Consider the following 144179-nt stretch of genomic DNA (forward strand, 5'->3'; position numbering starts at 1 on the left):
TATTGTTCATGTCTTTTCTTTTTGTGGCTAGTACAAATGATGCTATCCAATTGTGCTCCATGTGTTGTTAGCTGCAAGGATGACAGTTCCCTTTAGTGCTAAGCCAAGATCAGCAAGTATATTTGGTTTTTCTAATGAATTTTAAATAGAAAGACCAATGATAAAAGGCTGGCGCTCCAGCAAACGCTAAGCATCAGTTTAGAACAGATATATATAAATAGGCCGATTTAATATATGTTTTCTTCACATTTAAACAATTCAGAATGAACCAAGGCCTCGGACAGCGCAGCACATGTTCCCCAAGCGGCCGGCAGCTTCCATTCCCCACTCACGTTCCTGAGGGTAAGAGCTCAACCCCATCTGCAGCTTTCTGGGGTGGCCTCATTTCTGAATGCCAGTAGCCAAGACCGCTAATCACCGGCTGCACAGGCTTCCCCGTCTGTGCCCGGCGGCAGCAGAGCCCTGTCTCTGGCTGAACCAGACACTACGAAACTGCTCAGCACAAGCGCCTCGTGTAGTATTAAGAATCGCTGCAGCAGATGAGGTAGGCTTTAACTGTGGTCTCCAGCTCAACCACAGAGCGAGCACTGGATCCTTTTCAAAATAGGCTTCAGCAGTCCCTGCACTGAGCAAGGAGCTGCAGCGGGTCGGGAAGCAGCGTCGCGTTGCCCAAGGAGGCAGACGGACCCTATGGCCTTTTCACACTGCTTACACCCGTGTGTGCACACGCACACAGGGCTGTGTGCTGACTGTGTGGAAACCCAGCAAAGTGCCATTCCTGGTTGTTTTGGCAGCACGTGCAGGAGAAAGTTCAAACAGTTAGGTCCAAGGAAGCTATTGTGTTACTATGTATAACATGAGAAAAAATACTGTCCTTTTAGTCTCTGCCGAGTTAAAGTATGGCATTGATTGCAGTGAAATGATTCATTAATCTAGTGGCTGTGAATACGGAATAATGGCTTTTCCCTCTCCATTTAAATGGCACTTCAGCGGGAAATGTATAGAGTGAATACACCAGCAGGGCTCCCCGTATTTCCAGCTCACCATCTCCTGTAAATACTTCAGTAAAAACCCTGGCACAGTCTGTCTGCAGGACCACCTGCCCTTTCTGAAAGTCAGGTTTCCCTGTCCCTTGGCACTTCCCAGTAACATATTAATGCCATAAAGGCCTAATTCCAGCCTGATTGTTCCCCCCGCCCTCATGCAGCCACAACAGCAGTTGTTGCAGTCCCCCTTCCTCCCCCTCCACACCCGAAAGCACTGTGCAGTGTTTGTGCTCACCAAGAGGTGCCTCTAACAGCTCCCAGTAGCTGCTGTGGGGTGACCAGCCCTACAAAGCTTGCTGCTGGGGTTCTTCAGCAGCTCAGCGTAGAAACTGATTTCAAAGCTTAGGACAAGTCTGAGTTCTTGCACTCTGGACTGGCAAAGGATGGAGCAAAAGGGTGTGATGAGAAGGTGATTTGTCATTACTTCTCTGGCCACATTAATGACAAAGGTGACAGGGTATAAGCCTAAACGTAGAGATTCTGGTTCACGTGTGCTGTAAAAGAGTCTTTCTGTGACTTTAGACAAGTAACTTAGGGTCAGACTTGTAATGTAGTCAATGCTGTCGTGCTAACAGGCTTAGCAAATAAAAACAAGTTGAAGTAAACACCAAAATACATTTTAATGATCTTGGTCCCCCTGCCTTTGCCTCCCTTCCCTGTCTACAGACTAAGAGCATTTTTCAAACTCACAGACCTGGTGACAGCCATCCGTACACTAATAAAGGGGACCATACAAACAGGTAAGCGAGGGAACAGAGTCTTCTGACCACAGATGCTCTAAACACACAAATTTAGGATCTCCAGTTACCCACGAGTGAAGTCATTGCTGGTTGTAGCAGCCATTGGAGGGGTAGCAGGCTGCTGGGAGGCAGCGACCAGCACCCTGTTAAGGGCCTGGGGAAGGTGTTGATGAATAGAGCCAATGTGGCGAAGGTGGCCGAGGGTACCTGGGGAAGCTGGCAGCACTGGCAGTGTGGTCAGCAGGGACCGCGGCAAGAGCCCATTCCGTGAAACACTGTTTATGAGCAAGGCAGGAGGAGAACAGAGGCCTTGTGCACGATGGACTTAATGTTTCTAAAGGTGCTCCAGTTGAGAGAGGTTGGCCTGTGATTGCAGAACAAGATGCACCCAGAAACCTGCCTGCTGCAGCCTTAGCAGCAGCCAGCAACGGGAGGCAGGAGCACGTGGCGCAGGACACACGAAGCCTGAAGAAGTCAAGGGCAGCACCTGGGCTGCGTGGAGCTGCTGGAGACCCTGGAAACCTCAACAGAAAGGGGCCCGACCGCTGGGGAGGAGGAGGCTGCGTGCAAGACAGCAAGTCATGCTCAACCGAGGCTACCAGGGCGGAGGCGGCTCACCGGCCGGGGCTGGATGGAGCTCCCATCCCTGTGCAAGGCCATTCCTTCCCTCGCAGCCCTGCTGTCCCCTTGTCCGCTCCACCTCCCCTCCTCCCCAGGCCCCTCTCTTCCACCACGACCCCCGCAGGCAGCCCCCACCCCCGGCGGCCCGGGGCCGGTGCGGTGCGGCCCGGGCCGGGCTCCTCCCCCACGGGGGCGGCCCCGGCGGCAGGTGGCTGCTCGGGAGCAGGAAGCTGCCACCGCTCGTCGCGCTGAAGCCCGTCGTGTGCCGCCGCCGAGGCCCGCCGCCCGCATCCCCCCGCCGTCGGGGGCAGCCGCGCCCGCCTCAGAGACCCCCGGGAGATCTTTTTACTTGTTTTCCCCCCTTTTTTTTTTTTTTTTTTTTTTTGTCCCACCCTCCCTCAACTCCTCTCCACTTGCACTTGGAAGGATACCTACGGGTTTCGCGGCAGTTACCGCACTTCGGGCTCCTTTCGGCAGCCGGTCGGCCCCGGGCGAGCCGCCCCTCCCGCCCTGCCGCGATGAGCGCCGCCGCCCCGGCTCCGGAGCCCGACCCGGAGGAGGGGGGCCCCGGGCATGGCCCCGGGCCGGCCCGGGAGGGCAGCCCGCAGGAGGAGTTTGACTTCTCCATCCTCTTCGACTACGACTACCTGAAGCCGATTGAAGGTTGGTGAGGAGCCGCTGCAGGAGGAGCCGGTGCCGCGCCCCGACGGGGCGGCGGGGCCGGCTCTGCCCGACCGAGCGGCTCCGGGGGCCGGGCCGGGCGCTGCCCGCGCCCCCCCCTCGGCAGCCCCTGGGAGGTCGGCGGAGCCCCGGGGTGCTGCCGGGCCCCCGCCCCGCCCGGGGCCGGCCCCGCCGGGCCCCTCGCTGGGCCAGCAGCCGGGCGTGTGCCCCGGCCCGAGTGGCGGGGGCCGGCGTGGCGCTGGGTGCCGGGCGCTGTGCGGCTGGCCGGGCTGTGCTCGGGGCTGGCCGGGCTCTGAGGTGCTGCTTTAGCCTGCAGGCGCTTGCGAGTGGTCACTCGCTGGCGGCAAGTGGCTTGGTCCCCATCTGGCGAGGGAGTATCTGAAAGGCACCTTCTTATTATTTACCAAGTTGTGCACCCGGGTATGAGAATGCAGCTCTGCAAGACGAAGCAGAAGAGCTCAGCTCGGTTCGTCTCCTTGTGACCATCATCGTGATGGTAGAGGGTGTTCTGGAAACTCAAAAAGGCGCCTTGAGCACCGGGTCTGGGAGCCCCAGGGAGTTAGCTACCTGGGAAGAGGCTGACCATCCTGCTTGGATGGCAAGGAGCTGGGGAGATCCAGTTTCCAGTCCGGGTCCAAACAGTATAAGCTTAAGTCAAATTAAAAAAAGAGAAAAAAGTGACAGTCTGTTTTCCTACTTTTCTGAGTTTATGCAAGTCTGTGATACTAAAAGCACTGGGATGAGTGTTCCCTGACTTTCTAAATGATAATTCAATCAGTCGATGATACTAAAACTCAATACTTCCTATCCTGTAAAATACGAATTTCTGTAAACCAGACAAAGCCAAAAGAGACAGGACCCAGAGGAAAGAGTTGCTGGGATATTGTTTCTAAGGTACACGTGTGTTGGTTCTGCACAGTTGAGAAGTGGCATTTCTTTAGGGCATTTGAAGAAGAAGATGTGTCCCTAGGGGACGGTGCAGGAGAAGGAGACCTATTAGGCCTGAATTGTGGTATCATTAGTGAAATGGAGACTTGTTGCTGAGTTTTATTCTTTGTTTACTTGTTTAAATATACAGATGTGCACCAGCATCAAAGCTGAGTGAGGATGGTTAATATCAAATGTACAAAGCTGTATTTTTCTTTTAAGGTTTAATGTAGATCAAACCATGCTAAAATAAATCCACGATGGGGAGCGGTCAGTGATTTTAATGAAAATACTTTCAATCTCAGTGAAAGCTTCAGATGCTGGGTTTTTTTTTTTTTCACATCTTTATAGTAGAGAGTACTGCTGTGAAGCCTTAAGTGGGAAGTTCCACAGAATACAATAGTACGTAGGTGGGGGGTAGAAAGTTTAATCTTCAAACCACATAAATGCAGAGCAGTGTATGCTTGTAGTAGAAGTAACTTCCTCCTTGAGCCTGCTTTCTCCACATTTGAATGATTGGAAACCATAATTAGTAGTAATTTTGTTTGTTCCAAAGATGGAAATCATTAGCATAAAAAAAAAAAAGAGATCACAACCATATATACTAGCATTGTAATCTGGAGAACATTCTCCCTCACTTTGAAAAGGCACCAGCTAGAGTCTGCAAGCAATCCAGTATATATCCGTGACCTTTAATGTACAAAAGATTAAAGCATGTTTACACGAGAACAGAAAATGTTCAAATTTTGAGAAAGGGCTTTATCCACATGCTGGTGGTAAATGATGCTCGTTGTTCATGTGCGATTCTGGCCTCGTCTGAACTGCAGTTGGGAAAACAAGTCCTTTTCAGTGGAGGATTCAAAATGGAACCAAAACCATAGGAGTGTCTGTGGATCCCAGCACTTCAGTCTGGTTCCTACATTCAAAGCCCGGTTGAAAGAGGCTCTGGTTTCCTCAGAGTCTGGCCTGCTCCACCCGCCGCTCACGACAAGTCCTATAATAACAAATCTCTGTAAACATGCTAAAAGTGATTTTAAAATTAAAACCCCTCTATTTTTAGGGAAAAAATGTAAATGTGGGGCTCTAGGAATGGATTGGGATGAAACTCTATTTCTGATAAACAATTTTTTAAAAAGTTTGGATTTGACAGTGTCCACCTAAGTTTGTGTGTTAAAAGTAGGATCTATATCACAACTTGTTGCCATGGAAATGCCATAAATATCCTTACTGAAAGCAGCTGGCATTCAGTAGTGCTTATGTGTGCCTGAGACAACAGGAACATGGACTGCTATAACAGCAACAGGGGAAAAAAGGGTAAATAAAACCCCTACAGTCAATATTATTAATATTAGATACTCCTCTCTAAGCCAACCATTTCTAAAAGCAGGAGTGCTGTACAAAGTGCCATTTTCCATGTGCCTTTTACCCTTACTTGCCAGACTTTAATTAGCTATCATCTCAGCATTTGTAAACCAGCAACATCTGCCTTCAGCAGGCTGAACTGAGAGGTGTGCCCAGGTGAACAAGCTTTAGGAAGTTTGGGCAAAGCAGGCATCCTGTGCTGTTAGGTTGAAATTGTGATTTAGCTTGGGCATTGAAGATGTTTCCTGTCTCCTTTTAAAAAAAATGTGTTAGATGCATTCCCTTGAGAGATACATGTGGAGGTATTGCTACTGGTACCCCAAGTTTTGGCTTATTTCAAACTTGAAAGGTGCTGAATATCCTTGTTTCTCAGTGAGAAGATTGACAGAAAGTCAATAGGCATTTGAACTAGCTCCTACAAATAGGAGTCCCAGATGAGTAAATTCTGCTAACTGCTTTGTGTATTATTCTTTAATACCTGTTGTTGGCCACTATGAGAGACAAAATACTGAAAAGCCAGACAACTGCTCTGCTTCAGCAGCTCCCCTCATGTATTTTTATTCTGTGTTCACTGTGTGATGATCCACTGATAGGTAAATCTGCCACATAATATTTAATAGTTGAGGTTAACCCTTCTGAGAACTGATCCTCTGTGGGGTGTTTTGAAACTTAAAATCCATACAAACCCCATCTTTAAATAAGATTCCAGACAAAATCCTGCCTTGAGACAAGTGAGAATGCAAATGGGAAGGAGTATTTTCTCGTAGGCTCAAGCCTTTGCTGTGGCTCAGTGGACTCTTATATCTGGTGATACGAATCTACAAGGTCTATGTATGTATAATATAGAGAGAGGAAGCAGGGAGCATCTGTAAATATTAGTATTCCTCTAAATGCTTATTTGTTTGTAGGCAGGCTTCCCAGGGACACTGCCACATCTTGTAGGTGTCAAGCCCAGTATAATTTGCCTCGTTCCTTCTTTTTCTCCCCAAAACAAAGCTATTAAAAGGGAAAAAAAAAAAAATGCTTGCAGCTCAGTCCCGGTGACTGGCTCAGTAACACAGGAGGCAGTGTTCAGTGGCAGCCCTGCAGTAAAGAAACAAATACGCACATGTAACAGAGAATACCAGATTTCACTCAGGAAACCAACTTTCACTTTGAGCTTCCAAGCAGCTAGTGTAAATAACAGACAACTCGGCTTTTGAAAAATGCAAAAAAACTCTGGACTGGCCCTTCAAATGACAATAAGCAAATTAGTTTAAACAATTTGGGCTCTTTTACTTATGCAAATAAGGAACTCCATTTAAATCCCAGGAGCCGCACTGCAGCAAACAGATGTGAGGTCAGAACTGAACTTCTCCCCCTGCCCTCCCGTGTCCCGCACGTGACTATCGTTAGCTTTTCCTAGATGATGATTTGTATAAGCCCACCATGCAATGCAGTTGCTGGGGTGATCAGTTTTTCCCTAATTTCATGCTAATTGGCAAGGTCACATTTGGCTGACTGAATGGCTTTGAAGTTACTGACTGCCTTGTTTAAAAAACTGGAGGGGAGGCCCTTGCAAAGCCACGTGTGCACACACTGGTGTGTGTCCTCTGCAGCCCAGCAGGACTCGGTGTGGGTTTTCCTTTCTACCTTTCAGAGGGGTGTGAAAAGGAGTTTTTTAAATCAAGGGTTAAGTCCTTTGAAACTTAAATCCCTTGATCTTTTCCACCTGTGTTTTAACTCTTCTGGCTACTCAGTACTAAGGGCAGCCCTGGAGGGACCCCCCTGGGGAGGCTGCCCAGCCACCAGCTGGGTGGTGGAGCTGCTGGCAGTGCTCCCCAGTCTGCCCATGGGAGCTGGTCTGCTGTTTACAATACATAGGACGCAGAGCCCTGCTTCTATTCCCCATTGTGGGAAGAGGAGAGATGGTGTTGTGAACCAGTAACTGGGTAAAGGCTATGGAAAAAAGGGGGAAATAAGACCAGCAGTGTGGAGGCAGTTTGGGTGGCATCCTACGGGGCTCAGCGGGAGGCTGGGGTGACACAGGGGAATAGGTTGTTTGCTGACAGTAAAGCTGACTGAGAACCTGAGGAGGTGCCAGTGTTGTCTGGGTGTGAAGCTTGCTTTCTTTTAACCCCCTTTCAAAAAGAAGGATCTTTTGGTGCTGAATCAGAGGATGATTCAAGAGTGAAACCTCAGGCTGGGAAATGCTTGAGTGAAGGGAGGTGGGGAAGCACTGTAGCTGCACGTGCAGAGGGGTGTCAGAGGAGCTGTGCTGAAGCTGCTGTGCTGCTCGCCGAGGTGTCCATCAGAAAAGTGGTGGAGAGGACAGTCCTTTGCAGGAGTATTGTGGTCTGTGTTCTGGGCGGCAATATGCAGGAACAGATGAACCCTTGAAGGTGGCACAACCTTGGGTGCAAAGCTATACCTCTGGGGCATCTGCACAAAGGTTTCAAAGCTGCTTCAGTTCTTGAAAGACACCTTTGCTAGGCTGATCAGTCACATAATTATTCCCTTGTAAGGGGATGCAATGGCCACCCGGCTGGTGGGCAGCAGGGCTGCGTCCTGCCATCTCCAGTATGGCAGAGGGCCAGCAGTGTGAGGTTTGCTGTCCTCAGCTCCTGCCACTCTAACCAAGCTCACCTTGGCAGCTCAGGGAGAAGCATGGGTATTGCTGGGGCAATCTGCTTGGAGCCATTCCCATGCCCTGGGCTGCTCCAAGCAGAGGGAAGGCAGCTGGGCTGCCACAGAGCAAACTCTCCCTGTCCCCCACTGCCCCTCTCAAGCAGGAGCTTGACATCGTTTACAAAACCGAACTCGCCTGGGGAAGCTGGGATGTTGGCTTGGGTCTGCCCCTTCTTTGAGCAAATTCCAAACCCCAGCCTGCCTTAGCCAAGTTGGTCAGGATCCAGGTAGCCAGGCCCCTCCTACTGAAGCAAAAAGCAGAATTTCTCCTGATTTCGGTGGAAGAGCCATTTACTTCCGGAGAGCAGCCCTTGCAGCTTCACCCAACCCTTTTCCCTCCCCCGGTGAGGTCAGAGTCTTGCGTTGTAGCATCACCGGCATTTCCATGGCAACAGACTGTGACGTCACAGGTGTGGGCAATAGCACCCGGGACAGTGATTTCATTGTGCCTCTGAAGTTATGCAGGGCTGGGACTTGGTCAGGAGATCTCCCCAAACCCCCCAAGCCCCAGGTCCTGACGAAGATGTGCCGATGAGTCAGGGCCGGCAGCCTCTCCCCTGCCCAAGACGCAGCCTCAGCCTCCGGGCAGCTCTGCCCGGCACAATTCCCCAGGCACTCTTCAAACGAGCCGAGGTTTTCTTGTCTGCAGTCTTGCCCACATTCCAGTGCCGCTGCCGGCTTTATTGATAATTGGCCATGTGGGGGGAAACTAAATATTTTTGCTTTACAGAAGGCTGTGGGTGTTGTCTGCTTGGCAAAGGGCCCCTGCCTTGCTCGCTGCCCGGGAGCGCTGGGTGAGCAATCCCGGCAGAGGAGTGCTCTGCGAGAGTGCTGTTTGAAGGCAAAGGCATGTTGCAGCTTGTTGTTGTGCGTAAACATTGTTATTAATACCTGGAACATGGATCTTCATGGAGAGTGAATGCCAAGGATGAATGTGCTCGTTTAAACATAATATTTCAGGGAAAAACAAATAAAATTTGGGTTATCTAAAGCCAAATTTTTAATGGGCAGAAAGTGTGAGCGGTGGTGTGTGTTTGTTATTCAGAGGACTTTAAAAATTACACATGCACATCCAAATACATTTGCTTTTCCCATACTCCTCAACACAAATCTACACATGCTAGCTTTGCTGCTCAACGTGTGTTGTGAGGAGTTTTAGTTCTTTACCTGTCATCTGTGTATCTGGAAGAAATAACACGGTTTAAAGTGTACGGTGGGGGCAACTTTTGTTGTAGGTGTGTTGAATGGGGAACTGAAACGGTCACCTGTTCCTTGATGTTCCTTGAAGCTGTTCAGCCTGGAGAGCTTTTCTGCAATTGCTGGTCACTGCATGAATCCTGCCTCAAGTCCTGGCATCAAGCCTCGCTCTGCTTGGTGCTGATTTTACTCCCTTGCATCAGCTTAAATCAGAGTGATTCTTCTGAAAGTGGTGGGAGTGATGTTTTGTGTGACTGCGGAGGCGTGTGTTGCTCTATTGAGTCCGAAGGAGTGATGAGTTTTATTCAAAGTGGATTGCAGCATCAATATCTAGGCTTGATGCATCAGAGTTTGAGTGATGTGAATGGCACACTATTCCTGGGAATGCCAAAGCTCTGATATCCAAGATCAACGATGCTAAAAATGTGTTGGGCTCAAAATTCCGTTACTCTTTGCTGTTTTCCCCATCCCCACAACAGCTGTGTGCTGAGATTAAAAGCCAGAGGGAACCTTAAGAAATGTGCAAGCTGGACTCTCCCAGTTGTCTCCCATCCCATCACGTAGACATTCTGTGTGTTGGTTTGTTTGGTTGGCTGTCAGGGTTTCCCGCTAAACACAAAGGCTCAGCAGTTCCTGCTACGCTTTTTCTTTTAGTGGAGTTTTCTCCAGGTTGCACAAAACATTGAACTCAAAAAGCAGTAGTCAAAAATCAGTGGAGGACTTTGCCTTCACACTAAGAAGCGTTTAAAACTGAGAATAAACAGAAACCTGCTGAGATTAAATCACAACCTTTCTGTGCGTAGAAGTTTCACTACAAACTTTTGCAGAAAGCACAGTGAGCTCCTACCTGGCTTTATGTACAATATTACTTGCCATGGGAAATTCTGCCTCATGTAGTGTAGGAGTTAGAGAAAACTCTGGAACAGTTATTTAAATATTTAAATGAAACCCTCTTCGCCTGTGACACATACTGATCTGTGCCCAGGGGTGAGCAGATAGTGCGAATTAATCTCAAACTGTGGAGCTGTTTTGGATATTTCCTGCTGGACACATTGAAATCTTTAAAAACATTAAAATCCTGATAGTATTCTGCATGCTTTTGTATAATGAGAAATATTATTCAGCCCTGAGGCTGGGGAAGCTACAGGAGCTGATGTACCTCAAGGGGTCTGTGCCGGGGATACCTGTCATGACTCTGCTCTCTCGGATGCTGCTGGCATCAAGCGCCCGATGGGCTGCTGAGATGAGATCAGAACTGGGCTCAGTGATGGTGGGAATTCTGTGTTGCCTAGAATCATCCCTGTACTTTGCAACCTGGGGATAGTTTACAAGACTGAGAATCTCTGAAAATTGAGCATTTTTTGCATCAGGAGAGAGGGTTGCACTGAAAATTTCCCTCTCTGGCCAAAACATTCCTTGAGCTGAATTTGGAAAGTGATTGCCTGCAGCCGTGGGGCTGGATCCTTTCTCTCTCTCTCTTTCCTAACAAATATTTGTGAATGTGTTTTCTGATCATCTGGTGCTTTCTCATGTGAAACCTGTCACCAAAACTTGTTGACATGATATGGAGCCAAACAAATCATCACACAGAACTGACTTTAATTTAGGAACTTGAGCTTGGTTTTGGTTTCATGAAGCCTTTTCTGGCTGGACTTTTCTGTGTAAGAAAGGTTTTTCTCCCTTCGCTAAAAGCTGTTCCTCAACCTTTTGGTTTTACATAGACCTATTTGGAAGTGGTTTTGTGACGTGATGGCCTCAGTCCAGCTCCTAGTTGACCAAAGTTGACCAAAGTCGTAACATTCCAATTGGCGTGAAGGGGTATATTTGGCAGAAAGAGTAGGAAGGCCAGTATTGAAATGGGCAGAGAGGCCGATGTGTTGCCGACCCTTCCAGGTGATCCCTCTAGCTCAGGGCTCAGGTAGAGGGAGCCCGGCTGGGCAGTGTGGAGGTGTTTGCAGTGCTTCTGTCCATGCTGCATCTGCTCTGAGCACTTGAGCTTCCCTGGCTGTTAATCCAGTACTTTTCACAGCATTAATTGCAGTTAAAAAGAATTAAACAAATATTTACCTAATATCAGATCACAACCAGTTTATAAATATGCATTTTTTTAATCCATGATTGCTCAGCTTCTGTAATAATATTTATAGTCTTAAAGAGACCCTTCTTTTTCCAGAAGAACCGACTCCACATAAAACCAACAGCCCACCCTCTGGAGTAACATACGCTCATGATGTCTTGGACTGTGGCCTCAAGCCATGCCCCCTGCCTTTTTCTAGCCTTTCTGCAGATCCCATGGGCAGATATGGACAGCCAGATAGCATAGGGACAACACCTACACACCCTGCCAACGCTGCAGGGGCCTCTGCTCCGAGCCCTAGGATTGAAATTACTCCATATCATGAACTGATTCATTCAGGGGGTCCCTTCCGCAGCAGAGACACAGATGTTCTTTTGGTAGAACATCAGTCAAACTCAGCTACCACTAGCCCAAGGGTTACCCTGCCTGTCCCTGGCTTTGAGGGCTACAGAGAACCACTGTGTTTGAGCCCAGCTAGTAGCGGCTCCTCTGCAAGTTTCATTTCAGAGACAAATGTATCTCCTTGCACATCACCATGTGTTTCACCAAATAATGGTCCTAGTGATGACCTTTGTCCACAGTTTCAAAACATCCATACTCATTATTCTCCTAGAACCTCTCCAATAATGTCACCACGAACAAGCATCACGGAGGAAACCTGCTTGGGACGACATTCACCATCACCCTGTCCCAACTCAAGGTCTTCATCACCAGGTGCAAAACGGAGGTACTCTTGCACTGAGCTCTACAGCACTCAGCTGCCTTCCACTTCTCCACGGCAGTCAAGGACCCCCTCTCCACAATCCTCTCCGCGCATCCCCTTGAGAGAAGACAACTCTTCAGTTACTTACACGCAGTTGCCCAGCGCTTCTCTTTCCATGGATGCTATGAACAGCCTTCCTACGGATCCTTCCTGTGGTGTTCCCACGAAAATTTGGAAAACCAGCCCTGATCCTTCATCAATGCCTTCTCACAAAAACAGCATTCCATGTCACGTCTTTCAGACTGTTGACTTCCATGGGCCTTGCGAGCAGGAGGACAGGAGAAACTCAGCCCCAGAATCAATTTTGTTGGTACCTCCATCCTGGACAAAGCAACTGGTACCTGCAATACCTATCTGCAGGTATGTAATGCTTCTTGTGGTCACATGTTTTCTGTGTTTTCTCATGGTGGGATGTCATGCATGATGATTCCTAGGGAGTGTTTCCCTGGGCAGATCCTGCTTCAGACCAGAACTAAGTGCTCAGGGACAGCACTGGTTAATGGGAACCAAATCCATTGTGATTCCAAGAGATGAAAAAATCTGTGTTTGGAAGGAACATCATCAAAGTAGTTCATTGATAACACAGCATATGATAAATCCAAATTTCCAAATTATTTGTCTAAAAAGCAGGTTGCAGACAGCCTTTGAAAAAGGCTAAACACTCGTTCCATCCTGCAGCTTTTAAAGAAAATGGTTTGATCGCTTTTCTAAATTCAGAGAATGTGTCGCTTACAAATTTCCATCGGGGATGAAAATACTTTAAATATTTCCTGATTCAAAATAGAGCATACAGCTCCAAGTCAGACTGAGCATTTGGTCAACCCCAAGTGACTTATTGTTGGTTGTTAATTTGTTAATTGTTATTTAACCCAAATTTCAGTCGTTGGCACTACCCTCATCAACTCCCTCCATTGCCTGGCACTGGCAGCATGCAAGTCTGGACCCTGAGTGGTGCATGTCTGCCAGGATGGAGGCTGCCAAATCTGTGACTCCACTTGCAGTCACCACTGGCACCCCGTCAGCCCTGCCATCCTGCTCGGCGGTAAGGTTGTTCCCACGCTGACGTTATCCTGTGCTGCTCCCAACCTGCTAAACACAAATTGTGAGTGAAAGAACGCGGGGCCGTGACTTTCCCTGGCTTGTTAGATTGGTCCTGGCAGCAGTTTGTATTAACAGAATAAGAGTTGTTTAAAATCCAGTGCAAGCTCTAGTTGTACATTTCAATGTGTTAATTTCATGTTGTAAACCCTTGTGTATTTTGATAACAGGAAAACTAGTATCAGGTAAGAATATTTAGCATTTCATTTGTGTGTGTTTATGATTTCCATAAATATTAAGATATTATTAATTTACACAACTGGTAAGTAATAGTAAATGGAATTAATATTTCACAATATATGCTTTGTGATTAAAGTTTAAGATGCACAGCAAAAGCTAGATAAGAGACGGAAATCTTTGAAAAAATATAACTGCTACAGATGTTTCTATTTAAGAAATAGAAATAGCCTATTCTATTCTCTCCTGCAAGGAGATGGGCCCACATAAATTATTGTGTTCATCCAGAATTTCAGCAGAGTTTGTAATCAAACGTGAGCAGGACAGCATGTTCTCCTTGAAATTAATAGCAAACTCCTAAATATTTCAGCAAGAGCAGCCCCAGTGGGGCATTTGGAAGAAGAAGGGATCAGGGCTTTGAGAAATAAAGTGCTAAAGAGTTTCAGCTGGTGTGGTCTCTCTCTGCCCAGTTTGCCCGTGCAGTCACTCCCGCCCCTCGAGTGGCCACTCTCCAGCCAGTCTGGCTCCTACGAGCTGCGGATCGAGGTACAGCCGAAGCCCCACCACCGGGCACACTACGAGACGGAGGGAAGCCGAGGGGCCGTCAAGGCGCCGACTGGAGGCCACCCCGTTGTCCAGGTAAGGGACTGGAGAACAACTCTGTAGAGGAAAAGTGGGGGGTGAGTTCATTTCTGAAAGTCTTGCTGGGGACTGACCCTGAAAGAGGAGGACCACGTGAACCTGGGTGTGCTTGTAGATGTGCATAAGTGTTTGAAGTTGAGCTGTGGTGAAGTCCTAGATGTTTGGAAGATTGGTTTGGATTAGCTTGTGAAAGCTCAGAAACAAGAAAAAATATTTGCCGCCTTTTCTCAGCTATATGTTAAACCTCCTGTGACCCAACTCTGTCGTAAGATGCCCAGCTGTCCTGAATTCCAGCTGAGCCCATTTTATCTTGACAACAGACTCTTCTGTGAAAACTAAGGATTTTTGTGAGGTTTAGAAAGTAAAAACATCAAGCCTGGCTTTCAAACTCAGTGTAGTTCAGTGACCTACCAAATTCATATTTAAAATAGCTAACAGATTGTGTTAGATCTACAGTACCATGTCCTCCTGATGGGAGTGAATGAGGGTTTTGGAGCTGTGCTCCCCCAGGTTCCCAGAGAACAAGTCCATCAGCAGAGTTGCTACCCATGTTTCTGGCTGTATCTAACCTCTGCTCCTCTCCGGTCCATCCAGCCAGACTGTAGGAGACTCATACACATTCTCTTGAAGTTTAAAAAAAAGCAAAGCAACCTTCATGAACCTTGATGGGAGGTGGATTAGGAAGGTATGGCTGTTAATCTGGAGTTTCCCCAGAGTTAACAGCTGTCTTTTGCTAGAAATGTCTTTTATGCATTTGCTTTTTCTGTAGCAATTTTACTGTTTGTTGGTTTGTTTTTTTTTTTTTTTCCCGTCCTTTGGTTATATGGTAGAACTTCTAATTTTAAGCCCATTTAAATTTAGGTCAGAGAATTTCACCTGTGTGTAATTCAAGCACTCAATACATCCATTTCAATCTAGTGCCTGGTTTATATGTAACTTGCTGAAACCACGTGCCACCTTGCATGCAGTTCTGCTTGTCATCTGTGGTAACGCTGCCTTTTGTTTGCCCTGGATATATACACCACCAAGGGGAAACCTCTACTAGCTGTAGTAGCCATGTGATAAGGAGACAGAAGGCCAAGATAATTACGTAGCAGTGGGGATGATTTCAGGTAAAAGTTTGGACTCTATAAAGCTGTAAATATAGAGAGGACATGTTTATCGGCTTTGTAATGCTGTAGAGAAGGGGTGAATGAGTTTAGGCAGGAGCTCCCTTGTGATTTGCGCTGATGTCGCTACAGAAACAAAATTTTATATCTCTTTTGAGGTATCATTTTATATTGCCCTAAAGAGTCCAGTTCTGGTCCTAGCTATGCTTGTGATAAGGGAGGTCACTGTGCTGAAACCAGTGAACGAAATCCAAGCTGACAGCGATGGAGGTAACAAAATTTGGCCCTTTTCAGACCTGAGAGGTGGATGAGCTGAACCTTATTCTGTTATGGAGGGTGAAGGGCTTTTCCTTCACCTTTGAAAGGGTAATGTAAAATAATGGCTGAGCAGCTGCACTGTAGCCATTTGGGGCCACATCAGTCTTTTCACTCATTTCCTCCTCATCTCAGCCAGTGCCATTCAGGAAGGAAAGCCAGGCTTTTGGTCAGGGTTGCAATGTGTCAGCACGATATTGCTGATAATGATGTATGGCAACTGTACAGATCAGCCACAGCTACAGCTTTCACTAAGCAAAGATGGGGTGCATCCTACAGATGTTCCTGTCTCGGGATTTCCTATGGCAAGCCTGAACCAGGGAAATGTTGAACTTTATGCTTAATTTTAAGCATGTGATCAATACCACTAATTTCACTGGGTTGATTTGTGCTTAACTTCAAACATATGTTAGATATTCCCCTGCAGGCTCACCCCCTTTTAAAATCAAGCATAAATTGTTAAATCAATGAATTTGTTTACTTCAGTTGAGCTGGACTTACATGTACGGACTGGATATTTGAGTAAAGGGTGCAGGGTAGCAATAAATAGCAATCACATTTGACATACCTTAATATACGCAATCTTTTTAGTTTATGAATCTGACAAACTTATAGCCTGCTGTGGTATGTTTGAACCTACACGGGTGTGTGGAGTATATGGCCAATCAGCACTTGCTCTTTTCTCAGTTTGCTTACAAATATAGTATCATTTACCTTCCCAAGATATTCCTATCAACTGGATGTTTATTGCAGTGAAGGAGTTTCTCGTGACATGGGGGAATATAAGTGCTTTGTTTCCTTCCTGTAATCAATATCAATCAAAGAGGGATTTATATTTTCTGTTGGAGACAGGAACTGATATTCCTAGTTTTATCATAATTTGCCATCAAGCTTAAGGATCTTAAACTATAAATTCAAAGATCCATGTTAGCTTCCTGAGCAGATTTGCCTCTGAACAGCTGTGCCTGCATATGGGGAAAACATGGACAGTTTCTTTATGAAGGTTTATTATAAACCTGGAAGTATTTGTTGGATTTGTGTTCACTTTAACATAACAAGGTTCATATGAGTGCTGAGCAATGAGATAGTTGCACCTGTATGGTTTATGACATCTGAAACTCAGGAGGGCTAGTAAAATCCAAAGCTTTCATGTCGTAAGTTATTTGGCTTCGAGGTTTCTTTCTGTTTTTCTTCTTTCCCGTCAGTGAATTTTGTGTTCTTGTCAGATGCAAACAGTACAGAAACACAGAAAATGGAACAGGAGAGATTTTTAAAAGGAAGGTGCCGTGCTGAGGAAAGGTTGTATGAGTTAAAGGCAACTGGTTGCAAGGAAATGAAATTAAATTGGTTTCAACAGGTTCTCTTTGTGTTCAGCCCCAGAGCAGGAATGGCAGTGTTGACCCGGGGGTGACAGGGCTGGGGTTCTCCTGCTGACTGCAGACCTGGCGCTACTTCTCAAATGACAGATGTGAACACACTACCCTTGGGATTTTTCTGGAGCACTAGGACTTGTCCATAGCAACTTTCTTGAATCCTGTGCTGTCTCTTAGACATTTGGACTTAAACATTGAGAAGCCAAGCTTGCCCTGAGTGGGAGAAGCCCAATGGAGTGGTGGGATTTATACTAAAGCTGCAAGTCCCATTCACATTCCATACATTTTACAACCACTTTTGATATACTGCTTTTCCACTGTTTTGATTACCTTTTCTAAAATATAACTTTTTTTTTTTAAAATGATTTAGAAAAAAGTTCCTATGAAATGAACCTTCCATGTGACTAATTATCCAGCTGAACCTTCTGGAGGAAGAGATGGTGGCTAGTTTTTGCAGCATGGTGTTGGTCTGCAATACTTATTTTTTGAAAACTGCGTTTTGCATGCAAGTTTCTTCTTTTGGGTGCTCTGAAGCTACAGACCAGCAGATCTCATATCCTCTAGGCCTTATCTTGTGGTTTATCTTTCTGATGCTGCTTCCTCTTCTTCACATGTCTAGCCCTGAGAGTTTGTGCACAAGACTGTGCACTAGTTGTGTACTCCAAGTATGGCAGGATAGTCTGGTTAATCAAAACCTCTGGCTAGATGGGCCACGTGGAAGAGGGCATTTGCTTCATTTGTCTAGGGGAGGAAGAGAGAAGCCATGCATGCCATGTAGTATTCACACCATCTAACTTCAGAGACCATCTAGAGTCACATGGAGAAGGGTAGGCTCCCAGTTTAGGTGTTCTGAGTCACTTTTGGGAGGAAACTACAGATTGCTGTTAGCTGCAGAGAAACTTGGGCTTCTATTTTAGGGATGTAAGTTGAATGCCATTGTGAATGTCCTCTAGATGTTAAGTCACTAAGAACAGCAAGGAAATCCTGCGCAGCAAGGTCAAAGGTGAAGTTTGCATGCACCTACCATCTTGCAGGCCCACCTGGTCACTGAGACTGCAGAGGAGGGGTAGGCACGATTGGTTTCCAACCCTTTTTCACCAAAGTTGGGGACAGCTGCTTATTTGTATCCAACTGCTTCGGTTAAGGCTCTGGAAGACACCGTCCATTAGGAAAGGCAGTGACTGCTCCTATGTAAAGAGCTTATGGATGTGACTGGGATAGAGGTGGCAACAGAAACACAAACGTAACTCTGTCCAAGTTCACCCTGCGGCAGCACGCCCTGCCCAGAGGGGTAAAATGCCCATATTTGCATGCTCTTAGACAAACATCTGCTAGCAAGGACATGGATATATTTGAATTCTGCTTGGGACAGGAGAGATGAACTAGATGATTCCTTGAGATCTCTCCCAGCATTGTTTTCAAGAATCCTTCTAGGAGCTCCCACCTATTAAAGAAAGTAAAATTTTTAGGTTGTTGGCATTGCTCACTCTCCTGTTGTCCAGGGGAAACAGGGCACGTGGTAGCAGTTGAGTAACACTGGATGCTGGCATAGGTGTCTTTCACCTACTGCCTACAGGAAAATGTGGTGATAAGAACCCCTCTGTTTCAGGGAGAATCAGATTTTCAGCTCTTCAGCAAAGGTTCTACTGTTTTTGAACTGTTTAAGGCAGTGATGAGAAGGAAAGAACTTTTCAGTAGCAAAGTTTGGGTCTGGATGAGCTTTACCCCATGGTCAAGCAGAGTCTATGGTCCCTTAAAAATATTATTTTGAAGATATTCATTAAACTTAGTGGTTCTGGTTTTGTCCTACTGCTTTGCATTGAAGACAGATTTTTTTTCAAGATGGAAATGATACTTCACACAATTGTGTGATATTTCAGGGAGTTCTAAGCACAACTCTTTCCCTTCTAGTTCCTTTGAGGGAAGGATAAGGATAAGCTTTTAGGGAAGATGGACAATTATTTGCATAAATCAACTGCTCAGCTGTACTCTGGATAGCTGATCTGTACTTGTTTCTTTAGAAGTGGTTGCCTTTACATGTGTTGCAGCCCAGGGGTATAAATGAGACAAATCCATTTCACATCATAATCTTCCCACATTCTGAAGTCCTCTGGGGTCCTTGGAGATGATCACTGTGAGATAAATGTGTGATTTACTGCTGCATTCACCTCACATAATTGAGAGTGGTGACACAGGGCATCGATTTCAGATGTGCATCTGCCATGGAATGTAGAGAAGCTGAGGTATACTGTTTTGTTAAAGATCTGTTTACGTGAACTCAGATAAGTCTTGGGGTCAAAAAGTAAATAATATGCTTTTTTACTTCTTTTTTGTTTTCTTACTGTTTCTATTTTTTTTTCCCCAAGCACCTATGTGTTTTGGACTTACCTTGCTGTAAACAATCCTTGAGGAAGCTGGTGTTTTACATAGCTCTTCTGCACAGTAATTTATAGTTATATTCTCAAAGGAGTGTGCCTGACTCTGGCATTTTGGGTTTTTTTATTGCCATCTTAGCAAATCTTTCCCTGATGTATTGCTTCTCTAACTTATCTTTACAAAAGGCTTAAATACTTCTGAATGAAAACCAGCACATAAGTAATCAGTAGCTCATTTGCATCTCTCACTTTGTTTCTCTCACTTCCACCACAGTTTGTTCATCAACAAACCTGCTTTTTTCCACTGCTTGTGTCAGATAATCAAATCCATTCAGCACAACCCGAGGCTGCAGTGTTCGAAAGCAGCTGAGGAGGTTGGTCACTCCAGCCCCCATTTTGCAAGGCAGCACCTTGCCCAGAGCACATCCTGCATCAATGGTCCCTGACTTGGGGTGGGGAAAGACTCCTCAGCCAGAAAGTTTGCGCCTTCCTTCAGCTGGAGGTTTCAGATGCTTGGGCAGCCTGACATGGAGCTGGCTGAGCCCGTGCCTGGGATGAGCATTGTTCGGGACCTTTGCAGAGAGCAGTCTCGGTGGCTGGTGGGGCTGGTTGGGCCGCTGCCTCCCACCCTTTGGTAACAGCTCAGGTGGTTTGGGCACTTCCCCAGGAAGTGGGAGCCCCATGCTTGGTCTCTCCTTCACCGGCAGGGCTCAGCCCGCGGCTCACACAGGCTCCCCAGCCACCGTGCACTGATGGGCAGCACCTTTCTCTGCCCCCCGCAAGCTGTGGTCCCCTGCAGACAGGAAGGCAACATCCCCGTGACTTACCTTGGCTGCTGCTGGGTTCTGTGGTCTTTGGTCAAATGTGGTGGGTTAAACTGAGTAACAGGGCTGGGAGTGAGGAGGGAATATTTCCTTCAAGTCAGAGCATCAGGGCTGGCTCCTTCCCCATCTCCCACTGCAGCAAGAGGGGGAAATATCACAAGTGGACTGAGACTTCAGTCCCTGCCTGCTGCTGCTGCTATCCTAAAATCACCTGGGAGTTGTATTTATTTAACAAAAGCCCTGCTAATGCAGATGTCTTGGACATCAGTGAGGTCTTCAGTCTCTTCTGTTCTTGGCACATGTGGCATCAAAAGCTGTTGACAGTTCCTTTAACAGAGGTTCAGGAGCAGTAACCTCCAGCACAGCGGTAATGGGCAAACTGGGCACAAGTCGCCTTCCACTGGCAGCAGTGAACATGGAAAAGGATGTCCCCCCATGGGCTTAATTTCAGAAGCAATGGGGAGGAGGTAATTCTGTTATCAGCTATCATCCTACTGCCATAGTTACATCTCCTTTACTGGCTTGACTGGTGAAAATTAAATATATTACCCAACTACTTAACTTGGTACAACATCCAAACATAGACCAGGTCTACAAAACCCCAGTGCTCAAGTGCAGGGCAGCAGGTCCCCTCGACCCATCATGTGCCTGTGTGTGCTAGTCTCCTCCTCACTTCTCCTCTTTAAAGCAGGAAAGCTGTATGGAGAGGGGCTCCTGTTCAGTACAGCTGACCCAACTTTCCCCTGGGTTTTAACTTGTAAAATTGTGGTGACTTTCACTGCCTTTTTTTTTTTTTTTTTAAATTCAAAAGAAGCTGGAATGGTAGAGTTGTTAATGGAGCACACAGGCGCTGCTTTACAACAACAAACGTATGTTCCACTTTTCCTTTTATATCTGAGTTTTGCCGTATGTGTTTTCTTGTGGTTTCGAAGTCAAAGGAGACATTGTTTTCTAGCCTAGGTTTCCCATGGGGCCCTGACTTTTAACTGTATGTGACTTCCAACTTTCAACTAATTCCTTTAAGCATTAGTGAAACCAGAACCTGTGATGGAAACACAAAACCAAATCACAGCTTGGTACCATGATTCACACTCTCACAGATACCGTTGGGCTGGAGACGTGCTCCTGCTGAAACCCAAACCAGCCTGCCCAGGAAGATTTACTGTTGAGGGCACATCAGAGGAGTTGAGTTTGTTCTTTTCTGCCCATCTTCCCAACTGCCCCTGTTTAGCATAAGAGGAGTCTGAGGTCCGGGATGAAGCCCTACATGTTTGCACTTCCGTGGGCAGGCTGTGCTGGACTTGTGCAGTGAAGCTGGATCGTGCTATGCAATATCTTTGTATCATTCTTGTGGCCTTCACTTCCCTTTTTTAGTGAGCGGGAGCCTCGCACAGGCTCTCAGAAGCTTTTGACTCTTGCAGGGATTTCTGCCCCCAACTCAAGAATGGCATATGACAGACTGACTGCATGTTTCATGCCTGATTTACCTGCAGGACTACTGGGCTTGTTTGCACAACTGTGATGATTGTAGGAGCCTCCTGAGCTTTGAGCTGTTGTGTTGTGCGTATGTTTACTGTTGTTATATATGCTAAGGCAGGGATAGATATGCAGTGCCAAAAATGCAGATTTTAGGTACATCTGGAAAATTTTCTTCAAAACTAATATCCCATCAAATGTAAGGGTAGGTCAGTATCCCTCACACTGTATTGCTAGTGTTCTGGTATCATGGCTGTAGGTTGAGATCTATTTGTCTAAAAGCTCAGTGGAGCCACCAAGGAAATGAAATTGCTAGATAAATCAGAAGTAGTGTAGGAAAACACAGGTGAACCTGAAATTTGCTTTTGTTTAGATGCGATTCTGGACTGAAAAACAGTGAATATCAAATATAATATCTGATAAACCAAGATTAGAGGAAGTGCTTTCTCTAACGCAAGAAGAGAGCTGCTGAGTAAGAGTGAGGATAATTAGCTACGGGGAGAATTTAACTGGAGATAAGTTGTATCCTCTGTTGCTTAAAGTCTTTAAACTGGGTCTGCATACCCCTGTGTGAAACAGATGCTGTCACCCAGATGTTATGGCTGAGTGAGTGCAGCTCACCCCAAAGAGAAGGACAGGCAGGATTGCTCCATGGTGCAGCTGGCATGCAGAGGTGCAGGGCAGATGATCAGTGAACCATGTACCTTGAGGGAGCAGTGAGATTTTCCCATGTGCCAACCTGCTTTGAGTTAGAGGTGAATGAAAAGCCCTCACTGAAACTTTTGAGCCCAATACAGAATACATTGCTTTTGATGGAAAGTAGTTTGGCGGGGGTGAGGGGAAGGAGAGCATACCAGATGGTTTGAGGGTGATGCCTGTGCTATGCAGAAGGTTTGGGTTATTCCTTGGATTAGAAATATGCCTGGATTAGGCGGATGCAAGATTTAGGCTACTCTTTCATGTACGCTCTCATTGTAGGACTGCACATGGGGGATTCAGTGCACAGTAAAGCAAAGTTTGAATTTATGGCTGTTTGCTGTGAATGCGGACGCTTCCAGCTCAGCAGTAACGCCAACATAACTTATCCCATTCAGGGCGCGCTTGAGTATCCACAGGAGATGTTCATGCAGGGTGGATAGTGTCCTGTAAACTCACATCTGAGCTCTCTGTTCACAGCTTTCACTGTCCAGCTAAGCCTCCAGTTCCTCCCTTCCTCTCTCAAGACCAATGTCTATTGAATTGGAAGAGCCTCGCGCCAAGCGAGGACTCGCACCTGGGTCTCCCGTGTCTGGGGGGAGTGTTGTGCTACAGGGCTAATGGCTGTTTGGGGGAAAAGAGACTGGACTCCTCCTGCCTGATGCTGCTCAGTGAAAATTTTCTAGGGTCTCTATTTCATTCTGAAACAACTGTTGAAACCCTGATGCTTCCAGCATACCTGAGTTATTCTCTCTGAGCATGCCTTGTGTTGTGGGTTTCAGCATGAGAAAGAAATTGGGGAGGAGAGAGGCTCCTGGGGCTTGCTTTTATTTCTTTTTTTTTTTTTTTCCTTCCCTTTTTCATTTTCCCAAAAATGCTGTTTGGCCAAGATCCTTTCCAAAATCTGGCTGACATTCAGTCAGATAGCCAGTGCCTGAGTAAAGTCCATGGTATGGTTCCTGGACCCCAAACCTGCCTCTCAAGATGCCCAGCACTAAGCCCTGGCAGAGGGCTCAGCTCTGGGGATTTGGTTCACTGCAGTCAAATCAATCATCTCAGGCTGAACCGAGTAACTCCAAGATGCTCTTACTGCTACTGCTGTCGCATCTTCCCCCTTGTCAGCATGGTTGCTCTCAAGCTTTGTGCCACATCCCAGTTGCACAGCATCATGCTCTCGGGGCTGCACCTGAAGCATTGCTGCCTTGCCTTTCTGCCGGGAAGGATGAACTGACTGTGGCAGAGGAAGCTGCAAGGTTAGGTGATAAGAAAGCAGCTCTGCTTGCCACCCTCCATTCTGCTCCAGCTGGGCAGAGGCTGGTTCCCACAGTGCCTCCGACAGCAGGCAAGGGAACGACTTCAGTAACTGGTGGCAGAGCCCCGTGCTGAGAAACTCCCCCAGTGAGATTCTGTCAAAATCAGCAGATTTGCACCCTCTGATTTACTTGTGGCAGAGAGAGTTTTGTCATGCTGGGGGAAGTATAAATCTTTTGTCATGAATGTACATGGAAGCTGTTTAATTACACAGCTGGCTTTCTTAGTATGAAAAAGTTCATATTTTCACACAGCTATGAAAATCTGATCTCCAAATCCCCATATCTGTACACGTGCAGTAGTCAGATGCATAGTGCCTCTTCTTTTAAGCTTTCAGCCAAAATAGTCAAAGCATCTTGAAAACAGGATCAGCAGTTCACAGGAGTAGGGAAACTAAGGCACAGGGAAGAAGGAACTTGCTTACACTGGAATGTAAGGTCAGTGTCAGGATAGTCAGGAACAAAACCAACTGCTTTCTCCTGAGAGCTGCAGTCTCTGTCCCAGACCTGTATTTTAACCTCATGTGGAAGCAGACATCCCAGTTAGACACTGGAAGTCTGGTTGTCATTTACTGTAAAGAGCAGCAGAGCAAACGAGATTCAGTCCTTGGAATTTTGACAAAATTGTCACCAAAATAAGAAACACTTAAAACTGGGTATAATAAAACTCATCATTTAGCAGAATCAGATGTTCAAAGGATTATCTTTGGAGGCCTTTTCAGACTGCTTCGGTAAGGAGCAAAAAGAACCAAGACAGAGATTTCCTTCTGGTTTGCGTTCATTTGCTGTGTCCCAAGTACATTAAATTGAACAAAAACATGTGACAAGATGCAACTTTATTGCTCAATGTCAGCTCTAACTGAAGCAGGCAGGCAAGTTGCTACATGATACGGTGTCTGGATGAGGTCTTTGTCTTAATTACTGACAGCTATTGATATGCCACTCTCCCCAAGACAATACAGTGAAATTTTCCATCTTGGCAGGAGTATTGTTAAGTAAAGACCCTCTAAAAGTCCTTGAAATTGTTGCAGTCAAAGGGTATTAATGATGAGAATTAACGATCACATCCACGATGCAAAGTTGCTTCCACCAGGAAGGGAACTGAATAGGCGCGACAGAAACACTGGGCTAAGTTGGGGCTATTCCGACAAGCACATCTTCATTTTGTCCGCTGTGGAGTGTCTGAAAATGCTTGCTGGCACGTAAAACAGCCTCGGAGCTGATGAAGAGTCTGAGCAGGGGAATAGTTTGTGATGTCAAAAGCTCTCGCTGTTTCTAGAGGAAGGTGGGCGTTGGGCGAGCTGGGGCTCCTTCCTAGGGCAGCCGGTGCTGCAACCGCGTGCCTCTCCTGGCGAGCTTCTCAGTGCTTTCTTATCTTCTTGTGTACAGCAGGAAAAGGGAAGCAGTAGGAGGAAGCGATTTCTCACGCGGCTTTGTATTTGCTTCTAATTAAATGTTGCTAGTTGAGCTCTGTTTTCCCACTTTTCACTACCAGTCGGGGATGGTCTAGCTGAATCACCCCGGTGCTGTTCTCAAAGCTGACCACACACATGCACACCCCGTTCAGGGGGGAAGCTGGAGTGACTTCCACCGGGAGATAGCAAGTAATATGCAGCGGTTAATGGACTAAGCCTCATGTTACAGTGAGCTGAAACAAGCAAGAGAGCTGATTACTTTCAAGCAAATAAAATAACCAAGACTAGTGAATTCATTCCCCAATTTTATACTTTCCTTCTGGCAGTAGCTTGTGTTGTCTAGACAGGAAGATGTGTGCAATCAGCTTTAAAGATGCAGCTTTATACCTCCCAGGGGAGAAAGCCCTAAATTCCTGATGAGCAAAGCTCTGTTGGGATGAATGGGAAACAAATTACTCCTTTCTACTCTCTAAGGCAACTGGTGTCTGTATCACACAGGGCAATGTTCTTGCTGGGTACTTCAAGGGTGCCCGTAAGATCTTTTGTCTTGCAAAGTCCATCACTGTTGGCATGCAGCCTTTCAGATGTGCAACACCCAAACTAGAAATCCCCAAGAAAATTTGGCCTTGAAACCCGTCAGTTAAAAAGGCAAAGGCTTGCAGTACTAGTGGAAACAGGTGTTGTGGCCAGTGAGCAGTGTTACCGCACGTTTGTGCCGTTTGCAGAACAAGGTCGGCAACCCCAGCAGTAAGGCAGAGCGTGGGGACGTGGGGACCTTGGGTTTCTCACTGCACTTTGGCTGCTTGTCCCCTGCAGGACCCAGCAAATCACTGCATCTCTCTGCCCTGGCTTCCCCATTTAAGAATAAAAAAATTATCTTACTTATCTCCTGTGAATCCTTCTTCCTCTTGCTACTAATGTAATTCCATACAAAATATAATAATATTTAATCTCAAGTAAACGTGTCCAAGATTCAAAGATCTAAATTCTGAAGGTTTCACTAAATTCCCCCTGAATATGCATATGTTGTATCTGTAGGTGATAGATTCTACAGAATCTTTAAGGTATTCACCTTTCTTTCTGACTCTGCTGTCAATTTATCACTTGGTTACCAGACGGCATAACTAAGCAGTGTTGCAGGCTTCACTTGTGCAAAGAGAGTTGCTCTTCATGCAGCACAGCAAAGGTGAACCTGTGTTTTTAAATCCCCCCAGCCAGAGGCAGTGCCAACTGAGGGGATGCATGCAGGGTTTGGTACATCTGAACACTAGGGTAGGGACTGATTTAGATGTAAATTTTAAACTCTGGCTTTAAATGCTTGTGTATTTGGAGCTGGAGTCTCAGCTTGTAAGAAGACCTGACTTTTGCAATAGTGCAGGAAAAAAAAAAGTGTTTCATATGCCTAATGTGTGGTCTCAATGGTGGCAGTTGCCAGTACTGCCACAGGAACTGTGTTCAGGTGGGTAGCTGGACTGCTGATATGTGGCAGCTGAAGGCACATCTGCTCATTTTTTGCATGCAGAATTACATGTGCTTTCCTGAAAATGGCACTTAAATACCTCCTTTTCCCAAATTTGACTGGTATTGATCCATGGATGGAGTGCAGAATGAATGAATTCTATTTATGCAAAGGTGAGCCGATGATTTTAATCATGCCACACATTTCCATTTTGTTAAAAAACCCAATCATAGCAGCAAACCAAACAAGAAAAGTCTCCTTGTTTTCTGAATGATGTTATTTGTTTATCTGCCAAAGTGCTTTGCATTTCCTCAGGTCACAGACCAGCCCATGTCTGGCTATGTTAATATTATAAGAGTTATGCAAAAGCAAAGTTTAAGAAAAATCTTTCAACTGAAAGAAATAGGATCTTAAAATCCCAAAATAGAGTATGGAAAGGTACACATCATGTCTGGCTTCTCTTTCCCCTTGTGGCAAATGTGACTCAAAGGAGTTGGGTTTTTTCCAGCTCGATCTGTATACAGTTTGGGGGAGTTTTATTGTGAATAGGTCACCTTATAATACACAAAAATATTTCCTCCCAGAGTTCTGTATTCATAAATCTTTCTTGATTCTCACTTTCTTGAAACTGAAATCCAGATGATTTCGTTTTCTTCGCGGAAAGAAGAGTGAAAAAGAGTAAAGGAACACCTTGGCGTGGGGCTGATCCTCTGTTCTCGTCTCTGCTCAAACTCCCGTCGCAGGGCTTTGCGCTCTCCCCTCGGGCAGCTGCCGGGCGAGCTGCCCTCTCCTTCCCGTGAGATGAGCAGAAGAGTAGGACTGGAAAACTGAGACTTTTGAGCAGCTTGGTTGTTGCTAAGGGAGGAAAAAATGAATTTCAAAGTTATTATTTAAAAAAATGTTTTAAGTCTTCACTTCTCTGTAAGGTTCTTTAAGAGTCACTTTTGCTCCTTCTTTGCTTCGCCAAAGAAAAGATCAGCGTTATGGTTAAATACTAAAGCAGCTGCCTAGCATAGAGGAGGTGAGTGTTTATTGAGAGTGGCAGTCTCTCATAGTTCAGTTTTGAGGGAGACATATATCTGAAACATAGCTTTAATGCATTCTTTCATTCTAGCTCACAATTAATTTTTCTATATAAAAATGCAGCACAAAATACTAGCTCGTGTCTGTCCCTGCAAAGTAGGGTTAGCACCACTGTTCCCCTGTTACGGGTAAACAGAGAGGTTATATGACATGACCAAAGCTATGGTGGCAGAGCTGGGTGTAAAATGCTGATTTTAAAGTTCCTGGAGCATTTCTGTGGGCTGTCCATCTTCATTTTTTGTTCCTAAGTCATCCTGATGTGTTTTTAGCAAGTAAAAGGTAGATGGAAATGCTTATGGTAAATAATCCCCTATATTATCCTTTAAAGCATAATCAATTAACTCAAGGACACACCATTTTAAATGGAGATACTTGACTATTTTACATATATTTTTCTATTTGCATTTTATAATGCTATTTTTATTTTACAGTGATGTCATCCCAAAGTATTGCCATAAATTGTCATAAATTACCCAATAATTATGCTACTTTCTTCCACTGATCAAACAGTTGATTTAAAATCTGGTCCTATGAAGGACCAAAAGGCCTTTTACTATGTGTTTTATACCCTCTTGTCCAGCAGATGATACAAACATTGCCATATGAACAGGCAATCAATTCCCTTGTTCTTAAGTATGTATACATTTATACAGACACACACAGACGTACATTTTATTAGAAGACCATGAATAGTTTGACCTTGTGAGCTCATTCTACACATGTGCAAAAACACCACTTAAAATTACTTTTAAAGATGGCCAGCATTAAAAACTGTGTACGTAGCCAGTTCTGTTATAGCTGCTACTGACTTTGCTCACAGGGGGCAAATTATCTTTTGTAATTTATTATCTGTTTTCCTCTGTTCCAGAATCCCACCTATAACTCTGGGATTTTGTTCTGCCTGGACAGAGGGCAGAGGGAAAGCTGCTTTGCTGTCACTGTAATAACCGTTCCAGTCGTCCAAAGGATCCTCTTGTCATTGTAGCTGGATCCACAAAGAATTACTCTGTCAGGCATGACAATAAACATGCTCAGTACTTAAAAACTACTCCCTCTCCCCTTGTAAAGACAAGATGACTTTTGGTCATACAATGGGTTTTCATTGAAGGCCAGGAAATCTTGGGTTTTGAAAGTATCGTACTTAGGATGAGTTTCAATGTGGCTCCCAGAGGATCTGGGCTTAATGGGCCTCCGTGGATAAACAGGGTCTGATTCCTACATTCATGCCTGTTCCCAGCAGATCTATCATTTTGACCTCTGTCGCCTTTAATCTTCTATACACTCTATACATTTCTAAATCTCCCCATGGCTGCCATGGTATTTATCACATTCTTGGCAACACTGCTCCTCCAGTACCAACCCTTGTGCTGGGAGTCCAGCTCCGCTCCTCCTCCACCTCGCTCCCAGAGCCAACTGGCATGTTTGCACAAAGTCTTGTACCCTATTTTACATCCTCACAATCTCCCGAAGCGCTTGTGCGAGTGAGCTATGGTAGGTGTCTGAGCTGCAGCTGGGCTGGATTCTGTAATTCTTTCTTGCACAAGCCCTACTTGAGGCCTGTGAACTTCAATGGAGCTATTCATACAAGTGGAGGCTGCAAATTCGGGCCCTTGGGTTGTAAGGTCTCTGGGGCATAGACCCTGTCTTTGTATGCCTTGCAAATATGTGCTAGATGAGTAATGATAGCTCAGAAGAGTGAGTGTCGCTTTACATTTGCCATACTGGAGGAAGGTTGCCAGGATTGCATTGATGCTGCATGTGGTCCCCTTCCAGGGGGGAATTAATCCTGCTATGCAAAGATACCTCCTGCTGAGTGGTGAAAAGAAAAAAGAAAAAAAAAAAAGGTTTGGCCATGAATACCATTAGCTTAATCTTCCTTTTCTCTGATCTTCCAGTACTATTTGCTTTGTATGGCTTCATCAAGGTTTTGTATGTGGACGAAATAATTGAAAACAAATTTAGCATGTCTCAGACCATAAAGTTCCCTTTCAGCTAGATCACTGGCTATGCGGTAGATAAATGTCTGTTTTTCATTTTTGGTTATGTGAGAATTTTAGAATGGTTTGATTTGTAATTTTGAATGTTAATAAAGAAGGAGAAATTTCCTTGTCTCCTGGCCTATGGAGGCATTCTGGCTTTCTTGCTTCTCTTGTAGCAAACACTGTTTATAAAAATGTTATTTAGTGCAAAAGAGTCTGTTTATGTCCTTGAACTCTAGAAGCCCCAATCTCTAAGGTCAGTGAAGACATCCTTGTGCCAGGTACTGTACAGTCACAGACTAAAAATGCCATCTCTACCTGTATGGATAGTATTTTGATGCAATGCAAGAGAAATGGCTGGAGTGAACAAACAGCTGGGGGAAGGATGAGTTTCAAAGAGCAGTGAATTAACACCAGTCCACAGAATTGATTTCTGGAGAACAAGAACATATTTCCTTTTAAGACTATGTAAGAATTCTGCAGGCAGGGAGATTTGTAGGGCGGAGATGTAGATATTAAAAGGGAATATCCTCCCTGGAGGAAGAGGCTGATGGGCAGAAAACACAATGTTGTGAGTGTTTAGGAAGCTGGTGCTGGTGTTTGGGGCTGAATTTGGGAAATTTGGGAATAGATGTTGATAACTGAGTAGAAAATAAGAGCTGAGAGGGCAAAGAGAAGAGCAGAGCTTTGAAGATGAAGGCAGGCAGCTTATGTCTGGTGTGAGGGACACAGGTAAAGCTGGAGAGATGTGAAGCTTGGGGTGACTTGAGCAAAGTGAGGAGTTGGAAGGACAGTCCTTCCAGCTGGGTTTGAAATGGATGTGAGCTGAGCAAGACTGCACATGCCAAGGCCAGAGAAAGGGATATAGCAGGGATCATTAATTTCTGAAATGTTTATACATAGTTTAGCATTTCAGTTCTCAAAATTGCAGACACGTTCACTAGATAGTTCCTGTTTGGGGGGGGGAAATTATTTTTAAACTGCAGTTGAAGTAGGAATCACAAGCTGAGCTGAGGCCAAGTCATTTTACTGAATGTTAGGCTGGACAGAAACTAGCGTTTGCAAGTTGGATGTCACATAGGGCCTAATTCAAAGCCCCTTATGTCAATGGGCATTTTCCATTGGGTTTGATAAGGTCTGGAGAAGGTGCATAAGGGAGTACCACATATATCTGCAGGAATTCAAGTGGGAGACTTTCTTCTGTCCTTGCTGTGTTTCCTGCTGATGAGAAGCAGGAATCACTACCCAAGCATGCAAGTGCAGGGAGTCAATGCAGCTTTATTCACCCCACAGAGAAAAATCTTTTGAACCTCATTTAGAAATCAGTCACTGCAAATTAAACAAGTGTACTCAAAACTATATCTTTTGAGGGGATTTATCAATCTGTTCTGAAGACAACCAACAAATTTCTGGTAATGGAGAGCTTGTCTGGATTTTTTTTCTTCCTGATATGTTTAATATTATAACCATTAATTACATTTTTTCCATTAGCTCCCTTCCCTACGTATCATGGACACCAGCAAATACTCTTAAGAGCGTGTCTGTCTCTGAGAGTAGGAAAAAGTCTGTACTACACATATTTTTATGACTACATGTATCTCCATATCTGTATATATGTTTGTAGATCTATTTGGTTTCCTGACGTAAAGGCATTGCAAGCCCTGTGTGTGATAATAGATTTTCAATGTCTTGACAGCTTCACGGTTACATGGAGAACAAACCCTTGGGTCTTCAGATCTTCATCGGGACAGCAGATGAACGGATACTTAAACCTCATGCTTTCTATCAAGTCCATCGCATTACGGGAAAAACTGTCACCACCACCAGCTATGAAAAAATCATTGGCAACACCAAAGTTTTAGAGATCCCATTGGAACCCAAAAACAACATGAAAGCAACGTAAGCGTATTTCTTTTTATTAGCAAAGTTGAGGAGGATTAAATTGGCACGTGAAGTTCCTTCTCTTTGGAAAAGAGTCACTTAAATGAATAATGATGCCTGCTCTGGAGGGACTCCCTTTTCCAAAGCATCAGGATGATATATGAGTGTAAGGCCCTTTTTACAAAAGTATGAGCAGCAGTTACAAGCACCTGGGTTATAGCTGCTTAAAGAGTTACCATTCATCAGCTGGCCATGCAGGCATTTTTGCTCTTTACCCCAGTTGCTGCGGTGACTATATTGTAATCATCTGTCATCTCCAAAGTCAGAATGGTTTTGTAGGGTACTAAGGAAAACAAGACTTGAATGTCAAGTTCTTATGCTGCAGGGATGCAATGAGAAGCAAGAAGCAGTAGACAGTGGAGGAAAGGTGTACAATTCATTTTACAACATTTAATGGAACAGAAAACATCTCTTCTGAACTCAGCCAAGTGCTCTGGCCATGAAATCGCACTCTCTTCTTGTAATAGGTTAACAGAAAAGCAAGTACAGGCACATCTTTTCTGTATTACTCCTTCCAGTTTTATGGAGGCAGAGGGATGGAGTGGGCACCAATCTGAAGCTTCAGGCTTGAATGTGTGTCAGGCAGCATGAGAGTGATTGCTCTGCAGAGGGAAGAGCTGTATCTCCATCCTTCAGAGGATACTGACAAAATTGGCAGAGAAGTTATGTTTTTAAGCCCCCCTACTTCATCGCAAAATCCACATTCTTTATATATCTTTTTTCAGAAAATAGACCTTATTCCTCCCTTTCCTTCAAGCCTCTCCTTCCCTCTGCACCCAAGGAAATAAATAAAAGTCCACATCTCAAACTTAAGCTGCCAAGTGCTGAGTGGAACACAATTGTCTGTTCCTAACGAGTAACCCTGGAGTAATAAACCCCTGCACACATGCAATGGCAGGGAACAGTGTGGCTGTAGGAAACAGCTTGGGGTTTATGTCTCCCAAAACGTAACTTTAATTCATATCAAAAGAGGAAAAATGGTGTGTCTTTAAAACTGATACCAGAATGGGTTGGCAGTGCCTGTTTAATAACAGCGCTCACTGCAGCCTCCGAGGACTATTGCTGAGCTGAAGATCTCAGATTCTGTAAATATTAGTTGTTGCATTCTCTTAATGTAGACAGGCTTGTTTGCTAGGTTACACTGAACTCTTAAGAAGTTAACCTGCACTTACACCACTATTAAGTTGCAGTGCGGGTTTAAGAAATCCTAATCCTTTGCTGCTCAGCCCTATCCTGCTCCCTACGTTCTCCCTTTGTGCAGGGACACGGTGAATGGGAGCAGAGAACCGTTTTCTGCTTTGCCAGGCTATGGCCTTGGCTGGGAACAACATTCCAGGGCTTTGGAGGATGACATGGTGACCTGGGCCAGGGCTGGAGAGCCCAGTTCTAGTAGTAGCACCTACCTTGTCCGAAAGGAGGAAAGAGCAGTTTGGTTCCTGCTTTGGAGTTGAATTCAATGCTTGCAGTACGAACTGTGGGGAAAACGTGCTGGGATGGTGCATGCAATTAGCTGGTTCAACTGCTGTGATTCCCCATGGAGCTGAACTAATTTGCCCACGTGCAGGCAATAGCTGCTGTGTAGTCTGCGGGCACTGAGCTGTTTGGAGAGCTGGCAGAGGAGGCTTTAATGCTCTCTCTCTTAGAAGTCTGCGGCACAGGCTCAACTTATTGCCTGCCCCAGTGTGCACTTCTTGTTGTGGTTCACTCTCCCTGCCCCACTGTGCCGGGGTGGGCTCTGCCACGTGCACTCTCGTGCTTAGCACAGGAGGGGAATAAGACTCGGGGTTATAATGTTTGGAGACTGGCTTCTGCTGGCGCCAGAGTAAAGGCCACTTCTAGCCCTCGGCTGGGACATGCTGAACCATGGGCCCAGACTCTCTGGGGAGGGGCCCAGCAGCATCCCTCACTTGCTGTGTGTCTGGGGTTTCTTCCCCTATAACTGCTGAAATGGCAATATCGAGATCCTAAACAGGACAAGTATTTGGAGCTGCTCTTAACACAGAGATCGAAGCAAACCAGCTTAATCCTCTTGACTGCCACCTATTTCCAAGCTGCTTGAGAGCAGAAATGTTAAGCTAAACAGCATGTGTGTTTGGCAGCATTGACTGTGCGGGGATTTTGAAGCTGAGGAACGCAGACATCGAGCTGCGCAAGGGAGAGACGGACATCGGCAGGAAGAACACCCGCGTCCGGCTCGTCTTCCGCGTGCACATCCCCGAGTCCAACGGCAGGATCATTTCTCTGCAAGCAGCATCAAACCCCATTGAATGCTGTAAGTATCGCCTGAGATTTTCTCCTTCTCTGTCTCTTGCAACAACGATCACCTTGTCCCTCTGCTCCAGGCTAGCCCTGAGGAGAAAAATCCCAACACAAGGTGCTCTGCTCTTCCTTCACTGGCTGGATCTGTGCTGCCGTTTGAGTGACCTGCAGCTCTTGCCTATATGCACTCCCTTTCCTGAAACCAGCTTTGGTGGCTCTTTGTGGTGCTTAGAGCTTGTGAGGAGAGCGAGGGACTTCAGGGCTTTTGCAAAGTTTATTTATTAGTGTGTTGCTGCTGGATCCTTCTGGCTAGCAGGTCTTTTCTGGGAGCAGGGGAGCCAGTGTAGGTGTGCGTATAGTGGCGTAGATACATCCTCCCTGTTTATGCACAAGCATGCAAGCTGCCTGCCTTCCTGGGAGTGGTTTTTGAGTAGAGATACAACCAGAATTTGTTATCTACAAGCTGGCAGGTGGTTGGAGGTTTTGAATTCAAACCTGGGCTGGATCCTAGCACTGTGGCCAGTCCTGCCTGCCAAAGGAGTGACTGCAGTCCTCTGATCTGAGCTGTGGCAGGAACACAACTGAAATGGAGAAAGAGGTTTGATTTTTGAGGCCCAGGCCCATCCTGGTTATTGTTTTTTCTGGATCCTTGCTAAAGGATGTGCAGCTCAGGACGCTGCTGCTGAAGCAGGGAAAGCCCAGGTTGTTCTGGTATTCCCCTGAGGGACAAGAAAACTTGCAGTTTTGATCTCTGAGGGACAGATCCTATAAGCATGTAAGCTGAGAAACCCGCACCTCCCACTCATTTTAACGTACTGGATCCTGAGAAAGAGAGGCCTCGATGAGGTGCCCCCTGTGTCGCAGTCATTTCTGGAAGGGCTCCACCCACTTTGCTGGTTCATGTGCATCCTGTGATGCTTTTTGTTGGTAAATGGTGCCTTTTCAGCGGTTTGGGGATTTCACAAATACATAATGAGCAGTTTTCCTCTCCCTTTGCTGAATGACTCACCCTTTTAGCAGAACCTGTCTTGCCATAAGTCATGTGTAGAAAGTCATTGAAGAGTTTCTCATGTGTGTTTTATTTATTGAGATGCAGGCTTTACTTAAATAACAACTGCTTAGAATAAGAGAGGAGCCAATTTTGGATGGGAAATCAAGAGAAGTTGTGAGTAGTGAATTATTAATGGCAGCTTTTTAAAAACCAGTAGGATTGATTAAACAAGGTAAGGCTAAGGAGATGGGTACATATGATCTCTTGGCAATGTTTTTGAGAAGATACCAACTATCCGAGCATTTTAGCAGCTGTGTGAAGTCTGCGGCACTGTGATGGGGAAGGGAGAATAGCCACCACCTTTCTCCATAGGAAATGGTTACGATCCTTTATGGGACCAGATGGCTGAAACAATAGTGGCCTCCACCCCAAACGTGTCCCTGCTGAAACAAAGGCCCATTTGCTAAAGGAAACGTTCAGCGAACTGCAGCTTCTGTGGATAGGAAGGGAATTGCAGCAAAGGATCACCTGGCTTCTCCTTCAACTTCTTTTCTGAGTGGAAACAGCCCATTCCTGCCTGCAATGGGGAGCTACTCAAGTGGAGAAACTCCAGGTGTAACTCGTACATCCACTGTGCACAAAAACAGCACGAGTCCGGAGCAAAGGGTGGATGGTCCCTGGGTCATGCAGGGAGCCCTGCAGATCACACCCCACTTACTCAGATTCTCCTACAGGAAAAGCAAATATGAGTTAGCCAGGTATTTCTAAGACCCACAATTGCACATTGTATTTGTGCCCATGATCAAAGAGCATTCAAGCAGAAATCTAGTCACGACTTACAGAACAAGACCACATTTTTCTGAATTGTTTGTGCACACCTAATTTGCCTGTGCAATGACTATTTACAATGGCTTGTTTAAGATGTCTAGGCATTTATGCTGAGATGTGTTTGCTTTGATGAGCCTTAGGGGTGTAAAAAAGCCAAGAGTGGCAATACTAGTGTAAGTGGCTTATTTTTATGGTTTTTATAATTAGAATATGAAAATTTTCTGCATAGCAGACAGCAAAGCTCCTACAAGAAAAAAAAGTATTTGTTTCCCCCCCCCCCCCCCCAAAAAAAAAAGTTTTATTTTTGGAATACTGGTTATACTGGCAATTTGGAGAGATATGTTAAGGACTGTGCTTTTCTGAACTCATGGAAGCAGAGTATAAAGTGATCTGGAGTAATAAGTCTCTTCCATTTAGTACGTAAGTTGCATATTTAGCAATGTTTTTACATTTCAGTAGCACTTCCTGATCTCAGCCCAGTTCTGGGAAGATGGTTAAAAACATTAGTTGGTTCAGCCAGCATTAGTAATGCAGGCAAAATCACACTAGAGATGATAATCTCAGTTTCTCCCGGACAATCTGCACATGTTGCAGAGCTCACAGCCTCAGGTAAACTCAGGTGCCCTCCTGACAAGGAGCATGCTGGATTGTGTCCCACCTCCCACCTTTGTGTGCTGCTGGGATTGTCTTTTTTTTTTTCTTTTCTTTTTTTTTGATATGGCCTCCTGGGAATCCTTGTCCTCAGGGACCCTCCCCTAAGATCTCTCCTGCCTGGTAGCTGTTAATAATAACCCGCTGGGAAAGCCTTAGTAAGTAGCAGCTTTAAGATAACTGGCCATTTCCCTACCAGTGGGGTTCCCCTGAGAGCCCTGTTGCTACCAACAGAATAGCTGAGTGCTCTCCTCAGCAGAAGCCGATCCCGGCTAAAAACTCCCACTGGTGTCAGCAGGTCATTAGCTGCAATGAAGCAAGAACTGTGAAGTATCTGCTTTTCACGGGGAGGTTTGGTTCCACCTCATCTGTGTCACATTCAGCACTTGACAGGTTTTAGGAGGGGATTTCACAGGTTCAAAGCATCATCCGGAGCAAGTTCCTCCCCAGGCAGCTGTGTGGGAGGACCAAAGAGGTGATATGTTGTTAAATGATCAGTTATGCCTCAAAATGGACCTCGTATCCAGACAAGCCTGCACATTCAGCAGCTTGCAGCTTTTTTTTCTCTTGTTGCCTCTTGATTAGTTCTGAAACCACTGAGGAGGCAAAGACATTTGAAAGCCCTCCAATAATTGTAGCAACAGGCCATCACTTACTTAGAGATAAAAAAAACACTGTCTTGTAGGTGTGGTGCTGGAAAGGTGAGAAAAATCCCTCTCCTGGGTGTTGCTCTGAGGCCCTGAAATGGCACCAAAGGCCCACAGGTGCTCGGTGAGATGTCCCCAGGATCCCCAGCCAACAAGTCCCCACAGCAGCGTGCTGCTTGGCCCGGCTGCCTGCCTGTGCACGTCCGCACACCTCGGAACTGTCAGTCCTGCTGCAGCTGTGCATGCCCGAACGTCCATCACTGCTGGTGGACATCTGTGTTTTAGGCATAAGCCAGCTCATGTAGGCGAGCTCTTGCTGGGCTGGGCAGAGCTACCACAGAGCTGCTATCACAGAAAGTGGTGAAATCACAGAGGTGAAGGGTTACTGAGTTAACTTGTCCCTTCAAATACAGCCCTAATAACAACAAGTCACTCAGTGACTCGTCCATGGAGGGCTTTGGTATTTGCAGACCTGATAATTATTTTCAAACCATTAAGACAATTTCTGTAACATTAGTTCTATTGATTTGCTTTACTTTACCTTTCACTATAAGCTGAAACTCATTTCTTGGTGAGTGATTGATCTCTGCAGTTGTGTTTCTACTCGGTTGAAGCATCCATGGAGCAGAGCAGCAGTGTTGGAGTTCAGAGTAGCCACGTAAGCACCTGTGAGGCAGCTTGTTTTACTCCATGCTGGCAGCAACCAAAACCCGCTTTATGCAAGTGTCTGCGAGATGTGAGTGTAAGGCTTAGGAGTATCACCCACGCTGTGTCACAGTTTTTATTCTAATGGATGCTGGTTAAACCTTCCCAAAGCATGTCGCAGTTCTTGTTTCATATAATCCATGTTTGCTGATACTAAGCTGTGCTCATGAATCCCTTAAAATGCGAACGATTGCACTTGGCATGAGAGAAAGAGTCTAAAATCTTGTTCTTATAATAGATATTCCAAGGTGGTAAAAAAACAAAACAAACAAAACTTATTGCTAAAGAACTGCGTGTCCATCTGAGGAATTTAAATAGTTTCTATTATTGACCGTATTTTGTTCCACTAAATTGGGTCAAATATCTTATTTCCCTTTAATCAATTTCCCTGGAAGTTTCCTTTATTTTTCTCTCCTTCTAGTAGATTTTCCCATAATATTAGACAATCTGAGCCTATGATATGTGACACATTAATAACTACAGAGGAAAGAGCTAGTCATGTAAAAGAATGTTGTCTTGGCAAAGCAGTGAGTGCTTTTCCTCGGCCGGGAGTTGTGCTGGTTGGAATATAACAGCAGGCAAGAAGGAGCACTAGTTTATTGAGATAAAAAAGCAGAAACAAATGGTCTCTTTGCACTTGGGAGATACCCGCTTGCAAGTTTAACCATAACCATGATTGTTATGAGAGTAACGTGGTTTCCAGTTGAATTAAAGGAATTTTTCCCCCCTTTCAAGACAGTTACACAGTTTGCTGTAAATACAGCTAACACAAAAACTAGTTCTTTTTCTAAAGTGTAAATTTTCTCTCTTGTAAAGCACAGAATTTAAAAGCTTATTCTGACAACATTTGCTACTTTTAATGTGCAACCAGAATATTTCAGTCTGGAAAGTCTGAGTCAGACAGAAGGAAAATGCCCGCCCTTTTTGCAGGCTGCGAGCCTTGCTATGAGGATAAACTCCTGTTTATTTTTTGTCTTTGCAATACTGCTGTTGGTAAGAGCAAGCGCCCCAGTGTATTACGTAGAGCATGGATTTCTGAGCATAATTGAAGCTCAGCAGATCTCCTGCACGAGGGATTAAAGGGAAATGCTGTGCATACCCGCAGAGATGATCGACAGAGAAGTGAACTGAGGCCATGGTTTTCCTGTCATTAATCACACGCTGGTTTGGTGAGCTGGCTGCAGTTCATAGAAAGTATCGTACTTATCTGACACTGCTGCCATCAGTGCTTGTCACTCCTCCTTTGCAAGGACATCATAAAATAAATTATGTGCAGGAGGTGGAGAAAAGCCCTCTATTTTTGGTGCTTTTTTCTTGAATGGCTCTGCACAAACTGCTGATTAAGTCTTGCTGGCAACAAATTGGAAACTGTTGTCATTCATACTGGGTTCTTCTTTTCATAACATTTAGATCACATTTTCAAGGTTTCCCATCTAATCACGAGGGCTGGAAATTTGCTTTATTTACATGATTCTCATTTAAGTCTTCCACTGGTCCATACTCCTAGCAGGAGATAATTCATCCCATCCGTCCAGTTAGAAGATTGCTGCTCTCTAGGGTGCCTTACTGTTTACCTGCCTGCTAGACATGTCTCCTGCCCTTGGTCCTCCCCTGGCTCCCACACTGCAGCTCCCCAGCCTTTGCCTCTACTCCCACCAGAGAGCTTAGGGTGCTTCAGTGTGTGATGTATGGGATCAAAGTCTCCCAGGACATTAGTGCGCTGGATAAGCATTTGGCACAGGAGCTCTGCTCCTATCAATCCTACCTCGGGCAGGCAGCTCGTGGTAAATAAACACAGTGTGACAAGAGGAATGAGATATTTACTTTGGCTCGTTAAGGTTTGCACTGAGGTGGAAGAATTAATCCCACAACAAATTACGCCTCTGCTATTTCTTCTAGGGTTTGGGATTTTTTTTTAGCATCAGATATTCAGTGCTATCTGTTCTTCTCAAATCCAACAGAAATCAGTGGCTGGAGCCAAGAGCCTTTGGGGGTTTGGAAAGACATGTCAGGAGTGGCATTTTGTAAAGTAAACACTTGGCTTGTGATGGCAATTAGAGGTAATTAGATGTAACGCAAGCTTTGTCCTCACTGGGCTGCAGGTAAGCCCCAATCCTGTTCCTTGTGATTGCCCAGGATAAGATCTCTCCTGAACTCTGGTCAGCTGTAGGGACATCAGGTAAACCTGAGCTCTGGATCCAGTGTTGCAGGTGTCAGAAAGATGGTGTTGAGCAGATCTCACTCTATCAGCTATTCTTTGGCCTCTGTTTATACAGAGGTTGGCATAGAGGCCTCCAGTCATTCTGGAGAAGAAGGCACTGAGGTAGCGCACTGATACATGGAGACTGTGGAGTATCTGTGCTCTGGAAGCGTTGGTCAGACCCGCGCTGCTCTGCACAGTGTTCACAAGCCTGTTCCTCCCAAGAGGCAGATTACATTAGTCGTTTTGCTTTGCCTACATTACTCGATACAGCCCTCGTTCTTACTGCACATGCAGGGAGAGAGGTTGCCGAGACAGTTCCTCTCCGGAGGCTGTTAAGAGACATTTAGCTTCAGTTAAGACTCCTCATAAAACGAGTCAGCTTTTGGGCAAGACAAGGCAGTGCTTGGAAGCCCTCCAAGCCAGTGGAAGGAAACACAATACTCAGACAGGGCTAGAACTGCTCGTCCCAGGAGATGCGTGCAGGAGGAGAGCTGATGGGGAGAGCTGGGAGGCACGGAGAGAAGGGGGCTTTCAGGTGGAGCTGGGATTACCCGAGGAGCATATTAGGAAATACAACTGAGGTTGTCACTTGGAACCTGCTAGCAGTGATGGGCAGCACTCTCTTGGGGGAGATCTGGAGCCACAACAGACTTATCCAGGTAATCAGTTGTCTCAGAACATCCCTTTTTTTTCCCTAGAAACCAAATAGCCTCTCTGCTGAGCCACATAGCCTCTCTACTGAAAAAGGAACAGTTATGGATGCTGTGGGCAGGTGGGGAGGCAAGAAACACCTTCACCCTGCCTTGGTACACTTCCTTATGGTCAGCCTCCAGGCTTGTACATCCCCTGTGAAGCATTTGGCCTGCCGGCCCAGATGTCTAGGCCATCTTAACCTTTCCTCCACCTCCTGGCATAGGGAAGGGGATAAAGGTTCAACCCCTGAGAAACACCCTGTGCCCCTGCCGCGGGTGCATGTGAGCCTGGGTGGGCTGTGGGCAGCCGTGGGCTGGCTGGGCAGTGCAGGCAGGGAAGGCAGTGCAGGGGCTGCTTCCCTCCCAGGCTGAGGCTCACTGGAGGTGGTGCAGCACTCCCAGACAGCAGCTCCCTTTCTCTCTTGTGTCACTGTGTGCATTGTATTTCTTGGCACCATGTATCCATGACATCTTGATTTGCAGACAGTCAAATAAAATAGAAAAATAATGTCCCCTGTTAATAGGTTGACACTCTGCTTCAGGCCAAGTGTGAGTATTTCTATAGCATTTGCTTTGCTGCCTTATGTCAGTAACTGTTGCTATTGAAAGTAAACACCCCAACTGGTTAAATCAACAGCGTTTTGTTTATTCAAAGCTCATAAACTCCAGTAGCTGTAGGTCACTTTATGAAGTGCCAACCCCTGGGGGAAGAGAAGGAATAGTGTGAAATTATTGCATGCAGTCCACCCATCATGAGCCTTAGAGGAAGGGGATTTATTGGCAATTAATATTTCTTGCAGAGGAAAAAAAAGTAATCCTATTGAGGCAGTTCCACACTGAACCTTGAGCCTCCTAACTGGTTGAAATGGGGAATGGGGTGAAACTTTCTTATAGGCCTCAGTAAAAAAAAAACCAAACAGGTCTTGGAAAAATGAAAAGCGTTTTTTTTTTTAGAAAAGGATTTGCAAACCATCTAGTGGGAGGAGAAGAGTACAGGCAAAATGGGGCAGAGAAAACACGGTGTTCAGTAGGTAACTGTATTTCTCCACTTTTCCCTTTAGCACGATATCTGCATTGAGAAACTCAACCGAAACACTTCCAAATGGTATTATTCTGCAGCACATATAAAGCACACTTGGGTTTTGTACACCTACAGGCATGACCAAATTGGGGTCAGGGCAAAAGCAGTTTTGGAGATGCCCATAGCCTGCTCATGCTGTGGCCATGCCAGAACATAGCTCTGCGTCAGCCTGGCTGCTGCTGGCCGTGGAGCCGTGGCAGCACAGAGCTGCATGGGGGTACCTGCAGAACACCTCTGCCCATCACAGGCTTCCAGACAGTGCTACTGAGACCACCCCAGCTCGGCTGAGGATGGCAGAAGGGGTTTTGGCATTTCCTAAGAGCCGGGTTGCACACTCCCGGTGCACGGGTTGTCCTCCCCAGCTCCCCGGTAGGTCGCAGCGTACACAAACACTGCGCTCTATGGAAGTTGGACAGAGGCTTGGTCTTCAGCAGCGATTTCCAACTTGCCGAGATCCAAATGTAATTAAGATGAGTCAGACGGTTATTTCCAGGCTAAAATTTGTCCTTCCTCGTCCTGAAAAAGCCTTGAGAACCACTGATCTGTGGGATGTCAGGTACAAAGCTCTCTATTAACACACTGAAGTCTGAAGGAGACATAGGTTAATCTGGAATTCTGATGATTTGGGATGCTTTGGAAGTGACATTTGGGGATTAAATAGGAATAAACAGTGTCCAGGGCAAAGCTTAAATACAATTTCTCTTGACTATTGTAGACATGTTTTTGATGATTGCTATTTACTCTTAAACCTTTGAGGTTACAAATGTGTATTTGTGATAAATCCAATTATGAACTCATCAAAAATTTGAGTATTTAGGGAAAGGAATTAATCATACAGCCATGTGAAAGCAATTAGCAGCTTCTGTGAAAATAATCTGAATATATATTCTTAATTGGCAGTATTTTAACCCAGCTGTTGTTATATATTTGAAGGGAACAATGAGTCATAAGGTTGTTTTAAATAGACTTTAAAAAATGCCTCTCAAATGTCACAAGACAGTTGTAAATATTGAATTATCTGTATTTTTAACGAGCAAAAACTCTCTCATGACTGGCAGAAAGGGTTCACTTGAGCTTGTCCTTGCTGGAAAAGTTGCTCCCCTCTTCTACATACACCTGCCTAAAAGGTTTAATGTTTATGTTATCCCACCAAATACTCTAGCATTTTCTTCATGTGGTGAGAGAATCTGTACAGCTCTCGCTGTGGCCAAGAACTGTTCGGTTTTTGGCTTTCTGAAGGTTGCACAACAGTAAAAGGGTGCCGGGACCAGGTCACAAAAAGCACAGCCTTGCCTGTGTGTGAGTGGAGGCCCAGCGCTGAACATACAGGATAATATTTCCTTATTTTTGGCTCAACAGTGAACGGTGTTCAGTGAAGGGAAGACACAAGTGCTCAGGGTCTCTTGGGAGCAGGCTCTTTGTCAGAGAAAGTTAAAATCCAGCCAAGGCAGCTGTTAAATAGATGAGCGGCATCCTCTAGAGACCTTTCCAGTTGGGGTGGATGAATCTGGAGGAGTTTGAGTGCAGGTCATGAACTCGCAGTTCAGACCCAAACCTGCCCACCTGGTCTGGTCACAGGGAAGCTCATGATATTTTCCAGCTGTCTGCATTGTAGGGAACAATTCTTGTATCTTCACTTTCTTCGGCTCCTGACACTTGTTAGCAAACAGTTGGAATGGGCTTGCAGGGATGGTGACCAGGATTCTCCAAAGCTTTTCTGACCATGCAAATGGCTGTTTTAATGGGATGAGAAGAAAGCAGGTGGAGAGATGGTGCTATCCTGGTTTTCTGGCTGGGGAATTAGAGAATAACTTGCCAAAGTCACGTTCCAAGTTCACAGCCAAGAACAGTAAAGACCTTAGAAATCCTTGATCACGTACATGCCCATCTGGATTCCACCCTACCTTTTCTTTCCTTGCCTTTTAAAATTAAATGCAGTCTGCAACACAGGGCCCTGCTCCTCAGACATTCAGGCTTCTGCAGAGCATGCTTGCAAAAAGCCCAGGCTGCAGCAGCTCTGCTGTGACCCCTCCTGCTCGCAAATGCAGCTTTGTGATTGCCCCTCTTGTTGTGTGCTCAAGGCTTGGTGCCTGCACATGGAGACAGTGCTTTTGTTGGCAAACGTACTGTTCCAGGCCCAGCATAGTCCCTGTTCTGTAGGAGGCAGTGGGCTTTTGTAGAAGAGGTTTATTTTTACTTTTTTTTTCTGGAGGAATTCAGTGTTATTCAGTGGAATCCTCTCTGCAGGTGGAATTTTTGGGCTCCAGGGCTGTAGTGTGCCTGCACTTGAAAATTTGGCTATTTATTTGGAAACAGACATGGGCAAGTTCCAGCTCATTCATCCAAGCTGTCCTTTCTCAAGGACAAGAAGTAAGGCCAGCACAGCTGAAATGCTGCAGCCAGCTCCTGAATGTTTCCAAATAAAATGCCTTGAGTAAGTTTATTTTTCCCTCTCAAACCTAAATTTAGCACCCTGGAGAAGCTGCTTTGGCAGTCAACGGATGGTAACGATGACAAGATCGATCTGTGGATAGTTCTGGGAAGATTTGGAAAGTCCTGGTAAAACAGAGTTGGTTTCATTCATGTCTGCAATTTGTCCACAGCCCAAAGGTCTGCTCATGAACTTCCAATGGTTGAAAGACAAGATATTGATAGCTGTCTTGTTTATGGAGGACAACAGATGATCCTGACTGGACAAAATTTCACAGCAGAGTCCAAGGTGGTGTTCACAGAAAAAACATCAGGTAAGGCAGTTTTTTTCCTAACTTTCCCTAATGGGATATGGCATATCCATAGTGCTGTTGTGCCTCATCCTAAGATTTGTGCTCATGAGTAACTCTACTCAAGTGAGTAATCCCATTCAAGTTCATGTAAGTAAAACCAAATCCCTTGACTTAAGCATGTGAGTAAAATTAGACTTGGGAGCAAATATTTGTGTTATTGGTCCACAAGAATACAGACACTGGGAACTGTCAGGCAGGATATGTTATCAAAGAAATGGAACGACCATTACATGTTCCTCTATGTTTGTTTAATCTCATGTTTAGTGAACGCTACTGTAGAAATCATAATTGAAGTGAACATTTTTTATTGATGTAAACTACAGGCAAAGATTGCATTTTCTTCCCTTTAGAAGTCTATGGAGGAAAATGTACATAAAGTGTATTTTTATATCAAATTAAAATAATTTTTATACACATACTGAGATATAAGAACACATCACTTCATCTTCCATATTTTTTCAGATATTTTTATATAGGCTCAGACTGTAGCAAAACAAATTAAATTCAAAGAGAAAAGCCCCCCGTTACAGCTCAATGCTACTTTTTTTCCAGTAGAGCTCCTTCTTTTAAAATGTGTTTTGCCAAAGTTTTTAGGTAATCTTGCTAGCTCTTGAGCAACCACGAAGGGGGAATGAGTGGCAGGTTGTAGATTCTCTCTCTTTGCATCTTGTCTACTTATTTGCTCAACTTGCACAGAGCCAGTGCAAGACAGTCCCAAGCCCTGACTGGTGTTGGATGAATATAAATAAATAATGGGAATAAAGAATGGTTACTGGGAGTTACTTAATTGCCTGGCATCACCTTTACTGCCTTTCCTGAGCTCTCTGTATTTTGTTTTCATAATGGCATGCTGTAATAAACATTACTTGATTTCTAACTCAAAGAATACCTGACCCCAGAAAATATGCTTAGTATGATCTAATGGTTAAGGTGGGCAGCAGAAATCCAGGTTTTCTTGTTTACAGGAGGAAATGCAAACAAATGCATTCTGCTGTAGTTAGTTACCTGTTTCTTCAGAGCTGAATTGTTTCTTTTATAATATCATATGCATGCAGTCATTTCATCTCACCTCACTAAGCAGTATGTGTACTTTATTGGATTTTCTAAGGCTTTTGCAAAGGGACATTTGTTTCTTTGTAAATAGTCTGGACTTGTTTAACTTACCCTTCATTAGGCTTGATTTTTGAATTCTAAATATTGTGCTCTGCAAGGATAATAATAATGTCCAGGAATCAAAAAAGCACTTTGCAAATATGAAGGGCCAAACTCTGCCATCCTTTAGTCCTGTTGATTTCAGCGAGACAAAGGACTCTGCAGTATGAAAAAGCATCGGCTTGTTTTATGTAAACTTTGTGTTCCCTTTGTGCTGTTAAGAAAACAGTTTTCTGTCGGTAAACTAAGGTAGGGGCAGCTTAAGCAATATATCCAGTGACTTGCAAGGGATTTAAGAAATTGCATCACCCAAGTGAACAGCATGTGCATGATTTATAGGGTAATGCCTTTGGCAAAAAGTAAGAATCGAGCCAAAAATTAATGTATGTGGGCATCAGCTGGTGATGGGGGGGGGCGGGGGGAAGCATGCTGTGTGTCCCAGTTTCTTCCCACACCACCAGCAAGCCACACTATTTTACAGCAAGAATGAAAGGCTCTGGGCCTCTGAACTGTGAAGTTTCAGATGAGCCTGTGCAGTCAGAGCAATTTTCTTGGCACCCTGTATTTCCTTTTAAGCCTGTGTATTAATTCCTTCCCACTGTGCTGCCACTGTTCCGTCGCTGTCAGCGAATCGTGAAGGTGCATGGGAACATGCTTGGCAGCCCGCGATGGTACCTGTCCCAAGAATGTTTTGCAGTAACTAAAGGAGATGATACACTGAAAGGAGGTAGCTCTTAATGCCATTTCGAGGAAACATCCAAAACGCCCTGCCCCTATTTCCATATAAGAGCAGAGAAGGCTCTGGCTGGAATAGATGTTAGAAAGTAAAAAGAACAACAACATTTTCCACACTAAATCTAAAGCTTTTCTTCACTGCTGGGGAAACTGCCTTTTTTTTTTTTTTTTCTCTTCTTTTTTTACCTCCTGGTAGGGAAAGGCATGACTTATCCCAGCGGCAGTGCCCAGTCTGGAGCAGGGATTTGCATGCTGGTGTTCCATATCCTGCCTCCTCCAACACTGCTCAGCCTCTGAAGGCAGTCTCAGTCTGCTAGACTTTGAATAAATGATTGGCAGAGGAGGAATTTAGAGGATGGGAGGCCCAAAGTAAAATCTTTGGTCTCAATCAGAATTCCGTGTAGTTTGCAGTGTGTTATCTGGGGGATTCTGCTCTGTGCTGAAGGCAAGCTTGTTCTCTGTGTATCCATGCACTGTTTTATAATGCTTCCCTAACGGTTGGATTAGATGATCTTCAAGGTCCTTTCCAACCTCGATGATTCTGTGATTCTGTGTAATGCAGTGGTACCTCTTAACAGATATGCCCTGAAGTGCTTTTAAGTGAAGATTGCTTTCTTTAATAGGTATATCTTAACGTGAGGAAGGTTAAGGAGCTGAGCTGGATATGCAAATCATGCAGGAGCTGATCTGACTTTGGCTGACAGCAGCATACTGAGAATTAAGCCTTTGTGCTTGGGTTGTCAGAGGTTAATGAATGTCCCAGCCTGCCTGAAATTTAGGACCTTACACACCTGTGACTTTCAGCTTCCCTCTTTATAAGCTGTAGACAATTTTAATTATCATTACTGTGTCCATACTTAGTCGCATTGCATTAGGCTGCATGAACACAGAACAAAAAGGGCCAGTTCTGCAGCCTGATTTATCAATTAGAAATGTCACTGGGTGGAAGGAGGAGGTGGATCCTGCGCTCGCCTTGGGGAGCTCGCTCGCTGCAGATCTGATCTGCACAGCACCTTGCAAAAAGTGCTGATAAGCTGCTCAGAAGCAAAGTAAGCCACAATAAACATCCCTGTGGGTGGATAGTGCATCGCTGGCGTGACCCTGTCATTGTTGCGCCCTCTTCCAGAGTGCTACGCTTCCCCCCGGGGACCCCGTGAAAGAATCGCACCTTTGTGAAGGCAGGAAGATGCACCAAGCTCACAGGGGAAACATGGTTTTCTTCGAGTTTCATTTTAACAGCTCGCAAGCCTTGTCTGTGCTAGCAAGTGGTGTTCCATTTCCCACTTTTGCCACCAGGTTTAGCTCTACTAGTAACGACAACAGTGAGAGCAGTAGTGTAGATAACCATCTAATAGCTTTTGGCATGCTGTACTCCACAGAGGTCTTGACTTGGCTTGTTTGTCCAGTGCTGGAGAGTAGCAACTCTTTTTTTTCCCCCAAAAACCTTTGTGCAGGTGACTTTGTGCAGTGAGATAGTCTCCTGTTAATTATTTCATGGACTCCAAAATCTGGGTGTACCTTGAATCTGGGATCTGTATCGGTATCTGCAGTGAAGCAGATGCTGAGAGGGTGGTCGGTGTGCCTTACAAAACTGAGGAAACTGGTGTTGGGGCTCACAATTGTAATTTATCCCTCAGGCAGACACTCAAAACCTATTTCAATTTCCTGTGGGTCTTGTAGGCAATTCTTCACTCAGTACTAGCAACACAGAGAAATGTAGAAGTGTTCATATTTGTGACTGAAATAGAACATGCTTCCAAGAACAATAATGAACAGTTTTTATTTCTCTGTTACACAGCTCTACAGATGTGTACATTTTTCCCTATAAATACCTAGAAAGTAAAGAATATTCCCCAAATTATGCTGTGTTGTCATTATGAAAATAACTGCCTTTATTATGTGAACTACAGACTCTTGCAATGAGCTCGCCAGTGAGAAGTCTGTAAAAGTCTCTCATTTTAGCCTTGCGACAGGAAATGGCAGCAGGAAGTGAACTGAAGGGGCTGGAGCTCAGTGCTCTGTGTTCGAGCGAGGGGATAAAGTACTTGCATTTGAAATGTTGATGCATAAATAGCATTCATTTTCTTAATGATAAGGTTTGCCAACTTGCAAGCATTATAGTTTTGAGTTCTTTTTAAGGTTATCTCTTCCTGATGAAAGATTGTAATCTGTAGCTGCTGTAAGCCAGCGGAACTCATGAATTCGGTACAGTCAGTCCAGTATACAAAAGCAGAGGTTGGGTGAAGGAGTTGGGTGAACTCAGAGACACGTAACTGAGCCCAGCTAAATAAAAATAGGTCAGGGGAAGCAACTAGATTGGATTGTGCAGATAGAAACTTTTGAAGTGCATGTATTCTTTTACTTTTGATCTGGAAGAGAGAGCTTGAAAAGCAGTCATACAGCTATCAAGGATTTGGAATATGCTAAAGGTCAAGGGTGTTTGTTTTGGTTGGGGCCCAGATCTTACAATGCAGTTAAAAAAAGAAAAGGTTTGGAATTCCCCCTTTTATTTGTTTTAATTGTCATGTAATAATTTGCAAGTCAGATGTTGTTGGTTGCATTGTGTTTACTCCCATCTGTGTACTGGTTACTGCTGCTTCGCTGTGAGTGATAGAGGAGTTTCATGTTTCTCTGGGAGAAAAGTGCAAATGGACTGTGCTTTCCCCTGCCAGACTCTTATGGTGGCCACATGGACATCATGAATCATCGCTAGGACAATGTGGGTGGTGGAGGAACAACCCAAACAGAAAGCGTACATCTTTGGAGTAGATCCACCATAAATCTTTCAATTTGGCCATGCAGTGTAAAGAGAGGAGGTGGTGCTCTCTGTGCCCTCTGAACTGATGCAGCTGTCAAGGCCTCTGAAGCATGGACACTCAAAGCACATTTGACAAAAATAAATCTTTCCAGCTCTAGATTCAAGCAGTGGAGTTCTAGTTTCTTCTTCCCCTGAGTTTCTGCACGTCTGTCACCTCGGTGATCTTTTTGTGTCAGTGGTTTCTTAGGACACTAATAGCTAGAGCAGGTGAGCTTGAACGTACTTGAATATCTACTGGTTTCAGGAGAGCTCACCACAGGACAGGATCGGGACCACTGTGTTCAGTGTGTCGGTGGTGAGTTGAGGCTTTCATCTGCACAGTGCCCAAAATGCTGTGTCTGAATGGAGGCACTTGCCTCTGTACCCTAGAAATGAACTAGAGCCTGTGCTACTGCCCAGGATACCAAGACCCACGAGCCTTTCTTCTTCCCCCCTTCTTGTTCCATCTTGTACCTTCTCTGGCTCCATCCTGTACCCCCTTTGGCACACCTGATAGCTTTACTAAAATATCTGAAATAAGATTCACAGAGTTCGTTGCTTCAGGTACAGCAGTGGCATTCACGCCTTCATGCACAGCAGGAGCTTGAGGTGCATCAGGCCTCCAACCTGTGCCCATCCTCTTTGAGGTTGGGGGCTCTCTGCTTCTTGGGTATATATTTATGCGTTGCTGTCTGTCAGGGATCACTGTGGGAGATGGGCTCTCATTGCGCGTCCAGCTATGCTAACTGCAGTGGCTCGTGTGGTCAGAAGCACCCATAGCCTGTTTTATCCCAATATATTCATTTACATCCCTTGCAATGGCTTGCCTATCACTGGAATAACAATAATGTCAATAACTATTCTGACGATAGCTCTACTACTTCACAGTGTCTCTCTGATTTCCAGCACTTCTGTACATCTCTCATTGCCGCTGTGCTTTATTTTAATGCTGGGTAAATAATTTCAGTTCTTTGAAACATACTACTTTCACTTTTAGAAGCAAGCAAGCAAACAGGCTCTAGAGTGATTTTGCTCTCAAACTTGCACTTTTCAGTATTCCTGCTGCATCACAAGCTAGCAAATAAGCACAGCAGCACTTTCTTGTTTTGGAATTTCCACTTTCTTGAAAAAGTCGTGTTTATAAAGCACAATAAGTTGGACCCAGTGATGCTATCAATCTTCCTGTACCTCTCCCTGCAAAAGTTAAAAGGAAATCACAGCTCCCTAGGAAGGTTTTGTATTCACAACCTATAGTTGCTGGTTGTGATGATTTGTTAAATATATATTTAGATATAGTTAAAATGCACAATAGATTTAAAAAATATAGAAAATTAAGAATTTATAGTTTCTTACATTACTCCCTTCTGGTCTGCAGCTGCAGCAAGAGCTCAATACTTCTGGGTGTTTGGGCATGGGACTTGCTTATGAAAAGCAGCCAGAGAGTTCAGTGAAATGGGGTAAATACTTTGTTAATGGGGTGTGAGAGTCCTCAGCAGTCAGTTCTGGAGCCCTGAACAGCTATATACTGCCAGGCAACAATGGGAAGAGTGGGGAAGCCTTGACAGGCAAGGAGTTAAAAGGGGTGATGTTTTACTTTGAGCAGAAGCTCCTGGGGAGGCTGAGTCCACAGTAAGTGTTGCCCCAGACCCATGAATCCCAAGGCACATGCTGGCTGACATTTTATCATAAGTAAAGCCACGATTGCAAGTGCTCTTCTATGCAGTAAATGCCTTTTACAGCCCATATGTGTTGTAATTGTGTAAGTTGATATGTATCTGCTCAAAATCAGCCAAATGACTTGAAACATGAAACAGTCTTCTGGCCAGGACAATTCACTACAGAAAACTGTGATGGGATGGCGTTATGTGTATAATGTGAATAGAAGGTGGCTTGCATATTGGTTTTGATGATAGTGAGGATCCAGGGCTGAGGATCATGGTCCTTTGAGGGAGATGTGAAAGGAAATTATATGACTGTCTACAGCAGTGTTCCCCTTTTCTGTCATGTCAAGTCTGAAATTTCTCACTGTGCCCCAAACAGGGAACTAAATGCCTGTTAGTAGTCTGACAGTTTCATGAATGATCAAAAAATTCCCAGGGAATACAAAAAAGAGCAAACTATTTTCAACAATTATCTCTTTGAACTTAATGACGCAAAATTAATGATACAATTTTCTCAGGCAAATTAAAGATAAAAAAGACACCAAAAAGTTTTTAAAAAGCCTTCAATTTTTTCTCAGATCCATCCAAAAGAGATGTTTGCTATTTGACCTCAGTAAACAACTTTTAAGTATTTAATGTAAGCTCCAAGCTTTAGTTCTCTCACAGAATTCCTAAATTAATGAACTGAAATTGAGGGTTTAAGTTATGCAGAATTGAGAGGAATGGGACATATCTTAGAACTAGGATCATAACTCAGTCACAGACACAATCCACTGCTGAACATGCATTTTAATGTAGATTTTTAAGGCATCTTAACCTGAGACAAAAGCCCAGCTTATGCAGAAAAGAACCCAAACTATTGTTTGGCTTTTTTAGTGCAAAAGACTAAAGAAAAAAGCACAAATATCTGGGAATAGTTATAGAGTTAGCAAAACTAAGAGTGGTACTGTAATCTTAAATGATTCAATTTGTTTGCAACATGTGAGGTTCTACAGAGAGTATGTGAAATAAATTTGCTATCTTGCTATTTTCTTGCTAGTTTAGAAAGAGCACTTTCTCAGCTCCATGCAGTCTGTGGCTGGAGTCCAGCATTTAAAGCTGGATGCGTATCTTCTGCACTGTAAACCTGCAGAGTGATGGGATGAACCAGGGCAATAAATTACAGATGTCTCCATTGGGAGGCCCACCTGATTTTTGCATTAGCTAAAGGTGATCCCCTTCCAGGTTAATCTCCCCTCCTCATGCCTTGCAGTGCACCAAAGTAAGGCCACAGCAAATTAGAGCACAGGGCCTGCTTGGTGGTTCTCTCTGCAAAAAGGTGTGAGAGTAGGGGAGGATCAGGGAGGTTTTGTTCTCTGAGTTTTCTGGTTTGTTCTTCCTAAGCAAATCCCACCATTTGTGAACACTGAAGAGTAACAAGTATTAGTCAGGAGGATTAGAGTTTACCCTTTACAAATTAGAAAGTTTCAGGGTAAATAGGACACCTTCTGCTTTTCCTTGCTATTATAGCTGCTGAAAATCCTGCAAATATTTCTGCCCACAGGTTTACTCCCTGGCTGAAATGTGCTGCCTGCTCCAGGTGTTCTTGTAATCCCACAGGCCACTTGTCAGACATTAAACTGGGGATCCCAGAAAAACACTGCAAAACAGGAAAAAATCTAAGGATCACACACACAAAAATGCAAAAGAGTGTGGCTGCAGAAATGGAGTTGCCATAGCTGTTAGAGACTCAGCGAGACAGGGTGGAATCCAGTGTTTTGGAAGGTTTCCCCATATGACACAAGATTTTGGAATTTTACAGCTGGTAAATCCTTATTAACACAGGCAGCCACTACTGGCCTGGATTCCCTGGCTCACTGTTTACTATGGGGGCGCCTAGTGGAAGTATGCCTGGTCCTGATTATTCAGCTTTGAATCTTAATTGTTTAAAGAGAATATTAAAAAATAATAATAATTCTTGGAATAAACAAAAGGCAGAGAGACAAGCTCCCATCACCTGTTGACAGAAAATTGATCATGTAGAAAGCTGGCACGGGGAGTGGAATTCCCTATTCTCCCACTTAGTCATCACATCCTGGTGTGACTCATTTTATTACATGGAGGTTCCCAGTGGTTTTATTTTGAGAGGAGCTTTTGTTTAATAATTTATACACACACACACACACAAACACACGTATAATCTTAAAAAACCAACAAATCTATTTTGATGAATTGGTGTAAGGAATCGTTTGGAAGAGCTCTGGAATGACAGCCTGCCCCTGCTGCTTCACTACTCAACTACTGTATTTATGTTTTATTTTAGTGTGAATTGAATTCCTCAACAATGGATGGGGAGAAATCTCCTCTAGACTTGTTCTCACTGTGCAAAATGTCAGATTTGGGGCTGGGCTGGATGGCGGATGACTAATCCATTGGCCTTTTACCTCCCAGACCTTGACTTGTATCTTTGGCCTTGGTGACTCAAACTTATGTCCTCAGTGCAATGAAGGCACTGGCCTCAGCTCATCATAAACAGAGGTTCATTAACTGCAGTGGGCAGTCTTGCTTCGAGAAGAAAAAGAAATTCATGGAAATCAAGCTCAGTGAAAAATCCAATAACTCTGCTTTTGTGAGTTGTAAATTTATTCACGCTGTGTTTGCTCTAAAGTTTGAAAATTATTCTGAACCCCAGAAGGAGACAACTGCTTAGGACCAGGTGCTGAGCAACCTTGCACTGACATGAAGCAGAGTAACTTCCCAGCTGAAATCAGAATTCGTCCCCAAAAAGAGCAGCAGAGACTTTGTGTGAGTGTACCCTTGCCCATAAGGTTTCAGCATCCCAGAAGTGGTGTCTGTTCCACTGGAAAGTGTTCATTGTTCTTTACTTTGTTCTTGGGGTGGCTCTAAAAAACCTTGACTGTTTTCCAGAGATGCCTGTCATCTACTGATAAAAGCTGACAGAGATAATCGTTGTGCTTTTTTGGAAGACCTTCCAAGAAACACAGTGAATAGGGACAATTCATTGCAAGCCCAAAGGGAACTCTGCAGAAATGTGTAGTCAGAGCAGCTGTCCCACTAGCTACCAGGCTCAGTTTCTTTGGGGAACTAGCATGGTTTGCTGCCTGGGAAAAAGGTAACAGGTTGTTCATTAAGTAATTTGTGTAATGCTTGACTGAAAAGCAATGTACATTTTCAAGCATAAAATCACATGCAGGCACAGAATCACATACAGAATCAGCACAATAGTATACTTAGTCTTCAACTGGAGAGAACTGCAAAGAAAATTTCCTGAACCTCTCAGTCCATCAGTCATGCTTGTTCAAATAAAGCAGTAAGTTTGTTTCTCTGCTAGTTACTGACCCCAAAGTCATGAGTAAGGGATCGTGAATAATGTGTAAAGGCTGTAACTGGTTCGGAAAACCTTTAATTGGCTAATTAAAAAAAGCCCTATAAGAGGCTGCAGAGAATCACCCAAAATGTTCCTAATGCAGACTGACATTTTGATTTTCCCCAAAGTTTGAAGCAAGACTTTTGGTATGATCACAGTTTGAGTTAGAGAGGGTAGAATTACTTTCTTCCAACAACTCATTCATTCCTCCAAAGAGTGCTGACACAATCAGATCTCTCATCAGAGTTTAATGCTAAGTCTCATAGCCCTGAAGCAGCACAAAAATCTCTATTTCCTGAACATTTCACTGACCTGTGGTGTTAAAGATTTGCCAACTAAGACAAACCATTAAATGAGCAGGGAACCACAACAGTAAAAATACTGCATGAGGCAGCCATGGCTGGTAAGACCTCAGGGTCTAAATCCAAAAATATTTTATCATCTTTAATGGAACTACTGCTCCTTTCAGAGGCGCGGATTGAATTCTCCATGGTGGAGGTAGAATTAAAGACACACCACACACATGGATCTGGCACCAAATTCCCATGTGATCCACACATGTACCGGGACATCCCTGCAGTGCTCTGCCTGGCGTGTATCGCTGTCAGGACAGCCCAGCGCTGAATGCGATTTGCAGAACACACGTTCTCTGCATCTGTGAGCTCACGCTCTTACAGTACCTCAGCAAAAATGATGCTGTTGCTCTTTTGCTGTTTTCTTACCTCTCCACTGTTGATGCAGGTTTAATTACAGCTATCTGTACTTGTAGTCTTTAGATTATTAGTCTAGCTGGGGCTTAATCTTCTTGGTTTGCAAGCAGGGAGGGGACCAGTCATTTGTCCCGTTTGTGGCATGACAGAATTACAGGGTAATTAAGGCCAGAAGGGACCTCGGGAGGTGGCTGAGCACAACTTCCTGCTGAAAGCAAAATGCATCTGTAGTGTTTAGGTATCACCTGGGCTGCAGCACTGGAGAGAAGGGCCTACTTCAGCGTACCCAGGTCGTGACACGTGTTTTGTACTGGGCGCTGTGCTCTACCATCATATCAGCACTGTGGTTTTTAGTACATCTTTACAGTAAAAATGCCATTTTTGCTGATGACTTTCTTCAAACATCCACTTTAATTTCCTCCTAAAAAAATTCTCATTTATGCACATTCTAAAAACGATAAATGTGTTGGCAGTTTGGTGCAAGTTTTCTCTGTTCAAAATTTTCCTGAATTGTCCTACAGATGGGCCTTAGACTTCTCAGTTTATTCCTCCTGCTCTCCATTAACTCTCTGAGTGTGCATAATCAAAAGATTGCTTTTCATTATCAGCAAAAAGGATAGGTTAAAGTAGAGAGAGACTTCTGAATGCAGTTGTATTTTTCATTTTATTCACAGCCTCCCTCATCCTTCTGCCAACAGCTCACCGTAATGTACCTATCTAGGGGGGTTAAAGGAAAAGCAAATATTGTCTCGAGCTAAAGTTTGTACATTCGCAACTATGAAAGTGAAGCAGTGAGACAGATGGAGCCACATCATGATATTTAAGCATAAAGGTCAGGGAGTGAGCTGCAGAGTGGTTATATTCAACAGGGCTTCAGTGCTTAAAGAAGAGGGATTGCTGCTGCTGACAGATTTGTTAGAAACCTGTTTAGCTGCCACAAGCATGAATATATCCAAACAGAAGCATCTATCATCATTAGAATGATAACCCCAAATACATTTATTTCTTATTTGGTTGGGTTTATTCTCATTCTTACTCTTAACCCCCACAGACTTTGGACTCAGCCTAAACATCATTTGATTTTTATGGTTGGCTTCATTAGCTTTTAGTGCAATTTCAGTGGCTTGGTTACTAAATCAAATCCACTGTAATTGTGGTTGCATATGCTTCACAGGCCTCTTGAATACAGCAGATGACTTGGAGGCCCGTTTCTCCTTTATTTTATGCGTTTTGGACCAACAAATCCTTTTGATTTCCACCTTCTTTGTGAAGTTAGTGCTGTTGTATCTGCACAGACTGTTTGAATTTAGCAATACAGAAACAAAGATGAAAACATTCTGCCTGGAGGAAAACCAATGTCAAATATTCCCACTTGGCTGTCCTTGTTGTCAGGACATCTTCATATTGCATTGCTTAGACAGTTCCTGATGTGTGTGTCTATCAGAGCTCTTATTTTATGACATATTTTGTTGTTTCCTTTTCTCTTCTCTTTTCCTCAGAGAACTATAATTTTTTATCTTCTGGGGTTTTTTGGGGTGTGGGGAGGTTCCTTAACACATACTATGATGGCTTCTTTTCACAAAGATCACCTAGAAGAGGAATCCCCCCATTAAGTATTTACTGCCTTGTCATCAGACAATGCATTTAGTATTTGCTGTATTAAACCCCCAGTATTTGTCGGCTTCCCCCTTTCCCGAGATGTTTACCATTTCAACAATGGGGAAGAGTTAGCTGCATTAATAGGGGTATAGATTTAACCTGCAACTGTCTAGAGCAGTGGCCAAAGTGAATGCTTATTGTTAAATAATGAAGTATTTTCCCTTCCTTTGCAGAGCGGTCCTTTGGGATGTGAGGGGTAATCAGCAAATTGGGTGAGAGCCTTGCCAGCTCTAATTACACAGCCTGCTTCGGCTGTCTCCGCTCCGGCAGTCCGTCACTAATCCACGTGTTAGTGTAGAAAAGACAACTGACTCGCTGGGGGGGAACTTGAAACACTTCAAAAAAAAGAAAAAAAGTCAGAATTGTTTAACGTTTTCTCCTTGTGCCCAGAATGCTGTGGCAGTAGTGGTGTGAGATGGTGGAGGCCTGGGCCCTCTCTCCTGCTGTGAGGCTCTTCCTCGCAGGTAATTGAGGGACGAAGCCAAACTTCCAGGTATTCCTCGGTTGCCTCCACTTTCCCAGTGAGAAGGATCGCGGGTGAGGAGGCCCAGCCAGCCCCACCACAGTCCAGGCACCCTGCCCAAGCGCCCCGGGGAGCCGGCCCACCCTGAGGAGAATGTGGCTGTTGGTGATGGCCTCAGGGAAAACCCTTCTCTTCCTCGTGCGTGTTTAAGGCCCAAAACAGAGCAGAGGCATCTCAGGTGTAGGGTGCTGGCAGAGGTGAGGTCCCATCTGCTGCAGTGGGCACGCTGGGAGGGACCCCCGGGCTGGAAGGACATGGAGCTGGGGCAGGCGGGGCCCTCCGTGGGGCTGCGGCCCAGCCCAGCCATGGAGCAGCAGCTCGAGTCCCTCTCGGGGAGAGGCTGCCCAGAGAGCTGAGCACATCTGTCAGCTCATTGTCTGCGCGAGCGGAGAACAAAGAGGAAAACAACAGAAAAAATGCAAAATGCATTTAAAAATACTCTTTCATTTCCCTTTTCGCCAGAAGCAGAAGTACTTAAATAACAGAGGACAAAAGCAGCTCTTGCAGAATTTCCAAGAATTGGGAAAAATAAAAAGTCCTGTGAGAAGGACTGGTTTTAGGAGACTTCCACCCCTGTCCTGCCAGACCTGGGTGTGCAGTCTGGGGAACCCCTGCAGAGACGCGCTCGGGAGCTGCCTCCCCCTCTCTAAAGCAAACACCAGCCTTGTGGCTGCAGTATTTCAAGTCACATCCATTCATTTGGTTATGTGTCCCCTATTTATTTTAAAAATCAAACTTTCAGAAAGGTATGAGGCAATTTTTTTTTCCCAACAGTGTTTTTCTTCTGCAAATTGCTTGCCCAAAAGGCTCAGTGGAATATAAAAATCAAAGGGGTAGAGATTAAAATCTAAAAAAAAAAAAAAAGTAATAAGGAAGGCATTGCTAAAAGATGTTTCTGGGAAGTGTGGGCGACAGTAAATTTAAGAAATATTTGTAGCCAGATGAAGCACTCAGTCTGTGTACAAATGTCCTGTCACTACTGATGTACTCTTATAGCACGGGGGTTACTTTGATGGTATTCCATACAAGGGGATCAAATTTTATTTTCCTCTATAAATACAATTTTGTGTAACTCAGAATGGAGACAAGCTGCGTGGACGTAATTAAGAGCAGAACAACTTCCAGTGGTTCAGAAGTAGAGGCTGTCGCACATGCAATGAGGTGCTTTTACACTGAGTATGATGAATATTTGGTGCTTTATAGTGAGTTTAGGGCTGTCAGTGGCACTCTGTCACAGCCTGCAGTGGTGGCAGTGCTCAGGCATGGGTCCACTGTCAAGAGATGTTGGGCTTGTTCCTGAATCAGAGGAGATGTATGCTGTATGTCATGGCTGAGGTTTCGTATTGCATGTATAAGAAACGAGTATAAATAGTAAGAGGGCATGCATAACAGAAATCAAGCACCCTGTATAGCTGATTTCCCAATTACAGTAAGAATCTGGCCCTGTTGAACTACTTCTAGAAAAACCTACACTCCTGTGAGAATTCAGAGCATCTGCCAGTTTCACAGTTCAGCACCTCTAAAAATGAGCCCTTAAGTGACTCAGTTTGCTTGCTTAGATCTCCATGCACCCCCTATGAGACCTGGATTGTTAGCTAGTCCTTCCTCCACCTCCTTGTTCATTCCACCACAAACCACACTGGTGGGGAGCCATGTGGTCTTAGCTTAAAGTAGTGGAAAGTTTGCTGAGCTGCTGACCGAATGTGACCATTAAGTTATCCGACCTTCTGATGCCCTCCATCAGTCAAGCTGGCTGAAATCAAGTCTGGTAAAAAGCAGATGTTGCACCTGTGTTAAATATTTCATTCCTCAATTCAGCTAATTTCTACATAAACATTTAATTTTAATATGTATGTAAGCTTTTTCCTGGTGAGAGGTGTTCAATGATGTGTTTAAATTAAATGCTGTTGCTTTTGGTTAGAACTGAGAAAGTGCTTGAAACTAAGTCCAGTTTGAGAGCTTTGCTAACGATGCCCTTAATTTGTCTCTTTTTTTTTTTAAGTCAAGCTTTATGATTTAAAAAAAATACAGTGAGGTTATTATTGTGATATTCTTCTAGATGGGCAGCAGATCTGGGAAATGGAGGCAACAGTGGACAAAGATAAGAGCCAGCCTGTAAGTATGCAAAACATGGATGTCCTCTCCTTGGGCTTCTCAGACAGCAAGTTGTATTCAAGGGTTAGTTTTCAAAGAGCGTCTCAAAAGTAGAAAGAGCAGCTATCTTACTGCTGTGATGAACAAATGTCAAATGCTTCAGTAGTAAATGTGTTGCAAAAAGAAACTATTCATTTAGCAGTAACCCACAGCAAACTGAACAACCACTAGATTTTGTGTTCTTGCAGAAGACTCTATTGTATCAGCCCAGTCCTCTGCAGGATGCTGGCTGTCCTGACTTCCTTTCGCCTGTATGGAAGTCTTGGGTGCTCTGTACTTTGCAGGCCAGGATTTGTACTATAGTATTTAAAATGAATATTGATCTTTCAAGGGAATGAGCCTCTTTGTTCACTTTGCTTAATGGGACCTTACTGTAGTTGTTCAGTGCATTTAGGAGCTAGCACTTACATTGCCATGGGCCATGTGGGCCCTTGCAGAAGAGAACAGGAGACTCACTGTTGACTTCCATGGAAGAGAGATCCGGCTATGTATAAGTAAAAAGCCTATAGAATAATCAAGTTTATTCTAACAAACAGAGGGAATTCTGCAATACATACTTGTTTATCAAGCACAGTGTGATTAACAGTGCTGCTGCATTTATCATCATTCTGTGTATTTTATTTGTAGCTGAGACTTCTCTTCCCAAGTTCAGGACAACATCAAGTACAAGAGAGGATACAGTACATAGAAACCTGCTTCATAGTACCAAAAATCTTCTAGTTTTTCACCATCTGCCCTTTTTTTCCTTTCTTCTTCTCATACCCTTCCTTATAGGCATGAATAGGAAGATTTTTCTTCCTTTATACCTGGATGCATAACAAGAGATGTATGCAAAAATCTCTGGTCAGCCTCAGTTACTAATTCTATATTGTCTCCTTTTGTTGTTTCAGAGCATGCTTTTTGTAGAAATACCAGAGTACCGTAACAAGCACATTCGCACAGCTGTGAAGGTGAATTTCTACGTCATCAATGGGAAAAGAAAAAGAAGCCAACCCCAGCATTTTACCTATCACCCAGGTAATTCTCAAGGACAGAGCAAGTTCTTGCTTAGTTCTCATGAGCAAGATTTTATTTTCTGCTATGTTGTTTTCTTGCCATTATTTGAGGATCTAATTTTACTAATTTAATTCATCTGAGTGCAGCTAAGCACTCAACAACTGTTTGGTTTAAAGGATGCATATGATTTATGATCAAGAATTTCTGTAAATTTAAGAGGACAGTTATCTTGGCAATGTGCTGATGCTGCCCCATTCACTTGATGGAGGTCTTCCAACAGCCTTAGTGGGAGCAGACTCAGTCTGTGACATGATGTGACCCTGTGAAAACCATGAGCATTGCCTTCCCCAGCTGACATGTACGACAGTAAGATAACATCAGATCTGGGAAAGTAACGAGGTCTTGGTATGGAGAAAGATGAGAAGTATATATTCTTCAGAATGAGGCTGGTTGAGAAAAATATGAATGCTTTTCTGATGTTCTTCCTCTTGGGAATTGGTGAGCCATGTCACAATAAATGCAGTAGGATTACTGATGAGATTCCCAGAATTTCTCAGCTTTGGCTGGGAGAAGAATATTGTGAGAAAATCAGAGTATTGTGTTTGTGGAAAACAGAAAGCATAAAATAACAGTACCATATTTTATGTAAGCTTCAAATGAAGTCTTAATTTGACTAGTTTCTAAGGACAGGCAAACATTCATTCTGATTCTTATTTTGGTATCCTCCAGCCTGAAAATTTCTGGTTCTCTCCTTGAATTTATGAACTGTATAGGGTATCACGAATGTGAAGGTTTTATATAGTTGTTAAATTTTTCTGCTATGGAATAGTATTGAGGAGTACAATAGTGTCTCAATACGATACCTAAAATAGACCACTTCAGAGAAGGAATCCTCACACTTCCAAAAAATAACCCTGTTGCATGACCATTATATAGTTTCCATTGTATGGTATTTCTGTACTGAGTTTTGGTGAAGATTTGACAAAAAAAGTCATTAGAGATGTGAGAATTTGTCTGTAGAGGGCCAACGTTTATCCACACCAAGATTCACACAACTCTTACTAAATCATGGTCTTTTAAATGATGGTGTCAGAAAGGTCTTCAGCTCTCAGTACTGAGGAAGTTAAATGCAGCAAAGGAACTAAAAGAAAGCTTTAAAATAGTTCAGCTCTGCCTTTGGTCACTAGTTAAATGTTTGACAGAAAAATGAGGAGTTGTATATGTTATAGGATTTCTATTTATTCAGTCTTCAAGGTACTACACAAAACACCTATTTATGGCTTCTTACTTTGCTTATGTTCCAGAATGGCTCTTAAATGAATTGAAATATGAGCTAAAGTATTGAATTTTTCAATTTTTAGAAATTTGTGGTTAAATAGTTCATTAAAGATTTTCAAGAGCCTCTTAGTACAGAGTGTTTTCAAGAGAGACTCTTCCATGATTGCATATATGTGATTTATTAAACTCAGTGCCTGAGAGATACGAGCTCACACATGCAAATCTTGTAAACAGCTTAAATCTCTTCTTACTTCAAGGAAGACCTCTCTGTTTCTCATCAGCTCGTTACGAATAATGTCCTTTGCATGCTTTATTCTAGTACCATCAATCAAAACAGAGCCCATTGATGACTATGATCCAGCCTTAATCTGCAATACAGTACACAGTGGTCTGGGAACAGTAACACAGCCTTACTATTCACAGCACACAATGGTCACCGAATCCCCTTCCTGTCTTGTGGCCACTATGGCTCCTTGCCAGCAGTTGCGCTCAGGCCTTTCTTCTCCTGATTCTCGATACCATCAGCAGAATCCAGCCGCTGTAATATACCAAAGAAGCAAGAGCCTTAGCCCAAGCCAACTTGGCTACCAGCAATCCAATTTGATGGCTACACCAGTTGCTATTTCAGATGCCCATAGGTCAGTGCTGGTGCACGCTGGTTCTCCAGGCCAAACTTCAGCGGTGCTCCACCACTCTCCAGGCAATCAGCAGTCTTCTCCAGTGATTCACTATTCTCCAACCAACCAGCAGCTGCGGTGTGGAAGTCATCAAGAATTTCAGCACATCATGTGCTGTGAAAATTTTACGTCTAATGTTGCAAGATCCAGCCAGCCCCAGGTCAGTCAAGCACAAAGGTTAAGTCCGAGTTCATATCCTACCGTGATTCAGCAGCAGACAGCCTCAGGCCAGCGAGCAGCAAAAAATGGACCACCGGTTAGTGACCAGAAAGAAGTGTTACCAGCTGGAGTCACTATTAAACAGGAACAGAATCTGGACCAAGCGTATCTGGATGACGGTAAGCACCTCTCTTCTCTTGTATGGGTCAGTTTGTTGGAGGGAGGGGGGAGGTTTAGGGCTTTTAAATCCCACTTGTTCCTCGGCGCAAAACCAACGTGGCCTCCTTTTGATGGGTGTGGATATTTGCTGTTTGCTCACACTGCATTTTGGTCTTTCATCAACTGCATTTTTGGTAGATGGCAATGCACTTCGGCAACAGAGCAAAAAACAGTGTTCTGCAGAAACCCTTTGTCTTGCTTCATGCCATGGAGTGAGCTGTCAGGTTTCAAGCTGTTGCCATTTTGTTTCCATTTGCCAAAGGTTAGTTTGGAAAATGGAGAATCTGAAACAAAATGCACTTTTAAATTATTTTTTTATTATTCATATCAGGGCAAAGTCCACTTTGTAAAATGCTTTTGTACATTTTGTACCACAAAAAAAGCCCATTGAACAGTCTATCAAGGCCTGTAATGAATGGGGTAGTGCTGCAGGCAAAACTATTGCAGATGTTCTAGATGAACAGTAGGACATTGATAAGTAAAACAATGCTGTTTCTTTGTTGTGAGCCAGCAGATTTAGCCTTTAGGAATGAATATAAGTTAGAGTAAAGCTTTCTTTGAACATATCCTGCTTATTCTTAGGTAGGCAGCTATTGGCAATCTGGTTGATTGGTTCTTTTATTAAAGTATGTTCCTTGCAAGAGGAAATCAATGCAAAGTTAATAGCGCAGCTGGACGCTGCAATCATAAAGGCCAGTAGCAAACCCGACATTGATTTTAGTGGGAGCAGAGTGAGGTTGCTGGATATATTGCTGCAAATATAGGGCGTTCTTATGCATGAAGTACAGACCTGATTTTCACATATATTCACTGCTGCTGTCCTCTCAGTCTAGGCAATTGCATGCATGGTTTGATCGTGTGAATGTGCACCATTATGCGCTGTTTGGGATTTTTACTGCAGTTACTCACCTAGAGTTGTGAAATTGTGCCCATGAAAGTTTTACTTTCTTCAACTTAGGTACTGAGTGCTCTGTGGCTGTATCATGTAGTCTTCATTGCTGCTTTTGTGGGCAGAGTAGAGTCTGTGCCTGTCTGTGTTTGAAATGTGGTTGATAGAGGTTTGGTGTCATCACGGTAAAATCTGGAGAGTTTTTACTGGTCCCCTTGTCTGAAAAGGGGTGTTGAATTAGGGTTTAACAGTGAATTTGATTTAGGAGATTTTCTCTATCTGCAAGAAAATAGCTGAGTAAAATCCACTTCACATTCAGGGAATGGGGCATGATAACAAAGCAAGATAATCTTTCTAATAGTAAAACTGATCACTGTGTTTTAAGGTACTTTTAATATGAGAAGCTGAGAGATTCTTCCACGTTTCTAAAAATACTTGGTACAAACCTTGTAAAAGAAACAAAAAAAGAATCTTGAAGTTAAAGCTAGCAAACTTCAGAGTCAAGCCAAAGTCCACTTCAATAAACTCCCAAAATGGACTAGAAAATTAATTTTACTGGGTTTTAAATCAGGCCAGTAACATATAACTATAGCATAGTTCACAAGGGATGTGCGCTCAACCTCCGTGCTAAGAGGAGCCGTTAGGCAGAATAGCAAGTTAGTAATGAAATTCCAGGGTTCTGCTTGGCTGACTGGATCATCCTGAATTGATCTCAACTAAAGATTAATTTATCAGTTATGCCACCCAAGTCAGGCCAGGTGACATTGGTCACATTCAGTCTCTTTACTGACCTCAGTGAGTATACATTAGTTAGCAGTGTGACTTGGAGAACTGTGATTTACTTTAGGACTTTGCAAAACATTTCATTCTGAAATGTTCAGGACTTGAATTGAGCAGCCACTTTGTTTGCTGCTGGGGAAGAGTGACTCAGAACATAACAAAAGCCATATTTTTCCTGACTAGAAAGTTTATTTTTGTGCTTTATAGTATTAAAAGAAAGCAAACCCAAAGGATTATAGAGGCTTTACCCTCAAATCCCTTTTATCCAGAAAGCTCTTCTGAGATAAAGTGAGCTGTTAGGTCTTGTTGTGATTTTTCATGGATAGATACTGGGATGGTGGTTCCCCAGCCAGGCTTGACATGAGTGCATTGCACTGCCACTGATGCATAGGCTCTTAGGCAATCACTGTTTTGGTGTCTCTCGCTTCCCTTCGCTCTTCTTCCCTTTCCCCATCTTCCTCCTCCCTCTTCTTCTTCTTTCTCTGTATTTCTGCTGACAGTCCAGCTTTCGTCTCTTTCTGCAGTTGTGACCTCCTCTCGTTAACTCTTGTCCTCTGCCTTTGTGGTTAACGTGCAGCCTTGGTGTTCTGGACTTTGCTTCTATTCTGAGCTTTGCCACAAACTTCTTGAGTGACCTGGGACAAGCCCCACTCTGTCAGTTCCTCATTCCTGAAGCTGTTGTCTCTCAGAGTGGGTATGCTGTCCCAGTCTTTGAGCTCTCCTGGAAGTGACCAGAGAAGACCATGTCATAGCTAACACAATTACAATTTCTCTTTACCTCTTCCAGCTTCCTGCTGCCGCTGCTGGCAGGATCCTTCGTTATTTTCTTATCTTCCCTGCTGTAAAAAAAAAGTATTTGTCTTCCCTGAAACCATGGTTTGTTATTTGTTCAGAGCCTTCACTGCTCCACAGAGCACATAATACTGAGGACTCAGCACACTTAACCTGTCTTTACCTCCTGCCCTGTAAAGATATGAGCTGGTTCCACCTCCAGAGGAGGATTACAGTCAAATGCGTGACCGTAGCTCACAAAGCTGTAAGCTCTTGAGGTTGAATAGCACCATCCCTGCAGCCAAAACAGCACAGACCTTAAGGCAGGTGTTGGCAAGTATTTACCTATCTTCTCAGTTGAGTTTTGCGAGGACCAATTTGTGCAGCAGCTGCACAACTGGTACCATCCATACTGGCTACCTTAGTGGTAACTTTAGCATATCTGTAGCTCATTTCTGACTGTACTGTAGATGTAGAGACCTGCCACGTGCTTTCTCGGAAGGAGACATTTGCCCCTATTCTCCTCTTGCTGGTGCTACCTCAGAGCAAGAGGTGCCTAGCCCAGCCTATGCAGCCCCCTTGCAACTTCTCAACTTTCCCCTCCCAGACAGAATTACAAAACACGTGGTTACTGAAAGGAAGGCTCTAGCTATCAAGTCATAGAGGTTGGATTTGGAAATGCAGCCATTAGGGAGACTGATGCAGGTTAGACATTGCCACACATGTGTATACCTTCATAAACATATTCTTCCATATAACTCCACATTTCTCTGTCAAAAAAACCCCCCATAATTTTTTGATATCAAATAGTGTAAAGATGAATCCCCAGAGAAAGGGACTATTCATGAAAAATTGTTAGAGAAAACTTTGTTACACACCTCTGCCTCAGAGATTCATTACTGTTGGAAATACTTTGGGAGTGAAGATAAGCCATGGCCAGGAGATCTTTCAGGATGCATCACGTGTCCAGGCTAATGCTGACAAGCAGTGATTAGCTTCAAAAGCAAGTGAAAGCCCTAGTTTGAGAGTGCTCAGCATGTTTCAGCCGAGGCCTCATCTTAATATTCATAACCAAACCCACCCACAATGGTAAAAGTTACACAAACAACCACAGAAATATGTTGAGAAATAGAACTTAGTCCTTCCAGGACCTTCAAAGCAATCAGATTAGCTCTTTAAAGCACAAACCCAATTAAAAATTTAGTTACAGCACCATCCAAAATCCATTGGTGGGCCAGGATCGAGAGGGAGGGGGACCCAGGGCCAGGGGCACTGGTCATGCCCTGGGCTGCCCATGCTCATGCTGCAGAGCCAGAGGTTTCCTGCATAGCCCTGGGGAAGCCGCTCAGCTGCCGTGTGCCACAGTTCCCATCTGTGACACAGAGATACGAGGATTGTGTGACAAAAGCAGTAAGAGGATAAATGCATCGCAGACTAAAGCACTTGGATGAGACACGATCTAGAAGTGCCTTGTGGAGATTGAGTGTCAAGTATAGTGTTAGGCTCTTTCCATATACAAATAATGGACATATAGCTGCTGTCTTGAATGTTATCAACTTGCCTGCCTTAGATTTAGTTCTTCTTTTCGGTTCAGCTGTCATGTTGTGTGCTTTTTACATTACAAAGAAAAAATGATTGTCATTATTCAGACAGTGACTATCTAACCACAGCTGACACTCAGAACTGTCTGCTTGATACAGCAGCTCTAAATTATTTTTGGTGCATCAGTAATCTTTAATGGGGAGGAGAAAAGCAAGGCAGATGCTTGTGTAGTGGTTTATAAGACTGCTGATCAGCAGAGATATTTTACAGTGAACTCATGTATTTCACAGAAAATTTCAGACATGGCAGATATTTCTTTAGAAAATGGATCTGCAGGGTGTGCAATGTGGTGCTTGTAAATCCACCAGCACTTTCGATCACCTTCACTATGAGCAATATGTTAATTTGTGCAGTTCTGGTCCCCACCACAGTAACCATTGCCCTAACCATGGGTCTCACCCAAGACCATTTTGAGCATGTTAGGTCCCTACATTTTCTTTTTGTGTTCTTTCATTTAGTAACAAGAAAATCCACAGTCTGTCCCCACAGTGGCATGAAATTAAATTCAAATCCCTTCTTTCCTCCACGTTCAGGAAGAATCTTTCTTTTCTGACCAGCTTTTTTCTCCTTAGGCCAGTAGCTGTTAGGCACAAGCCTGGGCAGGGTGTACCTCCAGGAAACCCCGGGTCTCCTGGGGACCCAAGAAGCAAAGCTACTGTGTCAGCCCTGAGTAAGCGGCAGCTGGGGGCTGAGCTCTTTCCTTCCAGCTTTGGTCTCTTGTCGCCCTTCCTGCAGTGCGCAGCTTGCTCTGCATCCATGCTGGTTCCCTGTGCTCCTCGGGGAGACCAGCGTGCATGTGTGAGTGAAAGGAGAGGGTCAGTACAGCCAGGAGGGGAGGCAGGACACAGGGCCCCCCCTCGCAGCCAGCGCGGTCCATAGGGCTTTGGCTCGGGTGCTGGCACATTGTGAGCATCCTGCTCACCCTTCCCAGGCCCTGCACGGTGGATGGTGGAGGGGGTGGCACGAAGCCAGCTCTGTCAGCTTGCTGCCAGGTGGGGATTTCCCTGTGCTGGGGGAACCTCAGCTGCATGGTGAAGGCAGTTTTAAGCCCTCCGTGCGTTAGCGCACTGGAGCCGCACTAGCGGGGACCCAGGGTCCGGCCGCCTGCCTGGCTGTAGAGAAGCCACTTTTCTCTCTTAACGCTGTATTGATTTCATCCCCAGAAAGCACAGAAGATGGTGGCTTTAGGAGCATGTTTTAGTTTGGTGTGTAGTTGTTTTCATCATGTGTCCATGCACAAATAGCAATACAGGGCAGAGGGGCAAATGGTCCTGTTTCCTAGCATTTTAGACAGGAGTGAATTTGAATGTTGCAAATAAGCTGTGGTTCAGTTAGAGCAACAATTTGCATCAAAAAAGCCATGCTCTGTTTTTAATTAGAACTACTTTTCATAGAAGGTGTGGTCATTTCTGCTCAGGCAGAGTTTGACTAAGAGTGAAGCATGTACATTCTCCAAAACATTTCGCTCAAACACTCTAGCAAATCTCTCTATTCATCAGACTCATTCTTGAAGCTCTGACTCACGTTATTCTAGATTTTCTGTTCTCTATTGGGATCTTACAGCACTCCGTGGGTACGCTACATACTTTATTTTTGGATTGTGGGTTTGTGTCATGGTAGGATCTGAGTGCTCCAGGCATATACCAGAGTCTTGCTGTTCTAGAGACAACATGAAAAGAGAACAAAAAGGTGGTTCTGCTCCTAAAAAACCTATAGTCTGTTGTAGGAGTTAGAAGTAGATCAGGAGGAAGGTCTCCTGGGTTGTGTCTGAGATTGGCCTTTCAACAAAGTATTTAACTTCCCTGTAACTCAGTTTACCATTATTAAAAAGTATCTTGTTATCCTTCCCTTTGGTACAGTTAAGCATTTAATTCATTCATGTTACTAAATCTCACATGGATTCTAGGAAAAAAAAGCCGCGTACCTGAATAAGAACTAGGTATTTGTATTCCTATGGCAGGCTAGCATCTGATGTTGTTCTTCACCTCTAGAAACAATTTGCTATTTGAAAATTCAGACAAATCCAGCCCCTTTTCAAGACTGCTCTTTCCCCAGCAGTCTGTCTCGGTGGCTGTCCTGCTGCTTAAAAACATGCAAAACAAAACAAAGCGAGAAAAAGAAAAACCCATACATCCAAAATCAGCAGTGGAGGAAGGAAGAAAATTAATCAAGTGATTAAAACCATAGTTCCACTGGCACCTCTTTGTTCTCTAGCTCAGGAATCTTTAATTGGTGCAGTAAGTGCCCACAGGCAAGTTGTGCTACAAAGCGTTTCCTGTTCAAAAGAACATGCAGACTCCATTAGGAGACCACGGGCACCGCCGCCAAGAACTGACACTGCAGGATGGGTACGTGAACGCTCTCTCAGTGCCTCGATGGGCAGGGTCCCACCACGAACTGATGCACCGAAACAATAATCCCCAATTCTAGTGATTTGTTGGTGGAAGGCGTGCCACCGTTTGAGGGCTAAACCAGTGGACTGTTATCAGCAGAAAGCACTCAGTTTTCGGAAGGCATCAAGCAATTTTCAATGATAGTTTTGAAATACTGGCAAAGAGTTACTTGAAAAAAAGAACTTGTTCATGCAGTTGGGAATTGAAAGCTTCTAAACCACAATAAAGTCCTTTCCCAGACTTGCTGTCCATTTACTCCACGCTCATGGCATTCCTTAGACGGTCTGAATCACAGACAGCAGACAGCTCTTATAAAGAAGACCATAGACACCCATCTGTTGGAAGACATCTGCCAAAATAGACCATACATTTACTTTTATTCCTTCAATCCACTTTCAATTTAAAGGGATAACAACAATAACATTTTTCAGTCCAGTGACACTATTCATTGAGTGCAGAGAAACGGTAATGAATGAAAGTGATTCCACTGCAGAAAGAAGCAGACAGGCTTTTTCCCAGCTCTTAGAGATGGGTGAAGTGGGACACACAGGTTTTGAGTGACTTGCCCCAGCTGATGCAAAAAGTCCCTGGTAAAACTGTAACTTGCCTAGGGAATCCCAGGCTGCCAGGTTCCCCAGCTGCATCCCTCACACAGACGTGGGGGTACCAAAGGCACCCGAAGCTGTTGTCCGGGTGTGCAGGAGCTGGGTCAGCACTGGCCATGCTGTAGGTTGTTAAAACACGTGTTGCACTAAAGGGAGGGATTGGCAGAGCTACTCTTCTTTTTCTGTCTTTCCATCAGACTCACTCCTTTCATACTGTATGTATCAAAGAATACTACCTGCCTTCTGGAAGTGAATGGTTGATCGCTGGCAAGACAGATGCTACCTATCACGAAGAACAGGTGTGTCTGTTAGAAACACCCTCATTTTTTGGGGTAAAGTCTGGAGACAGAGCAAGGCTGTTGTATGAGCAAGTACGGGATCTAAGGAAAATGAATCAGTGGTCTTCCCGCCAGCTAGGGGTGACACTGGGTGTTTTACGGAGAAATTCTTTCAGTTCAGTCAAAATCATAACTTTTTTGACATTTTTTAAAAGTGAGGGCTTTGGAGATGAGAACCAAGAAATGTGCAGATAGGAAATGGTTTATAACAAAACTGTGCAAAGCAGGAAAGGGGGTTAACTCCTTCTAGAGGTAAATTCACCGTTTTACATTGAACCAGAGAAGCGCTCTCTGGAAACCTTTAACAGGGCTTGTTTTACACTTAGGCAGCTTACCACATAACTATGCTGGTTAAGGTGGTTGATTTTTTTTTATTTTGCTAACACAGCTATTATGGTAAAAGCCCTTGTATAGACACAGCTCTGTTGGTGTAAAAACACTGGAATCAGCACAGCTTATGCCAAGTCAGGGAACCACCACCAGCTGTTCCACTGAAGGACTTTTGTACTGGGATGACTGTGTCTGCATTGGAAGAAGGGTTTCCACCAGCAGTGCCAGTGCTGCTAAGCAGGCTAAACTTGTAGGGGTAGCTACAGCCTATGTGGTATAAGGGCTTTTCACATGGGCAATAATTGCATGAGGTCAGCCTGCTTGCTTTGTATGTTGACCACCTCAAAATGAATCCTAGTTAGTGACTTCCAGCAAAGATGATGCAATGGGCTGGATTTATTTATTATGAAGATGCTCTGCTGAAGGGAGTTGTACCCTCCCTTACAGCTATATAAGGAACCTGTAGCAGTGTATTTGTCCTCACAGTTTATCCTGTTATCTTGCCTTTAAAATTAGCAGTGTAATTGTATAACCAGTGAACTGGCTTACATCCACATGGCAACTCGAAGATTTTGCTAATTCTTTGCAATTTAATTGTGTCTTGGAATATCTATAGCGATTTAAAAGTCCCTCTGCAGGTGACTGCAGCAAAATAGGATATTTTTTTCTTAGTGATCTTTCAAGTCCAATCCAGGAAAAAACAAAACATTGAAAATATGAACCTTGGTGTTTTGGTCTTTCAAAATTCAGGCAGACAAAAATGATGCAACTTTGGGGGCGGGGGGTTGATTGCATGATTTTAAAACCGATCTCATGATTATTAGAGGCCTGACTCATGAACCATGAACGCCTGAGTTTGGCATTGCTGCTCTTCACAGTTTCATTTGTTACAAATTATGTTAACGTTAAGAATGTGCAAAGGTGGGGAAAGGGTAGGGGTCTTTTCTCCCCTTAAAGCGCGATGTAATATGTGGGAAGATACAGCTCCTCTGCGATGGCTAGCAAAAAGGCAGCTTGAGCCGTTTTGAACTGCATTTCTGAAATCTTGCAAGCAGCTGCAAAGAGCCCTGCTGCTTTGAAAAGTTTGGACAACATCTGCACATTTCTTTAACTATTGTGAAATAAAATGCCTGGCAAGAATAATCATCTTAAAGATATACAGTCTGTTTATGGTGCAAACTGAAAGCCAGTTATAAAATCTACTATAGAAAAATGGCTGGATTCTCAGCATTATTCACACAAGTAGAACTTTTCCAGTTAAAGTCACATCCTGCCAGGCAGCATGGATAGCTGATGGGGGACTTTTTGTCTGTATAGATCTTTTCTCTCACAAGAATGAAGACCTATAGGTGATTAACTTAAATTCCATTTTTCTTCCACCTGCTTTTCATACTTTGTTTCTTATGAAAAGATAATAATAATTATTATTTATAAATCCCTGGCCATTTTTAAATAAAAAATTGAGGATGAATCATCTGAATTTCCCATCAAAGTTAGTTTTCTTACGAGAACTCTTAAGTAGTGAGAGCTACTTTTCTGCCCAGCAGAAGCTGGTATGGCCTTATACTCCCCAGTCATTTTATAGCGCTGCTTACTCACCAGTTCCAAGAGACTTCTGTGCTCTAGTTTGGATGCAGTATGTTTTTAGAGGAATTTTAAAAGCAGACTGGACAAATGTACAAGAAGACAATCCTGCACTGGCTACAAGAGGTAGTAGATGACCTAATAGGTCATTCCTACTTCTCTGATTTGAAAAACAAGCAGCACATCTGTAGTCGTGCCAGCAGAAGAGTCAGAGATAGGGGAAGAAGAGCAAATACTTGAAGACCATAAAACTCCCTTCCCAGCATACTAGGTCCTAATTTGAATTTTCAACCAGCTGCTGGCTTTCACATTCTTTCTTTTTCTCATTCTGTAATATAACTTTTTCTGTGTTTACCGGGAAGAAACCAGAGGAAGGTAAAAGCCAACCTAAAATGTAAAAATAATGCAGTTGTGTCTGAATCATCACTCCAAGTCCCCACGCTTCAATTTTGCAAGCACACAAGTCTGGGCGTACATCCAGCTGTGAATTTCACAGATGGATCCTCTCTCTAAAAGAGATCTGCACAAAAACCCTAAATCCCAAGTACTCCCAACTTTGCAAGCGTTCATATTCTCCACTTTAGGTGCGCATCTACTAGAAATACTACAGTCTGGTTGGCAATTAAAACTCTGATCTCTATTTGCATGACTAATGGTCTGATAACAATAACTTTGAAAACTTGGTCTTGAGTTGGATTTAACCAGCGTTAGATATAAAAGAGTTAAATCTTCAGCTACTGTTAACTAGGCTTAAAACCACTGAGGATCAAAGGGCTTCAACAGTGATGCCTGTGTGACTCAGCAGAGCAACACTAATTCACTCAGTGAGAAACTGGTCTAATACTCTCCATCTTCCTGCAGGTTCTCCTAATCCACACAGTTCCCATTTTAATCAAGCCATGTCCTTTTGTGGGTTTTTAATTTGGAAACTTTGCACTCCAAAACATAGGCTAAACTCTGCCCTCAGATGAACAAACATGATTTCTTCAGAGTGAAATTGTAGTTGAACTAGATGTAGTGAGAAAAGTATTATTGACTTCTGCCCGTGGATGTTGAAGTGAGTGATAAGTTTGCATCTGAGGGAGAATTTTTCCACATGGATAATTGTCAGGTGTGGAAGTAAAGGTCAAAGCAGACTGTCCCTTGCTTCCACCCAGCTGTGTGCATGTGGGTACACTTTGACTCGTGGGTCATGGGAGGGTGCTGGCAGTGCGGTGGTTGTGTGCCAGACCTGTTTGTGCACCAAAGCAGTGCACTGCATGACCAGAAAACCTTGAGGCCTTGCAGAAATAGTCGGATGACATCACAGCAAGGTGACAGCATAGTTTAGTCCTTTTTCAATGCTTACGTGTTGACTTGCTGTGCCTTTTTGCAAGGACTCTGAACCTTCACTTTTAACGTTCGAAGAATAATTTTGGCCAGGGCAAAAGCAGCAGTAAATTAGAGGAGTGTGAGTTTGCAATCATCCCCTCTGATCATCTCTGCCAGGGGAGTCTAGTCAAAGATTCCCAAATTGTGGTGTGGTTTGGTTTGGTTTCTTAATGATGAATGACTTCATCATCCGTGAATGAATCGAGTCAAACGTAGGACAAATAGTGAGACACATGAATGACTCTTATGACATTTGCAGTGTCTCAATGGGTGCTGGTTTATTTAGGTGGTTTCTAAGTTTCTCTGGAAAGAGTGAGAATGACTAAATGAAGGGGGAGCCACTTCAGAAGTATGGGAGTCAATGGTGAAAGTATTGTGACAGTTAAACCTCCCTGGGTTAAATATCTGTCATTATGAGCAACATAGCATCATTTATTTTGTAAGAGCTTGGTTCCAGGAGACTCCGTAGCCACAAGACCAGAGGAAGCTGGATGATGTACCAGACATTGCATTCCCTTTATGGTCAAATACCTCCCAGTGCTCGTGCTGGATCTTCATCAGCCATTTTTGGGTTTCCAATTCCTACCAGGAGGCAGCAGGGCTGTTCTCTGAAAGTGTCTGTGAAGGTCCTGACTTTGAAAGGCACCTGCCCTCTGATGCTTTGTGTGGTTGTGGTGCATCCAGCTTGCCCACAGGCAGTGCCTTCGGCCGCTGTTTTCCAGGGGAAGGGACACTGCTGGGGGCACACAGGGCACTGCCGTACACGTGCTTTAATTGCATGTTTCACGGATCTGCCAAAGCTACTTAAAAATAAGGCCCAGCATTTCTATAGGTAAATAGTCACCAACCTAGGAAGCTGTCCTTAGGACTTGGGAAGTCCCCCACTTCAAGTCACTGAATATGAAGTAATTATAATTTTCTACAAATTGATGTTTGCAAAGGCTGGAAATAGTCTGCAAACATGGGCCATTGTAGGCACTGGGCAGGTCCAGTGAGCAAACTGGCTTGGTTTAAAGCAGAACTGAGGCCAACTGGAAGAGGACTTCTAGCAGCTGTATTTTTAAATTATATTGTGTTTTATGGGTCTTTTTTTCTTAAAATTACATTTAATTTTTTCTTGTTTGGTTTCTTCTTCATTCATGTTCATTTCCTTTGAGTGGGGTGCTGCCGTTTTCCCTGGAAAGTATCCCAACATACTGGTTTCTGGCAGGCAAACCCTAGGGTGAGATTTTCATCTGGGTTACATGAGAGCTCTTCTCCTGAGGTCATCCTGCAGCTTCATGTCTTCAAATAAGTTCTACTAGGTTTTCATATGTTTCCTTTTTTAAAAAATGCCATTGATTTTAATACAAATTTTTCTTCAGTATAAATTTTATAGGCTATTATTAAAAAGTACACAGAACTATTATGTCTGTTTTAGGAATTTAGTATCTGTGGACCTTTGTTTTATACTTGATTACATTTCATAGCTCTTCCCATCTTCAAAACTAGTGCAAGTTTTAGATTAAGATAAAGACTTTCCAAAAATTCAGGCTGTTGTGATAATGGTCATGGTTTAGATGTAGCATTAAATGCTCCTTCAACTTTTTTTTGTCATGCAGAAAAAAATCTCTGCTTTTCAAAGTCACTGCTGAGCATGAGTGTCTCTGTGGAAAGGCTGGAAGAAACCTCTCCCGTGTGTGACATTCCAGTGCAGCTCTCGCTCTCAGGGAGCGCACCCCAGCCGTGCAAATAATCTAGCCCTTAATCACGGTTAGACTGTAATATTTACTAGCATTTCAACAGACTGTGGTCAGTATAACAAGACATTCATTTCCTCCCGTGTATGCAATGAGAGATGCACACAGTTGATGGCTGGTTTATGACAGGAAGCTCGTGTTGCCGCACACAGGCACACTGCGCTGAGGCTAGCTCAGCTGGGAGGAGCAGAGAGCAAGGAACGAGAGTGATTAGCCAAGGGCAGCCTCTCCCCCAGCCTCTGCAGCAAAGGTAACTCATTGTGCCACACAACCCAAAACCTCTCGAGGATTTTTCTTTTCAAGATGTACGCTGCGTTCAGCCGACAGGCAGATGCACTAGTTATCTGGGGAGTCCCTGTCTGTGGCACCTAGACAAAAATGCTTTGGCAGACAAATAAGTGAGGAAATTAATTTTCTTGTCTTTAGAAAACAGTGCGCTCCATCACGCCCGGATAGATCGAATTTGTTATGATAGCAAAACAAGTTCTATGGAAACCATTGTGAACCCTGGAGTGAGGCTGCCCAGGAGAGTTGGGGAAAGCCGCTTTTGTTTGTTGTGCTTGGCATCGTTTTGCTCTGGATGAAGATGCTTTAATTTTGTGGGGAGACCCAAGAGAGCATTCCTCTTTTTCCATACCAGAAAGCCTTCCAAGCTGGCATAAATGTCCTCTCTTTCCAGCTGCTCCTTTCCAAACACACTGTGCCTCCTAAAGATAGTCTTTACAGTGGCTGGGGCTGGTGGAAAACATGAAGCCTGCATGGATTAGCACAGGAATTCATTTGGGCTGACGAATTGGGTTTCCCTCTATAAACAGCACTAGTGTTTTCATCTTCTGGACAGCGCAGCAAACTTCACGTCTTCTTGCTCCTCGCCCCGCCTCTCCCGCACTGTGAAACGCCTGCATCCAGGCCAGCCATGGTAAAAGACACACTGCGGCCTGCTTATGGGGGATGGAAAACAGCATACGTTCAATGAGGTGTTTTCAACTATCTCCCTTCTCAGACAATTTTTTTCCAACCCTTGAAAGAGGTGGTGGGGTTATTTTATTTCTTCAGTTTATTTTTTTTTCCAGGTAAAAGGGAAATTAAAGTAATCCCTTCTCCACTGGTTTAGTGACCTTACAAGCAGCCCACATATATATTTTCTTTTCTTCTTTGTTTAACTTCAGCTACAATGTGCTTATCTGCAGGAGTTAGGGATTCTCTAAAGAGGATTTTGTCTACCCCTTTCCCCCCAGGGCTTTGAGCACACAGAGGTGGGTCACAGGAGCACGGCCCTGCACTGCATCACTGCCTCCGGGAACCATTCTACCCCTGCCAGGGAAGCACCCCCCAGCACGCCACTTGAATGCTTCTGCTGCAGCAAATACTCTTTCATATCACTTATACTTTCTTTTATAGCTTGGTAAATATAATCATCAGGGGTTATTAGTCACCCAACATTGTTACCATCATGGCTTGGGAGGGGAAAGACATGTAAAGGCCAATTACGTGATCAGGCTTCATTTAGTGGTGGTTTGTATTTAGCTGACTATTCAGTAATGGATGATTTGTCCGTGTCAGTGAGTAACTGAGCATGGAATTAGAGTTGTGTGGATAAAAATGGGGTACTTGAGATTCAGCTGTCAAAAGGAAGGATTATTTAAGTAATAAAGCCCTGTCTATTAACTTAATCACCATGTTTTCATATGTATAACCCACACCCCATTAAAAGTCTCAGCAAGCCCCCATCTACTCATAACACGCTGCAGTCTCCTGCCCTTTCAAAGCACTCTGGATCTGAGCGTTTTCCACCTCTAGCAGGGGTGTCTGCTTTGGGATAGGGGGAAAGAAGAGGGGATTATTGTGGCCTTGAGAGAGCAGGCAACTGAAATGGGCATGGGAGAAGTATACTGGAAGGAAAAGGTGTAAACTCATTCATGTATAACCTTGCCCTGTTGCTGAATCACGGTCTTTTTATAGATAACAGATTGTACTCATGACAACATTGGATTTTAAAAAACGAACTCCACAAAAAAGCAGAAAACCTGGAAGTGGATAGCAATGCCATAGTGTTTTGGAAGTTTATCGATTTATAGTGTGTTTATTATGCTGCAGTTCACAGTGTAAGCATTGCCATGCATTCAGAAGTCAGGGTCAGGATGCTGTTAACTGCAACTAAAATATTTTCTCTCCCACATCAGTTGATATAGATACCTATTTGTGAAATTTCTGAGCACCACACTCTCATCTGGTGTGGTTGTGATGGAGTTAAGCACAGTTCCCATTAGAGTGATGAGGCGGCTGCTCAAGAGGAGCCCCAAGGTGCTCCCAGGAGAGGAGGTGCTGGCCAGGACATGGACTTTCATGTATAGTTGCTTTAAGCAGGATCACTGACTGCTGAGGGTTTTGCAGCTGGAGCATCAGCCGCCCTGAACCACATGAGGAAAACAAAAACCAGCAGATTTCCAAAATACTAACAGCTGGATGCAGATGACATTTCTGAATCAAGAAAAAAAAAAAAAGCAGCCCAAACCAAACCAGCCTGTCTTGTGTTGCTCTCTGAGCTGCTTCCGATGCTACCCCCACACAGTGGCAGGGCCAGGCTGAGAGCCTTGCACAAGCAGGTGAAGAAGAAATACAAGTGGAGGATGTTTGTAGGGCACCTAGCATAGGTGATGAGAAGGGAGAGAGTGCCCACTGGAGATGTGACCATCTTGAACCATAAAAATTGCCTCTGTCTTTGCGGCTGAAAAGCTGCAGCCCTCTATCCTGATCATCTTTCAGATCTCAGCCTGGGTCAACAGTGACCAAATCCTCTCTGGAGACTTTGCTGGCTGTCACTATGAACAGTGGTGATTTCCAGTCCAAATATAAACTGTGCTGTTATTTTCAGTGTTGATTACAGTCATGTCAAGGGGACCCCCTGAGAGGAAAGCCCTGTTGTGTGACCTGTGGCACAGCTGGGACAGAATGTGCTCCCACCCCACCCTCTGTATTGATGGGCCCTGCAGGAATGTTGGCTGCTGGCTTGGCCATGAGATGTAACCAATCTCTGCTTGACGGGGCTCTCCCAAGGTCACTGGTTGCTGTCAGCACAAAGTGGGGGAGTTTTCAGTTCTGCAGTGCTCCTTCTGCCCTCTCCCAGCACCCACTGTAGCATGAGCCTGCTCTGAAGTCACCATGGTTTAACCATCCCCTTAAACTTGAGCCCATTTTAACCTCGTGGCTGAAAAGGGGGAAGACCCAATCTCTTGGATAGTTTATCTTTTCCTACCAGTAAATTAATTTCAGTTTTAGGTCTCTTGATGTGGCATTTTTGTAGTACCTAGAATAGGCCCTCCCCTTGACCCAGCACCGGCCTGTTTTGCTGCTGCCGGGCTCAGTGATGCCGTGGCCACCGGGTAATTCCAGTGTGGTTTGAAGTGTTGCACCCACGCTCACTGCCTGGCAGTCCTGCAGTGCTGAGGAACACCGCAGGAGCCCAGAACTGGCTGGGACAGGATCTGCAGGATGTGCTACAGCCCACAGCCAAGTCACCGAGCCTCACGAGTTACAGAGCGCAGGTTAGGATGGACAGCTGTCCTGTTGCTTCAGCTGGATTTCCTCCCACCAGGGTTGCTCCGCTGTCCTTCCTTTCCATGTTGAGCCTGTGGCAAACCACAGCAGCTGGTGGTAGTCAGCCATCAGAACTGTTTCCATGTCCTAGAGAAGAGATTATGGCAGCGCTGTGCAGTGTCGCTCCATGATGGTGATGATGGTGAAGTCACATCATGGTGCTGCATAGCCACGCCATGAGCCTTTGTCATGACGATGCTGAAGGGAGTGTGCAGTCAGCATTACCTCCCCACCCATGAGTCAGCGCTTACTAGTATAAAAAACTTCTCATGTCTGCTTGGCATCCCAAAGGACAGCCCCCCGTTCCTATCACAGGACATCCTCTATTGGTGTTCCCCAACACTCACTCTGTCTCGTCTGTCAAGGAAATATTTGGTACAGTCTAGGCCAGATTCTGAGAGGTGATGCGTGCTTGTCTCTTCATGTATTTGATTTTTTCAAACATGGCCAGGTGTCTAATCCACAGTGATTTAGTTGAGAGTTAGCTACCAAAATACCTTTAAAAATCTGGCTTTGCGGAAGATACCTGGTGGCTTCATATGGTTTCATTATGCTGTGTGTTAGCAGGGGCATTTCATTCGTGTTGGCAGTCACTCTCCTTTCAAGACCACTCAGACTTATGGTGATCTTGGCCTTCAACTTTGCTACTACTGTGCCTTCCAGCTGTCTGTGGCTAGTTCCCCAACTACAGGACAAACAGTATTCCCATTCAATCCATGTTCCTAGCTGAGGGGATGGCCTGCCAATTGCTTCTGAATGTGTTCTGTAGTCAGATGAGATCATATCAAACGTAAGCAAGTTTTATCTTTATTTTAGGCAAGAGTGTGTTTTATTATAATGTGGTTCCAAAGCCTTTGTTGTTTGGTTGGAAATCACCCAGGAAGTGTAGCAATGGATGGTTAAATGCAAACTAATAGGTTCAATATGAGCAACAAATGCAGAGCTCGTGAGCTGGCTGTGCAAACTCGTGTATAAAGGAGAATGTTGTTATACAGCTCATGAGAACTTGGGAGTGATTAGGATGGTCTTGCTAGGTACTTGCAGCATCCTGCAGCATGCCCCTGAGACAGAGCAATGAGCATAGTGTTTCACCTCCTGCCTGGGTTGCATGGGGATACACACAGCTCTCAGACCTCACAGTTGGAAAATTTGGGATGGCTCATCATTAAATCCTGGGAAGGATTCCCTGGGGCAGTCTCTTTGGGTGGTTGTTCCTACATCTTGATCTGGAATTGGGATGGGAGGTCTGCAAATAATTGAGGGCTAATTTCTGAACAAATGTAGGTTATTGCTATTGTGGTGAGGTTGGGAATTGCCCAACCTCAGTAGTGCCGGCTGCACTTCAGCTAAAGATAGTCACCTCAACAGCTATTGGACATTGACGAGCTCAGTTCTATTTCTGGTAATTTATATCCTCTTCTCTTCTTCTCTTCTCTTCTCTTCTCTTCTCTTCTCTTCTCTTCTCTTCTCTTCTCTTCTCTTCTCTTCTCTTCTCTTCTCTTCTCTTCTCTTCTCTTCTCTTCTCTTCTCTTCTCTTCTCTTCTCTTCTCTTCTCTTCTCTTCTCTTCTCTTCTCTTCTCTTCTCTTCTCTTCTCTCTTTCTGAGATCAAAAGTTTTCTCATTTGTGCCATTGACTCAAATTGAAAGTTTGAAGTTTTTGGATGATGCATATACCTTTTTCTTATTCTTTAAATTTACTGTCAGACGTTCCTGGCCTTCCTGAGGTGAGATGCAAAGTCAGTTACAGTATCTGCTCCCCATAGTCTTTTGCACTCCTTTTTCTGTATAGTTTTCTCTTATAATTAGCTTGTTCTCTCGGTTCATAATGGTCTCTGATTTATACATATACTCCATAGTATTATGTAGCATTTTTATTATTACATTATTTTACATTAGAAACGCCCGCACAGATGAGAACTCCATTGTGGCAGATGCTGTGTTGACTCCAAAGGAAAAAAAGCCATTCCTGCCTCAAAGGACTTACAGTCAAAGTGCAAAATAAAAGCAAACAGATGGATGTGGGCAGACACGCAGTATCTTGTATGTGGCACCTCTTCGACATTGTTATACGTGAATTGTAACACTCTGTCAATAGCCACTTAAATATTTAATGGTCTGGATTCTTTCCAGCTAACTTGGGACTCGTAACTGTAGCCCCAAAGTTAGACACTCAGCTGTCCTGGACTCCCGTTGCCAATACCCACAGACCTCTCTAGCAGTGCCTATCACTTTCCGTTGCCTGCAGAGGCAGTGTCTGATACCAGGGCTCCTAACGCAGTGCTCACCATTCAGTGCCTAATGCAAAGGGGGGAAGAATCTGGCCTCAAACATTCATTTGCTGAAGGATGTGGAGTCATGATAGAAAAATAATCTGTGCACAAAAGTGATTTCATGTGTTTCCCTGCTCTACAAACAGTGTGCCCACTGCCCATAGTCCTCTTTAAAATAAAGCACATAAGAAACATATGCCTTCTTCGCGCTCGTTGTTCCGAAGTTGTTTGTGAAAGCAGAGTAATTGCAAGCAGAAGGTTATTTGCATGCCTGTTCCAGAGGAGAGCTTGGTTTGTCTGGCAAAATTGTTCATAGGCCACTTGTGCATCTTCCCTGTTACCTTGGGACAGTGATTTTCTGCTGGCTGTTTTCTCCTGAGAACCAGGCTCAAAATTCAGTTCAGACATGTTTGGAGGGAAACCTGGTTTGCTGGAGAGGACCAGGTTCTGCAAGAATCCACAAGCCCTTCAGCGGGGCTGCTTGCAAAGTTAAGACACAGCAGAAGATAAGATGCCAGAGAATTAGAGCCAGTAAATAGTTTTGTGGATTAACAGACATAAGCGCTAGTGCTCAAGGGAGGAAAATAGATTACATTATTGACTGTTCATCCCCTGCAAAACTGCCTAAAGGGAAGGGTAATATAGTTTCTTTCCCCATAATTAAATATTTGTTAAATGGTTTGTTTCCTCTCAATTAAATATTTGTTCTGGTAGTTCCTTTGTGACAGAAATAAAAAAGGCAGCAGCATTGCCTATTCTTGTTACTTTCTGAATCCTGAACATGCTGTAACTGTTCTTTGGTTCCTACCCCCCAATTATTTCCTGTAAAAAATAGCTTTCTCCCATCTATTCTCTTTTCTCTTTCTGTTTTTGAAACACTTCGCTCAATGACTCATATTGCCTCTTAGTAAATAGGTTAAGTCTAGGAGAATGATGAAACTGCAAAGTGACATGTGAATAAATAGTGCTATCGCTTGTGTGCTTTTCCTGCCGGCAGTTACTATTTTAGAGGCATTGTGGTATCTATTACCAGTTTCATTAGCTTTTAAACCATGAGGTGCAAGCTACTGTAGGAAAAAGTCATCACCAACCTCCTTTGGTTTTGCTGTTTTTAATGTAAAAGAAATATGTCTTAATAACACATGGCACTGCTTATCTCAGCAGTTATGTAGCAAATTCATAAGGTCCAAACCATGCACACCAAAATAGATGCAAGCACAGTTCACCCTCGTGCTTTGCAGCAGCAGCAGCAGCTGCCGCAGAGTTAGATCAAGAGTTAGGAGTGGCAAAATGAAGACTCTTCCCTTGTGTTTCTTAAGCTTCAGTCCATCAGCCTAATATTTCTGTATTGGTTTAGCTAACTAATGTGGTTTAAGAGAATTAACTCCATCCCTTTCTGGTATAAGTTTTTGTGTATTTATTTATTATGTGCGTATTCTACTTGGAATATTTTACTTGGTCTCATTGCATGTTAACTAAAACTAAATACAAACTTCATCTTTTCTCAGTAACTTGCTAACTATCAACTAGAGAGAGCCAACTGCATGACTCAAAACACGTGGCCCTTCCCTTACAATTTCAGCCAAAACTATCTGGCATCAGAGTACTGCAGAATGAAAGTCATATCTAAATATATGTGAGCAGAAAGAAAGTTGGTTAAAAAAAGACTTTGTTATGGAAAGCTACTACAAACCAAATCCACAGTGGCCTGGAGTTCCTCATCACACCCAGGCTGATCTAGTTTTCCACTTTCAAGGTACGCTTCCCAAAGTGGCTGCTGACACTCATAGAAGAACTGCACAAAGTTGTCACATCTTGTTGCAGTCCTTTTATGCCTTATGTGCAGTGACTAAACAGACTTAAAGGGTTTATCTGATAAACAAACAGGATATTTGTCATTGTCTTAGTAAATTTAATAATAAAAGAGTTTTTGCTTCATATTCATATAGTTCCTGGCACTGTGAGCATTAATATTCAGAGCCAGTCCTTCGTCAGGTAACCCATGAATGGGATTGGCAGCGCCTGGCTGGTTTCAGTATGTGCACTGCTGTGAACCGGGCAGAAAAAGGGTTCAGAGAATGAGATTTAAAGAAACACCCCGGTTTGATGGGGTGCCTCTTCCCATTGTATTCATGCAGTGGCTAAGATATAACTCCTCTAAATTAAGGGTTTTTTACACCAGGGGGACTGAGCCTGCAGACGAGCTCCAGGGGCTTCCCCAGTGATATGCTGAAGCCTAAGGGGGCAGGAGGGAAGAGGTGTGACCTGGTGCCTGAAGGTGCACTTTCCAGATTGCCAACTGATGTGGATTCTTCCTCCAGTTGATGTATAAGCAGGATTTGCACCTGTCTTAGAATCTTCTGATAAAAAATTGATGGGTAAATACTGAAATCCATCAAGCAAACAGGAAATCACACTCTGGAGCAAAAATTGCTCCTTCTCTTGCCGTTCCAGTCAGCAACCCAGGATGAGAAAGCTCGTGTGTGTGTGCATGTGTGTCCTGCAAATACCATGTAACTCCCATTTCCTGGTTCATGGAGAAGGTGCCTAGAAAACTCATTGATTTTCAGTAGATTCAAACAGGGATCAAACAAATTAAATAATTGAAAGCTCCACAAATGGCACCCACCTGCTCAGCCTTAGAATTCCCCCATTCAGCTCACTTAGGCCAACATTTGGCACTTGTTTCTCCAGGGGAGTATGTCATTTGTAAGCAATGTAATTCTCCCATATATTGTTTGCACTTCAGATTTCAGTCTTCTTGCTACAGGGTCTCAATAAACTGGTCTTCCAGGGAATTAAACAACCAGTTAACACCCAGTTCTTTTCTTAACTGATTAACTGTGTGAAAGTCCTCTGGCCATGGAAGTGTAATGAATTTTTACTAATCACTTACAGGTTCAGGGGCAACTTATTACTGATTTACAAGATTGTAACCATTTCTGTAACAAGCCGAAGTGAAGCATGGCAAAATAGGACAGGCAACCAACAGCTCTGTGCAGGGCAGGTAGTACAGGGAGAGCAGCACAGGTTTCAAATTATCTCCACTACTGCAGACTTCCCTTGTAACTGGTCACTTTGCTTTGTATCACTGAGGAGAGCTTGGCTGGAGTACTTGTTACTGTAGAGTAACAACTTCTGTGTGAGGGTAATGCATGAATAAACAAAAGCAAAGGGTTGTTTGTCTAAAAGAAATTATTCAGGCTACCAACTGTCTGGGGATACCAGTCCCAGATTTTGTGCACAGTCAGTAGAGAGAGCATCTGTGCAGCTTCTCACAAGTAGTACCCCAGTGTCTCCCAGGACAAGGTATCCCCAGGGCTGAGGGATGCTCCTTAGTCTCCTGACTTTAGACAGCCAACTCAGAACAAGTCACTGTCTTCAGAGTGCTCTGTTACCTATGTTGGCTCAATTTCCTAATAGAAATACTTAGGACCTAATTTTTAGAGGTATTGAGCACTCCAATGTTGACTGACATAGGTTTAAAGGTTTTAGGTTGGTAACTTAATTTGTTGCCTACTAGGATTTTTAGAGTGCCTAAGTGAGATCAGCACCCCATGCCTTTGGTAGTTTGAGATCTAAACTACCTAAGGGCTTTAAAACATCCCCATAGGGACTTTTGAAAATGGTTGCTCTCTACTACATCTACAGGCTCATTCTATGCAGGTCATCATAATTTCAGGCTTTTTTCTGTTAGCTAGGCATGTATTATTTAAGTTCCCCGAGTGTGACCTTCACTTCTTTCTGCATTTTTCAGACCAAAGCAAACCTGTAATAAATCTGGTCCTTCAGGGATACATTGGACTTGGCCAGGGCCATATGGCAAAATGATGATGATATAATAGAGGTCCAAGCTCTGGAGTCCCACTATCCAGTCTTCTGCTTTAACCACTAGGTCATGCTTTTTCCTGACAGTTTTAATGCAGTTGTTTTGTAGTGCCAGGCTGTTGATCTTTTCTGGAAGCTCACTGGCAATAATGAAAGTACTTAGAAAATCCTTAACATTTCTGGGGTAGTGTCACAGATTTGTGTTTTGAGTATTTCTTTCTTCATAGTTTTGATGTATACTGCGTTTAGAACACTGATTTTTTTTTTTTTTTAGCAGAAATGCTATCTGCATTTTCTGCTTTTTTCTTACAGGCACACCCAGCTTCCTGTTAAAGATTTTGGGTAGGATAGTACCATAGATACCGATAGTTTTATTTTTGCACCTCACTATGGAACTATATTGAAATATAAGGGAAGGATATTTAAATGTCATGAGTGAAATCCAGTTCCTGTGAATCATGAGGAGTTTAGATATTGATTTCATTTGGGACAGGCTTTAGCCAGAAATATGCATTTTATTTAGATTCTGTTTTCCATCAGATATCTATATTATGATGTTAAATTCATGGAAAGACGCCGGTGAGTTTTGAGCCTATTGAAACTATTAGTAAAAATGCATCATGGGACTTGAATTACCACTTAGTCTGAGATCAGTAACTTCTTCCAAGAGTTTGCTTAATTAATGGAGATGACCTGGTTGCTGTTGGACTGGATGGCATTGGAGAGTTTGCACAGACTACATAGATTACAAACAGGACAAGGAAGAAAAGTTGCAGGGTGCATTTATTGGTATTATTTCAATTAGGAGTAAAACCTTTTTTTGACACGTGTTTAAAGTAAAGCTTTACAGCTAAGAACCTCTTAGTAGTTATACGTCCCCACTTTCAGAAAAAAGCCTTTCATTATTGTTGATTTATAAAACAACCCCCCCCAACCACATGGTACTTTTTCCCAACATGGTTTGTTGGGTTTGGGCTCCTTGTGCCCGATACACCTAAGTTTGTATTTACCAGTCAATTACTTGCTCTGCTTGCATGTGCAAAAGCTGATTTTCCAGGATGCAGAATATAAAATGGGCTGTGTACTGGGTGGTAGGTTCCAGTGTATGATACGTGGCTGCACAATCTTAGGGAGCCAAGTAAAATATTTCTTTTCTATATATAGTCACCTGAAATCCAGCAGCAAAGTCATTTCTGAATCTTTCACTCAAAACTAACTTAGTTTTTAAGGAACACTTTTTCCTCCTTAATATTGCAATTATTTTTTTTTTAAATTTTGATGTGGTTTTGCAGAAGTGCCAAATGCTTTCATGATGAATTAAAAAGAAATTAAAAAGATGAGACAGAATAAAACCCAGAAGTTTAAATATTGCCATTTTATGAGAAAAAAATTTCACCTTGTTTGTGTTTGAAGCAAAGACTGTAACTTTCATAATTTCTTTGCCCATATCTTTCCTGTTCATTACAATTAAGGCAAAGTCTACTTTACACAGCCACTGTGGTTAGATCTCTTATTTAAAAGGGACTGACTTTTGATTTGACATAAATGTGTCATGTTTTATTTGGGCCACTAAGATGATAATATAACTGAATTTTGCAAAAGGCAGTGACTAGTCTTTGACCTGACTTACAAGACGCATGGACCTCCTGTGCCTCTGAACTCTCAGATCGAATTATCAGCATTTTGCATGTTTTGTGATCAATTTAGGAGTGTAATTTTTTGCATACTTATTTTTAGATAATATCAGTTGAGAAAAGAGGGGAAAAAAATAAAATCTAGTGCTGGATCTGAGCAAACAGAAAGGTCAGCGGTTAAGTTCTGCCTTATGTATTGTATATGCTGAAATGTCCTTTTAATAAATTAAACCACAAAATGAAAGAGTAGCTGAAAACTGTAACATTTGGCCTTGCAACATAGGTCAAAGGTTACCTTTTTTTCTCAAAAATGGTTTTGCAAATCTTTTTCAGAGCTGATAGATACACACCTTAGCTGGATACAAAACATTATATGAAAAAGAATGACTGTGATCTTTGATCCAAGCAATCAGAAAGAAAGGTAATTGGTATTTTTCTGCCTTTTCTCCAGCTGTGTGTTTTTCTTAACCTTTATTTATTTATTTTTTTTCAATTAAAAAGTCATGCCCCTTTTTATTTGGCTTAGAGGGTTTAAAATCTTATTTAATTTTTTTTTTCATTCTTTTTCTTCCCCACTTGTGTACCACAGAGCTGTCCTGAAGTAACTGGGGCCTGGTGGGCAGGGAAGGAGAAACGGGGTTGTGCATGCTGGGCCAAAGCATCTTGTCATTCCCAGGCAGCAGCTAGAACCACATTAGGACCATGATTTGCCTGGTCATGTTTTGAGGGCATGCTAAAAATTCAAGGTTCAACTTTCTCCCCAGTCCCTGTTATGCCATTAGTTCCTCCCTGCGTGTCTTGTGTTTGCTTTGCATGTAAAAATGCCACATGGCTGCGTCAGCGGAGCAAACATGGAATATTGCAGGATACCTGCCCAGGGCAGGGAGGAGCCCACTGGAGCTGAGCTTTGCCTCCTCTGATGAGACCCTCACTCTTGCAGGATCCCCAAAGGGCACAAGACCCCAGTCACTGCCACGGGTATAGTGCTGTGACAACATGGACCTCATCGGTGTTATTCCAGACATATGCATGGAATAACGCTGGTAACGTTGTTATTCCGATGCGTGTGTGAATGTGTGCGCACGCATGCATATGAGTGTGTGTGCGTGTGTATAATCAATTACAAGGAGCCTGACTCATTGCCAGCTAAAATTGGAGACTGTTTTCTGTCTCTGGACTACTAGTTGAAGCACGGTATTTAATACAACCCACTATCATCCCGCAAGTGAATACACTCCAGATTTCTATCTGAGAGGATATGAATTAGAGTCTTAAATGTCTTTGAGGGCTGGAGCCTGAGAGACTGACTGTAACCCATCAAAGCTGAGTGATTAGAAGAACGCAGACCTTCTCCCATGATTTCAGCCAGCCTCTTGCATTCAGCTAACTTGGGGATCTCCAAGCACAGGGGCTGTTGGTAATACTTGTACATCAGCACTATCTAACAGAGGATATGCTGAAGTAATTCAAGTGTAACTAGGCATTTCCTTGATTTGGATGGCTGATGTCAGCTGTAATTTCAATATTCTTTTTTATGATTTAATCTTTCATTATCTTTGCACATGTCCTCATGGCCCTGTTTAATCAGTTCTCTCTCATTAAATGGATCAATAGCAGTGTCCTCTGGAGATGCCACATGCCAGGCACCTTAAATAACAATATTTCATTTATTAAGCACATCATCTCCATTTCCTCTCTGCTAGAAATGAGCAAATAATGAGAACCGATACTTGAGATACATTTTAACCATGCTACCAAAAAAAAAAAAAAAATAGATGGGAGTTCAAAATAGCAAGTTCAGCACACGATCTCATCCTCCTCTGAAGTTTAGATTCAGTTTGCTGATTTTGTTCAACCTAGTATTGAAACCCAAATCACTGAGGTTACACCTGGATCTGGATCCATGTGCTCCCAAATCTGGAGCAGATCACCAAAGATGTGTGATTTCACTAGACTCGGTCTGGAGGTGACTCCAAGCTGGGAGAGAGATACTTGCCTCAGAATCCATTCCTGTTACATTTACATATTCATTAGATTTAGGAGCTCTGGTTGTAGATTAGGACTTTTTGTGCTTTTTGATTTTACACATCGTTCCCTCAGAGCTCCCAGACTAGTGTTGCCCGGTTTAAACTGCACCTAACTCCCCTCACCACTTGGATTGAGGTGAAATTCAGGGTGACTACAGGATGTTCAGGCCAACTGGTAACAGAAAGCTCTCTTGTCATTCAGATGCTTACAACAGAAATCCAATTTGCCACCTGTAAGAGTTTGCACAAAGAGAACACAACGGTGCCCGAGGATGATCCTGCAGCCCGTCTGTGGGGTTGTTTCATACAGTTCCCCTGCAGCTTTATAGCTCTTTTCAGACTGTAGTCCCCCATAACCTCAGCCCACAAAACCCACTGCTGACCTACCATGCAGCACACAGGAGGGAAAGTGAAGTTTGCAGGCCGAGGAAGCCCTTTACCACACCATCCAACTTGCCCAGAGCTGGCGAGCAGAGGTCCCCACACTGGCCAGGCTCTGGGCTCGTGGTCTGCTGGTGCTGCACAATGGATTTCACTTTGCCTAAAGCTCAGGCTGGGAAACGGAACCACAGCCGGACCCCTCAAAAGACTGTGGGTTTAGTAAACTCCATTTAATTATCTGCTCATTTTTCACTTAATATTTAACCCTTCCTAGACAAAAATGACTGTTAGCTCCGATATTTCCACAAGTGGTGGCTGTATTAAACAAAAGGAAACTCATACACGATATTTTTGGTATGCTGGCTGCTCAAACAAACGTGTCGATAAATAAATCGGCCCACAGTCTCAGCCCACTTGTTTTTAGAAAGGAAATGACCCTGTAAGAGTGGGTGCCCACTTCTTTTACCTCACTGCTATTTTTAGCTGAGGCTGTGAAAAATTTCCATTGAAGACCTGCTCCTCTCATTTCCTGGGTAGAGCAAACAGGAAGCTCTTCTAACTGAGCTGAAGGAGGTTTTTGCCTGAAAGTGGACCGACCTCACCTCCCACTGGTGGCTTGCTTGCACTGCAGAGCAGCAACACACCAAACACCCCACATATGTGCTTTGTTTGCAAGAATTCACCCAAAAGGCTGGTAGAAGCCAGCAGGGGATGGTGGCAGGTGCAAAGTTGGGCAGCAGCAGAGCACAAGAATTCTGCTCTCGGTGATGCTTTTTTGTTCATGTCCTCTCCAAGAGACACCAATCTGGTTGAAATCAGGCATTTCCTGGCTGGAATTAGAAAGAGCTAAACTGTGGGCTGTTAACGGTGGGATTTTTGAGCACAGAGGGGTGAAAACTGCCTTGTGTGGCACAGGCCATGAGGTCCCTTCAGGAGAATTTACTGTACCTGGATATGCAGAGGGCCAGCTCCCTGCTCCTCCCGTCAAGCACTTGTGCCATGCTCTGTGCAGATGCTTAGTCCTTGAGGTGTATGGCCCACCACAGCAGACATCCAGTAATAAGGCAGAGCTTTGTGGAAAACATAGATTTTATTTTCTCACAGATAAATTCCATTGCATGTAGAGTGCAGGGAGATTTCAAACTACTAGTCATAAGTATTAAAAACTAATACATATGTTCCCCTTCCCAGACACAATAAGAGATTGGGCACCATTTTTTTTAATTGTGGGAAGTGGTGAAATACTATGTTAATTAATTTTTTTTTATAAACGTTTGTTAGAAATGGGCCTAAATATGGAGGAGTCTTACAGCTGCATACCTGAGGATTAATCAGTCTTGGGTGAGGGTCGTCTTTGGTTTGAGTTAGTCCTTGTCTTAGCCCTTAAATATCAACAGTGAGAAATCACTTTGATCTGGGGTCTGAAACCTCAGAAAATTTGGTGTTCTGGTTTTAAGGCAAATTTGTCAAAGTAGATAAAAAGTTTCCAAAATGTGGACCCCCTTGGTAAATACAGTGCGAAGGAGCTGCATGTGAAATGGAGCCCCAAAATAGGCAGTTCTGGAGTTTTGCACCAAAATGCTTATGTTTTAGGTCTCTACTAATGAAAATGCAGCCTAGAGAGAGAATTGTTGTTCCAGGAGGTACCAAAGGGTGCTTTAAGCAATTAAGTGTGAAGGGTAGACAGGAGAGAATGGCTGTTATATATAACGTAATATTGTTCTGATTTTTTAAGCAGAGAACAAAGTTCCTCAGTGTCTGTCTTCTCTTGAGCTTTATTAACAAGCCTGCCCCACCCTGTTAGAGTATCATAGTGGTGCATGAAAGTTTGCTTATGCTACAATCTACAAACAAACTATAATAAAAATGTAGAGCAAATAGAGTACAGTGAGATTTAAAAAACAAAATCAAACAAAACACACACAAAAAAGCCAACACTTTTTCACCTGAATCTCTGTGTTTTCAGCACTGTCCACTATATTTTCTCCAAACCTGGCCTTTTTCTTCTCAAAGTATTCTTATTTCAGCCTAATGAAAATGTTAAAATGCTTAGATACTTACAGATTTTTCTTTTTTACCTTGGGTAAAGGAAGTGTCTCTGAAAGAGGGAAAGTGTTGCATACGTAAGGGATGTCACATGTACTAGACACATGGTACAGCTTCTGAGTTGTGTTTTTATGGTACTTGAACCATGCTGAACACAGTGTAAACCCCCTCTCTCCTCTCCTTCCCCCTTGCCTTCCAAGAATATGTAGTCTGGGTAAATGGCACTAAAAGTTTTAAGTTTTAATAAAATTATGTTATGAATACATAGGGGATGTTTTCAGCTTAACAGCAAACTGCCCAAGGATTGCTTTTGCTTCTCGTAATTTTGAAAGTGCTCTAACATTTCTTCCTCTTTTATTTCACAGTTAACGAAATTATCAGGAAGGAATTTTCTGGACTCCCTGCCAGAAATCAGACATAGAAGAAGAGATTTGTGAGACAACTTTTACCGAATCCTTCCGTAACTGACCTCTTAGATCCTTCCAGTGCCCCTGCAACCTCCTGCTTCCTTAACTGTTCATCTCAAGGCACCATTTCAATGCAAGGAACAATGTATTGGCATCAAGCTGACAGCCTTGACTAAGCAACTCGCCACCTCTCTCTGTAAACATTGAGAAGGACACCCTTCCTTTCGTCCAAAGATCGTATTGTTCTTGTATAACAGAACATCTGTCTGAGGAAACTCTTCAAGCCTGCTGCAAAATATCTATCTACGTATCGATCTATCTTAGTAATAAGGGATAAGTGATATGTCACTCCTGAACACTGCAAAAAGCAAGGGAGGTTATATATTAGTGCTTATTTGGGTGGGGTGGGAAACGGGGGAAGAAAGAGTAATATATTCCATAAAAGAATAATGACATTTTGCAGTTCACTAATAATGACTTGCCCTCCAGGTCTCAAAGCCCTTTTGAAAAGTTTTATTGTTGTAGGAAACTGAGGCAACCCAAGCTTGCTCGGCCTTTATCCGACCTGGGATCAAAAGCCATTTTTTTTTTCCTTTGAGCACTGTGATCAGTATTTCAAACAGTAGATGTCAGCTGAATCCAGGAGTTTTCTTCATTTTTCTTGTCAGACTGGATAGGAATTTGAAGGAGAGGGATGCTCACAGAGAACCAGTGAAGAGAACAATTCAGCAGTTGTAACACCTGTCCCAAGGTAAAATAAACCCAGATAAAGCAGAGATTAATATATAGGAATCACAGTAAATCCAAAGATTTTATGATTGATCCTAATTAATATTTAGGCAGTGTATGAACACATCTTAGATATTTTCTCTCTAACAAATTGTTGCTGTTTCTTTTTGTGTAGAACCTGCTATTGGCTCATAACTTGGCTCATTTAGCAGCTGTAACATTTAGCCACACAAGCTGCAGAGGAAAATAATTGCATCTTACAAAAGCCATATGTTCCAGAAAAACTATACACTCACTTATACTCACCTTGTCTTTTTAGCTTTGCAAAGCTACCAGCAATTTCTGGAAAGGTTAAATTTCCATGTGAGTTAGTATGTTTGAATGTTTTGCTTCATGTGTTAGAATATACTGTACTGACACATGCTTATCATGGTAAAAGATAACCGCTGCTATCTGCAGTTGTACAGCTAGCAAGTTTATAACATTTTGGTGTGTCATTGCTACCACAGTGTGATAAAAGGGCATCATGAGTGGATAATCAATGTACAGTAAAAGATAGCCATAATATTGTAGAAAATATGTAGTAATCTTTCATGGTTTTGTAAATGAGGAATGCTGATATTTTTAAGTGCGCAGAGCCTGAGCTCTGTTCTATAAAACACAGTGAAACTATCCTGTTTTCAGCTGTTTCACAGTAGACTTTGCTGAACACCAATGTGTCCACATGCTCACAGCAGGAATTAGGTTATTTGAATAGAGCAGACCAGCAGTTGCCTAATTGGTTCCCAATATTGCAAGAAAGATCTTGCACAAACCCTGCAGAGTATGTGCTCGGTTCAACAGAAATCTTTTCAGGAGTATTGAGAATACATTTTCTGCCACTAAAAGCTGGTGCTTAAACCCTGCAAGTTCTTCAGTTTTAGCATGGGGGTGACAGAAGCATTAGACTTTCCAGAACACCTGACCTAGGTCTCAGCTGTAATCTTGGCTCTTAATCTGAAATCTGAATTTCACAAGAGCAGCTCTAAGCTCTGGATTCAGCCAAGCCTAGATCCAGAACCAGAGCAGAGCCCTTCTTGACTGCATATCCCAAACTGGCATTAATAACACAGCTTGAGGAATTTGCTTCTTTTTCCCCTCGAAGTACTGCTCACACCCACTGGCAGCACTAGTGTGGCAGCAGGCGTTAGTCCACTTTGTGAGACTCAAATCTTTTGCCACAAAATGAGTCCCCTATATCCCATTTCAGCAACACCAAAAAGTCACTGGATGTGTCATTGTGCCTCTCATGTTGTGAGCTCCACATGTTGCATCAGTACAAGTGTTGAGATAGCCAAGCCTCAGCCTGTTACCTGCAGAGGTGAAAATGACCTTTTTTATTGCTGACTTTTACAGAAACAAAACTGAGGCTCAGAGTAGCTGAAATTACTTCTGCACAGGGGAATTATTGATTGTTAAACAGCACTTGTGTAGTACTTTAAGTGGCTCACATGCCTCATGTAAGCTATTTTGGATTGGTTTAAAACTGCCAGCTTGCCAGAATCTGACATATATTATGGATTTTTAATGCAGTATGATGTTTTGGACAATTTTGAAAAATTCCTCAGGCCAAAAGTTGCCTGTCAGAAGTTCTTTGCTGCAGCTGGGTACAAGAACAGACCAAATGTGTCTCCTGATTTCACGGAATTGCCATTTTCAAGCATCAAAAATGTCTGTCTAGTTTTCCCTGATCCAATCTGTAAAGTCTAGGAGAAATTTAAAAAAAACAAACCAAAAACTCATTCACAGAAAACCAAAAATCCCCAAATGACAAAAACTTTTCTCTTGCTGGTTTTTAAATAGAATATCAAAGAAGAACATGAACGTCTTTTCAAAATCTGTAGACGCACTGATGAGGTCTAAAAATATTGCTGCTTATTTGGTGATTGTCCGTAGCAACTGCTTGTCAATACTCCTCTGTATACAGATGAATGGCTGAAGTCAGATAACCACACACCAAATCCACTAGCAGCCTTCCTCCTGCAATGTGCGATTGCAGTGTGCGTGTTCATGATGCAGACTGATTTTTCTTTTTATTTTGTGCCACTATCCCCCAATGATCATTTAAACATCTTTCTCCCCTTTTTACTATAAGGCATAAATGTGTATAGCAGACAACAAAAATGTGGACTCAAAGGCTTTTCAGCGTTCAAGGGGACGCAGGCAGGCAAACCCCTGAGCCCCTGCAATGCTCCATCGAAGCTACTTTGCAGGATGCACCCATGAAACATGCGCTCTTTAACCAAAAGACAAGATTTCCACTGTTCTGTGTGTTCCTTCGGGCACTTTGCTATAGAGAGGGGAAGAGGATTTTTTTTTTTTCTTTAAAAATGTGCTACAAGTGCTTTACTCGTGCTTGCATTAGCTGTATTTCTTCCTCATTTTTAATGCATAGATATTCATTTGTATGTGTGTTTGTGTAGGTGCATATACATGTATATTTGTATAATATAACCATATATATCTCTATATGGATATATTATATACATATAATTATATATGAACATACACACACCTCATTGCAAACTTGGGTCACGATCCTATAATTGGCTCCAGTCAGCCAGGCCTGTGCTGGCACATGAAGCCAGCTACTGGATCGAGGGTTCATGTATATAATATAGACTACATTTTAGTGGTTTTATTTACAGCAACATGAGGTCAGGCTGTGCTACTCTTTCTGCTTTTACATGCAACTGTTAGTTAAATAATACAGCTCTAAACCAACTTTATATTTATTTCCGGAGAAAAGGAGCATCCTCAGACATAGTGTTACGCCTTGTTGTCTCTTTTTTAAGAAGAAAACTGATATGTTAAAATTATATAGCTAGACTGAAGAACTTCAAAATATACAGTACTAAATTATTTCCTGTTCTTGCTGAGCAGTGTTTTTCCAGTATTATTATTTTGTTGCTTAATACAACTTGCTCTCTTTCTGTAGAAGCATTAGCTTAACCTTGGAAGAGTTAATACCATTTAGTGAGTAATTTGTTCTCACTTTATCTGGAAGATAGCCATACTTGCACATGAGGAAATTCTGTCTTTCCTCAGTTATCTGAATGTTTCACCACAGTGCCTTCCTGCCATTGTACCAAAGGCCTCCAAATATATTGTCTACAGGGTGAACAACTCTAATGCATTTTCCATCAAAGTTATACCATGCGAAGTACATGGGGCTCCTTGGAACTCAAAAGTTCATCTTTCTTTTTTTGTGTGTGCGTGCATTTTTTTTTACGTGCTGTATTTGCATCCAAGCTTTGGCTGCAAATACAGGATGAGCTTCTATAAACTTCTGCATCAAATATATGAATACATAGAATAAAATCATCATTCATGATATGTAAACAGTCTGAGAGTGGAATGGGAGTGGACAGGTATCAGGAAGATTTTTTTTGTCAGTTATGAGTGTTGGAAGTACAGTTTGCCAGGAGAGTAATTGCTCGTGAAGATACTTGCAATGAAACATGAAGTCCCGTTTTTGTTTTTCTCCATGAGAATGAGCAAAATGTGAGATCTGAACAACAGTGATGGAATGAAAGTGTCTAATGTATGTGTTTTTATTGGTAGAAAGAATGTAGAAGAGCCATGGGTTTTGCACTCGCTTTATTTGTATCCATGTAAATATGTATCACTTCCATTCTTCTTGTAGGAATACAGCATTTTCTGAATGTAGAATATTTCCAAAACAGCACTATGTTATTCTCTATTGTATAAAATGCTGCTGCTTAATAACATATCTAAAACAGTTCTCAAATTAGCTAGCATGTTTTTTAAAGTATATTTTGTAATCCATATCTTTACAAAAAAGTGTCTATGCTTTTTGTCTGACCAAATATGCAACAACTTTTGGATTAAGGATAGTATTTATAAAGGATCAATTTTCATTTTATGAGTGTATTAATTTTCTATGCAATTGTTGTTGAATTGTTATTGTCCTAAAAAAGATGTATTTGATAAATTTTCCAAAGACTTCAAAGACAGCTTTAAACACTTCAGAAATATGTTTCTAAATATTTCAATCTGACTTTTTCCCCTGCATTTCTTTCCAAATTGCTACTTAATAGGGAACAATTATCTGCCAGATGGGATTCAAGAAAATGACTGTCTTAATTTCAAATCTTAAATTGATTCAGATCTTCATAAATTTTGCACCACTTAAAATCATCTGCAATTCTGAGTGTTATTTATATTATGTATTCCTGTGCAATAGGAAGAGACACCAATGTTGGGTTTAGACTGGGTGAATTGCAAATTCTTCAGAAATCAACTGTTGTCCTCATTGTTTACACTGCAGCGATTTCTTACCCAAGGCATCTATCTATCTGCCATCACATGTGGAAAGTTATAATTCTTTATTCATCTCAGTTCAGAATGAATAATCCACCTTTTTGAATGTTTGACATAAGATTGACATCTGTCTTTTTTAATGTCTGATACTTTATTACTGCAATGGGTGACAGCTGATAGCAATTTGTTTAACTGTCAGTCAGTATCTAATCTACTATGGTCTGTTTAAGATTTGTTTAGCCATTTTCATTGTTCTGGGGGTACAAAAAAAATAAATTGGTACCTGACCCACATTGCTCTAAATTTCAAATGAAGGTGCTGGTACTGTAAAAGATCATATAGGCTGCAAATGAGTGGTTATGTGGGGAAAAGTTAGTATTTTGAGTTTCTTTTCAATAACTCTCATAAAATAACAAAATTGGGTAGAAAGTTCTAGAATGACTGAGTCACAAAAATGAATGATGATTGCAATAGCCCAGAAATCCACGGATGTGTTGTTGGAATAATAAGTCATTCCAGGATTAAACTGCCATCATTTTACTGATGCTGATGGGTACCTTACTACACAAGTAGTATGGTGAGACCTGGGAACAGCAAATCAAGGTACAGTTCAGTCTTAATAATGCTGACCTAATTGAGACTTACATATTTGTGTGTGTGAGTGTGTGTGTGTAGTTATGAAGTGATTCCCCCCGCACTGAAGTCCAAGCCTCCTTGCTGAAGCCCTACCCTGTATGTTCAGGTAAAACCATATGTTATAGATACACGAGTGAGCAGTTGTCACTCCAATCATCCTAACAGATGTCCTTTTAATCAAACTGTTTGTTCAAAAGCCTAACTTTAAGAATTGAAAAGGGGTTTATATCATTCACATTCCTACAACAACATTGTTAACCTCCAATGTAATGATTTTTTTGCTATCTGTAAAATATTTTTATATATTGCCTGTACTATGGTAGTTTAGCAATAAATGAAATGATATCTGCTGCACAAGTGTTTGGTCTGTTCTTAAATACCTTTATCGCCTTTGATGATAAACTAATACCACGTGAGTCATCCACTCGATAGTCTTCTTGTTCCTCATCACCCTCCTAAATACTCACAAATGGAACATGCATAAGGATTTCAGAGTATGGAGTACTTCTTTGTTAATGAGATGCCCATTTGCACCAAGATCCCATTCACTTTCTGTAGATGGGATGGATTGATTCATACAGTGACAATTTTACAAACTTCATTTTCTCTTATTGTCTATTTCCCCTCATTTGATTTTCTATTCCCACCAGCACCATCCCAATAAAAGAGCACTAAATAATCCACATCAACAGGTACTCCAGAGTTTTGACCATAATATAGCATTAATTTCCCTTTGTGTCAATGTCCTTCATCATCAGTATCTGCTTTTTAGAGATAAAACGGGGATGTACTCCATTTAATTTTTGTTCATCTAGATCTGAATTCTGCATTTCTCTACTGGAGACACTAAAAGATACATTTTCATGGCGCTGTGCTGGAAGAATGCCCAGAGCCCATTATGTCTCAGTAAGAGTCGAGTTTATATAGCGTACAATTAAAGACATTTACCTTAACAAAATCAATATTATCCTTTGCATTTAAAAACAGAGAATTCAAACCATATTTGATGCATTTGTTGGACATAGAGCAAGCGCTTTGCTTATTCACAAAAGCCTCAGAGCAAGCGCCATGTGGAAGTTCTTAACTCCCAGTACACTGTACAAAGGCTGAGAAGCTCATAAACCAGACAGGCTTCGCCAACAAAGAAGCTGTTACTGGCTAGGAGAGAACGTTTTATGATGAGCAAATATATGGCACACAGGATTTTAGCTTTATTCAGCAACAGGAAAATTTAAGTAACTTAACCTGGAAATTCCACAGCTAAGGGCTGAGAACTTGAGCACCTGACCTGATACTCTGGCTTTAATTTGTATCTTGGGTCCAAATTAAAAGACTACAACAGTACCCCAGATTTTTAGTCTTAACGGTAAATTTCCTGGATTTTGTAGACTCAACTCACTCCTTTATGCTCTGTCAATGTAGCCGACTTTTTTCCCAGTTTTACTTTTCATGGTAGCAGCAAGGAAGAAAAAAATCATGTTTCTAATGAACATCTGGGTTTCGTATGAGAACTCGCTTGTTCGCGTGCTCCATTGTGTAAATATGCGATTTACAAGTTCTTCTTTTTTTTTTTAATACAAATGTAATTTACTCAATTTGAGAAGCTGTTTTTCAGCTTCATACCAGATTCTTTTCTAAATACATCATCACTGGCTTGCTCAGGTGGCCACGCTCAACTGGGCTGCTGCTAAGGGAGCATCGCGGGAAGGATGAGCTCCCACCCAACGCTGTCCTCATCTTCCCTATCCCTGATCACCCCCTGTGCCTTAGTTGGACCATCTGCTCCTCTGAGCAGCTATCATCTCAGTGAACTCATGTTGTAGAGGGGCTTGAATTATTTTTATTTAGGGATGGGAAGCCCACAGCACAGGATTTGAGCTCCTACTAAACCAAGGGGCAAGACTGCTGGCACAGCAAAATTGCTGAGGTTTTGGGGAACCACTTCACCTAAAAGCCTGGGGGAAGGGGAGGTGGGAGAGGCAGGCAGGAGCTGCACTGCACACGAATCGGCCAAATCCAGGCACTAGAGGTGGCTGCAACACAAAGGCACCTCTTTATTCAGCTGGCGGTAGGACTGAATTGTAGCTGAAATCAAGCAGGAGAGCATGGAGGCAGACCAGAGCAAGAAAGGCAGGCACAGAAAATAAAAACATTCTTTATCTGTTGCTCAGATATAGGGCAATATAAATAGTGAAAAGATTTATTTTTTTTGAGCAATGCAGTCTATTAGCTGTATTACCTGTGAGAGCTCAGCTCTGCTCAGGGATTTTGGATGAAACGGATTTTCAGGCAAGGGGTGGGATATGGGGTGCTCCCCAGCCAGTGTTCACCATACCAGCCTGGTTTTCTTCAGAAACCAAGCTAAAAAGCATAACAAAGCTTCCTCGGCCAACTGCAGCATTTGTGCACGACTATGGGAGTGTATGCAATTAAAGCCATTTCTAGGTGATATTAACTGCTCTAAGGGCTAAGCTGCACCTTGGGCTCCAGATAGTAAGAAACCAGCGTAAGAAACTGCAGCTGAGAACTCCTCGGACCTCTGGGCTTGACGCTGGACGTACCCTGGCTCTCTGCCTCCCGTGGAGGTGAGACACAGCCGGGTCAGTGCTGGCCCCGTGTGCGGAGCCCCGCTGCTGCCCTGAGCCCTCTGCTCCAGCAGCAACGCGAGGAAAGAGCAGAGGAAATATGACTCAAAGGTCCCCCCAGAGCAGTCCAGTCCATCCACCGCCTCTAGCTGAGAGCAGCAACTGAGAATGCCTATTCCAAAATACCGCTGAAGGTTTAGAGTGGATTAGGACATCAGCTTTTGGAAACCTCCCTCCAACAAAGCCGCAGTGACTGCCTGCACCGACGTGCCCTCCCGGCCCGTGGTGGGAGTCATCGGCGTAGCAGCAAGCAGCGTGGCTGAGAGGAAAATATTACAGCCTCTGTCCTTGCAGAGCAGAACAGAGACGAATGCTGTGATTTAGTGGCTGGCCTTTAATGATAGCCTAGGAGTAATCACAGAAGGAGTCAAGTTGGATTCATATTAGTTTTGACAGATAATGTCAATGATTTTTTTTGCCAGCTACGTGCTTCCCCTCCACCCTTTAATTTACTTTTTCTTTTCAATGTCACAAATATTGTCACAAACCATGTGCTTTAACTTTTCACACCAGGTGAACTTGAGGCATCAAAAGCTATCAAGGATCCAGAACCTTATGAGATCAGACCTCCTCATATCTTACTGCCTGATTCCTTGCAAAGTTTGCTCTAATCTGTACTACGGCATCTGAAGCCACTTGCTCTAACACTGCCCTTTATATACCAAAATACCTATCTGCTTCTAGCTGAAAGAAAAATTATAAACTGGCTGGGGAAGGATGAGAGTCAGTGGTGATGACTGCATGTGTGCTGCATGGCAAGTGAGTCCATAGCTGGACTGAGTTTTCATCCATTCTCTGGAAGTGTGTTCAGGAAGGATGACTGTGTGTTGCGGGCTTACTGCAACTACCAGCAAACTTTCCCCGTGCCAAATTAAAATTAAAGGGTTTCCAGCATAAGAAAAAACATCCATGGGAAATGAGGCCTTGTTGGTGTCATTTACTTACCGTGAGAGCCCTGGAGAGACTGCTAATTCCCAAAGCTTCCCAGGCTTATTTGTAAAGTGGCTTCACAGCACAGGTGTTTCTGATGGCTGCAGCCAGCTGCACGGCGATCTGCCCAGGTGTTGTACAGGGACAGCCACAGCAGCACAGCTGTTGGGCCCCACAAACTGTGACAGATTGCCTATACTAGCTCTGCGCCGAGCTAGGTAAGAGTACGCGAACATGACAGTGATGAGAATTTATGTATTTTCTATGCCACTGGCTACAATTCAGTCAAAGTGAAGCTTCATTGACTGGCAGGTTATTTTTCCTTAGATTGATACTAAGATCTCAGCTTTGACCTGCTTCTGTAGACACTCTTCATATATCAAATACTTGATAAGGCTACGTCACTGGTGAGACTAATAGTCCTGAAGGTTTAAGCTGGACTGAGTAAATTTTTCATGAACTCTTTATATAACCTTATTGAAAGAGTATTATCATGAAAGCCTTCTCAGATGCCTGATTATATCAGCACGAGCAAGCCACTGAAATCTAAGCACAACAGATGTTTAATTTCTGAGCTTTTTCATGTTAGGCTTCACTAAAGGAAAAGGGTGGGGAGACACCTTTCTTTTTTGAGTTGAAGTCTCCAGTGACTAGCTCAGTTTACCATTAGCACTGGACTGCCTTTCTTTCCTTACGCTTTTTCTTTTTCCCTGTTCTAAACTCAAACAGTTCTATAAAACAGGATTTGTACTGGCTAGGTATACAGGGCTTTTGCAAGAAACTGTTTTGGCTTCATTTACCTTTAAAAAGGCTGTATAACATAAGAAATAAATGGAAGGAATAAACGTAATTGTACCATGCCCATGTATCTTAACATTTTCTAGGCTTTTATATGGAAATAGTCTATGTAATACTTTGCCTCACAATGGCACTGCTCCCTCTAGGCTGCAGGCTGGGGCCAAAGCAAAGCTTATAGAAAATTTGCTCTTCAGGCTGCACAGAAAGTTGGGTTTGTTTTTTCTCCCTTAGTAAGAAAAAGAGTATGGGGAAATACAGCGAAGGGTTTGCTGCAGCACAGAATATCACTGCCATCTGCAGGGGAGGTGTGCTCGCCGCTGCCGCACCGATCCTGCAGCGGTCCCCACGGCCGCTGTGGGAGCCCACCCTGCCGAGACCCCCACGCCAGCGGGGCAGAGCTGCAGCGCCAGAGGGAGGTTAAATGGCCGGGCCACGGAAAAGGCTTCCCAGGTGGGTTCAGCACTCAGGGGAGAGGGAGGCAGGTCCCGCTGACAGCAGCCCCAGTGCACCATCACATGCTGCACCCTCGCACATCGCACCCTCGCACATCGCACCCTCGCGCATCACACCCTCCCACATCCCAGCCTCGCACATCGCACCCTCCCACATCACACCCTCCCACATCGCACTCTCCCACGTCACACCCTCGCACGTTGCACTGTTGGCCTGTGGCCAGGCTGCATTTGCTGGCAGAGGAGTTTGCTGCCTCCCCTAATCCTCCCCACCCTGACAGCTGCCAGAGGAAGCAGTTACCCCCCTCAACAAAGAGACAGACAGACAGACAGACACACACACACACACACACACACACACTTTTCCAAGCAGGGGGGGTTTGGCTGGCCTTTCTGGGATGGAGACACAGGCGGACAGACACCCCCACCCTCCCCTCTGGGGCTTCCCAGCCATCTCTCCCCAGCTCTGGCAAGGCTATGCCAAGACTAGGAAGCGCTTCATGATTGCGAAAACTGTTTTGTCTGGAAAACTGTTTTTCCAGTCTTCCATGCAGCTTGGTTCACCTTGTGCTGCTTAGTTCCCTCATAAGAAAGCAGGGAGTTTTGCTGGGCTGATCTCTGCCACCGTGTTTCATGCACCACACAGCAGATGATGATCACAGATGACACCTTTCCTATTATTTACAGCAGCTCTGTACTAAACCACTGTTTGCACAGCTGTTGCGATGGCTATGTGACTTCCCAGCCCTTTTCTTTGTTCCCTGACACTGCATACTCCCATTTTAGTCTCCAAGAGCCAATCACCCCATTTCACAGGTGGGAAAATCACACTAAGCCTACCTGGCAGGCAGCAGATGGCCCACTGCAACCGGCTGGGGACCAGCCACAGCCATCAGAGGTGTCATGGAAACCAGAGCAAGGATGGAGCCCTTGTACCCTACATAAATTGATACTCTCTGACAATTTCTCTTGTTCACACAAGAGGGAGTGGGTTTGGCAACAATTAAGCATTGCTTTAATTATTCCGCCATTCTTTAGAAACAGGTTAAGCTGCACATGTATTTTTTATAACTAAAGAGCTACATCTAAACAAGATCCATTTTGTGTTGGTTACAGTCCAGGACTAAGCCATTTTGCTAAAGTTATATCAGACAAACCCAGATCTTGCTGGCCAACCTGAAGCCCTCTGAAATAAGACTAATGATGAAGGCTTAGTGGTTTTATTTTTCTTACCCATAGTGAGATCTCCAACAGGAGAACTAAAGGAAATAAGAGTGATCAGGTGGATGAAAAGAAAGTTTGAGGACAAGGGTGTTTTGGGCTGTTTTTGCTTGGGTTTTTTTTTTTTTTTCCCAGAAATGATGCCTGATAAGCATCATGACTCAGTAGGAAAAAAATGCAGTGACAGAACACGACTTTTAGAGGCTGACACTCCAAGTTATGTCATCCAGAAGCTTTAGCTGGTTGAAAGATTTGAACCTAACCTTAACACAGATGCAGACCCATTTGTGGACTTGGAGCACATCATGTGTTTGATGAGATCTCTTCTATGTCTGTGGGGTTTTTTTAGTTTCTGAAATAAGCAGATTTGAAACAAGCCAGGACTTCTTAGAAAAGGTGTTAAGAGTCCTTTGAGACCCACACACCTCTAGTCTGCAAAGAGCAGCAGCTGATGGCGGCTCACCAGCTCCGTCTCTCAGGAAGAGGTAGGAGTTGAGGAGTAGAACTCTCTGAAGGTGATGAAGGGGCCAATTCACTTCCACACGAGATTCATCTGTCAGGTGCTTTATAAGCAATCAGAGCTGGAGGCTGACCTGGAAGGAGCTGAAAATTAGACTTACCCATTCAGCCTGGCCATCACTTTATCCGGAGCATTTTTCAGTAGCGAAGGAATCCAAGAGCAACAGAAATAGAAGAGTGCTGAAACAGTATTTGTAGATACACCAATGAGAGAATGGCTGCAGGTTAAGCTATCTCCTTTGAAGAATTATGCACAGTGCTTGTGCCTATTTAGCAGGACAGTCCATCTGGTTACACTTTTGAAGACATGGTGCTTTTTTAGCCAATAAACTCCTACACATCACAGCATATCCAGTTTTCTGTGTGGGAACCTAAGCCAGAGGACCCCCTGCATTTGCTGTCAATCACAGAGAAATCAAAACATTCAAAAATATAAACATTTTTAAATTACAAAATTCCTTGGTTTTATCCAGTGTTTTTTCACCCACACAGCACAAATTTCTCAAGGAAATAGTATAACCTTGTTTGTACAGATGGTGAAACTGAGGCACAGGCAAAGGACTCATCCAAGCTCCAGCAACTGCAATGATAACTGGGGACAAAATCCAGCTATCAGAAGTCTGAGCCCAGATCAATATCCATGCTCTCGCCCCCCCAAATTCATGAAGTTTGAGGTGGCTGCCAGCACCTCTTACTGAGGAATGACCCCTGAGGAAGGCTGGGTGCTGGCAAATGAGGTCTGGCTCACTGAAAGGTAAGCAACCGCCACACTCAAGTCCTATAGAATCGTCTGGCATGGAAACCACAGATCATGTTGACATTGTTGCTGTTGGCACAGGCTATCTGGTGCTCTAGAAGGAGAAACACCACCCTGTTATTCTGCTGTCCTTTGTTTCTGATTTATGGATCCCTCTAAAGCACAAGTGAAAGGTATTCACTTCATTTATGGTATGTGGTAGAAAGTGGGATTTCAAGAATGGCCACAATACCTTCTACATTTGCTGCAAAGGCAGCAAATTCTACGTTTATTTCTTCTTCAATGGGTACAAAATTTGCATACTAATAAAGAAGTCACTGAGTAGATGTTATGAGTAGAAATTCAAGGTATATTTTCCACCCTGTAATAACATTGGTTTATTGATCAATGTTCAAACCCAGGTCTCGCTATTTTAGACGCCGAGATTGCACTCCGTGTATATTGACATTATACTTGGTCGATTGAACTGCTGCTCTTGCTGCTGCCCACGGGCTTGGGGATTACTTATTTCTTCTAAATTCTCTTCTGCAGGATAGCTAGCTGAATGGAAGCATGCACTCAGTATGGGAGATGCTTTTGCAAGTCTCTGGTTTGGGTTCCATAACACAAACCAAATTTCGAAGGGAACAGTGGGTACCCCCTCACACTGGCATGCTGGAAAACACATGGTAATAGTCAACATACATCAGGGAGTAACTCTGTATTGGTGAGCTAATATGAGCAAGACAGGTACTTACACAGACTTGCTGATTCTGATCCGGTCCATTTTCTTTAGCTTGCATTAGAATGTATCTCTCTTAATAATGCTCCATAACTTGGCATTTTGCTCTTCGCCCTCTGCAGTACTGCAGCTGACCAAGGTGCAGAATCTATAGATCTGGATGCTTGGGTTAAAACTCATATGAGGTACAGGGGCTGATGTATTAGTTTAAGTGCATTGTGTCTTTTCACATGCTTAATGCCATCTCTTGGTTGCTACTTGCCTTTACACTTGTTCTAAGAGCACAGGAGTTGTTTCAGTCTCAAATTTTATCCATCCTGTTGCCATGAACTCACTCATACGGTTTTCATCTGATTTAATTTTATTTCAGGCTTAACCATAGGAATATTTTTTTTTCTCTCAAACTATATTGCAGGCATTAGTTCAGTCCTTAATGAAGAAACATCAGTGTCACCAATGCATCAGTAATCCCAGATGGCAGCAACTGCAGGAGCCTTGGCAGCAGGGAGCCGTGACACACAGAAGTGGGAGTCTCGGCATGGTGAGGCTGCATGAGCCTCTCGTTTTGTTGCAGATCCAGCTTAACACCTATCAGCACTGTAGGCAAATGGAATTTTGTCCCATTTAGGATAAGGGGCTGGGTCCAGCTGTGTTCCCCTTGTGGGAAGGAGAGGAGGAGGCTGGGGGTGAGAAGGCACGACAGGGAGAACAGCAGCAGAGCTGGCTGTGCGCCCAGGGCTCTGGCACAGGCACTGGGGCATCGGGCAACCTGCCATGCTTGGCTTTGCCCATGCCCAGGACCAGTTCTACCCAAAATCATCCATAAGAGAGCCACTGACACAGAGCCATCCACATGCCAGACAAGCTTCTCTCTCTGGCTGTCAAGCTGGGAACCCTCATCTGCACTGTGCTTACCTGGAGTATTGTTTAAAGCCTAGTTTATTAACCCATCCTATTTTTTCCTGTTTATCTTTGTGCAATTTTAAATACCCTCTCTAGAGCACTGAGATGTACAGACCCCATCTGAACAGTCAATTCCATCTCCTCAGTCATGATGTTGCACATCAACAGGCACAGAATAAGCCTGCTGATAGCATCGGGCCGGTGTTTTCCCAAACTCCTTTTTTTTCCCTTAGCTGTTAAAAGAGAAAAGGGGGGAAGAGGGAGAGGAGTTCATCCCACGAAGCATATTTCCTGGTTGCTGAGAGACTTCAAATCTCCCTAATGAATAAACACAGCACACTTAATTTTGTTTATGAAAACAGACTTATTGTGATGGCAAAAAGCATGAGTCAGTGCCCTGAGTGTAGGGGAGTGCAGCAGCTGGAGACACTCACCGAAAAGCAACGCCTCGGAAACCAGAACAACTCTCATCTCAACCAGTGCCAAGAGATGCAATTTCTGCTTTAACAAAAACCACCAGGATACAGGGAGTGGGAGAAGGCTTCCTCATGGCCTGGCAGTTGGCTGTTGAGCAAGTATTGCCATTGCTATGAAAAAGCTGAGAATTTGTGAATGAGCAGCAGGTGCCAGCTGGCACCACGTGCCCTGCACCCAGCCCAGCAACATCCTAAGGATGCTCCTGATGAAGCTGGCCTGAGCCTGGCTTACGGGTCTGGGCTCCTGAGTAACAACTTCAGAGCTGCTGCTGGTTCCTCTCTGAAATACAGCAGAGAGACACAGGGGAAGGTATGAATTTGAGTCCCTCAAGGAGCATGAATTGCTGACTCCAAGAAGCATGTTCTCCAATCATCTCTGCATCCCTTCTGATATTTGTTGGCATTTATTTTGCTTGGACTAAATGAGCAAAGCAGGAGCTGAAACTATCACTGTGGCTTCCTGGCCTGGTGAAGGTCCTGAGGCTTGAAATAAGCAAGCGCAACAGGAACACTATTTCCTTTAACTAATTTTACTGTCTGTACTCACCCTTAGACTTACTTCCCATATGCACGCCCCATCTTCTGAAGGGGAGAGTCTAGTGTGCAAAATGCACACTACGATGTGCCTGTAAGGAGCCCTGAGCTGCCAAACATGTTGTCCTCCTGTTCAGTGGTGTCACCCTGCCACCAGCACCCTTGCAGAACGAAGCTGATTAGATCTTCATCTAGTCCTCAGCACATTACTGGCACTTCATAAATAACACCAGCCCTTCCTTCAGATCATGGACCTTTTGTTTTTCTTCCTCAGTTTCACTGATGTAAATCTGCCATGTATGCACGAGGCCATGCCGTGGTGATGAATGATCTTGAATAAGGACCCACTTAGCCAATTTTCACTGTACAGAGTTTCATTGTGTGGAGGAGGGTTAACACACAGGGCTCTGTTCAAACAAAATGAGGTAAACAGAAGTTCAATGCTTTTCCTTCCTTCCTTCCAAAAAAAAAAAAAAAAAAAGAAGAAAACCATTTTCTGAAGGCCAAGCATGGAGGAAGGAAAGAAATTTCAATTAAAAACCTAAAAGTGCTCATCCTACATTGGTGCCTAGGTCTGATATGCAGGCGAATATACTGGACATAAGCACAAACCAGATCAAGAGGAAGGTTTTTAGGTGCTGCAGGGAAGGCAGCAATAGATGGCACTATGTTCACTGCAGAAGGCAGGTCAAGCTATCCGAGCTCCCTAAAAGTGTCCCCCAAAGACTGAAATAGGTAGAGATTTAAAATTGTGTCCTACTTTCCCCATAAGGCAGCGCCTGTCACTCAGCAGGACGGTGTCAGCCCCAGGGACACACACAGACACAGCCCCTGCTCGGGGCAGCACCAGCCGGTGCATTCAACTCCCCTCAGCGTTAATACCCCGTACAAACGAGGCTGCCAAACTCCATCAGTTGGCTGGCTAAACAAAAACACTGCAAGCATGTATTTGGTCTCCAACTACTATTACATAGTTTAAAACATCCAGTCCACTGGGACTGACCCAGAAAATTGAAGGTAGGTGAGAAATTAGCAAATTTTCCATTCAGAGACTATAGTTAATACCTTTGCTGGCTAAAAGAGAACTAACCAGAAAAGAATGGTAGATTTTAGCCCTGGGCTGTCTCTTACTACAGGAACTTTCAGCTTTTGCCATACAGCAGAAGAAAGCATGGGCTCCTGAAGGCTGTACTTTACCCTACAACCACACAGTCATTTAGTATTTTCACCTACTTAAATCAGTTCTCTAACAAGTCAAAACTACTGCAGCACCTCACGCCTGCTAGCAGAGGAAGGCAGAGGAAGGATGGGACTCATGAATCTTCATCACTAAAGCCTACACCTTCAGTCAAAAAATCCCTGGCTATAGAAAATACACAAAAAACAATAATAAAAAAAAAAGGAGTATAACTTCTACAGACTGAAAGGTCGGATACATACAATGGGAAAGAGGCCACTCTTGAGAGCAGACCCACACAGATGCCCACGCAGTGTAGGGGACAGCAGGAACTGGGGGGGGGCTGCGGGCAGGCCCCTCTGCTGGGGCGCATGGCAACAGCCCCCAGCTTCCTCCACTGCCTCGTTCTTGATACCCTGTCACCTTACAATGTTTGCATAGGCTCAGAGGTCTCGGCAATTTTCTGGGACCCTGCAAAGTGCCTTCAGTGACATGCTGGTGTGGTCGCAGAGAGTATAATGCACAAACAGGCTGACCGGGCTAGATTTTTACACTGATTTTGCACTAGCACACATTAAAATACATGTAACAAAGCATTGAGATGTTAAGTTTTAATGGTTGACAGTACTACTGTTGTGTTATATTAGTTGCTTTTACCTTTTATGTTTTTATGTTGTCAGTAAGATTAATTTGCTCTCTTCCTCATCCAGCCAGTGCCCCCAGCCAGTGATCCCCACATTAAGAGGAAACTGTAGTTTCAGAGGGTTATAAGTTCAGCACCTTTCAACAGTAACTGTATGTTCAACTAAAAAAAATTCAGTTAAAAGTGTGTTATGTATCAAACGGAGCCTTGGATAAATAAAGGACAGCAAGCGATACTAGAAGTCCTTCTGTAGACTGTGTTAGTCACAGGTCAGTGTTTTCTATTACTGTAATTCACAGAAAAATTGCCATTAAAAAGTTGAAAACTCTGTGGTCCAAGACCCTGTCCCCTTTTTGGTACCAGATTTGTCCCCCAAAGCTCAAGACGGTTGAATCACAGATGGATCCTTTTCCAGTTCCTTTGAAATTTCTGATTAAATGGTGACTTTTCATGTATCTTCAACACAAAGACAATTCTTCATCTACCACAACAGCAGCAAATGGAAGAGGATGTGACACCAGTCCAAACAAAATGCCAGAAGTTTAATGCTAAACCTGTGGAAATTCCTGCTCTAGGTCTCACAAAAATGAAATTTTCCTGATTCCCTGGCTCCAGAGCACAAAGCTGGAGGTACCCATCTCTCCAGCAGCATCCCTGACACCACGAGGGCCTGGGTAGCTGATCTGTCATTTTGTTGTGTGCTGTAATGCACCTAGCACAGAAAGGTCTTGGCCCTTTGTAACAGTCATACACAAGATATTAATACAAAGAAATAATGGTGAATAATAATTTTCCCATAAGATCCATTTGAAGTAGTCTATCCAAAAGTACTTATAATTCAGGGGGAAAAAAAATCTGTTAAAAACTAGTTCTGTGGTACTAAACTTGGCTCAAACCAGCCCCTTAAAAACAAACAAAAAAACCCCTAAGCACTGTAGATTACTTGGCTTTTCACCAACCAACTCTTGATTGAAAATCAAATGCAGATGTGAACACAAAAAAGCAGCAATTTCAGCTCTCCCAGCAGCCGCTTGTTGTTGGCATGCTCCAGAAAAATATCATTGCAAACTGGTACGGTCTGGACCACGCTGTAGCCTTCGTGGCAATTATGCGGCCAGAGTGTTCTTGCTGTCCCCATTAAGATAAACAGTGCTTTTTACAACAAAGAGAAAGGAGGGATTAAGGCAAACAAAAAGAAAAAAGGACTCAGATGGGAAAGCTTAGTTTTCTTACAGCTAAGGGGTATGTGTGCAACTCAGTGCTAGGCGTGAAAGCATAAGCCAAGAAATTCATCCTCTGGCTTGTCCTTGAGAATGCCTGGATGGGAAGAGTCCTCCTGCACAGGGCAAATGGGGGCTCCATCACCCCAAATTGTAACCAGAGAACAGCAACAAGCTGGAAAAGGGGAAGACAAGAACACTGAACAGTTTTAAACTCCTTTAAAAAAGAAATTAAGAAGAAAGAGAGATCATGATAAAAGATGTTTTGTGCTGTACTGGCAGAGGAGCAGAATTGATGATGTGATGAGTCAGTTCCCTCTCCAGCATTAACAATCCTCAACATGCATCTTCCGAAAGCAGCCTCTGTTCGGGGTCCCTGACTCTAACATCAGCAGTACTTTCCTTGGGACAAGGATCTGTCTTCTCTCAAATTTAACTCTTCTTTCGGGGGAAGAGAAAACTACCACCACATCATTACAAATTATTTTAGGGCTGGAGGGGCTGCTTGAGTAGCTGGTTGTCTTCAAGACAAGAGAGAACATTTTGTATCAAAATACATCTCATGTGAATGATCCTATTTATTGTACAAATTTCAGCCTATTCTAGCTTGCCATACCCAGAAATGTTAAGAGAATTAAACTTGAAAAATTGAAAATCGTATCCATTTCCACATGCAGAATTGAACTTTGCAGGATTCTTTTTTTTTTTTTTTTTTAAGTTCATGCCACTGGGTACACTCCCCCAAACACTCACTGCCTTGTGCAGGATGTTTGCAGTGTCTATCATACAAATGACACATTGTCTCTTGGCAAAAAGATGCGCAAAATGAGACTTGACTCAGAGACCTGCTCACCAACAGCAACAAAAATTCCCCTCCAAGTTTCCTAAAGAAGCAGAGCCAGAAGGTAACTCTCTCTTTCTTGATTAATTCTCTCTGGAGAGTGAGAACTTGGAATATCTCTGCAATATTGTGTAGCAGTGTGGGTTTTTTAAAAGAAAATAATTAAGTCTGTAATAATAGATAGCCCCAGAAGCGTTAGTTTTATTCATTTTGTCCCATTTATCTACAACAAAATAATCTGAGAACAGAAATACCATTAAAGTAGAGAGAGTGGAAATAAGATCCTTGCATTAGAAAACCATTCACCAACATGGCCATGGATAAAATATCAGCTCTGCTTCATGACTCATCTCTGAATCTATAACTATTTAAATACCAAAGTGCTTTGAATTTTATGTGGTCATGATAAATGGCAGCAGGCAATTGAATTCACGTCCTCAATGTGTAACACTTTATTAAGGAAACTTCTCCACCTAGCCATCTGCTTTCTCTTCCCCCTTCTTCTTATTTCTGCATCATATTGGATTCCTACCTCCTTTTTCTCCTAAGAGAGCATCGAACCCTGAAAAGCACTCACAGTGTTGCAGAATCATCTTGAAAGAAATGTGGAAATATTCTATGAACTTATACAGGAGCAGCTTTCATACTTTCTACACAGTAAGATGCTGCATAATTCTTATTACAAAGAAATTCTTTGAAGCTATCTCCATATTATTCAGCCATTACTGTTATCAGCCCCAGCAAAAGAAGAACAAAGATAGTGCTAATTGCTCTGTCAGTCTGAAAATGAAGATTTTCTCTGCTTTTGATTAGTATCTTCTGGAGTATCTTCACCCAGTACAAGCAGAGCTCCATGTGGGCTGGTGCTGGTGCCTGCTGCAGCTACCAAAGCAACTCTGACCCCTCTGTGCGCTTGAATCCTACCTTGAAACTTACCTTTCCACCCGCAAGAGGTGAATAATAAATGAATTGTGCTATCCAAAATACTGAGTACAGTGGCTGTACCCCTGATTCTGCACTTAGAGCCACCAGGCACCTTGCAAGTAATTTGTTTAGAAATTGTCCAGCTTGAGATCGGCTTATATGCAGATCTCCTGACAAGGAGCAATTTGCTCCCTGTGCCCCAAGTGAGGGACTGCCAGAGGTCGGTTTGGTCCCTGCCTCATGGTGCCAGGGTGTCCATGCCTTCTACTGGCTGCTGTCGATGGCACAAGGGCACAGCTTTCCCCACACAGTACCTGGGAATGAGAAGGTGAAAGTGGACATGGAGATAGCTGAGATGTAACTGCCTGGTGTGGAAGAGCTACTGAGGTGGGGACAGGGCAGGGACAGTGTGCGGAGGGTGATGGGGGCAGCGCTGCCAAGGTGACCAGACATCCTTCTTTGCACCCTTCGACTCAATTTTCCCTGCAGACTTTGGGCACTGCAGGCAGAAACTCAGCACAGTATAGCCCGCACTGGTCCTTCCACCAGCAAGGAAACATGCTGGCTTCACTCTTTTAATAAAAATAACTGTTTAACATTGCACAATAAGCACAATCCTGCTGCAGAGATCAGTTGCTAAATCAGCTTCAGATCTTTACAAGCCTGCAATCTTCAAAAGAAAAAGAGAGGGAGTTCAATTTGCAGTTAGGGATCTATGAATACCCAGTTTCATTTCTGCTGGGGAGACCTGCAGGACACGGTCCCAGGGAGAAAAGCTCCGTGAGTGCAGTGAGGAGGTACTGCTGGATTGGGGTGGAGGTGGTTCACGCTGGCTGCAGTTCAAAGCAAAATGTGTCAGAATGAAAACAGAAAGGACTGGACTTTTTTATTTTCACCTGTTAACTCTTCAGTGCTGAGCTCCTTCTCCAGTTTGCACTTACAAACTTACACATATCCAATGTTAATGTAAGATTTAAGTCATCATCACTGACACCCCAAAATGTAGGCACTCTGTCAATGTTCATCTGTGGGCCAGAAGTCCCACAGAGAAGGTATTTCACCTGCACTAACACGCCTTAGTTATTTGATCTCAACAAGATAGGATGGTAATATACATTTTGAAAAGCAAACAGGTGTAGCAGTAGGCAAACCGCTAACAAGGCTCATTAGCAGAAACTAATTAAAGCCAGGAATCCTGGCTCTAGTCCTTCCTCTCCCAACTGGAATCTCTGCCTCATCAAGCTCTTTCCCCCATCCTGACACCAGAGTATCACAGCTCTTTCCCAGCCCTGTAAGTAATCATTACTGCATGAAAACTGGCTTATTCTTTCCCTCCTATTTACTTTGGGGGGGGTGGGGTGGTGGTGTATTCAGACCACTGCAGCTGAAATATTCCAAAATCTCCCTTTCCTGCCCCACTGCATGCAGCGAAGGCCTCTCTCTGACCCATCCCTGAAGCCTGAGCTTAAAGTACCAGGGTCTCACAGGTAACCAGCCTCTCAGATAAGCAAGGGTATCTGTCATAGAAAGGACAGTCTGGATTTCTAGTCCTGTGGATTATGATAAAAATCTCCTCCCCCAAAAGGTGACCTAAGAGAACTTGATCTCAGACCTGCCTGTGTGTGATGAACACAGGCACGTGGGGACAAGCTCTGTGACACGCAAGTTTCTGTCCATTTGGCTAGCTATTGGCCTGGTGGTAATTTGGGTCTGGTATACATAAAAAGTGTTTCAATCCAACTTTGGGATTCATGCTGGAAAACTGAACCCCTGCATACACAGCCCTGCTTTTGTCTAATCCACCCAGACTGCAGTGATGAGAGCCTAGGTCTGTACAAAGACACCCATTTTGCTCAAACTCTTCCCTCAAGACAGAGCTAGAGCCGGACTTGAGCCTGTGCCAGGGTTTGTGTGAAAGCAAGCTGCTCATGGGCAAGTCTGGACTTGGAAATGGACTTGAACATATGGTCCATTAACAGCATAAGCATACCCCAAAAGCTGGGTGATCTGGCTATTCTGAACTTGATGGCTGCTGACCCTGACATTAAAGATTGACCACAATTTCAATGGCAATAACTTTAGCAGAGCCTTCCAGCTACGCTGGACCTGGATTTTCAGCCTTTCTCCTGTTGCCAGAAAGGACTTTAGCGTATGTGCTAAGCCCAAAGCCTTTCAGTTCCTTTGCTGTGTAGCTCTGTCCTGCACTGGGACAGCCTGAGCCAGAAACCACTTGCCAGCTCCTCTAGCACGGCTGGGGCCTCCACCCAGAGAAATGTAGGTACTTTTCTGCAACGTCTGCCAGTCCTTACCTGTTTTCTTTTAGACTCAGAGTATCTATCAATTTCTACCACTCCACTATTTATCTCCTATGTGTCAAAGTGTGCATCCAGATGGAAGCACCTGCAGTATTCCTGATATCAGGGTCACTGTGAGAGAATGTGTGTGGGAATTTGGATCAGACAAGTGCTGTTTCAGCATTAGGTCTTATCAGTCATAACCACCCAGGCTACATCCCTACCTCCTAGAGAGGTATGCAATGTATACGTTGCTCCCTTTGTCATTCTCTAAGGGAATTCACGACATCTGCAATACATTACAGTCTTTTCAAAGAAATGTTGTCTACATTAAGTAGAAGTATTTAATTAGCACTCCATTTAGAGCATGTGGTACAGCTCACAGTTCCATTTTGGGCCAGAGATGATTTTCAAGGGTGGGTGGAAAACAGCCGAAAATGCCAGGAGGCCAGTGCAGACTGCAACAGCCACTCACCGCGTATTTCTGTTTTCACATTACTGCAGACTTTGCAGGGAAGCTGCTGTAGTTTGTAGCCCTGGTGAACTCAAACAGACCCTAAAAGCAAATAGGAACAACTTTGATAAATGTCATGTGTCACCTCACTCCTGTTTCTCACCTGTGGCTGCTCTACAGGTGCAGGGTCCTTCAGGAGGGAGATTGTTCCCCGGGGCTGCAGGTCTGTGGAGTTAGAAGTTCCTTCCCCCTCCATCCCCGCCGCCTGGACATGCGGCAGGGCGGTGTGCCCGAGTCCTGCCTCGCCCAGGGGAAGCCCGGATGATTCAGACACCCCTCTGAGTCATCATCCCTCCCCAGCCTCCCCAGGGAGAGGCTAATGTGTTGCTGGCCAAAGCTAGAAACAGTTTGTAAACCCTGGGCTGTGGACAACGCGTGTAAGGGTGGTGTCACCCCATCTCCAATCCAGCAGGTCGCTCGCTCACCCAGGAACCAGGTTCCTTACTCCCCTCCGGGATAACCAGCCTGAGTCCCACATGCACAACCTAGTTCTAAATAATTTTAAAAAACAAACCTCTCCAGTATCATTTAATGGAACTTGTCCATAATTTTATCAGTTCCTATGAGGACCAGGAGATTCAAGTGTCCGTATTGGCTTAAATATTCCTCCTTGGAAGGAAAGCCAAAGCCTGAAATGTGAGCTTCTTGCCAAGATCAAGAGCGAGCCGAAAGACATCTTACAGACAGACAAGAGCAAAATCATTGCACTAGAACTGCTGCAGTGATCCAGCTATATATTTTACACTTCTCAAGCTGAAGTCTTGATCTGGCCAGCCTCAGATTTTTGCATCTGCTTGAACCTCAAAATCCAGCTACCTATTTTCCTAATAACTACAAAAAACCCCCAAAGAAACAAAAAAAAATTGGTACATGTAGTAAATACACTGTAATAGTATCAGACTAAATCTCTACCAGACTTGTTAAGTGCTATAGCAAAAGATCAAGACCAAGCAGCTGTGGTTTTATACATAAATGCACACTTATCTATTCATATAGATAGAGATATCTAAATATATCTATTTTTATATGTATATGATAAAAACACTTCTTTGGCTGTGTACATACAACTGCTATTAAAGTCAACGTGACTCTGTGGGGAATACACAACATACAATGATTGATCATCACTTACCTATTTTATGTGCAGTGTTTCAACAATTTTCTGTACTGTAGCAAGATACTATGCCATCTCTTTGCAAAAGTTTTCAGTGCTGCAAGCAACACTAGTAATCAATTTTTCACATTTAATTCTGTTAGCCCATTTCCTTCAAGTATCAAACTCTACAAGTATATAGCCATTATCATCCAGTTATCACTGGGGATAGTAAACAACACAATTCATGGACAAACAGGACTGCTGTCATTTTGATGAGAGATTCACACACAAAATTTAAGTGTTAATACTAGATGGAAGGCAACACACATCTCTGGAACAGATTTCTGATTTCCAAAATATAGCTAACAGAATACTAAGGCTGCTGCAAAATCTACAGTTCAGGCTATAAAACAACCTTTTGAGACTCATATTTTATACTCTGGCCCTCACTGCCAAACATCTTATAACTGTCTCCATCCTGCATATGTATAGCGTGCACTTCTGAAACCCTAGAGTTGCATTTGTAAAGTAGACACTCTATAGCCTTCCTTTTTGTGTGCACTGATGCTTGTCTATACGTAGCTAGACAGACTTTCTCTGGCAGGAAGTTCTGAACACACTATTATTATGGGCACAAACTTGGATTTCCTTTGAAAATGGAGTCTATAATGTTTCATGAGGTAGAACTTCTAATATTGTATCTAACACTGGGAAGCTTTGTTCTCTGCAGTGGTATTTGAGCTCATGCCTCTTCGAAGGCTGTTTTATTAAGGAGCTGTTCTGTGTCTTGTGGGGTTATATATCTCATAGCAGCATGTAATTTAGTGACTCTGCTCCAGCAAATTATAAAGCCCATGTCAGACTCTGGTCAGACGTGGTGCAGTGAACAATGTGTGCCACCAGGACAGCTCTCCTGGGGTCTCTTAGCAAATTAAAAGGTTGGTCTCAATTTGACAAAATGCAAATGCAAAAGGTGCTTGTCCTGATATTTGCAATTACTGTGACTATGTGTCTGCCACAGTTGGAAAAGGCTAAAGTTGCTTTTTAGAATTACATAATTCAAATTATGTACACACACTCCTGGGAAAAGCATGGCTGTTCGGCTCCAGCCGGCTCTTGCAGCAGTCACTAACCGAGTATGAATGTTAGCAGATGCAGGATCAGCACTTCAGCACCGAGCGTCTCCGTAGCTGCTTCCTTGCAACTGCAGGACAGGGAGGAGTTGAGTGTTGGGGAGAAGCAGCACATCGAGCCGTCATCTTGGGGAAGCAAGGATGAGGAAAGTGAATAGAAGGGCAAGGGGTATCATGGGGAAGAAATTTTGATTTACAGTCTCTGAAGAAATAGAGACAGAACATAACGAGGAGTGAAGAAAGACATCTTAAACCATGATTCTGCTGGCTTTCCTTCTCCTCTTTGCATATTCCCTGGAAGGTTTCCTGGTGGCACAAACTGCTTCATGTGTATCTTGTTTATTTTTGGCCTGGATAACTTCCTTTGGAGCCAGCCCAGCCCCTGTTGGGAACATAAGATAAATCTGGATTCATCTGAAACTCCCTTTTGGAATAGGCAGGGGTGTCCTTGTCAACATGTCAGATTAGGAATGCTTCATTAGGTTTAATGGAGCTGGCCTTTGGTTTAATACAAAAGACTCCATAAACTTCCATTGTCATTTATGCTCCAAAACTTGCAGTCTTCAGAATTAGATTATTTTTTCCCCCATTTTTTTTGAAGGTAGTGGCTTCCTTGTTAAATTGTATTCCTTTGCTGCAGATCAATTCAATCATATCCACCAGAGATGCTCCATTTATTCTGGCATAAGGAAATGGTTTTATCAATCTGAAGACAATATGATTTTCATGACATGCAAAGTTAAAAAATGCATCAAAGAACAGAGGAAAACTGAGGAACAAAATATTAATGAAGGATACCTGAAAATCACTGCAGTACAGAGTGGAATCAAAATTATTTCTGCTAACACAGACTTCTTAGGTGTTATTGGCAAGTCGCTTCAGATGTGCTGTAACATCCACTTCTGAAAAGATGCTCTAATTGTTATTCTCTTAAAAGGCTAAACTCATTCATTCCTAAATGAGATGAACAGGGTAGTAAAAATAGTCTTTTACATTAGTAAATTATAGGCTTCTCTGAAGTATCACTCTATGACAGCCAAAATTTTCTAAATACTGAATCAATCAGACTTCTTGCATTTTTGAGAGGATGGGTAACTATGAATATAGTGTACTGAGCTGGCACTCAGGACATCTGGGTTTAAATCCCATCCCTGGCATCTACAGCATCTGGCACCCATGCATCTATTGTGTGACTTTCAATGAGTAACTGTCTTCCATTTCCCAGTCCATGGAATAGGGATAATGACTCTTCCTCACACTCCCATTTTGTCTGTCTAATCCAGTTAGGTGAAAAATTAATCAAATTGGAGCCTGTCCTTTCATAGATGCTAACCAGCCAGTGTCGACCAGCCAAGTGGGACCTGGCTGGTCAGCTCAGGACTTGTTGTCAACATGATTTGTCCAACATAGCATGTTTTTCAGAGATTGCCCAACCCTTTTGGAGGAGGCATCTTGCTCCAGTTGGACACCCTATAAGCCAAGCTTTGTCAAGCAAAGGGCTTGCTACCAGTTGGGTGACACTGGAAAGGCAGTTTCTAATGGGAACACTGCTGCATCTCTACCAGAGTGTCAGAGTTAAGCTGCCATAATGTGAGGAAACTAGTGTTGTGAAAGTGGTTTGTACAATAGACAACACCAGTAAAATATAAAATTTTCTTAAATTTATCCAGCAACTCAGACCTATGTACAATAAACATAGAAAACAACAGGGTAAAAGGAAATTGGTCTTTTTCTATTTTCAAGTTGCAGATAGGCAGTTTTCATGACTGTCAATTTTTTAGTCCAAGCTATTTGAAATTTATAAATGCTGAGTTCTAGGTGGTCTGATGTAATTTTCAGTCACAAATAGTAGGCTCAGAGTTCCTGGGGTGCCAATTCTGTACTGCCCAGATGATGAGCTGCAAGGCAGAAATGTTTGTTTTCCTTTTGTATGTACATAAGTAATTTCTGGAAACCAAATCCAATCCAAAGAAACCTGCATCATGACGTAAAGACTTTTATATCGTGGCTGAGCACAAACACTACTTGGTAATTCAGCGTGATAGATAATGTGACCTCAGTGTGAGCTGTGCCCCAAACTCAATAACAATGTAAAAAAAGAGTAATCCCTACAGAACAATAGAATACAGAAATTGTTTCTATCTCTGTTTCTCAGTTCCTTGAGCCTGATACTTATATTGATATCAACAAAAAAAGCACACAAAAGAAAACCACCAAAAAACCCCCCAATACAAACATGCATTTCAAATTAAATTCTCATATGATGGGCTCTCCAACAGACCAATGATCATCTGATGATATTAATTTAGTCTTGACTGGTCATTTAGATGGCAAAATTATGTTTTTGTCTTATGTAAAGATCACTGCAACACAATCAAATACTGTACCCTTGTGCTAGCAAAGCAAAATATAGAAAGTAATTAGAAGGAAATAAAAAAAATAAATGGCATACTTTCACTACAATGTGAAGCTTTGCAGGCAACTTAGAATTTGTAAATTAAACACCTCATTAAGGCCAGCAAGACTGTTGATCATCTGCTTTCATTATTGCAGAGAAATCTAGAGCAAAAGGTACAAAATTAAAGGTGAAATGCAAAAGGAGTTACCAAGTCCTTCCAGCTCAAATACACAAATTCCAAAGTTACTGGTAAGATAAGAAATAGGAAGAGGTTATTAGGAAAACATTATCCTTAACTTTGGTTTTAAGAAATCCAGTTCCTAAAAATACACATACTAGAAAATTACTTGGATATTAGCTATAGCAATGAAACAAGTTATCACAGAGACCTTAAAACCCACAGTGCCTCAATGTTGTTGCTGCTGGTTTTGGAACAGGCACACGGACTGCATTGGCAGGGCACTGCACACAGGTCTGTCTGGCAGGTGCAGCCCTGCATCAGGACCAATGCCCTTTTTTCCTAGTTCAGCACTTGAATGATGCTGAGAAAGCTCAGCACATTCAGGAAAATGTTCACCCATAATCCTCAGAGCTGGAACAAATAAAGCTGTCATACATTTTTAATATTTCTCAGCTATTTAGAATGTGAATATTCATCATTCTTGCAAACCAGAGCCTAATTAGATTCATAAATCATTATTGCTTAAGTGTAGAGCAGAAAAGAAGCATGCATTTCTGAAGCTCATTTCACCCAGAGAAGCCCTAGTTATCTTATGTATAATAAAGAAATAGCAAAAGCACACATAGTTTTTATTCTTTACAAAGCATGAAGAGGCAAATACTAAGCTGTACTGCACAAACCATGCCAGCTCAGGCCTCTCTCTGCTCCCAGGCAGCAGTTTCACTGAAGTCACAGGCACCTTGGTGTCTGTTCACCCAACTCCTGCTCAGGTTTTGGCTAACACACGGCTCATGCTGAGGCCTGAAGTGTGCTGGGAGCAGCACCACTGGGTCAAAGTGAGAACAACATGTAGGCAGGACATGATGGAAAGGGATAAAGGTTATTATGCAGCTGCCATCACTTCCTGCATCCTTGTGTATTAATTGTCTGGAAGTTTCTTCAGAACCCACTAACTTATGGAAATGGTACAGATCAAACTTAAATACATCAGTGTACCCAAAAAAAGCGCTTTTGAAGTGGATGCTGAGCAGTAGGAATGGGTGGGGAGGGATCTGCTCTGCAAGGTGTGGTCTGTCTATCAACTCTTCCCTGCACAAAGCAAGGAAAGAGCTCAGCCCTCATTTTAACCTCTCACATCACCAAAGGCTGCTGCTTTCTGTTTCCAGTGGTGGTTAGAGAACTCTACAAGTTGCTTCTCAAAAAAAAAAATGAAACCTGCAAAGGATCTAAAAAGCTCTTAATCTGGATGGCGGGGGATTAACATGGGAACTGCGCAGCTCTCCGTGGTGAGCTGCAAACCACACGGAGCCCTCAAGTGTCCTTCACTCCTCACAGAGTGTTTGCTCAGATCAGGCTGATAGTCCAAAGGCAACAGGCTGAAATTGCTTTCTCTGGAATATATTTGTTTATCAGAGGGAAGAATAAATAGTTGGCTACACTGTGGTTATAGCTGCATCTCCTGAGAAGCCCTCAGTGTAGCGAAGGACATGCATAATGCATGCAGACTAAACACACCATATAAATTTGGGGATATTTCCAGCTTCAAAAACTGCAGATTTTTTCTGTTTTGTAAATGAACAGGAATGCTCAGTTCCCTGGAGGCACTGCCCTGTGAAGGTACCTCAACTCCAGGAAGATACCAATGAAAGCCAAAATGATATTGATGGTACCATGGTACAAAATGGCACTGTGCAGAATGTTGCCAAAGCAGAACACAAAAATAGAGCAACCTGTATTCTCATCAGATATGAGAACTGATACACACACAAGTGCCGTGACTACTTCTGTTCTTGCCCTAACTCACAAATCAATTCCGTTTCCATCCCATTTTCAGGTCTGTTTGAATAGATCTACTCAACACAGGGAAAATGACAGGGTTTAGTGCCACAGGCTAATAATTAAAAGTGAACAGTTCTACTATATGTGTCGAAGTATTGGGCCAAATGCATCTATTTTTAAAGATAATTCATTATTATTAAAAATAATAATAGTAATAGAGATGCAGCAAATTTGAAAATCATAACATCTTCCTCAATAGAAAATCTACTTTAGAAATCAAAAAGGAATTGTTTATATTTGGATTTTCATTACATAAAAGACTTCCCATTTTAGCTTCTTTATAGTATAAAAATAGCACCGGGCTTAAAACTAAAATCTAAATCTGTTCTATTATATTTGTATTAACAATTCTAATTTCAGGCTGCCTTTTTCCTGAGCTACATTTTTCTATATTTCCTTTTGAGAGTTGTCCAAGATCATAGCCTTGAATCTAAAATTTTTACTGTTTCCTCATATGTCCCGTTCAAATCCCAGGATCAAATTATTTCCTGGAATTTAAATGTCTCTACAATAGATGAAATACAGATTTAAGAAAAAAAACCCAGATTGTTTAATGTGTGCTTCTTTTAAAAATAAATTTTAAAAGTAAAACTGAAACAATAATTTATATTAAGGCATAAATTTAATATCAGCTATTTTAATTTTTTTATAAATTATTTATATACTTTTCAAATAGCATATTATTGCTGATGGTATTGTAAAGAAAGTCAAGCAAGTGGTCTGAAGAAGCTGGACATTTAAATGAGTAAACGGGCTCTACTTTGGGTAATAATTGTTTCTTCTGTAGGAACAGAGAAAAGAAAATTCAGTGTATTTGAGTTTCAGGGTATCTGTGTTCAATAAGTTCAACATTCAGAAACCAGCTAGGAGCTGAAAAAGCAAGAAAATTTTTCTTCCAATTTATACATACAAATGAGGTGTTTGAGGCTAAGTCCTAGCTCCGAAAATTTGGCAGACACACCGACGAGAAACAAGTGCTTCAGTTTACTGACTTTGAGAAAAATTACCCTTCATTCATAAATGCATTCATTTTAATTGTCCAGCATGCCTGTGTAAACCTACTGCTTTCCTTTGTGATGCATCTAAAGTATTTAAAGACAGCTTTTAACTAATAATTTTAAGCTGCTGCTTTTTTGTGTCTTTTAAACTAAATTTCAGGTTTTATTCAAAAGCAGTTTCACTGCTTCTCACTTCACTGAAATGAAATCAGCCATCCTGTAAATAACATATGCTTTTCAGCATTTCTAATGTAATAAAAATAGAAAACTTGATAATCTGAATGCCTACTGAGTTACAGAATGGTTTAAACATTTATCTATAAGGTTTTCTCTCTGAGAGCAGACTTTTTGAGCAAAATATATCCAACACATAAAAATCAACATTTACTAAGAAAGTATTTTAAAAGTACAACGCAAAACAACTTTACATCCGTTCTTTAATGTTTCTGACTGTTGCTATAGATTATGACTTCTAGTTATAATTTAAATAACTTAAGTCAGTTCCCACAAAATATTTCCTTTTACCCTGAAGCAACCACAGCAGCTATTGAAGAGACTGCTAAAACACTGCTACAGCACACAAGTGGCAAAGCTCCATGCTGTGGTGTAAGTGGAAGATGACTGGAATTTTTTAACTTATGTCTGTTTCTCAATAACTAAGAAGTGGAGAATACAGTGCAGAAAATGTCATTTTCCTTCACAGCCACAAGAGGGGAGCCTTTTCCTTCTGTAACTTAGGGAAAGTCTTAATAAACAGCACATGGAAACTATTTCAAGAGGGAAAGTCAGCTCCTTTGATTTAGCTGAAAAGTTTGGCATCGTTTTCAAAGTCAATAAATACATACATACAGTCAATTAAAAAGAAACCAGCCAATTTATAACCACACTAATTATTTATATATGCATGTTGAAGACTCATTGTTCTAGGGCTTTTACATGAAAAATTAATTTATATAGAAGTCTGCAGTGCTTTTCCTCCCTCGTGTGAGAGCGTGTGTAAAACCCATGCTGTTATTCAGCACATTATGGTCTCTGGGGGAATGCATGGGCTTCTGCTGAAAGGCCAAATAATTTGAAGTCAAATCTTCAGTGACAAAGGATGGATTTGCTGTAGACTGGGAGCTCATTAATTGTAGGCTCAAATGTCATGCCTGCTATTAAACCTCAAGCAGTTTATTGTGCATGTTGTACTTCTCTTACGTGGCCAGGTTAATTATTTGGTGAGCGAGACTTGCACTTACCTGCAGGAATGAGCAGGTGTTTTTCTCTTGTTGAGTGTTACAGAGTCAGGGTTGGATCTGTACCCACCAGGATGAGCTGAACCTTTCTGTTGACCGCAGAGAGCTTGGACCAGCCCCCAACTGACCGCCGCTGTGGAGCAGCTCCTGGATGCTAAGCTCCATCATCACTGGAGGATGCACCATGGACTTTGCTGGCAGCATTAGCTGGCAAATTCTGTGCCCGTCCTGGACCCCATGAAGGTGCTGGGGTGGCCCTTTGGAGCGAAGGTGGGTGACAAAGGAAGGCTGATGTCCAGCTAAAACCAGCACAGGCTCAAACCCAACACACATGGTTCAGGTCAGAGGGAGCATTGCAAGGGTGGAAACCAGAAACATGAGTGTTATACTGCTATCATCTTCAAACTCACCTTTTTTTTAAAAAAAAAAATCCGCTTGTTGTAGGAAGTGGTAATTCCTGCTTAACTTCATGTAGCAGTCAGTGCAAGCTGTCTGTGTGAGTCTTCCCAGCTGCAGGGCCAATACCCTCATCTAGAGGGAGGTTAATGAGGATTAAACGGCGACTATCAGCTGCCCAGGAGAATGTGAAACTAAGGCCTGAGATGAAAGATGCTCCAAGGTGTGAATATAAAACATTAAGCATTAAAGATGGAAGAAAGTGTGAGCTGTATTGTTTTTCTAATTCAATAAATACACTGAAACCCAAATAACATCTTTATTTTCCAGATAGAAGAAAGACTAGCTTGACATTCATATTCCCAGAATTGTGCCTGTATCTCTGACAAGCCTAAGATCAGTCTCTCAGGATGAAGAGCAGCAAGAGTCTGATCCTGTACTGGGTAATAGTCACACTGCAAACACGTTTTCTTTCCAGCTACAAAAAAGCCATCTATTTTCCTTGAAAATTGAAGCAATCAAATCAAGCACTACTTGAACAGACTCCTGCAAGTACTGCCCTGTCACTGGTCCTTGGGAAGCACTTAAAGCTCTGCACCATCCCCAAGAGCTGGGTCAAGGGCGGGATGATCTGCCTCCTGCTGTCTGTGCACCCATCTGTCCTCCGTGGAGCCAGGCAGAGGTTAAAGTGGCAGAGCGAGGGACTGTTGTCCTCTTGAAAGGTCTAGGGAGGCTCCAGGCTTCAGGCACAAATTTGCTGTATGGGGGCTGAATTTGGCCTGTAGTGTTTTCACTCCAGCTATGTCCCTGCAATGGGGTTATCTGCTGGCTGTTCGAGAGCTCTAGTATGTGAGTATCTGGATATTATTATATCCCTTTATTCTACTTACAATTCAATATCGTGATTTTAAGGACAGCTTTTCTCTCTCCTCCCACTTCTTCCCTCCCTCCTGAAGCTGCAGAGTCAGAGAGCAGTCATGTTACCATAACATTTGATAAGCTCAGTAAAAAAAATCAGAGAACATGCAGTACCAGAGGGATACAATGGGATTTTCATCTATCACTGCCTTTGTACAAGCCTATTATCTATAGAGCACCGAGCACTGATCTAGCACTACTAGACATCCCCACAATAGTCTGAATCAAGCTGTGACAAGTTCCAGGGGATACTGCCTCCACCATGACTATCTAATCCAGTGCCGTTAGCTTTCAATATACACTGATGGTTGCTAGAAAGACCAAGGTAAGGCAGGGCTGGCTGTCAGTGGTGAAATATCCGAGACCTCTAGTTTCACTGCCTGAAATTTCAAGAACATAAATTATCTGAAGTAGTTTAAGCAGTCTTTAGAAAGCCAACTCCTAGCAAAAGCTGACTCAGCAACCATCTCGATGGCTTTCCAACATCTCATCGGAAACCCTGTTGTCTTCTTACTGCAACATCATTTTTATATAGCAAATGGGTGTGGGACGTTGTTCTGGCTGTGCACTGCACATGTACAACCCTTTGTGCAGTATAAACCGTAAGCCTGTGGATGAAGAAACAAGCCTTGATTGCTGGGGTGTTAGAATTCGTGGATTAAAACTTACCCAAAGGAAGGACTGATTTTTATTACCAGTGTACTGTGTTTTCAGAGAGGAAACTGTGTATAACAAAAAACCTTCACTTGAAACAGGTCCATAGAAGAAAATAATAATTTAGATCATGTTCTCTATTTATCACCAGAAAGGGATGAGGTTTTAAAGTGGTTTAGTTCTTCTTTACAGCTGCTATCAATTCTGACCTTCCCATATAACTCATCAGCAGCCTCTGATTCAGACTCTTATTTCTCCTTCTTTAAATAAAGGGAAAGAAGTAATGAATTTTAACAAAGACATCTTTATGCCTCAGAGTTTCTCAGAAGTCTGAGTTAAAGTAGCACTAAGAAAAAGCAAAGAGCTTCAAATAGTTTGAAAAAAGTTCTCATCCTCACCATGGATCAGCCTTTATTCACACAGTATTTCTTGCTTCATCATTCTACCAGTCATCTAGGTAGAAAGGACGTGATATAAAAAAACACAAAGAGAAGGAATTTAACAAGTTAAAATGTTTGAGGCTTCTTTAAACAAGTATCATAAAGTAATGAAATAAAAAAATAAAACAAGTTCACATGCTTTTCACCCATGTGGAGTCCACCTCACCAAGAGAAATATATTTGCTGGGAATGACTGAATCTCTTTGTTCCTCATTTTATAAATGGCATTTTTTCCTTACCATGGTACCCACTATTTCCTACAACCTTACATATGAGGTAACTGAGGAGTGATCCAGCTCCAAACTCAAACGGAAAGAACAGTTTTGAGTACAAATGTGCTGGTCACACACTCGTTTACTTCTGAGAATCAGGTCCCATTTTAGAGGCATAAGAGTGCTTTATTTAGAAGTGTTACTTTATTTAACTTCAATTATGGAAACCTTGGCCCTAAGACTTTGCCCACCTCGCAGTGCTGCAACTGATGATGACCAGATTTCAGTTGCTCTCCTGCAGCAGTTCTCTCCCCCCGTAGAAATGCTTCTGAGCATCTCCCTTAATGAGTTCCTTGGGTGAAAACAAGTTCAAGCCGTTGCCTAGTGAGAGGAGGTTAATCTGCTGTTAGATATCAATCCTTCTGCATAATTAGTGACTGTCTCTTGATGATATAAATAGTATTATTAATTACACTGATATTAATACTGCCACTAACATTATAAGGTTTCATTATGGATACAAATTGAGCTTGCTTCAGGATCACAAGTCATTAACAGAAGGAATTTGCAAATCAACCTTCTCTGCTTCCTGAAGCAGGACACAGACATGCACACAGAAATGTACACTACAGTGGGGTTTTTTCATTTTCAGTCCATCATCACTTTCCCTGGACAAAGGCTCTGGGCAGACCAACACTGAGATGTTATGCCCCACCATCACTGTAAGAGGTTATGCTGATCTGTCTGTTTTGCCTGTCGATATCAGGAAGGGTGCACTCAATGCACACTATGAGACATAAGGTAAAAACAGAGTGCCAATACCCAGTACCTGTTTACATGCATTGTTAACACAAGATTCTATTTAATTTGCCCTTAAGACACTTGTTGGTCCTACTTATTTGAGCCAGCAGGCTGGTAGGGCAGAGTCTCCCTAATTTACCTCCTTACCTTTGTCTGTTTCCATATATTTAAATTCCCCTAATAATTTGGACAAACACTGGAAAACTGTATGCCTGTCTTTCCTACCCAGGCAAAGCAATCTCAGAGTTTCAGTTTGCATAAATACGCAAAAGCAAAGCTGCCTCTCTCTCCTCTTTGGTCACCTCAAGAAAAAAAATCCTATTAAGATTACTGGTTTGTGACATTTATTGTCAGGTCAGAAATTCCTTCTTCTAACAATATTTCACTGTATTTACCAGTTTCTGCCTGCGGCTCTAGCTGGAACCAGGCACAAAGTAAACAAACTCTTTGGCACTTTTGGAGATTGGTGGGGTGGGAGAAACTGCCCACCCTCCGAGAGAAACAAAGGAAATCTCATTAATATCCATGGCTGCAGGGAGGCCGGGGTTCTGTTTCTTTGGATTTAGTCATTAATCTGTTTTTATTACTTTCATTAATATTGTCATCCATGCTTCTGATACTTTATACTTTACCAAATTAATTAATGCTAGCAATTAAAATGCAGCTGCCTAAAACATCTTACTAGGATTCAAGGTGAAAACAAGATTCTAGAAATAAAGTTTTATGAAAGAATCAGTTCTGAAAGAACTGGTCGAGCAGCATTCTTAGATGTCAGAAGTGAGCTGATCTTCAAAAAGGACTGTGATCTCCAGAATTCGTCATTTGTGAGGCAGATTAGGCAAAACAGCAAAACCAGCAGATTTCTTTTTCTGCTTGAAAACTGTTTAAATAATATCTGTACTTGGACAATATTTTATCTGGGAACATAAAACCACAAAGGACCCCAGACCATTTTGCAATCAATGGACTGCTTTGCCTTGTGCTTAGGAATAACAGACTCCCAAAGCGAAATCCCGGGGGCCCTGCACGGCTGAGCCAGCTGGGAATTGCAGATGGAGCTTCCAGCCTCAGGTTGCTGCTGGCTCGCAGCCTGGCTGGGATTAATCAGAGGCTATCACCAACCATTCGCTGTTCCGTGACTCAGGGCTTGGTGTAAGCACAGACATTTGATTTCGTGTGGCTCATAAAATAAAATTGTACCTCTAATCACCATTTGCAAGCATGCATTTTGTCACAGGCTGTTGGGAAGTTGATCATCTCAATGCAGTGAACGTTATGGCAACAAATAATTTGGGGCTTTCAAAACCTCATAAAAACAAGGGTTTGTATTCACACTTAATAACAAAATCTTAACTTTCAGAGATCAAAAAATGTGAGATGGGTGGTTAAATAAAGATAAATCCTTATACTGCACTTAAAAACCAGTTGTACCTAGGAAGAACCAAATGAGAATTTGTGAGGCTATTCTACTGGAAGAATTCACCAGGCATTTGAACTATTAATGAAACATTACAACCATGAGTTGCTTGAGAGGGTGGGGGAAAGAAGAAGAATAAAACCAAAAATGCTGGGGGAAGTGCTAAATGCATAAATTAACATATTTGTACCTATTCCCATTTTTTAAAATATTTCTGAATTAATTTGGTCTTCATAAAAAAGATAATACCAGCCTCAGAGAGAACTGCAGACATACAGAGGACTCCAGGCCACAGCATATGGTAGGGGGGTATTGCCTGGGTGGTGTCAGTTTGTGTGAACGTGGGAGGAAAGGGAGCAGAGGGACTGTCCCGCCGAGGGCTCTGTGGGAACACCAGCGTCCTGTCCTGCCCTGCCCTCCCGTCCCCACACTCCCCTCAGACAGTGAAACCACTGCACACAAAAAACATTATTATCACCTTTTTCACCCACAGGACTGCGCTGCACAGTCTGCCATCTGAAACACTCTAACTGGAAAACCACCATCCACAGAAACTGGGTGTTGCCTTTTCTTGCTCTCTTTTCACAAGTTCACATGAAGGCAAGCGTTCCTCTGATGAAAGGGAGGCAGCTTTATTTTAGCCCGCTAAGAAAGCAGGGATGCAGCAAAGATGTGCACAGCAGGCTACAGGTGCCCCCATCCCGTGGACATAATGCACAGCAGCAGTACAGGGCACTGACAGCATTAAAGATATTAAAGATATTTTCCATAGTAACAACCTTGTGCAATCTGGTAGGAAAAAAATGAAAACAGAATAGGGAAACAAAATAGGTGATTGAGAAAACTGTCAGAAACACCTGAATTTGATCAATTACCTACTCAGGTGAAATTGATACTGTAAAAATGATCCTTTGCCTACAGTACACTAATTCCATGTGGTGGATCTCATCCAAAGGCTCACAAGCCATGAAGTTAACAGGAGATGGGATATTTATCTTTAAAGACAGAATTTAGTCCTATCATATTAATCCTTTGGTAGAAGTACTGCATAGTTTATCTCTAATTGTGTATCAAAATGAGCAACAGTTTTTACTAATAATACACATGACTATGTGCAGGGGCATTTTGAGCTGCAAAACAGCTGAGCTGGATGACAATGTGGCAGAGTCACAACCTCAGGAGTTTAAAAAAAAGAAAACAAAGATGATAATTATAATCTTTGCATCTTTAATTTAACACCTTATACCCTGAAATGACAATATTCCCATCTGGAGTCAAACCAGAGGTCTGTGGCATAGCCAGGCACGAAGTCCAACTAGACTTGTTTTCTTTTTCAACGTTTTACTTCTAAACACAAGAGAAGGCTCTTTGAGCTCCCTTGAGTTACGTACCCACCCTCAGGCACACAAGCCACTGCGGGGTGGGAATCTGGCACCCACAGATCTGCTGTCACTTCTAGGGTAGCAGCTTCTCTGGACACAATCCAGAGCATGTGGTGTCCCAGCCAGGCTGAACACAGGAGTTCCTCCTTAGCCATCCCAAAAACTACACCAAAATACCCCAAACAGAAGACAGCTGGCAGTCTTTGACTTCAAAACATCAAACAGCCTTGTGTTTGCTGGGATTCTAACTCAAGCTAATCAATTAATTGGAGTTAAGTACTCTGAGACATTATACATCCCTCTTCTCCTAATGAAGAAGCCATCTCCGCCAGCCAGGCTCCACACACAGTCCACTCACGGTTCCCTGCCCCTCTGACGTGCTCAGAATTATAAGCTAAGGAACTCAAGAGGACTTCAATTGAATCCAGAGGGCTTTCAAACCCAAACACTCAAGCACTTTGGATGCATGGGGCTAGGGAATTTCAAACCTTTATTACTGAACCAAATCTTGGAGGTTTTATCCTGTTTGGTGCCTCTTGCCTATGAGCTGGAGTTTGGCAAGAGTGTGCAGCAAGTCGCCAAGATTTTCTTCATTACAGCATAACCTTGCAGAGCAGGCATTTGCATGGAAAAGGACTCTGAGTCCAAGTGGCTCTTAGTAATAACTGATGGCAAGTGCTCACTCTGGCCTGTAATTACTAATAATAAAAAATAACGCCATCTCATTGCTCATATATGAGGCTTTTCATCCATAGTTTAAAAAACTTCATGCACTAGTCACAATTATTACTAACATTTTCAAGGAGTAGGAAAATATCACTGCTAGGTGAAATAATTTGCCCATCTAGTTGTCAGCAGCAGAGCTAAAGGCAAAGGCCCAGATTGGCATTACTAAACCATGTGTCCTTTTTAGGTTGTACCTTTAACCATGATTGTCCCTCTGTGGAGACACAACCGAGCTGCCTGTTGCTGCCTCCTAGGAGTTTTTCCTCCTCTCCCTCCTTCTTTATCATTTCCCCCTTGCTGATCCCCAGCTGAAGCAATCTGTGCTTCAGATGGGGGCAGCCAGGTGAGCCCAGACCTGCGCATCGGCTGTACAAGCTCAACTGGCTGATGTTCCCTAGGGCTGGGCGGGGAGCGATGGGGACAGGACGGGCAGCAAGAGGCAGTGACAAGCACTAGGGACTGGCACCTCTTCCACTGGCGAGACAAGATCCAAAAGAAGACATGTCTATCTGATGTGGGAGCCTCTGTTCTCAGACCTTCAGTACCACATTTTATAAATATTTTAAGCAGTGAGACTGTTAGCATACAGTGCACTTAAAGGCATCCAGAAGCTGTCAAGAGATTTCCTTCCCCTCACTGCCTCCTCTCAGACTTGACTGTGATCTATATCTTGCAGGAGATTTTTAGCTGCTTTGATTAAATACTCACACTATCCATAACTGCACCAGAACTGAGTCCTTGGCTAATATTTTAACTGTCAATTTTGCCTCCTATTTTTTTCTATAAAATTTACTATCTTTTTTCATTTATATACCTCATATCATATTTTCAGTTTTCTTTCCACTGTTCTTTTAGCAGCATTATTGATTCAAATGCATGCAATAAATCCTTTTCAAAGGAATATGCTTCCTGTTTAAGATCAAATCAGAATGCTGAGCCAAGTTAATTGTCTTAAAAGCTGTGGTTAGGATCACTGGACAAAAGTCTTTTTATTGAGTCAGATTCTGATCACAGATTTAATGAGGCTTGTATGGTATGAGACAGGACAAATTTGGCCTTTAACATTTACAGATCGGCAATAAATCTTAGCAATTAGTATTTAAATAGTAGTAGCAATATGCACACTAGTACTTACTGTGAAACCTTCAGGTACCCTCAAGTCTTTAACATAGGACAGTTTTCCTAGAAAAATTTTTTTGACCTTGATGGTGTGGATAAAAATACCTTTCTGTGGAGAATATTGATGTTATTTATTCCAAGACATCCTGTGTCCAAAACCCTGAAAGCTGATGTCCATGTGTTTTAGAGTTATATAATTTCCATATGCATTTGAATTTTATACACAGGATACATTAGATTGTCAATATTGAGCCCTGTGATGATAGGGATACAAGATGAACCTGTTATAGCAAAAAGTCCAGAACAGAGTCTATCCTACCTCTATAACTAACTTAGTTAGAACACACAATATCCACTGCAATGATGCAGCAAGCATTGCTGGTAGGGAAAAAGAGAATAATCTGAGGAAGATAAACAATTTCCAAAACGTTCTGCTTTGATGGGAAACAAACCCATTCAGAGCTCAGAAACTGATGTTCTGGGCAACTCTGGGCAACAAATGCAACCTATAAAACAGGGGAATTGCAAATGACCCCACTCACAGCAGTGCCGTAGTGTTTCATTAATGAATGCCAGGACAGCTCCTCATTTTCCCTCTGACAGTCCCCAGAGGAAAAGTCTTCTAGAGAGGCAAAGTCAGAGTTCAGAAAAAATGTTTTTGAGAACATTCTCCTTGGAGAAACTCATTAAACCTGCTAGTACAGTCTCTGTCAAACAGTTAAAGTAGCACTTCCTTCACTGAATACCTCTTTAAGCACAAAATAACTGAAATCTACACCTCTCATCCCACATCAGGCTTGCACTGCATTAATTCTTTGGTATTACTCCCAAACTTAGAATTAGGATCCTTGATCTCCTGTGCAGTTTAAACACTAACCTACAAACCAAGTTTTACCTGGACTTACCCCAAACTAGAAAAACAATACTTTTTTTGGTAGCACACTTAATGTGCTTATTTCCTGTCTGATTTTCTCCATTTACCTATGCAAGTATGAGGTCTTATTATGTTTATAAAGATTAATGACAGTAAAGACACTCCAAAGATATTTTCTCTTCTTGTCTCATTGTGCCCAGATACATCCAAGTTAGGCATGTGCTTAAAATACTAAACACAGAGACCCACTGAAGCCAACAAACCTACCTGTATGTGTAATGAGAGGCATACAATAAATGCATTGATGAAATAGGACTGTTTGCTGGTGGGTTTGGTTTTTTTTTTTTTTTTTTGCAATGAAAAAGTTACACCTTGCCATTTACCCTCTTCTAGATTGCCATAACTCATCCTGTGGCTCAGTTTTGTTTCTGGTTCCTTGTGTCCTTGTCAGGAGCTCCTGTTGAGCACCCTCAGAAAACAGGGCAAGCAAAACAACTGGCAACAGCACAGAGCAATACCTGTTATAAGGAGGAAGCTACTATTGATCGTTAATGCATCAGCAAGACACAAAGGGCCAACAATTTGTGGTTCAGTGAAAGTGTTCATTCCTTTCACTTTTATTCCCCCGTGAGCATCCTCCTTTCCCCTCCTCCACTTCCTCCTGCTATCCATTGTTAAGGCTTTCAGAGCCATAAATTCAGTGGTATGTGTTTGAGCCCACCATTTATATGGGGTGATAAACTGGAGCATCATCATTTGCAGATGCAAAAGTTCACTCAGAAATGTAGTCTGGGATTCAATATTTGATACTGCTTTGCAGAACTTTGTCTAATTTCTACTTTATGTTGTACATTACTTGAAGTTACTTAGATGGTGAATCAGCTTCCTTCAGCCTTTAGATGTAGAATTTTATGGGTCAATGAAAGAGCCTCAGACGATTCATTTCTTTACTGCAATGTGTCTTAGCACGGATGTTCAACTCTGAAAAGTAGATGGGAGCTGGAAATCAGGACCACACAGCTCCATTTCTAGCTGAAATATTTTGTTTCAAATGTGGAGTTATTTTGTTCTTTGCTACAAAGCAATAAACGCATGGTTTCACAACCTGAGGTTGAGTAAGTGCCAAACACCAAAGATCAGGATTCGATACAAAGCTAGAGTGATGCTAAAGATTCCTAGAGGTCAGAAAAAACAGTGCAAGCTGAATCCTATGAAACCTGTTAGTGTCTCTTTTTAGTTTCCCTCTTAAGATAAAACATATAGTTTACTAACAAAGCTAAGGTTTTACTCTATTTGGAAAGACAAGTGATATACTAGTAGGAGAGCAAGTATTTCTCTTCCCTCTCAGGCAACAGCCCCAGCCCAGGTTCACTGCTGGCAGGAGTGTTACACAAAATAGAGAAAACACAGCTTGAGTTACAAGAAACAGGCTGAGCAGGAAGTCATAGAGATGGAAAAAAACCTGGTTTTGACTTGTAAACTGAATAAATTTGATATAGAAGTGGTAGCTGGAGAATAAGAGACAGAAGCCTAGTGTTGGTGCTTTTACACTCCATGTTTTGAACATAAGAAGGCTTTTTTTAAAAATAGGTTTTAGATGGTCTATGATTATCTGAAACTTTGAGAAAAAGGTCTGAAGGAAAATCACTCAGAATTGCAATCAGAACTCTCAGGCCTGGACTTGCGCTATGTGGTTCAAATGCCAAGACAGATCTGAGATGTTATTATAAAAACAAGGTTTTCAAACTTTCCTTGTAGTTTTGTGGGGTCATCTGGAGATAACTGGAAAGGCAGTTTTTAAGACCACATTTTACTCCATGCTAATGCTCCTGTACCCAGAGAGATACCCCTCAGTTCTGACAGGGAGAGGAACACGGAGCTGTTTGTCTGCCACTCACTTATAAAACAACCAGTATTTTTAGAAATCTCACTCACAAAAAATGCTGCGCCTCAGCTTGTGAGAAACCGAAAGATATCAGCAGCAGGAAGCTGCTCAGAAGGAAAGGAGGAGTTGGCTTTCCTAATTCAAAGAAAAAGCTTCCTAACAATTGCATTCTGGTACAGACCAAAAGCCACTGATAAACCAGATCACATGAAATCACTGACTTTAGGGTTATGCCTGTAGGGAGTACAACACACTGACTTTGGGCTGAAAATATCAATATTTCATTTTTTTAATCTGAAGTAGACTGAGGGTAAAGGGTGTTTTGAGAAAATATTTTCCTATGCACTGGTAATTTAATTCCCTGACATGCAGATGTAGGGAGGGATGGGAAAGGTTAGGTGCAGGGAGATCTTTATCATTTCCCAGTCCTTGTTCCATGCCCACCCCAGGGCATCTGAATTACAAAATCTCCCATTTGTTATAAATTTCAACCTCCTGTTTTTTCTGTCGCACTCTGTAGCGCATAGGAGCATTTTAATGTGTGCAATTCTTAAATGTCAGTGTAATGGAAAGCAGATGAGTCTTTTATGACAGCAATTTTTCACTCGCTTTTCTTGCTAAAACTATGCAGCGGGAATAAAAAAAGATTTAGACGGTGAAAATTGTGGTTTAAACCAGATACCACACTAATTCTCCTCGCTTTAGCCACGTGAGGCACACAAGCGTATTGAGGCATCAGCCTCCTTTCAGACTGCTCTGATGCAAACAAAAATTATGAAGTTGAATGAGAATTCCTCATTAGCCTTGCCCAACCTTTCTGCTAGTCGAGCTTTGTTATGAATTTAATTATGGGGTGCTGTTACATGCTACAGCACTCCCTGGGCACTGCACAGGATACTTCAGATGAGTGACAGTGCCTGACCAGACAGTAATGCATGGCAGGGTATAACAGTGTGAAGGAAAAGCAATTTTTATCCTGTTCCTCCTCCTACCTCACTTCCAGAATTTTGTACGTGGCACTTGCACAGCCTGCAGAAGGAGCCAAAGATTTAATGAGCATTTGAAAGTTAAATAATTTGTAGATGTGAGTGTTCTGAAGCCTCTGTTTGCAGAGAGCCAAAAAAAGATACGTCTCTGTACGCAGATGAAGCTGAACCACTTTACACTTACCCAAAAATCTCTTCAGAAAGTACAGGAAATGCCAATTAAGCCAGATACGCACCACATTTAGGAAGGTCACTGTCTAAGGGTATGTTCTTGCTACATGTGCAAATGGATGAAGGTATCTGAAATTATGAGGAGAGTATAAAACAGGATTTAGAAAGTGAACTAAAGTTATTGCAAGTATACAACAAAAATAAATTAGATGATCCCTTGTCCAAATATAATATTTAAGAAGGTAAGCTAATCATCTTTCTTTGAAAATAAATCAAAGTAACTTCATTTTAGAATACCGTAATTCTTGAGTTTGTGTTAAGTTTTGTTATTTAATGTTTTCCATTGAGAAAAAAAACTGTAACCCACCACAGAGAAATTTAAATAGGTCCCTTCTTCAAGGATATGCAAAACTTGTTTTGTGTGAAAAAGTAAAAAAAAGGAAACAGCTCACACAAAATCCCCCACTTTCTTATGTGCATGCAGCAGAAATCTCAGTATGCATACATGCCTGCTTGAAACTTCAGAATATGTAAAATCTTATCTCAAACTGTCAGATGGCATCTGGACATCCAATGTGAAGGCTACCAGTATCTGAATCTCTGTATATCATCAAGTAGATGAAACATGTATTTTCTTTCTGCCTTTTGGAAAATTTCTTTTCAAATATTTAGGTACTTTATCACACTGTTATTCAACTGTATCATAGTAAAGCCTTAAGGTATTTCTCATGTTGGGCTGGAGGCAGCAGAGCTCTAACTTTAAAGCAAATGTATAAGTAATACAATTAAATCCAAAAAACCCCAACCCACAACCTAAAAAACAAATAAACCCCACAACCCTCCAGAAACATGTAAAACCTGATATTGTCAGCTTAGCTCTAATCACAGCAAAATAGAAGGGAACCTTCTCAGTAGGCCAGATGCTGATTTGTGAGCATCATCCAGGATGCTTTTCTTCTGGCTGGACTAAGGATCCACTCTTCTGGTGGATGAGAACAACTGCCTGGGGTGGGTGCCAAGGGGAGACTTTCAGCTGTACCTTTCTCATATCCAAAGACTTCTCTAGCTCATCGCAAGAAGTGAGATGCAGAAGGTAGGTAGAATTGTCACTATTTTAAGATCTAAACTTACATCCCTGTTTTGAAAGTTCACGGAATATGCCTTGCACAGTTACATTCATCATCAGTAAAAATTGGAACTGGCTCCTAAATAACCATGAGTAACCTTTTAAAATTCAACTCTGAGACTAAGACCATTTTGCTGAGTCAAAACAAGTGACCCACAAGTATCTGCACTAGTGGGCGTTGTTTCTCTAGCTGATAAAAACTAGCTCCAGTTTTTCTGACTGTTCCAAAGCAAGACTGCTTTGGCCAAGGAACACAATGTCAGGCTAAACCTGAACTTGGGGATGTTTAACATCTGTTGGAACTAGACCCAACCTGGTAATAGGCTGTTTAGGCTTTGTCCTTCCAGAGCTCATCTGGCTTTGATCAAATGATACAAGACTACTACCTAGGAGATGTCTAGTCTGTATAAGACAAAGTCAGAGGCAACTAATCCTGATTAAAGTGTGTCTCCTAAATCTACCACTGGGGAGAATCATCTCTCCGTGATTCAGAGTGATCGTCAAGCACCAATAACACACCAAATCTCAGTTTTGTTCTCTTCTATCGACCAGGCAGCTTACACTTACCACTGCTGTTTGGGTAGTAAACGACCCATAAAGGGCTTCAGCTACAGATTTCATCACTGCCACAGAAATACTGCATCCAAACATATGCATAAACACTGTAGGCCTAGAAAATATGATCTTTGGATTTCAAATCTGTTCTGAAATAAAAGCAACAGGATCAGGATTTGATCCTGGGTTTCCAACCTGTCTTTTCACCCACACTCACCTGAGATTTCACTATTTAGAAGTCATGTTTTCAAGACTTGTTACCTTCTCAGCAGCGTAAGGTGAAATGACACAAAAATGATCCTTGATTTAGTTTTCCTACATGCCTAGAAAGATATTTGTCATGAATTATAATTTTTGAGAAGAACCAGAAAGGAGCTGCTTTGTCTATGCACTACAAGAGGGAAAACCTGCTCAAATGCCTCTGCCTTGCAATACATCCTGCCACACAGGGGCAAGAAGCGTTTAGAGGCCAGTTTGCAGGGCTTTCCCTGCCTCTGGACTCATGTACAAGGAAATTACATTCTAATTACAGCAGTCCTTCCTTCAAATGAACTGGACTAAACCAGGATGGGAGACACTAAGGTAGCACAGCTGTGACACGCAGCTTGGGATTCACCAGCTGCATGCAGCTCTCGTGGGGCTACAGCCTGAAATCCACAGCAAGGTGATGCTGACGTGGGGACTGCTCAGTAATCCCAGTCCCCAGCCATGCAAGGAAACATGTTCACAGTGGACATAGCTGCCAAGGTCAAACTACCCGTTTTTGCATGACCTCGTTAACCATGCAGGGACCCCAGAGGGATGCTGTGGTCTCCCAGCTCTCAGATATACCTGAGCACACCCCTTGTGGCTCTCCAACGTGTAAAAGCTTCACTCTTAGATTCATAGGCTCAGCGAGGTGATAGGGACATTGTGCAATTCTCAGACTCCTGTAACGAGGTCACTGGATGTGTATGGACTCTCTTCTTCAGACTGGACTAACTAAATATAGGCCTGGATGGCTGCTGTCGCTACACAAAGGTTTTCAGAAACCCTTGCCAAAGTGGTTGAAGCAATCAGGCAGCCCTGAGAGGGTTGCTATGACCCCTACACTAGTTTTCTCTAAGGCCTGCCACTTTACTTGTTGTTAATCAGTTACTAAATAAAACTCACACTTTCCTACACTAGGTTTACTCAAAAGAGCTAATGAAACCACTTTAGAAAGGTGGTTTAACCCTTTAGGTAATCGTCTAAGATAGTTGTAATTAAAAACCTGCCTGTAACTGAACAAATCATCATCAATGCTTCAGATTTCGAGGGAGAACAGGACTCCCCTGTTGCTTCATAATTTGAAGATGGCTGACAAATGAATGTCAGAAAGTTGAATAGATGATCTGTCCAGCATGGCAAATTTTTAATTTACCCTGCCTTGTTTATGAATAAGATCTTTACAGCACTGAGCCACCTAAAGCAGCAGCATTATTCAGCTGCACAATTGGAACAAAACAACAAACAGTTCAAATTAATTCTGTATAAAGGCAGAACAAATTGTATCATTTGCAATGCAAATGTGATTTCAAGCTTCATTAGCATCTTCTTTAAGGTCTAGTGCCTTAGTAGTAGGATAGAGTGATGCTTCCCAACCTCCTAGATATGTGCCAAACACCCTACCACTCCTTAGTTCCTTCCATCAGGGAGTAAAATGGAGGAACACAAGCACCAGAAGCCAACAGTGGTAACATAACTTGCTGTGCTCCAATTTGGAACTAAACCTGAAAGGCTAGCTTTCATTTTAGTGGAGAACATTCCTGATGAACCCAAATATTGTGATTTATTCTGCCTTTGCTTAAATAGCTTCCACAGCAGTGAATGTGGATGAAATTGGGTATTAATTTCCTCAAAAACAACACAGACCCCTATAAGCTAGCTTTCTGTTACTCTCCGGATTGCAAATGAAATCAAATACTGAGAAAAAAATTTGTAAAAATGGAAATATGAGATAAAAGCTCCAGGATTTGACTGCTTCCACTCTGATCTGCTTTTCTCCTGTGCATCCCTTGTGCTCACAGCGTGAAGGCCAAATTCTGCTCCATCACACGGCAATGCAGCAATTAACAGTGGGGTTATGGCCCTGGGACCTGAGCAGGGATGGGAACACCAAAATTGTACGGCAACAAAGAGCAAAGTTCATGCGGCACGGTTGATCAGTACAGGTACAGCACTGCCTTGGTCCAGACTTCTCAACATACATGGATGACTCCATGGGAGGACACTTGATGGCTACTTAATATATAATCGTTTTAGTATTGAGTAATTACATTTAATGGAAGACATGGGAACAAACTACTGATAGGTATTTTGGAAACACAGTATTAGAGATATTTAAAGGCTACTTAGAGGGGAAACTATATTGGTTAAATTGGTTTGTGAATTCAAGATGATACGATTACACCAGAGTAGCCTTCCAAGAGGGTATGTGATGTATAAACCTCCATGTAATAGGGATATTTTCATGGACTACTTTATTTACCTACCCGGAGAAGTCTTCCCTTGCAAGCAAGCCTTCCAGGGATGGCTGAAGAGTATGGGAATACCAGTGTTTTGACATAGCAGTCCACTAGAGGTCCTGCTCAACTCAGAATGATCTAAACCTCCCTCAGCTGAATGTGATAAAATGCAAATGAAAATATGCCCAAATTGTGCACACAGACTGGATACATAGATGCATATGCTAAATTTAGGAAATGCAAATATGCGTCTGATTCATATGCCCAATGACTGCCGGTGCAGGAATGAATCAGTTAATTGGCTCAGGCCAAAGCAGCTACAAAGTAGCCAAAACACGTACTGTTGACCAGTCCATGTACATAATCACACCAGCTGCATGCACAATTGAATGAACATCTTTTATCGAATCAGGCTCTGTACTATAGAAAAAGACAGCTGAATGCCTGGTCCCATCTCCTGTCTTAAATCAAAGTCTTGGGTTCATGGAACACTTTGCCAAGGTTCAGCACGGGGCTGGTGAGAACCCATCTGGCATTCTGGAGTCTTGCGTGAAATTGGGTGCAAATAGTGCGTCTATCAGGAGTCAGACACTGGCAGGAAAGAAGATGTGAAAATCAAGCTCTGCTGGCAATTCCTGAATAGCTCAGTGTAAGTAGAAAGATAGCTGATGCCACCAGTTACACCCAGCTAACGCAGAAGGTACCTTCGGTGAGTCTGAAGCACACAAAGAAAATGTTGGTTGCACAGCATTTCTGAGAGAACAAAAAACTCTGAGTGGGGAGATAAAACATGGATTATATGCACAGATAAATATGTGCCCTTAGATGGTGTGTTGGACATGGATCAGCAAGGCTGGAGTTCAGCCACTTTGGGAGCTGATGTGTCCCCTTTCAACCATCCATTTTTCCAAAAAGTGACCTGTGGTTGTTTTTATCACTGGGAGCTGTGAAAAACCAAGCAGGCAAGTGGGGTGAGGGCAGAGGACTGGGGTGTGAGGGCGCTGCAAATGTACGGCAGTCACTCACTGCTCTTTCACAGCCCACTTTAAATCTTGCTCTGACAGTTGTAGAGCAGAACAGCCTTACTCAGCTCCTGTTTTGCTCTTTGAGTCATATCTTTTTATTTTATTGACAAAAGCAAGTTTTCCACCTTCTCAGAACTGCAGAACCAACACAGGGAGCAGATTCCCCTGCCTGCATGCATCACGAAGACACAGCACAGCTCTTGCTGCCAGTAGCTTTTTCCGAGGAATGGCAGATGCAGACAAATAAATACCAGCTGGTAGAAAAATCAAGTCCTGATGTCTCATCTGAGGCTTGACTTTTACCTTCTCATTTGAGAGGTCTCCTTTAAATCAACACAAGAGTCCTTCCAAAGCTGCACACATGCCATTGCTCTAAAAACTTCCATAATCATATCTTGTGAACAAACATGAGTCATGAGCAAAATTCTGAAAGCCAAAAAGGCTTTAAAATTAATCTAAGTAATCATCACATTACCATCAGTGCTGCCTAAATCCCTCCTATAACTCACTTTGGCATTTTACAGATAAAGATAAGGCACATAAAGAGTCCAGCTGGCCAAGCTACCTTAGGTGGGGATATGGGAGGAAGAAAGCAAAACAATACTGAGGGTTAGCTGAAAATGATCCAGTGACCTGGGGGAAGGGAGAGGTGGAGAAAGCAGAGGAAACAACTGGATACTTCCTCTCTGCCCCAGATGTTTGTCTACCTTGAAACCTAAGCATCCAGGCAAGGGGACTGTGGGGAGGTTCAAATGCGCGTCCCACGATTTTCATGTCTTTTATTTCAAGTAAGCTACACCCAGAGCCGCTGAGAGTCTGCAAAGCTGTGGTTACAAATCCAGTTGCAGCCCAGGACATGGTTTTATGCGGGGCTTTGGCATGGTCTCGCTCTTCTGCAGGAACCTCTATATCAGAAACATCCACTGCCTTTCCATCTCTTGGTGATAGCATATCACATCCTCCTTACAGTCAAGACAACTTTGCATCCTGAGCAGAGGAACACTGTATGGCAGAGGCAAAACAAAAGAAAGAGCAGGAACCAAGAAGGACAGAGGCCAGAAATTTATCAGTTTTGGAGCTTTGTCTGCAATAACGCAGAAAGAAGGTCGTAGAGGGAAGAGCCCTACTAAGCTGAACTGACCTGAGCAAAGCCCAGTGTCTACGTACAGAAGACCAAGAAAGGACAGGGGAATTGTTAATACTATAGCCACAGCCCTCAGAACTGGAGGTGAGAGGATACAAGGCCTGCAGCAAATAGGGGAGCAGTTTGAGATTCGGTAGGTGCTGCTCTACCACACAAAGTCCTTGCAGTGTTTTTCTGATAGAAAACAAGGTGTCTCATATATCGCTTCTAACTTCCATAAATTATCATTGTGAACACTCCATTGCTCCATAAAGTCCTATGGAAATAGGTCACAATCTTCTTGTCAGATCATACCTAAAAGGCAGTATACATCTATTTACTTCCATCTATTTATATAACCTCCATTACCATAGTAACTTATCCTTCTGTTAATACTACATGATATCTTCCTTTATTCAAAAGAGGTAAAATACAGTTTTCCATTATCAGCACTCAAGGTTTCTGCACCATTTTCACAACTGATTTCAAGACCACATCATGGCTTGCCAAATTCTATGCTACCAGTGATGCCTGCTGACTACTTTGGCCTGGGGTAGGAGCAGGGAAAGGAAGCTCTCCTCCAGCAGGGTGTCAGAAGTAAGACTGCACTGGAGCACAGAAAAGAGCAATATTAATTCTTGCATTCCGTTCCATCCCATGCCAAATCAACCGCTCTAAATACTGGATTTTTTCTAACGCTTAAACTAAAAAAAAAAAAAAAAGCAAGAGAGAGAATCTGAGTCCAAAGAGAGGCTGCAGGCACCAGTTGCTGCATATAATCACTGAAAGCTGTAGCGCTGTGAATATATTTCTGATTATGTTTCAGTTCTTCATTATTAAAAATGGGCTGCAGTTGATTCATAGTTTTGCTGCAATCAGCTGAAACGCAATTACCATCACAGCACAAACCACTTCTGATGCGGACTCTCAGAGTGCCAGGAAGAAATACTGCTGTATTTCTAACGCACTAATTTTCCCCAGTGGCAAATACAGCTCATTTGTTTACACAGTTTGGGAACTTTCTGCAAAACTTTGTACAAACTAAAAACTACGTGGACTGTTATACAGGGTCTGGACTACTCAATGGAGCTAGTTTTTTCCTTTGCAAAGAACTTTAATTTGACATTGACCGTGGCACTATGTTACAGCATCACCAAAACATAAATGTTTCCACTGCGGGAGGGAGCTTGCCCATGGCCTCCTGCAGAACCACCACCCACCTGGCCCTACCCATAACCTACCTGCACCCCGCAGATCCAAGTCCTGCTCTCTCACGGATTTCTTTCATCTCTCAAGTCAAACCTGTTCTCACAAGCCCACCAATTTTCTTTAAAAACACCATGGGGTAGCAGCAGGGTGGGGAACGACGTTTATATTTTTGCCAGACATTCAGCATAAGCAGCATGAGCAATAATGGCTTGTCACTCTGCCCATCTCTTTTTCCTTCCCTCCAACCTGCCACTTTTCTTTGGGATTGCCCACGCAAAGAACTAGGAAATGACTTTCATTTTCCCTGAGTATTAGACAATTTCTCCATGCATGTACTTTCAGTGGAGTCTTTCTACAGAATTACAGCCCAAGGGGTGTTGGTAGGCAGAGACGGCAGCGCAGCTGAGATTGGGAGTGTCGCAAGAAGCAACAAATGATTACACCAGTACTGTGTCCTACCTCTAATTATAGGCAATTTGCATCTACTACAAGTATATATTTATGCCAAAATATAGCCCAGGTTAAGGAAGAAGAGAGATTTGTGCATCGGTTGAAGTTCAGGATGCAGCATACAGAAGCACGGGGAAGAGGGAATGTCAGAACAGGGTTATTAGGAAATGGGCAGCAGGAGAGAAATAAAGCCACACTGCATCTTCGTGTTTCTGTCCTTCTTCAGAGGTTGTCAGTGGAGTCATATCTCCATTGGCAACATCACAATCATCTCCACAGCAACAAATGTGATGCTGCACAACGCTGAAATATCTATTTTTAAAAAGGTAGGAGGAAAACACAAATGTGGAGCATGTAGGGGTTGAACAGCCACACAAGTCTAATGACTATAATGGGAGGTGCATAAAAATACTCACTGAAAAAGAAGCCAAGCAAAATCAGCTCCTGAAAATTTCTCCAAGCGTAACATCTCCTGGACTCCTCATTACATCTCGCAGGCAAAGGTAGCAAAAGAAGTCACAGAGGCAGCAAAATTCTCCTGCAGCTGGTATCACTGCCTCTCCTCTGAAATGCTCCCCAGTCCACAAAGCCCAGCAAGGCAGGTGCCAGGAGAGGTGCTGCACAACCACGGATGAAACAGCCATGCCTGTGACTCGCAGAGTAAGAGGGACCAGCTTATGAAAGGACAAGTTTAAACTGGTGTTTTACATTGTGTTAAAGTGCAATTATTTCTGAGAGGAAGACCACTTACCCTTAAAAAGGGGTTTGCGACCATAAAATGTAAGGGGATTAAAGTGAAAGAAAGTTTATTTTCCAAGTCTGATCTAGATGTAGCCAAAATGCTGTAAGAAGCATTGCCTTTAGGTTTGTTTAGCTGTTGCTAAAAATCCTAGGAAATTTCTGTTATGATTTGTATCATCCAAGGTTATGAAAACCTCTTCAGGTTAGCTGTTCTTGGAAACACATCTGACATTTTTACTGAAATCTTAATAAGTCTTAAAATGCAAGGGTGCATGGATCTGAAATCTCATTGACTGGCTTTGTCTTAAACCTTTCTGCTCAGGTCAGGACTCCCAAGTGACCGAGAATCCTTAGCAGTCAGAGAGTGGGATGCTTGAGACAAAAGACACTCTCTATTCATCCTTGACAAAATAGCCTTGGTTTAAAACATGAGTTGCAAATACCATGAACGCAGTGGTCTTCTCTAAGGAC

The 144179-nt window shown here is 43.1% G+C and overlaps 1 protein-coding gene across 3 annotated transcripts; it reads left to right on the forward strand.

Moving 5' to 3' along the window:
* Positions 1 to 2582: 2582 nt before the first annotated feature.
* Positions 2583 to 96917, forward strand: NFATC2 (nuclear factor of activated T cells 2). Of its 3 annotated transcripts, XM_074843095.1 has the most exons (11): positions 2583 to 3070; positions 11415 to 12441; positions 13827 to 13995; positions 31109 to 31311; positions 33453 to 33625; positions 44014 to 44154; positions 58857 to 58912; positions 59842 to 59968; positions 61545 to 62240; positions 86345 to 86432; positions 90831 to 96917. In XM_074843095.1, the coding sequence occupies exons 1-10, from the start codon at positions 2926 to 2928 to the stop codon at positions 86386 to 86388; spliced, it is 2781 nt and encodes a 926-aa protein (XP_074699196.1). In that variant the 5' UTR covers positions 2583 to 2925; the 3' UTR covers positions 86389 to 86432; positions 90831 to 96917. The 3 variants fall into 3 exon arrangements, with proteins under 3 accessions (XP_074699196.1, XP_074699195.1, XP_074699197.1); XM_074843094.1 differs by lacking the exon at positions 86345 to 86432; XM_074843096.1 differs by lacking the exon at positions 86345 to 86432 and having other exon boundaries at positions 2983 to 3070; positions 11932 to 12441.
* The last annotated feature ends 47262 nt before the right edge of the window (positions 96918 to 144179 follow it).

Source organism: Strix aluco, chromosome 17, assembly GCF_031877795.1.
Source record: "Strix aluco isolate bStrAlu1 chromosome 17, bStrAlu1.hap1, whole genome shotgun sequence".
NCBI classification, from domain to species: Eukaryota; Metazoa; Chordata; class Aves; order Strigiformes; family Strigidae; genus Strix; species Strix aluco.

Bases quoted from the DNA above. Each gene is read 5' to 3' on its own strand.
- NFATC2 (XM_074843094.1), top strand. From the start codon at position 2,926: ATGAGCGCCGCCGCCCCGGCTCCGGAGCCCGACCCGGAGGAGGGGGGC. The intron at 58,913-59,841 runs GTAAGTATGCAA...TTGTTGTTTCAG, and splicing joins ACAAAGATAAGAGCCAGCCT to AGCATGCTTTTTGTAGAAAT. The intron at 59,969-61,544 runs GTAATTCTCAAG...GCTTTATTCTAG, and splicing joins GCATTTTACCTATCACCCAG to TACCATCAATCAAAACAGAG.